The 125,200-nt window shown below is 44.7% G+C and overlaps 5 protein-coding genes across 11 annotated transcripts; 3 read left to right on the top strand and 2 right to left on the bottom strand.

Moving 5' to 3' along the window:
- Positions 1 to 14,342: 14,342 nt before the first annotated feature.
- tmem68 (transmembrane protein 68) lies at positions 14,343 to 19,237 on the bottom strand. 5 transcript variants are annotated; one of them, XM_010891367.4, is made up of 8 exons: positions 19,146 to 19,237; positions 18,637 to 18,696; positions 18,019 to 18,413; positions 16,266 to 16,433; positions 15,739 to 15,932; positions 15,457 to 15,517; positions 15,231 to 15,370; positions 14,343 to 15,128 (listed from the first exon to the last, which is right to left on the bottom strand). In XM_010891367.4, the coding sequence occupies exons 3-8, from the start codon at positions 18,341 to 18,343 to the stop codon at positions 15,024 to 15,026; spliced, it is 993 nt and encodes a 330-aa protein (XP_010889669.1). In that variant the 5' UTR covers positions 18,344 to 18,413; positions 18,637 to 18,696; positions 19,146 to 19,237; the 3' UTR covers positions 14,343 to 15,023. The 5 variants fall into 5 exon arrangements, with proteins under 5 accessions (XP_010889669.1, XP_010889670.1, XP_019901034.1 ...); XM_010891368.3 differs by lacking the exons at positions 18,019 to 18,413; positions 18,637 to 18,696; positions 19,146 to 19,237 and adding an exon at positions 17,488 to 17,506; XM_020045475.2 differs by lacking the exons at positions 18,019 to 18,413; positions 18,637 to 18,696; positions 19,146 to 19,237 and adding an exon at positions 17,365 to 17,462.
- An 8-nt stretch (positions 19,238 to 19,245) lies between these two features.
- tgs1 (trimethylguanosine synthase 1) lies at positions 19,246 to 31,948 on the top strand. Its single transcript, XM_010891370.3, has 13 exons — positions 19,246 to 19,480; positions 19,599 to 19,663; positions 19,808 to 19,935; positions 20,056 to 20,743; positions 21,726 to 21,843; positions 22,531 to 22,617; positions 22,819 to 22,993; positions 24,043 to 24,397; positions 25,765 to 25,932; positions 28,987 to 29,130; positions 29,281 to 29,497; positions 29,734 to 29,812; positions 31,524 to 31,948. The coding sequence occupies exons 1-13, from the start codon at positions 19,368 to 19,370 to the stop codon at positions 31,635 to 31,637; spliced, it is 2,451 nt and encodes an 816-aa protein (XP_010889672.2). The 5' UTR covers positions 19,246 to 19,367; the 3' UTR covers positions 31,638 to 31,948.
- Positions 31,949 to 37,034: 5,086 nt separating this feature from the next.
- lyn (LYN proto-oncogene, Src family tyrosine kinase) lies at positions 37,035 to 52,548 on the top strand. 2 transcript variants are annotated; one of them, XM_010891366.4, is made up of 13 exons: positions 37,035 to 37,254; positions 42,093 to 42,229; positions 42,478 to 42,532; positions 43,244 to 43,349; positions 44,446 to 44,544; positions 44,669 to 44,772; positions 44,892 to 45,041; positions 45,562 to 45,714; positions 47,077 to 47,259; positions 47,483 to 47,559; positions 49,620 to 49,773; positions 50,376 to 50,507; positions 51,825 to 52,548. In XM_010891366.4, exons 2-13 carry the CDS (start codon positions 42,098 to 42,100, stop codon positions 52,025 to 52,027), a joined length of 1,548 nt encoding a protein of 515 aa, XP_010889668.1. In that variant the 5' UTR covers positions 37,035 to 37,254; positions 42,093 to 42,097; the 3' UTR covers positions 52,028 to 52,548. The 2 variants fall into 2 exon arrangements, with proteins under 2 accessions (XP_010889668.1, XP_010889667.1); XM_010891365.5 differs by lacking the exon at positions 37,035 to 37,254 and adding an exon at positions 40,506 to 40,670.
- Positions 52,549 to 52,893: 345 nt separating this feature from the next.
- urod (uroporphyrinogen decarboxylase) lies at positions 52,894 to 58,394 on the top strand. Its single transcript, XM_010891363.3, has 10 exons — positions 52,894 to 53,093; positions 54,934 to 55,046; positions 55,190 to 55,269; positions 55,368 to 55,430; positions 55,613 to 55,810; positions 55,982 to 56,143; positions 56,436 to 56,570; positions 57,057 to 57,157; positions 57,350 to 57,416; positions 57,850 to 58,394. The coding sequence occupies exons 1-10, from the start codon at positions 53,071 to 53,073 to the stop codon at positions 58,012 to 58,014; spliced, it is 1,107 nt and encodes a 368-aa protein (XP_010889665.1). The 5' UTR covers positions 52,894 to 53,070; the 3' UTR covers positions 58,015 to 58,394.
- Positions 58,395 to 62,332: 3,938 nt separating this feature from the next.
- Positions 62,333 to 107,752, bottom strand: zswim5 (zinc finger, SWIM-type containing 5). 2 transcript variants are annotated; one of them, XM_020045510.2, is made up of 13 exons: positions 107,194 to 107,752; positions 78,176 to 78,532; positions 76,321 to 76,469; positions 76,056 to 76,206; positions 74,214 to 74,339; positions 71,584 to 71,760; positions 71,061 to 71,207; positions 70,501 to 70,638; positions 68,432 to 68,689; positions 67,400 to 67,535; positions 66,754 to 66,911; positions 66,463 to 66,626; positions 62,333 to 66,333 (listed from the first exon to the last, which is right to left on the bottom strand). In XM_020045510.2, the coding sequence occupies exons 1-13, from the start codon at positions 107,690 to 107,692 to the stop codon at positions 65,389 to 65,391; spliced, it is 3,405 nt and encodes a 1,134-aa protein (XP_019901069.1). In that variant the 5' UTR covers positions 107,693 to 107,752; the 3' UTR covers positions 62,333 to 65,388. The 2 variants fall into 2 exon arrangements, with proteins under 2 accessions (XP_019901069.1, XP_010889664.1); XM_010891362.3 differs by having other exon boundaries at positions 74,163 to 74,339; positions 107,194 to 107,692.
- Between the last annotated feature and the right edge of the window lie 17,448 nt (positions 107,753 to 125,200).

Here is a 125,200-nt window from a genome sequence, read left to right as displayed (position 1 = left end):
AATAAATTAGACTTATTATTAGAGAGTGGGTGTGAGACTTACAATCTACATAATATTCAGACATTTATAAATGTTGTTGTAGCTTTACAAAATAGATGTGTTGTGCTTAAGGTTAAAGGACATGAGAGTAAGAAAGGGTCATAAAAGGTCAAATGACTCCTTATTGGTAGACGGAGTCCTGTTGTCACAACTGAGTAAATGAATCTCATGTCTTATGGGTGAATATGACGAGTAATGATTAAACCACCTCTATAATCCATAGATACAGAAACATTTGACTAAGGTGTCCAACTGTTCCATCGCTTCTGTTAGCATTAGCATCCAGGTTTGAATCTGAGACTACCATTGTTCATCAACATTGCTGAAATATATTGTAAATTGTACATATACCTACCTCACCTTTCTGAACAGAATACTCTCCTACACCACTGAGACTATAACTGTAGTGATCTTTGTGAGAGGTCATAAATGTAAATGTGAAACAAATAATAAGGTGTTCACTGTTTTGATGGTGGAGGGTATTCTGTTTACAGTATGTGCATCAGAAGGCAGACAGACAACCGGAAAAAATGCACACGTCAACAAACCCGCTTCATTTTTTTTATTACGAGGAATTATGGTTGTGACGATTTAAGCTGCTTATATCTGTTTCCTTTGCCTTAATTAATAAAATATGTAGATGCTTTTTTAATTTATTTCAATATCATACAGGTTGTTTTTCGGGGGACCAAGCTCCTGGTTGTTAGGTTATGATGAACAGAGTGGTGTGAGGTGTCCAAGTTAATCTGTTTTCTGTTATCGGCCTAATAGCATTGTGTTCTTATATGGTTACTGTGCTTATACTATACAGCTATACAAAGATGCAAGATGGACGAATATAGGTACACAGTTAAAATGAGATGTACCCAGGCAAGGGACCCATCCTTCTTGAATTTAGCGAAGAAAGAAATAATAGGGATGGTAAGGCGGCACAGGAACTAATATTTCTTGTCTGATTTGGAGAGATTTGGACCCATCATTGGTGGTAGAGTTTTGTTCTGAGGTATTTATCCACATTAGATGATAGTAATGTAGACAGATGCTGTGTGCTACTTCTCCACACCGGTAGCCTTCAACCCATTAGTACAAGCGCAGTAACAAATTAACATGAAATGAATGGCATTCCATTTAGTTTGACTCCTAAAGCATAATGTACAGATGTCCTTAGTCTCTCAGTTGCAAATGGAGGATCACAATAGTAACTGAAAAACAACTATCTATCTGTAAATAAATGTATGCAAATGTACATGTTAAAAGAACATTCCTCTCGGAGTCCTGATTGTGAAGGGTGTCTGTTGAATAGAGGTCGATGCCACAAGATGGCTGTTACATAGGATGTAATACTGATTAAAAAAAATAGTGTGGTGTATGTGATGTACTAAATGACAAAAATGATAAAAAATTTACTAAAAAATAAAATGTTAATTATTGGTATTTTAAGTAACTTGCATTGTGTGATGAAAGTCTGAAGTGCTTAAATTGCATTAAATCAGATTAAAAGTAATTTTATTGTAAATTGAAGAGTAAAACCCGAACATGACATTTTTGTATATATTGGATTTTTGTAAATTTTTATTTGATTCTAATGCAACACAAAGTACCAAAATTAATTTAATAAAGTACACTGTGGTCATTTTTTCAGACTCCACTTAATTTATTTGGGTTTGTTAACAAAGGTTTCACATTAAATACATGCACATTTAATGAGCTGGGTATATGATGTGTATACAGTGCATTTGGAAAACATTCAGAACCCTTTTCCACATTCTGTTACATTACAGCTTTATTCTAAAATGGATTAATTAGCTTATAAAGCCTTATCAATCGACACACAATACCCCATAATGAGAAAGCAAGTACAGGTTATTAGAAATCTTTGCAAATGTATTAATAATAGGGGTGCAACGGTATGCTAAAGTCACGGATCGGTAGTTAACGTTACACGGTTAGGTATAATTTCGGTACAGTGGAAAAAGATAAAATTTCTTCTAATTGATTGTGAAGTTATACATTTTGCCAAATGCCACTGTAGTTCAAGCTGCACTAGGTAGGATTATTTCAGTAAAAAAAACAATTACAGCATTTTGCAAGTATTTACCAGTGAGAAAGCGTTCCGCACCAATGCCCGATAGAGAATCCATTTCCGAATAATAATAATGTGAAAAATGTAATTACCTTTTCTTATATAAGCACAAACTCAGAGTTCAATGTTATAGTTAGTCTTGATAATATTAGCTTAGGGTTCCTGGTTGCAAGCTATTGAAAGCTATTCTAAGTCTGGTGTAGTAGATGAGGGAGAAATTGGCTGTTTGTCATCCTCTAGCTGACATCATAATTTCTTACAAGCAAACTTCGCTCATGTGCAAGGCTACTTCATCTAAGATCCGTCTCTGGGGGAAACTTTAGAATGTTTAACTATATTCATTCGGAACACAACGCGTACCGAACCGAACGTCCTGTACCGAACGGTACGGATACGTTTACCATTACACTACTAATTAATAAGTATTCATATCCTTTGCCATGACACTCGAAACTGAGCTCAGGTCCATCCTATTCCCACTGATCATCCTTGAGATGTTTCAACTTGATTGGGTTCCACCTGCAGTTAATTCAATGTATTGGAAATTTGGAAAGGCACACACCTGTCTTTATAAGGTGCCACGACTGACAGTGTATGTCAGAGTAAAAACCAAGCCAGGTGGTCAGTGGAATTGTAGGTAGAGCACCGAGACAGATCTGGAGAAGGCGAACCAAAGGGTTGCAGTATTGAAGGTTCCCAAGAACACACTGGCCTCTATAATTCTTAAATGAAAACATATTTAAGCCACAAACACTCTTCCTAGAGCTGGCCACCCAGCCAAACTGAGCAACAAAGGGAAAAGGGCCATGGTGAGACACTCCTCAGCAAAAGGCACATGACAGCCCGCTGGAGTTTGTTAAAAGGCACCTAAAGGACTCTCAGACCATGATGAACAAGATTCTCTGGTCTGATGAAACCAAGATCGAACACTTTGGCCTGAATGCCAAGCGTCATGTCTAGAGGAAACCAAACACTTCTCATCACATGGCCAATACCATTCCTACAGGGAAGCATAGTGTTACCAGAATAATGCAGTGGGGATGTTTTTCAGTTTCAGTGACTGGGAGGTAAGTCGAGGGAAAGATGAACGGAACTAAGTACAGACATAACCTTGATGAAACCCTGCTCCAGAGAGCAATTAACCTCAGACTGGGGCAAAGGTTCACATTGGAACAGGACAATGAAGTTAAGAACACAGCCAAGATAACCCAGGATTGCTTCAGGACAAGTCTGTCAATGTCCTTGAATGGCCCATCAAGATCTCAGACTTGAATGCAACCAAACATCTCTGGAGAGAACTGAAAATGGCTGTGAGGTGACATTCCCCATCCAATCTGACGTAGCACAATGAGAGAAACTTCCCAAATACAGGCATCAAGCTTGTAGCGCCAAACGAAAAGACTTGAGGCTCCAATCGCTGCAATAAAGGGCTGAATACTTGAGGGCGTGATATTTCGGGAGGTGGTTATACATTTGCAAACAATTCTAAAAACTTATATTTGCTTAGTCGTTATTGTATGTATAATAAGGTGGTAACTCTTAGTATAAGGCTGTAATGTAGTGTGGAAAAAGTGAAGGGGTCTTAATACGTCCTGAATGCACTGTATAGTAATATGATATAAATATGTTTATGTACACTACTAGTCATTTAAATGAGTAAGCATTTGAATCACATAATTTGAAATTGTATTGTTTAATTTGAATAATTGCATTGAAAAACTGAAGCTGAATTGTATAATTTGAAATTGAATTTATTTGTTTGGATCCGAAGTCCAATAAAATGTGATCCTCACTGAAAATTAAACTCTCTATATATCTTCACATTCACTTCTCACAATTCAGATTCAGTTCTCAAATTCAATTTCAAGTTACTGAGACAGACATCCGGGTAGTTGGAGGCTGAAAGAAGAGCAATCGAGCACAGATCGATAGATAGCGTTCATTGGCGCATAGGACTCCTCTCGGGCCAATCAGCACCTACGTTTTGGAGCATAGTACAAGTACATGAAACAAGGAGGAAGCTCTTGCCTTGCCAGTGGCCGGCCTTGACCCAGAACGCCCAGACTGGCGTGACCACCATGGATTCGGCTGGGACAAATACGGTAATTACAATTTAACATATCTAACGATATTTTAACTGTTGTTAATGATATATCTGTTTTGTAGAAACAGGGGAAATTAAATGCTCCAAAACGTAGGTGCTGATTGGCCCGAGAGGAGTCCTATGCGTTCCGGAGGCATCCGAAACAGATGCCCAAGCCACCTCAGCTGACCCCTCTCGATGTGGAGGAGCAGCGGCTCTACTCTGGGCTCCTCCCGGGTGACCGAGCTTCTCACCCTATCTCTAAGGGATCGCCCAGCCACCCTGCGGAGAAAGCTCATTTCGGCCGCCTGTATCCGGGATCTTGTCCTTTCGGTCATGACCCAAAGCTCGTGACCATAGGTGAGAATAGGAACGTAGATTGACTGGTAAATCGAGAGCTTCGCCTTGCGGCTCAGCTCTTTCTTCACCACGACAGACCGATACATCGACCGCATTACTGCAGAAGCTGCACCGATCCGTCTGTCAATCTCCCGTTCCATCCTTCCCTCACTCATGAACAGGACCCCTAGATACTTAAACTCCTCCACTTGAGGCAGGCACTCTCCACCAACCTGAAGTGGGCAAGCCACCCTTTTCCGACTGAGGACCATGGCCTCGGATTTGGAGGTACTGATTTTCATCCCCACCACTTCACACTCGGCTGCAAACCGTCCAAGTGCATGCTGAAGGTCCTGGCTTGAAGGGGCCAACACGACAACATCATCCGCAAAGAGCAGAGACAAAATCATGTGGTCCCCAAACCTGACACCCTCCGGCCCCTGGCTGCGCCTAGAAATTCTGTCCATAAAAATTACGAACAGAACCGGTGACAAAGGGCAGCCCTGCCGGAGTCCAACATGCACAGGGAACAAGTCTGACTTACTGCCGGCAATGCGGACCAAGCTCCTGCTTCGGTCGTACAGGGACCTGACAGCCCTTAGCAAAGGACCCAAGACCCCATATTCCCGAAGCACTCTCCACAGGATGCCGCGAGGGACACAGTCGAATGCCTTCTCCAAATCCACAAAACACATGTGGACTGGTTGGGCAAACTCCCATGAACCCTCCATCACCCTGTAGAGGGTATAGAGCTGGTCCAGTGTTCCACGGCCTGGACGAAAACCACACTGTTCCTCCTGAATCCGAGGTTCTACAATCGGCCGTATTCTCCTCTCCAGAACCCTGGCATAGACTTTCCCGGGGAGGCTGAGAAGTGTGATCCCCCTATAGTTGGAACACACCCTCCGGTCCCCCTTCTTAAAAAGAGGGACCACCACCCCGGTCTGCCATCCCAGAGGCACTGTCCCCGACTGCCACGCGATGTCGCACAGGCGTGTCAGCCAAGACAGCCCCACAACATCCAGAGACTTGAGGTACTCAGGGCGGATCTCATCCACCCCCGGTGCCTTGCCACCGAGGAGTTTCTTAACCACCTTGGTGACTTCAGCCCGGGTGATGGACAAGTCCACCTCTGAGCCCTAATCCTCTGCTTCCTCAACGGAAGACGTGACGGCGGGATTGAGGAGATCCTCGAAGTACTCCTTCCACCGCCCGACGACATCCCCAGTTGAGGGACTGGGGATGCCCACCTCTACTGCCCACCTCTACTGTAAACAGCGTTGGTAGGGCACTGTTTCCCTCTCCTGAGGCGCCAGATGGTTTGCCAGAATCTCTTCGAGGCCAGCCGATAGTCCTTCTCCATGGCCTCACCGAACTCCTCCCAGGCCCAAGTTTTTGCCTCCACAACCACCCGGGCTGCAGTCCGCTTGGCCTGTCGGTACCCGTCAGCTGCCTCAGGAGTCCCACAAGCCAACCAGGCCTGATAGGACTCCTTCTTCAGCTTGACAGCATCCCTTACTTCCGGTGTCCACCACCGGGTTCGGGGATTGCCGCCTCGACAGGCACCAGAGACCTTACGGCCACAGCTCCGAGCGGCCTCTTCGACAATGGCGGTGGAGAACATGGTCCACTCGGACTCAATATCTCCAGCCTCCCTCGGGATCCAGTCAAAGCTCTGCCGGAGGTGGGAGTTAAAGATCTCTCTGACAGGAGACTCGGCCAGACGTTCCTCCCCCGTCCAGCTTCCTCCCCCGCCATCGGATCCAACTCACAACCAGGTGGTGATCAGTTGACAGCTCCGCCCCTCTCTTCACCCGAGTGTCCAAGACATGTGGCCGCAGGTCAGATGAAACGACAACAAAGTCGATCATCGACCTGTGGCCTAGGGTGTCCTGGTGCCACGTGCACTGATGGACACCCTTATGCTTGAACATGGTGTTCGTTATGGACAAACTGTGACTAGCACAGAAGTCCAATAACTGAACACCACTCGGGTTCAGATCAGGGGGGCCGTTCCTCCCAATCACGCCCCTCCAGGTGTCACTGTCGTTGCCCACGTGGGCATTGAAGTCCCCCAGTAGAACGATAGAGTCCCCAGTTGGAGCACTTTCCAGCACCCCTCCCAGAGACTCCAAGAAGGTCGGGTACTCTGCACTGCCGTTCGGCCCGTAGGCACAAACAACAGTGAGAGACCTATCCCCGACCCGTAGGCGCAGGGAAACGACCCTCTCGTTCACCGGGGTAAACTCCAACACATGGCGGCAGAGCTGGGGAGCTATAAGCAAACCCACACCAGCCCGCCGCCTCTCACCATGGGCAACTCCAGAGTGGTGAAGAGTCCATCCTCTCTCAAGGAGTGTGGTTCCAGAGCCCAAGCCGTGCGTAGAGGTGATCCCGACTACCTCTAGTCGGAACCTCTCAACCTCACACACAATCTCAGGCTCCTTCCCCGCCAGCGAGGTGACATTCCACGTCCCTAGAGCTAGTTTCCGTGTCCAGGGATCGGGTTGTCTAGGCCCCCGCCTTCGACTGCCGCCCGATCCTCTCTGCACCGGCCCCTTATGGTCCCTCCTGTGGGTGGTGAGCCTACGGGTGGGCGGCCCCATGTCGCTCGTTCGGGCTGGGCCCGGCTGGGCCCCATGGGGAAAGGCCCGGCCACCAGGCGCTCGCGAACGAGCCCCAACCCCGGGCCTGGCTCCAGGTTGGGGCCCCGGCTGCGCCATGCCGGGCGACGTCACAGAACACACGATTTCTTTCATCATTAAGGGGTTTTTGAACCGCTCTTAGTCTGACCCGTCGCCTAGGACCTGTTTGCCTTGGGAGACCCTACCAGGGGCATATAGCCCCAGACAACATAGCTCCTAGGGTCACTCGGGTACTCAAACCCCTCCACCACGTTAAGGTGGCAGTTCAAGGAGAGGGTTAAAAATATTATAGTTAAAAAAAAATGTTGAGGCTGTAGTGTTGGTTGATATGTGCTTTTGGTTGAAGCTGATATTTTGGGATATTGGGTACAATAATAATATAGGTCCAAATGTATGTAGCAATTCCAGATTGCCATTTCTAACCAAATGTTTATGATTAGTGTAGGTGTTAGGATTTAGGATAGTATGTTTAGGGTCCTGTTTAGATAACTTGCATGGTGCTTTCCACACCAGGGATGTGGGTTCAAATCCCATAGGGGGCCAAAAATGTATGTGCTCACTTATCCAATTTTCGCTGCATAATAGTATCTGCTAAATTACTTAAATGTAAATGGGTAATATCTCCCTACAGAGCTGTGCCGCCTACTTAACAAGATCAATGATAAAAAATATAACCTGTGTCAAAAGCAGTGCATATTAGTATTCAACATAATATTTCAACGGGTTAGTTAATTGAGCACATTTGTCTGCATATTTCTATCACCATTTTGAAATAATCACACTTTTTACACTTGGTAACTATTTAACAAAATGTGGATAGATTAATATAATGTCTAAATTAAGCACATTTACTTAAATTACTTAATCACATGTAATTTGCATGCAGTAACAGCTTCAAGTCTGTGACCCATTCACCTCAACAGATGCTGGGTGTTTTCTCTGGTGAGGCCCCGCCAGGCCGGCATTACAGCCATCTTTCAGTTGAAGTCTCATCTTCAAAAAATGAAAGACACGTTCAGTTGGACATAAATCTGGAGATAAACTTACAGTCAAGCACATTACACTTTGGCCCTCCTTATACTCCTTATGGCAGTATTTTGGGGGTTAATGTGGACCTAAGTGCCATCCAATGAGTTTGAAAGCATTTTCTCTTGTTTTATTCTGTTTTTATTTGTTTTCATTCCCTTGCTGCTGTCAGAGGTTACATCATCCATGAAGTAAACCAGTTCCAGTGGCAGCCATGCATGCCCAAGCCGTAACACCCTCATGGCCATATTTCACAGATGAGGTGGTATGTTGAAAACCTTTTTTCCTCCAGAAGTTCCTCCTACACTCATTCTGTTATATCACTGATAATCTTTATCTGTCCACAATACTGTTTTCTAGACAGCAGATGCTGTAACCCCGCCCACCCTGTTATCAAAGGGGCAGTGGTTTGTGGCTTGGAGTGTAGCCACTGATGGTGAAGTTTTCTGTAAATGGGAGTGGCTGACACATCCATGACTACCACCCAGAAAAGTGTTCTTATCTGTCAGACAGTTTTTGGTCTATGGTAAGCATTTTTCTGTCATCCACTGTATATTTCTTCTTTGGTCAACCAGGGCTTCTACAATTGCTAAGCTCAGCAGTGATTTCCTTATTTTTATGTTAAAAATCAGGTTTTTTCTTTCTCAAAATGGCTAACTTGACTTTCATTGACACCATTTGGTCTTCTTGCGGAAATACAATAGAAGACTCCAAAGGCAAAAAGCCTAGCATCAAAACTAGATACTGACAGCTTTCCCAAGGCTGCAGCAATGAAGTGACAAGAAACACCTGATTAACCAGATACATATTTTATGCTAATTGTCCCAATACTCTTGGTGCCTTGAAATAGGGGTAACTATGTATAGAAAGTGTTGTCTCATGATTTCTCAATCATAAAATAAATATGGACAAAAAACAACCCTCTAATAAAAACTGTCAAACTAGACTTTCACATTTTGGAGTAATAAGTAAAAAGAAGAAAAATAAACCCATCCCAATACTTTCAGCTGGAACTATGTATTGAATAGCACAGAAGCAATACTTGAGCGGTCCAGAACCTGAATAGCACACAAGCAATAACTAGAGCGGTCCAGAACTGGTTATTCCACATGGCAAAACATGCAGAGGGCTAAACACAGGCAAAGCCTCGGGACTAGCCAGTACTGGACTGAGATAAGTCTTAAAATATGTGATGTGGAAGCCAAAACGGCTCCATATCTCAGATCTGACTTTAAGCTTCAAGCATTTCAGGAAACATATTCTTTGTTGTTAAGTTAAAAATGCAGTTTTAAATCATATTTTAGTTTATCGTGTTAATCACTGTTGTGTTGTATACGGCCCAGTTTGTCTGTGATGTGAAATATTCCCAGACACCCATTTTCTTAAACAAATTTTTTTGATTTACTTCAGTGGATAAAGTAGACAATTAAGATAAGTTAGAAAGGAAGACAAAAACATGTTACAGGATATGCATTAGACTGAACTGTGTCATTTGGAATTCACTGGCCAAATTTATGATGTAACTATGTAAAACCAGATTACTCAAAATCATTACTCAATCAATCTGATTACTTTGAATTACTTTTAGATTACTTTCATATTAAGTGGCATTTAAAAACAAATAGGAATAGCCTATAACCAGTTGAACACCCTTTGCAGGATCAGTCCGTGTTAGAGTTTACATAGCTGGCCAAAAACAGAATTTGCATTTTAACATAACGGTTTTTTACAGCACCTTTGGAAAGGGTTTCTAAACCATGCTTTCTACTTAAATATTATTGATCTACATCTCTATATTACACTCTAAAGGTCTGTCAGATATTCAGTCGTTCCAATTAATTAAAGTCAATGTTGTCAGCAGCCAATGATAATGGACGCCATAAGATGCAAAGCAAGCAGAATCACATGGCCTACCTATATGGACGGAATTGAGTTGGTTGCGTCAAAATCCATATCATCATCCTTCGGCAAAGTGCTTCCCAACTCACCTTTTCTCCTTAAATATCATGATTAATTCCATATAATATTTTATCTTGAAGGCAGCCTATGTTAAAGCTATCTAACAAATAGTTGTCTAATATAATATATAACAAGTAAACTAATATATAACACGATCGAGGTAGACCTATCGCGAAAAAGATGCGTTGATTAGATAAATCACCTTTAAATTAGTAGACTAATCACACTGTTTTTACCAATTAAACTAGCTAACGTCCACATTTTCGCACATGATGATCATAAACAAACAACTGGGCTCAATTGTTATTTTGGTTCAAATAATGTTGTTTTGAAAACATTAAAATAAAAAAACAAGCATTTTTCAATTGAAGGTTTCTGTAATCCGATTACAATATTTTAGTTGGTAACGTAATGGATACAGATACTGGTTTTTGTAATTAACGGATTACTTGTAATCCGTTACTCCCCAACTATGAAGGCGATACATATAGTATATATACAGACTGAATAAAAGGCTTAGCAGGAACAATGATCAGATAGCAACCCAGACTGGAGTGAATAGTTTTTTTAAGGAGTAAATCTTCCACAGTTCATTCCAGCAATTGGCTGCAGAGAACTGTGAAGATGTATATTGGGTAGAGTGAGTTGTACTTGCATCTGTGGTTGGCCAACCGCCCAGGGAGAACCACCCGGTCAAGAGCTGCAAAAGGGGCCCTTGAACTCAGCTGAACCAGCCCTTGATGAAGCATACTAGCCACCAATCAGGCCTTGCCAGGGTACAAGGTACCTAGAAAAGCAATCTGGGCAGAACAGGGAAAAGAACACAGTGCACCCTATCCCGCCCAATGGTTTGCATTTCAGTTTTGTTTAACTAACCTTCTGTTATTTAGTTAATAAAACACACTTTTAGGCCCTAAAACGCTGGCACTGTTTCTATTCCCTAAGTCTCCCCACTGTTGGAGGAGGCATAGTGTCCAGCTAGAGACACCACGGGCAATAGCTGTCCCTATTCCCAGTTTTCTGGCCAGGCACATGCACAGGTAAGGCTCAACATGAGCAGAGCACATGCCCTTTGCTATCTAGTGCCCTTTCCAGTTGACATGTGCTCGTCCGCCTTGAAAAAAGACACAGACAGCCATGCGTCGTCCGTCTTTTTAATGAGCACCACTCCAACACACTGTCTGTGTGAGCCCACAACTCTGGACACTTTTTCAAATTCAGCAGATGTCCCTCAGAAGGTCTGTGAAAAGTGTTTGTTCTGGGCTCAAATACATGGAGCAGAGGGAAACCAATTCCAGGATTGATTTGAATGTGCAGGTGGCTAATGTGGGACTTGGAAAGAGAGTGAGAGTGAGATATTTGTAGGCATCAACATACTCTCACTCAGATCCATTTAAGGTAAGTGTACAGGTACAGGTAGCAACTGATTACAAAGCCTTCTGCTTCAGTAGAATTGAGGAGTAGTTAGAGATCAAGAAAAGTGTGTATGTTATTGAAGCCATGTTGAAGGGTTGCACAAGCTCACTGACATGCCAGAATAATGTGTTCCAACTAAAGGTGAACGAGAGTCACTGGCAGCTAGTGTAACATTATCGATGTATACAGAGGATAAGGTCGGCCCAAGAGTCGGACACTGAGGAACACCCAATAAAAACAGCTAGTTGTCTAGACAGCAGTCACTCAAATATCTTGCAGTGTAGATGGTCAGAGAAATGCAATTTTTGAACCAGGCAAGGCAGTCCTCTGAGCTGCCCAGGCTGCCATGTCTGTTCATTAGAATGGGGGTGATTAACGGAATCAAAGGCTTTGGCCAGGTCAATAAAAACAGATGCATGGTACTGCTTGCTGTCTATAGCAGTTATGTTGTTTAAGAGCTTCGGTGCAGCCTGTTCTGGAACTGGAGTGCAGAAGAGGAAGGTGGGACTGAAAACGGTAGGTTGTTTATTTACAAGATGTCTGGTAAGCAGGGCAGGATACAGAGTGGCCGGCAACAGTACATGTTTACTTTGTTGACTCCTTTGAACAGAGGGATGACAGTGACACAGCTTTCCAATCCAGAGGATTGCAGAAAAAGGGAGTCCAGATTATCAAGCCCTGCTGATTTGTGTAGGGCCAGATTTTGGAGCTGCTTCCAAACCTCCCTTGCCTGAACTAGATGAAAGGATAAATAAGGGAGTGGGAATAAGAGCAGTAGTGCCGGAACAGGAATTTGTGGCTAGCCATAACAAGTGGTTATTAAAGCTTTCAATAATTCTGGCTTTGTTCAACATATGTGTTTGCAACTTTTAGCTCTCTAGACAGCTGGGAGGAAGCTCTTTCATTTTCCATGGACTTAACAGTGTCCTAGAATTCTTTGGGCTTGAGCCACAGGCCAAATAATTATTTTTTCTCTTTGTAAAAACCTGCCTTAGCTTTCCGAATTGACTGGGTGCAATGATTCCTATTTTGCTTAAACAGTTGCCAGTCAGAGGGCTTTTTTGAGGCTATAGCTATACACCAGAGTCTGTGCTTGTGTTGGATCAGCATAGCCAATTCATTAGAGAACCAGGGGCTGTAGCAATGTTTTTTAATGTAATTTCCTAAGCGGAGCATGTTTATTAACTACAGTGAGGAAAGTGTTCCTACAATAGGACAAGGCGTCCTCAGCAGAGAGGATAAGGCCAATTCTATGCCAGTGTTTAGAGGCCATTTCAAGTAAGAAGTAGAAACTGACAATAACAAGGAGAGGGCATTTAACTCAGGTTCTGCTGCGGACACTGGCAATGATAGAATGCTCACTAAGGTTTACCAAAATATGACATACATATTGGCATTGTAGCAATCTTAAAATATTTTTTACCGGAATGAATTACAAGACACATAATTAATAAAATATATTTATTGCAACATTACACATAATTTTCATTCTTAATCACTGTTTGATAATGGGCCTTGGTTGATTTAAAAAGTGTCTAGGCTACAGTATATACAGTGCCTTTGGAAAGTATTTACACAATTAAAAATTTTTTTGTTATAGACTTAATTTCCAATCTGATTAAATATAAAAAATGTTGCCATCAATCCACATACTAACCAATAAAGACAAAGAAAAAACAAGTTATAAATGTGAGCCAGTTCACAGAAAACGAAAAACTGATACTTCATGCACATATATATTCGGACTCTTAGCCATGAAACTCCAAATTGAGCTCAGATGCATCCCGTCTCCATCCTGTCTCTAGAACTTTGATCTGTGGCTTGATTGGACATGATTTGGAAAGGCACACACCTGTCTATATAAGGTCTCACACGTCACACTGCATCAGAGTAAAAACCAAGTCTTGACTCTATGTAGACCTCTGAGGTTGAATTGTGTGAAGGCATAGATCTGGGGAAGGTTATACAAAATTGCTAAAGATTTTTAAGTTCCCTGAAGCACAGAAAGCTCAATCATTGTGAAACGGAAAAGGTCTGGAAGCACCAAGACTCTTCCTAGAGCCAGTCATCCGGCCTAACAAAGTAATCAGGCAAGAAGGAACTTGGTCAGGGAGGAGACCAAGAACCCATGGCCACTCTATCAGTGCTTCAGAGTTTCTCTGCAGAGATGTTGGAACCTGCCAGAAGAACAAACTCTTCAGCACTTCAGTCCCACTGGTGGGAGAATCCTGCTATGGGGATCCTTCTCAGCGACAGGGACTGAGGGACTGGTCAGGATTGAAGGAAGAATTAATAAATCACAATACAGAGATTTCCTTGAAGAAGTCCTGTACCCTCTGGGTGAGGTTATCAGACTGAGGTGAAGATTTATCTTTTCAAGGACAATAACGACCCAAAGTACACAACCAAGACAAAGCTGGATTGACTTTGGGACAAGTCTGTGAATTATAATTGCAGAATGAGACCCTACACTATTCAGAACTACTTGTCTGTGTAGAATTAATAGCAACCAGAAAGGTTACAGAGGTATTTTGCTTGTCTCTTGACGCTCACATTTGTTCATGAATGTGCTGGAGAAGATGACATGTCTTAGCCACGCTTCTGGAAGAGAGGATGCATCTTCACCATTTGAAAACAGAAGCTGTTTGGAATTCTGCTTCTATGGTTTATGATTTCAACTATAATATCGACATCATGGTTAGTCCCTGTATCTATCTTATATACACATATGTATATACACACACACATTACCAGTAAAAACTTTGGACACACCCATTCACTTGATATATTTATATCTATCAATCTATGTATATACATGTGTTTATGTATGAAAGGACGTAGGAGAAGGGGTTACGGGGAGAATCGTATGTTAGTAGGACAGTTAAAATCATACATAAAACCCCTTTAAAATATTTATTCAAATCTAAAGGCTAACATTTTAAACAGTTAAAAGACTATAAAACTGCCCAGTTGCCTTCCCTGTATTGCTCCCTGTATAGCTAGTGCTATATTGTTCCATTATTTGCAGTTGTTTAGGAATGGAAAGGCCTCTTAAACTGAAATGGTTGGCAGTAGTACATTGAAAATGTTGTGCAAATCAATAGTGTCCTGAAACTATACTGTACACAAACATGCAGAAATAGAAAAGAATGAAATACAGTTTCTTCAATAACCACATTTGAAAATAACCAACTATAATTATAATTGTACAATGTATTACACCTTCACAGTTTACCTGCAGTACCAATTGTTTAGTGCAAAACGCTCAATACAAGAAACATGAATACCAGTTAAGATAAATATCAGATACCAGTTATCCATTAACCATTCAATTGATCCCAAGATGATGATGATATTGGTAGGTAACAATTTGAATTAAAACGTACTCCTTCATGTAACAGACAATATTATTCATTAAAGATATACAAAAAAGCTATTTTTCTTTATGTCTGCAGTGAAATCGCTCCAGTAATGCTCTTAGGACATTCCCAGGAATTATTTGGTGTCTATCAATGAGTGCTTGAACAGCTTGCTTGGTCTGCAATCAGAAATAAATGTTAAGGGATATTCTCTCTCATAATACCTTCCCCAACTAACCCTGTAACAGCAAAATATGTATCACATTTGCACACTTGCTTACCTTTTCCGCTAATTCAGCTGCACTAATGTTAGGATCGTATGGGATCGGGTCTCCAAGGTAAGTACGAAATTTCACAGGAAAACCCCCATAGACAGGGGCCATTGGTACACGGAACTTCTCATAGGACCATCTGAAAAACCCTGAGAAATGTCCAATGTCCATGTTAATGTATTCACTACAATAAAGCAGAAATAATACAGATTAATAAAATTAATAGTAATCTTACTTAAATTTCCAAGAGATCGGAATCCTTCCCTGACGTTTTTAGTAAACATTGGAATTATTGGCTGAAAAATTTAAAGAAAATATTCAATATTCAAGAGGATTCTGAATAAAGTTAGGTTCTTGTTAGAAAGTATTGATTGATTTTTTTGACTGTCTGTGCCCAAATTGGACCCTTTTCTGTATATATGGCCCCAGCACCCATAGGGGTTTGTTCAGAACTGTGCACTATTTGAGGAACAGGGCCTCATTTGGGGTACACCCAAAAACAAAGAACAATACGTACCACTTTAGAATCAATAGCCACTTGTGCGAAACCCTTTCTCTTTCCCCACAACAGCGGATAGGTCTCATCACTGAGAAGGGCCTCCCTCACGCCTCCAGGTGAGATGCCCAGGAGGTGGCCACTCTTCAGTGCCTTCACACACTCCTCCTGTGGTCCATGGATCACACTGAACACCTCCAACAGCAGCTTGAACCCTGCAGAGAACAATACAATCCCATGCCTTTAGCGTCTTGTGTAGAAAAGGATAAGCGGGTCAATTCTATTTCCAGTGGACAAATTAACTCAGACTGGCTTCTGACTTCTATAAAAACCTAAAACTACTTCAAAGACTGACCTCAACGATATGCTTTTGCTTTTCAAAATCAGAAGTGCGTGGGCATTGGAAGAATATTCTACATAAAGTTTGAATGAATGCCAGTATTAGTCAGCTTGAGGCTACAAGTATAGACATTATACTGTCCAGCTGCGTACAGAGGGCACTAAATAAAACTTGTACTTTTTGAAGTTGTACTATTTGAAGTTCTTACCTGGAACTTTGAACAGAAAGTGATCAGCGACGGAGTGGACAATCCGTCCCTTCTGAATGATGACATTTGCCAGGAAGTAATAATAGTCGATTGGGATAGCCCCGTGATAGTACACTATAAGAGCTGCACCTTTATTGGGAATCTTCTCCATACCATGGATTTCATATCCTGTAAAAAAAAAAAAATAATCACAGATTTACATTTACATTGGCAATAGTCATTGTCCTCCACAATAAAATCAGGACAGGGACTACATACGACCCCTCTATATTAACGTATATGACACGTACGATGTGTGTAATACTACAGGGCGGAACTTGACAAAGCCTGTGAGAAAAATGTGACTTGGTACAGAGCATTTACAAAAATTTTGGGGTCACTTAAAAGTTTCAATTATTTAGAAAGAAAAGCACGTCTTTTTCCATTAAAACATAAAATTGATCAGAAATACAGAGTAGACTGGTAATGCTGTAAATGACTACTCAAGCTCGAAATGGCTGATTTTCTATGGAATATCTACATAGGCATACAGAGACACATTATCAGCAACCATCACTCCTGTGTTCCAACGGCACGTTGTGTTGCTAATCCAAGTAAATCATTTTAAAAAGCTAATTGATCATTAGAAAACCCTTTCACAATTATGTTAGCACAGCTGAAATCTGTTGTGCTGATTAAAGAAGCAATGAAACTGGCCTTCTGTAGACTTATTCAGTATAATCAGCATTAGCGTTTGCGGGTTCGATTACAGGTTCAAAACGTCCAGAAATAAATAACTTTCTTCTGAAATCTGTCAGTCTATTCTTGTTCTGAGAAATGAAGACTAAACCATGCGGGAAATTCCCAAGAAACTGAAAATCTCATACAACGTTGTGTAGTACTCCCTCAACAGAACAGCGCAAACTGGATCTAACCAGAACAGAAAGAGGAGTGGGACAGTGAAGAGGCGACTCCAGGACGCTGGCCTTCTAGGCAGTGTTGCAAAGAAAAAGCCATATCTCAGACTGGCCAATAAAAACAAAAGATGAAGATGGGCAAAAGCACACAGACCCTGGGCAGAGGAAGAACTCTGTCTAGAAGGACATCATCCCAAACTCACCTCTTCACTGTTGGCAATGAGTCTGGTTTTTTCTGGGTACTATTTAATGAAGCTGCCTCCCAATCCTCTTTCTCTTCTGGTTAGAGACAGTTTGTGCTGTTCTGTGAAGGGAGTACTATGTACCATTGTAGAAGATCTTCAGTTTCTTGGCAATTTCTTGCATGGAATTGTCTTAATTTCTCAGAACAAGAATGGACTGATAGATTTCAGGTGTTATTTGTTTCTGGCCATTTTGAGCCTGTGATCGAACCCACAATTGCTGATGCTCCAGATACTCAACTAGACTAAAGGCCAGTTTTATAACTTTTTTAATCAGAAGAACAGTTTTCAGCTGTGCTAACATAATTGCAAAAGGGGTTTCTAATGATCAATTAGCCTTTTAAAATGATGAACTTGGGTTAGCAAACAACGTGCCACAGAACACAGGAGGGTTGGAAGCTGATAATGGGCCTCTGTAGATATTTCATTGAAAATCTGCTGTTTCCAGTAACAATTGTCATTTACGATATTAACAATGTCTACACTGTATTTCTGATCAATTTAATGTTATTTTAATGGTCAATGTGCTTTTCTTTCAAAAACAAGGACATTTCTAAGTGACCCCAAATGTTGTTATTGTAGTGTATGTAGATAAATAAATGTATATACAAATACCATGCCATATGAACCCATGGCCATCCCACAAAGTTGCCAGCGTTTTTCTAGCACCATCCCACAGGTTGTTGGAGTAGGCCTCCCTGAGCTGGTTCTTGTGCTTGTACACATGGAGGAAGAGGATGGAGAGGTACAGGAGGATCACAATGAGGAAGGGTAAGATAAAGACGACAACCAGAGGGGTAAAAACCCAGGCCAGGTACTCCAGATAGCTCAGATAAACTTCCACAGGTCCTATTCCCGACCATTCTTCAAATGCATGAAAGATGCAGACCACAAAATATGCTCCATCACCAAATAGGCAGGACTGGTTCCCATTTGACATACTGCCACACAGTTAGCCTCTTTCAAGGGAAGCCAAGTGGAATGACCATACCATCTGCCAATGGACAGACCTGGAGTATAGAATAGAACACATTATTTTCAATGCGGTCCAATACATATCAACATTTGTTCTGTGAAGGTACAGGAATCCCCATGCTGAATTCAGATTCACAGGGCAAACATATTTTTAAATTGAAAATGGTTGTCGATAGAAAATTGCCATTCATTGCTGTATACACAGTATCTAGTATTGACAACATCACTTAATTAAAAAGCATAACATTTTTCACAAACCTTTTTTCTTCCAGTGTAAATAGTACTGAGGAGAGATCATACCAGGCTCATATGAAAAACCTGAAACATTAAAAAGTAAGCCATTCACACAATGTTGACAGATCCAACTAGCCTGTTAAAGCCTCTACTGTATTGTACACCATTAGAGCTCCAGTTGTGACGTTACCGAGTCTGCCAAGTGTTGTTAGCTAAAGTCTGACAGCTCTGTGTGACACTACTCACTACTACGCTCCATGCTAACGGTTTCAAATGCATCTAATACTGAACAAGCGGTTCATTTTCAAGGATCCGAAATTCCCTGGAGTAGCAAGCCAAAGCTAATTTACGCATCTACCGTAATTGCAGGTTAGCTAGCTAGCTAGTGCGCTTGAGAGGTAATTGAATGAAATGACCTTAACTAGCATTTACACGAGCAAAAAGCTAGGAAAAGCTACTGCATAATACATTTAAAGCGACGAATATTACGTATATAACTTTATAATATTTTACTATGATAATTATCTACATACATTTTCATCCCTGGTTTGATCCTTAACGTTTGTTTGTCGAGAGGGTAAGATGCCTGATTTATTTTTTTCCTGGTTCACCCGGTTCCTTATTCATGTAACACAACCAGAAACGACCCACATCGGAGACAAAACGTGTGTCTGGATGAACTGAGCAGTGGAAGAGCATTTCTTGTTTACATTTTTTAACTAGCTAACTTTAGCTAGTTAACAAGTGTAAACAACATGATGATTGATTATGGAAAATGGAATGTGGTTGCCGACATTATTTTTAGTCAAAGGTACTTGACTGGAGATGATGGAAGGATACACTGCTTGTGTTCGAGAGCTTTCGTGCAGTAAGTGAGCTACCTAGCTAGCTAAGTTAGCTAGCTTCAACTACAACACACAATGTCAACTGTGTTACACTTTTTTTACTTGTGTGACTGTCCTCTTTTTCTACCCGTGTGCAACTAGGGATCGTGAGTTGTACAGGTCGGACCGTAAAGCCATCTCTGACCTAACAGAAAGTGGGTTTCAAGGTATTACAGGCTTCCATTACGTACATTCTTATGTTTGTACATAACCGAATCCCAATAATTGACATTGCATACTCTGCATACTTTTTCACATACTTGAACTACCTAAAGGTGTGCCTTTAACTCTACCTATTGTTCCATTGTCAGAGGCAGCCATTGAACAGGCAGAGGATGAAGAGTCGGAGGAGGATGGACCGATTAATGAAGAAGCCCAGCTTATGGTCAGCATGGGACTGCCTGTGGAGTTCATAAGCTCCTCTGCACAGAGGAGAGTTGTAAGTACTGAGACAAAAACATTGCTTATATGTCTGTCCTTCAACGTAAGGGTACACCTTAAAGAAACATAAGTCCTGTTGCTTCAAAGCTCACCCAGTGTTTCCGTGTGTCATTCCAAGGGGAAAAGGTTAAGGAGGAACAAGGCCAACCACTGGGAAGCTGCCCCTGAGATCCTAGATGAAGACCATCCACAATCATTCCAGGCAAAAAATGATGATCCTTGCGTTGAAAGCACCGTGCCAGCATTCGATTGTTTGGATCTCAGTGAGGGGCCGGAGGGTACAGCAGAACCTCCGCCCCCGCAGAGCCAGGACGGTTGGGAAGGCTACTGGAGCCAGCAGGGAGAGGGCCTGTTGTGGCAGGGCTGGTTGGAGAAGCATCCTCAGTCCTCCAGCCACCCAGTCGAGCCACCGTGGGACTGCCCAGACACTAGGAAGGCATGGGAGCAACACTCCAGGGACACCTACCTCTATTACTGGGAGCAGTTCAGTTACTGGTCAGCCCAAGGCTGGACCGCAGAATGCACCAGTAGTGCGTCCTTTGAAACGGGTGAGTCTGGGCATGCCGGTGAAACGGAGGGAGGGGACCTGCTGCAGTCTCCCTGTCTTGAAGCGCGGGAGTCGGAGGCGTGCACCAGTGACGTGGTCGACCTGCTCGGGCAGATCAGCCTCCTGTCAGGCGGAGCTGGTTCGCGTGATTTGAATGGGCAGCAACCGGGCCATGTCTACGGAAATGACCCTGAACCTTGCGATGGCGGTAATCGCAAAAGAGCTTCCTCCTCAAACACCAAGTGCACTGAATCAACAGGTGACCACGCCCCGTCCACCTCCCACTTGTATCCAGTAGATTTTAGGCAAATTCACTTCTATTGATTTGATGGCCAAAGCATTCTAGAGCTCAAATTAGTGTTCATATTTCCTTTTTTCTGGGTTTTATATTTGTATATCAGTTAAGGATTTGAGGATAAAGGATTACATTATTTTTGTTATCAGTTGCAATCAAGATTTAGCCAAGATTGTACTTCTCTTTTAACCTTACACATTGCGCAATTACGTTAAAGACAACATATTTTTTGTCAAATGGTCACCTCCGGGATGAGTTCTAGCAGCCTTTCATCTCCTGGTCCAATGCTTTTAACTGCGAGGCCACGTGTCGGGGAATAGGTTGGAGGAGAGGGTATGTTACAATTATATTAGGATTTGAACCCATGCTGGTGAAAACAATGTATGTTTCCTGGGGGCAGCGATTTGGACTGCAAAGCAAAACCACCACTCTAAAAGGATTCTTTATAGCACCTAATACCATTTGTCTATCAGGCTGCCCAATAATCTGAAAACCTATATTTTTCAAACCTATTGCAGTTATTATAATTCACAGCTATTTCCTGAACCATGGTTTTGATCCTGTCTTGAATAATATATACATTATACTATCAAAGGATGCGTTCCTTTGAATGGAAGGACCATGTGACACCAACCTTTGCATTTTTAATGGTTCCTGTCAGAGAGCGGAGGCCCATTGCCGGGCTCAACGGCAGTCTACTCTCTGTGGCTCTGTAGGGTCGGACGGATGCTCATGAAAAATGGGACTTTCCCATTCCCAGCCCAACTCAAAGCTGACCTCATTCATAATGCATGGTTTCTCTGTTTTGTCTTGGCGCAGTTGTTTTACAGCACATGCCAGGGGGTGTCAACAATGCTGTTTTCCCTGTTGTGTCCTACTGTTCAGAAATCATCCATGTTGAATCCTTTGTTGAAGGGAAGAACGGATGTCATCTTTCCCCCTTCAGGTTCCACACAGATTGGGTGTCCCCAGAAAAACACCAAGGGATTAGGTGAGCGTAGAGCATCTAATAGTGACGATGATGGCGATGACCCTGATAGAAGAGTCCTTAAAGTTAAGCGAAGGTAAGATGAGTGGTTACATTTACATTGCATTGCTGTTTCTAATCCCCCGGCATGTAAAAAGGCAGTTTTGTGGCCTTGAGCGAGGCACTTTGAGTAAGAGCTTTGAATAAGACCATCTACTAAATCACTCAAATGTAAGCATTTAGCAAACACTTTGAACTGTTTTAGGTTGCTGTGCTTAGTTCCTTCTGCTTGCATAGTGATGCTAAACCTTTCTGTTGGTGTTAGATGTTATTCTGTTCATGTGTCTTCCGTAGCCTGCCTCCTGACAGGGATCGACATACCTTTACAAATTCTTGGCTATGATGCCGTGAATGTAAAAGTGACAGCAAGGGGAAAGCGTGAATGAACACGCTTATTATCCGTCTTTTATATTCCCGTTTGATCCGAGGAGATGCCCGTGTCATAGATTTTGGAGAATCTGGGATAAAGAGTATGGATTCTGTAGATCATAGATGTAAACCTTTTCACATCAAGTTATTTCAAACAAACTTAGGAAATTATATAGCTTCCCTGGGATTTCTACAACAATCATTTGCAAAACTCTTCAATTTCCTTTGTTGATTTTGTTTTTCCTTACCATTTTCTGCTGCGGCTGTTGCACTGACTTTGTTCAATCATTGTGATGGTTTGTAAGGCTAATGCTGTCCATTGATCTATGGTGTACTGATCTATTGATCGACACAGTCATGAACTGGATTTGGAGGAGAACCCTCAGATGTCGGCCGACGAAGCCTGGGATAAACTGGGCTTAAAGCGCAGCCATGACCCCATGTAAGTCTGCATCACTACATCAGGCCACGGAGGTGTCCCAAATGGAACCAAGAGCCCTATCTAGTGCCCTTCTGGACAACAGTAGGGCGCTGAATAGGGACTGACGTTGCCTGTTTCGGACCAAGTTATTCTGTATGTACTGTTTGGTTAGACGGTCCTCTTCATTAAATGTCAATCTTTTGTTTTGTTGTGATGGATTAGGTTTGAGAGTGTGCTAAAGTTTAAGCCCCTCCCCGGTGACCGGCATGCTGGGAAGGCTGGGCGGAATACGATGAAGCGCGGAAGTGGGAGAGCAGCTTGTCACATCAACAAGCACACCTTCTTCACCGAGGAGGACGATGGAGCAGAGCCCAAGATTAGCAAGACCCTTCACAAAGTAAGTCCCAACATTTTACTGCTTCTTTTTCCCACGAAGGCAATCCGTCCGGATGGCAAAGCGAAACAGAGGCTCCCGGATTTTAGTACCGCCCATTACTCAATTAGCCCGGGCAGGTCTGTGCGTTGAAGACGGATTACTCTGAGGGATAGAAGTCCGTACTCCGTGCCATCATGTCAAACTCCGCCTCTGCCCCGGCGATCGCTCTCCTGTGGCGGAAGAGAACGGGAGAGCAGCCAAGACTTCACAGGAGCCCGTCCTGTCAGACCTGGCCTCCACTGACGTCCCACATCTCTTTATGCATGCAGCTGCTGTTTGCAGCCAACTGAATCCATTTACATTGAGCCGCCACGCCGCACCGGTCCGAGGGAAGCTGGGCCGGCACTGTTTAAAGATCAGGCATCGTGCACTCATTTGCATCAGTCACATCTGATTGGTTAGACTACCTTCGATCAGCTGATGTAGAAAGTGCCCATCGCTGGATGACCTTGAGGGAATTGTGTTCAGGTGGTGTTCAGGTGGCTCGGAATTCACAAAGATTTAGAAGCACCACAATATAGAGGCCAGGAAACGCTGGCGTTCCCTGTTTCTGGACTGTGTAGGATTGTGTTATTCTAAAGGAGTTGAAACTTGCTCATAAGTACTTCAGTCTGCACTGACTGCACTTCAATTGAAGGGAAACTTAATGACTTACTCAACCTAACAGACAATTGTAGTTCCCGCCATTGAAGTAGATATCTGTTTTACTGCCGAGCTGAGACCTAAGGTAATGTCACACAATGGGAGGACTTAAACCAGCCGAATGTGGTGGTTTTCCATTAAACTCGCTGTATGAGCTTACTGAATTGATCTTTTGGGTGAGACTTGCAGTGTTTACGGTCTGCAGTAAATACTGCGTTTTTGTCCAGCAGGCACAGCAGAGAAGACTTTAGCACCATTTGGCCCTGCGTTCAATTGTCGTCACGCTTCCCTGTTCATCCAGCCTCCATTAGTCATTCTTGTGTTTCGCACTCGATGACTCACTCGTGTGCCGTTCTGTGCGTCCTTAGGTCCAGAGTTTCTTGCAGAGGGTTCAGAAAGGGGACATGGCACGCACGGCCGTGCCAGGCGCCTCCGTCGAGCGGCCACTTGAGCCCGGGGAGCAGACGGACAGGTTCGGCCCCGCTTGTCCACGGCTTGAGGGAACGGGGGACCGGCTGGAGGAACGGGTTGGGGGGGTGAACGAAAACACAGCTGTGGAGTCAGACGCTACCGCGGCGCTACGTCCACCTTCCCATCAGAACCTCTTTACCGGAACTGAGGAGGAGGAGGAGGAGGAAGAGGCGATTCAGTTCAGAAGGGAGGTGTACTCCCTAGAGATACCGGACTGCCTAGTTCCTGAAGCTGGTGACGATAACAATTTGGGTGAGTTTTGCCTCAATGGCTGATTTCTGACTGGGGCCTCCTTTATCAGTATTGCGTAGAAACAGACCTACATTTGTACTTAGGAACGGAGTTAAGTATGCGCGTTTGCATACTAGAAGTGGGATTTATCAAACAATCCTACGACCGTTTTACGCGCTCGGATAGGAATTCACCATTGATAAATACCACTTGGCCCCAGACTCAGTTTTCACACACGAGCATGGTTACTCTCGTGTCGAAAAGTCCGTAATTAGCCATATATGGTCAAAATCGTCCCTTCAGACTTCTGGGCATGAAATACAATGACACAACCCTACAATCGATTTGTTCCGTGTTTGACCTAAAAGTATAATGTAGGTGCTTCAGTGCGTCATGTCGTATGCATGCCATAATTATGTTTTCGCCTCGCTCTGTTGTTGCTCGCTTGACTAGTAATAAAACCTTGCTAAAGACAGTGAGGACAAATTAAGTGTCTTTAGCATTGGGAAATAAGCTGTTCTTTAAATGAGGATTCAACAGTCACCAGTAGGCCTCCCATCCCCAACAGCTCCCTCATGTAGCCTATAGAAATGCCATTATTGTGCTTCTGCAGAATGAACGAGCCATGCCTTCCACCTGCTGCCTTCACATTCAGCAGCATCTCTGTGTGGAAAGCTATTCTGTTCACTTAGTGTTGGGATGGTGCTTACGTGTCGATCTGGGTGCCGTCAATCCTCCCAATCATTATAGAAACCAATAAATGGCAAATAAGGAAATAAACTCCTCTTGACTACAACCTATTAAGCAACAGTTTGTGGAAAGTGTATGAAAACATCGTGGGTGAGATGCCAGACTGAGAATGTCATATCTTAAAGTAACAAGAATTTTCTCAGTGCACTATAATTTAACGAATGACTACTTCACTGACATGGTCTAATTTACATGAAGTGTATTATCCTGTTAAGAAACGTGTTGATAAGAAAACAATGACATTTACTATGGAAACAAATAAAAAGTCAACCATTAACTACGCTTTAGAAGCAGTTCACTTGACACTGTACGTACAAATCACTCCTTTTTTCTCAGAAATGATTGCACGCATGGTTTACACACAGATTTGTGAGCTCCCCGGTTTTAACCCAGGGCTTCTTCAAAAAATAATGTATTTTACAATTTTAGTCATTTATCAGACTCTGTTATCCAGAGCAGCTTATAGCCGGTCCATTCATCTTAAGATAGCTATGTGGAACGACCACACAACATGGTAGTGGTAAGTACTCTTCACTGCCAGCAAAAATCAACTCTGAAAAGAAGAATCTACTTTAGGGTCATTCCTATATGATTGTTATTGTTGTACAACTGAATCGTTTTGCCCTTCCTATTTCCAGAGGGTCTCGGGAAAGCTGGGAAGAAAAAGAACAAGAAGAAGACTAAGAAAAGAGGAAAATGTGGAGTGATGCCAGCTGAGATCGCAGCAGACCCTGACCTGGCTAAGTACTGGGCACAGCGCTATCGCCTCTTCTCAAGGTTCGACGAGGGCATCAAACTGGACCACGGTGATTCATAGAACATAAACACCAGGCTATTTCTTCACGCAGGTTCAAGCAAAACTAGTTAGTCGTGTCAATGTTCTAGTTTACCTTCATTTTGTTGCACGATAAAATTGGGTAAGGGACTGTAGATCCCGTTGTATTGTGTGCATCTGCAAGATCTCTGACATCGCTGGATTGATTTTTGAAGATTTTGACATTTGGGCCAATAATGATCTTGCCTAGAGATCTAGGCAATGTCAGTTGAGCAGTCTTACCACAAGTGATAACATTTGGCACACATGATCAGGGATTTGAGTCTTACCCACTCAATATCTCAAACACCTGACACAACTCAACTTGGGTAAAATCTAATTGCCTAGAGATCTACTAGTTAGTAAATTACATTAATTGGCCCCAGGGAGTGCTGCATCATTCTAGAGGCTTTAGTTTGACAGCAGCTATGATCCTCAACCTTCACTATCCATGCAGCTGACATGGAGTGTTAAATGTGATTCAGGAATGCACTTTATCCTGAAATGAAAAGGACTTGCTCAAGGTGACCAAATGTCAAGCCCTTCTCTCTGCATGAGAAACGGGTGGCTGTTATGTCCAAGGTAGAAGCTCCCATTTTGCTTCTCTTGAAGTCTTAACATGTTGTTGTCAGAGACGGGGAGAAGAGAGGGGCTAGCTTGAGCGGTGCTGGAGGATGTGGTAATTTATGCACCCAGGAGCAGGCCGGGCCCTCTCCTTTGGCTGGCTGTAAGTGCTGACGCCAGTGAAGCACACTTCACACTTCTCCCTCCCTTGTCACATGACATGACAGCAGCAAGCTTCCTTCCCATCTCCCAGCGAAGCAACTTTTTTGTAATGCTGATGTCTCCTGTCCTTTACCCCCCCACTCCGTCTCTTCAGTCCTGTCTTACGAGCCACTCCTGTCATTCTAGTACCATTTCACTGTTTAAACAAAGACGCGCTGGTTAGAGGTCAACAACTGGCAAAGATGTTTCCTGCAGCAAGGATTTGTTGTCGATTTCCAACAGAATGAGTAGATACTGGTGAGGAACTAGGAGAAACCTTGTGCTCTTGAGATACAGTCATAAAAGTAGTCAGTCATGAAAGTTTCTGCCATCCTCCAATGGATCCTTTGATTTAGTCTCTGGCTTGCATGTTAGACATTAAACGTTGAGTGGTTCTCCAACCTATTTCTGGCAAAGAGCTTATCTGTTATCATAGGGCCAATCTCTTCCTTCCTGAATCCTGGCTCTTCCTATTCTCTACAGTATCATGAGTAATAATGTTTTTAGCCTACTGTTTCCGCCTTGCTCAAATCAGAAATGTTTCACAGAGCATTTTCTATTCTGTTTGAAAACGACATCAGAGTCTTCATAACTGCTCTCTTATTCATGTCAACACGGGAGAGTCTGGATACACAGTGCCGCATGGCTGGTGCCTTCTGCAGGTTCACACCTACCCCGGTCCGATTCAAATAGTGTGAGAACTGAATGCTGATTGGCTGACCCCTTCGGTATATCCAACCAAATACCATGGGTATGACAAAAAAGACACATTTCCCCAGCTTTAACTACTAGCAATGGGGTGCCTCAGAGGTTTGTGATGTACGGCCAGCGATCTACTGCTAATAGCTGCATCTAGGCACTCTGTTGTGTTAAAGAGCAGCCCTTAGCAGTGGTGCTGCCCATGTACCATATCTCCTCTAGCATTGTCTTAATTAAACACAGGGGAAAGACTCTGAATGTGGTTGATACAGCTTCGTCACAGGTAGCAGTGCCTGGTTCCTGACAGAGAGCAGCTTGTGAAGGGTGATAGTTTAGCCTTCTGAGTCATTCTGTTTGGTTTTAGTCCTTCGGAAAATCCATAGACATGATTTACTTCAAGATCATTTTCGGAATGTGTTGTTCATTGACATTTGCCCATTGACTGAGTTCACAATGGAGTAGTAGGGTCCTGTGTATCTCATTTTGTGTTTGGTGCTTGGAACCTAGTGGTTGTGTGGGTTCGATTCCCATGGGGGAAACACTGAGTAATATGTAAATGTATGCACTCTCCACTCTGAGTCTCTCTGGCAGGAGCAACTGTTAAATAACTCAATTATTAGTTGAATTAATGAGCTGGATATTTTGTTTGGAGCCTACCTTGATTGCTGGTAAAGTTAGCATTGAGAAGGCTGTCCTTTCTCCCGGTTGGTTTTAGTCCGAATGGAGAGGAAGATTTAAGAGTGTAAGGAGACGTGAGGCACAGGAATAGTAGAGTGCACCCCCATCAGTGTTTGCCTTAGCAGGTGTTCATTCTCTGTGGATGCTGTGAAAACAAGTAGAAGAACTGAAAACAGAGATGGCTGCTAGAGAATAAGCCAGATGGTGTAGGTCCCTGAGGGGAGATGAGAGGACATGGTCTACGAAGCGTCCTGGCCTTTCCCAAGTCTTTCCAAGTGTGATATCCACAGTATACGTCAGGACTTTCCATGTACTTCTATGGTTTATTCATTGTTAGGTCTATACTTAGTGTTGGAAAATACCCTAGATATGGTATTTCAGTTCCAGCAGAGATGGAACACATTCCCTCATGTTTTTATTTTTTTTATTTTGGTGAAGCAGCACTTGATGAGGCTATAAAGAAATAAGTGCAATAAATTTAATAGGACATTTTTGGAATACAAGCAGATGTTAATTAATTCCGTAATTGCACAAAAGATTGACTTAAATATGCAAGGCAATTTTTGAATAAAACAGTTTTGACAGTTGCCTGCCATCTGGTGGCTATGCCATGTGTCTACAACAGAGGTGTCAACATTATTTTGACCTAGAGGGATAATCTTTTTTCTACCTCACTGGCTTTTATTTTAGAGATCATTAGCAAGCTGAACATGGATCAGAAACATTTCCAATCTAGGTATCATTTCTACACAGAGTTTCTATCTCAGCAACAAAAAAAAGTTCTACATTATAATGCGTTATGTTCATTAAATGTCTTTAATTTAGTCAAATAATACTTTAAATGAGAAATCTATCTTTCTATTCAGTTTTGTAAATCCTTTTACGCCTGGTTTTGTCTGTACAGAGGGCTGGTTCTCTGTCACCCCAGAGAAGATAGCAGAGCACATTGCACTGAGAGTCCAGGAGAGTTTCCACTCTGAACTCATCATAGACGCCTTCTGTGGCGTCGGAGGAAATGCAATCCAGTTCGCCCTGACTGGAAAGAGAGGTATGTAGGCATCCTGTTTGAGCCAAGACTCAAGGCACCATTGATTTGAACTCATCCGTACGGTAACAGCATTTGCCTTTCTGAACTGGCCAAGGATGACACCGTTCATAACGTGCCGATATGTTATCCTGCCCTGCTCCGCCCATGCAGTGCTGGCGATTGACATCGACCCGGTGCGCCTGGCCCTGGCCCAGCACAACGCTCGCGTCTACAACGTGGCTGAGCGCATCGACTTTGTGCAGGGAGACTTCCTGCGGCTGGCACCGCGTCTGCAGGCGGATGTGGTCTTCCTCAGCCCCCCCTGGGGTGGCCCCGACTACCTCAGCGCAGACGTGTTCGATATCGAGACCATGATGGCTCCAGATGGATATCCTTTCATTCCCCTCGGCGAGGCTGCAGCGCAGCTATTAGATTCGGGCAACAGGCCAGACGACTTCCCTCAGGCCAAGAGGAGAGTCTGGGGGAGGCAGAGGGGCCGAGCGAGGTGGCAGCTGGCTAACGGGGGGCGGGACTTAAAAGAGTTGGCTTTTGTGGGTTTCTAGTGCTTGGAAATGTTTCAGTGCCTGCTGAGGTGTACTTTTGTTATCCCTTAACTGTTAATACTTTTGAAATTTTCAGGTTGTCCAAAATGATATCCAGTAATATTGTGTACTTCCTCCCAAGAAACGCTGACATGGATCAAGTAGGTTCATAATTTTTATGGACAAATGCTAAGTGGCTTGTTGTTTTTGCTTTCAAGTCGTTTCAATTTGCTGTCGTGTAGGCGTGCTATTTCTACCTATCAACAATTTCTTCCCAGGACATTCTTGTAGATGTCAATGTTTCAGTGGACATGAGACTTAACGTAGATCCTAGGAATGCAGGACTCCAAAATGGCCTGATGAATCAGTCTCATAATCTAGTAGAGTGAAGCAGCATCCTAATCATCCCCCTTCCCCCACCTGCCCTATTCCCATCACGCAGTTGGAGTCATCGTGTTGGTTACAGCCGCTTCCCACTATTTGATAGATCCAAGCGGTACATGGTAATGCAGGACGTCTTCCTGCTTGCTGAGCCTTTTCTCCCGAGCCTGTTTTTGGGAATACCCGTACGTGCCTCTCGTTTAGATGGCTCTCCGCTATCCTGTGGCCTGGGGCGGTACGTTCCCACTGTCAGATCACAGGCTCCTGGAGCCTGGAGAGGCCACATACCTCATTAATATTTCATGAAGCCCTCGTCATGTATGTTGTAAGCAGTCCCAGCGAAGCAGACCATCACCTGTTTGGTAACGCCCGTTGACCTAGTTACTTATTCAGTAGTAGATCTGAAAACTCTCACTGCAAATCTACTACTAATGTTAGTACAAAGTGTAATCCACTTTGGGAGCTCTTATAAGAAGATGAATGGTACACTGAGTTTTAAAGGAATGATATAAATGAAAGGTGCCCAGGCCCATCTGTTGGTGTATTAAATCCAGTAAATGACATATTTCATAGGTCTGCATCGGTGGCTGAATTGGGATTAAAAACCAAAGGTGTTTTGATCCTCAAGGACACGCCCTTCTCTAGAGCATTGTCTGTTTCCTTCTCTTGAACTGTGGAAGGGTGTGATTGCGGTGCTTTGAAGTAACGGATACATTATGTAGGTCAGAGTGGGGCTGTTTGGCCAACCACTTCTGTCAGACCTGGGTTATAGTCACTTTACATGTGACTGCTCGGAGGAGTGCAGGCAGAAAGAGAAATGTTGTTTGGAAGACACTTTCAACCTATTCTGTAAAGAATAGCTTTGGCAGAAGTACAAGGCTGTGCAGAAGTACTACACAACCGTAACAAACTCAATTTGTTGGAATATACGTGTATATGACATTGTAGTAAATATAAAGAAACATTAAAACAACAAAAACATATTTATTTTAAATAAATGCTTTTTTTAGTGGCACTCTTTAGAACCAAGCACTGAAGCAATTTGCTTTGCAGGATTGGTATGGTGTTCAGGGAGTCCTGTGGTAAATTCTTCTGGCAGGATTTGCCATGACTCTTCTTTTTTCTTTTACTGTGTTTTATTTAACCCTAACCCTAACTTGCCCAGGGTCCTCAAATGTCTTGAAACAATCTCACAAGATTTACCTCAACAGACATTATTGTTCATTTGTATAATGTTTTTTCATGTTTATTTGTGTTTATTCTAATATTATATATTTTGCAAGCAAATGAACACTCAACACCCAGGTGAATAGCTTTACATAAATGTCTCAAATGGCCTAAGACCTTTGCACAGTACTCTACAAACATACGTATTACATAAGGTTTTTAATTCAACTTATGAATTAAATGAATTGACAGTATTATCAAGGTGCTGATGTGTTTTGAATGTCCATGTCTATGACTGAAATGAACAATGTTCTTGTGTTCCAGATCGCTTCTCTTGCTGGGCCTGGTGGGAGAGTAGAAGTTGAGCAGAATTTTCTCAATAACAAGTTGAAGACCATAACAGCATATTTTGGCAATCTGGTTAAGTCGGGTCACTAGTTTGAAATGGCCCACTGTTAATCATGATGTCCTTTTCAGAGCTCAGTTGTTTTAGTGTTAAACAGGTTTGCCATGTAATGTTGTTTTTACGTTTTGATGTTATGTATCCAGTCTGATCTCTAACTTTCTTCCAAATGAATACTGATCCATACATGTTGGTATCCTTGAATTGTCTGAGGGAGTAGAGTTTCATTTTCAAACTGTCTCTCTTTAATATTTTACCAATGTGGTATGTTTTATTGTTTTTATTTCCCCAAAACAAATGTTCTTGCATTGTCTATTTTTGTATTAAAGCTAACCATCCCATCTTACCTTGTCCAGCTCTCAACATTGGTGTGGAAATATGTTTCTGTTCATGTTAGCCACACACAGTGTTATTAGAGTTAAGCCAGCCTGCCCAGTAAAGACCTGCTCCCGTTGGCCTGTCGGTCCCAGAGTGACGAGTCCACAGATGGGTCTCTTTCTCTGTCAGTGAGCTCCGAAACCGGCTGGACAGCCCCCTGCAGCTCGGCACTGATCAAACAGACGCGACAGTTGAGCTCCATTGACTCAACTTGAGTTGAGCTGATGTCTTGAGGTCCTAGGAGCTCTGTCTCCATCACAGTAATAGCAATGTCTGGGCCTGCCTACAGAATGTCAATAACTATATTATTTCACCCAATCAGATGGGTCCTTCTTGGAATATGGTGGCATTCAGGGAAAAGGAATCCTTTCTATAGATTACCTACATGTTGCGGTTTGGTATAAGTAATTTAGTGATTGTCACGGAAACATCAAAGTAGATATGATTTATTCTAAAACTGTGTACCCAACTTTTACAACCTTACTTTTTGAAGCCAAATGTTAGTTTTGATTTAATCCAAAATTATTAAGTCAACACTAAGCATTACGTGCTGTAAGAATCAATAACTAATTCTAGTTTTGATTTGATGGAGCCTGTATAACTACCCCAGAGGGAGTGTAGTCAATTTCCTAATGAGTCTGCTCTTTTACATTCAGAAGGGGTCTGGCAAAAAAAAAAAAGTATTCTTCATTTGTATGGAATTAGTTTGCAGGAAGGAACCTATGGAGTGACAGGGTCAGGCATGACCAATGGGAATGGATCAAGAGGATCACCATGGACATGGTGAACGCTTTTTTTCAATAGCCTGTGGCACCTCTATTTGCAATGATAAGTTGGAGTAAATGTCTCCTATAGCCACAATTAATTCTCTGACATTCTTTGAAGGATTTTTGCCCACTCTCAGACAATTGAGTGAGGTTTGAGGGGAGTCTGGCATGTATTGCCCACTTCAGTTCCTGCTACAGCATATCGATTAGATTAAGGTCAGGAGTGATTTGTCCAATCCAAAACTCATCTACTTTCTCCTGAGCCATTCGTTGGTAGATCTGTTGAATGCTTTGGGCTGTTGTCTTTTTGGCCAGCTTTAGCCCCTTGACTGAAGGCCTGACGTTCTGTAAAAAAATAATCTTCTGGTTAACCTCAGATTTCATGGTTCCCTTGATGTGTAGTTGACCAAGTTGACCAAGAGAAGGGAAAGCAGCCTCAGATCTTGTCAGTTCCACCACCATGCTTGACTGATTGTAAAAGTTTCCTACTGTGGTAGGCAGTGGTGTGTTTTCACCGAACACATCGTTTTTGATTGTCACCAAAAAGGCCATTTGTCTAGAGAATGGACACCCAGAAACCTTCAGGTTTGTCCAAGTTTGGTGAAGTTAGGACAGGCAGTTTGGTTCTTTGTTAACAACAGTCTCCTTCCCAGCAACTCTTTCATGGATGCCATTTTGATTTTGTTCTTATTGTTTAACCAGGTACAGTAACCTGAAGAGAGGTTCATTTTGTTTTTCTACTACATGCATGTTTTTCTCTACACCAGCAGATGGATTTGGTAATTTTAAACCTTTTATGTCAGATAAAAAGGAGTAGTTCTGATTAAATAAGGTTTCAACAAAAGCTATAAATGCAAAAGGGCTTCACTTGCTTCCAAGCAGCACTGTACATACTATATATACACTAGCATAAGAAATAGATGATAACTTTAAACTTTAGGGTTTTTCGGCTGGATTTATACATACAGTTGTGCTCATAAGTTTGCACATCCTGGCTGAAATTGTGAAATCCTTTTATTTAAGGATAGTGATCATATGAAGCAATTTATTATCACATAGTTGTTTGGCTCTTTTTTTATTTCATAATGATAACAAAAATCACCCAAATGGCCCTGATCAAAAGTGTGCATCCCCTTGAATATTTGACTTTGTTACAGACACACAAGGTGACACACACAGGTGTAAATGGAAATTAAAGGTGAATTTCCCACACCTGTGGCTTTTTAAAATGCAATTAGTGTCTGTGTATAAATAGTCAATGAGTTTGTTAGCTATCCAATCCCTGTACGTCCAAAGTGAGAGCTGTGTTCGGGTTCTTGGTAGTAAGTCGGACTCGTTCCAGGTGGGGTTTGGCCTCCGCTAGGGCTGCGCTTTGTCACCAATCCTGTTAGTAACTTTTATGGACAGGATATCGAGGCGTAGTCGGGGTGGGGGGGGGGGGTTGCAGTTCGGTGGGCTGGGGATCTCATCGCTGCTTTTTGCAGATTATGTGGTACTGATGGCATCATCGGTCTGTGACCTTCAGCACTCACTGGACCGGTTCGCAGCCGAGTGCGAAGCGGTTGGGATGAGGATTAGCACCTCTAAATCTGAGGCCATGGTTCTCAGCAGAAAACCGAGGCATTACCCCAAGTAAAGGAGTTCAAGTATCTCGGGGTCTTGTTCGCGAGGGAGGGGACAATGGAGATTGGCCGGAGAATCAGAGCAGCGGGGACGGTATTGCATTCGCTTTACCGCACCGTTGTGACGAAAAGAGAGCTGAGCCGGAAGGCAAAGCTCTCGATATACCGGTCAATTTTCCTTCCTACCCTCACCTATGGTCATGAAGGCTGGGACAAGATCGCGAGTACAAGCGGCTGAAATGGGTTTTCTCAGAAGGGTGGCTGGCTTCTCCCTTAGGGATAGTGTGAGAAGCTCAGCCATCCGTGAGGAACTCGGAGTAGAGCCGCTGCTCTTTTGCGTCGAAAGGAGCCAGTTGAGGTGGTTCGAGCATCTGGTAAGGATGCCCCCAGGACGTCTCCCTAGGGAGGTGTTCCAGGCACGTCCAGCTGGGAGGAGACCTCAGAGTAGGCCCAGGATTAGGTGGAGAGATTATATTTCGACACTGGCCTGGGAACGCCTCGAGATCCCCCAGTCAGAGCTGGCAAATGTGGCTTGGGAAAGGGAAGTTTGGGGTCCCCTGCTGGAGCTGCTGCCCCCGCGACCCGATACGGGATAAGTGGATGAAGATGAGAGGAGTTTGTTAGCTCTCACGTGGTTGCATTGAGCAGGCTAGATACTGAGCCATGGGGAGCAGTAAAGAACTGTCAAAAGACCTGTGTAACAAGGTAATGGAATTTTATAAAGATGGAAAAGGATATAAAAAGATATCCAAATTAAGCCTTGCCAGTCAGTACTGTTCAATCACTTTTTAAGAAGTGGAAAATTCAGGGATCTCTTGATACCAAGCCAAGGTCAGCAAAAACTGTCATACAAATTGTTTGAGAAACAAAGAAAAACCCACAGGTAACCTCAGGAGAAATACAGGCTTCTCTGGAAAAAGGTGATGTTGTTTCAAGGAGCTCAATACAATGATACTTGAACAAAAATTATCTGCTGCAATGATCGATTTGCCAGAAAGATGCCTTTACTACGCCAAAGCCACAAAAAGCCTGATTACAATATGCCCGACAACACCTTGACATGCCTCGCAGCTTCTGCGACACTGTCATTTGAAGTGACAAGACCAAAATAGAGCTTTATCGTCACAACCATAAGCGCTATGTTTGGTGATTAGTCAACAAGGCATATAGTGAACAGAATATCCTCCCTATTGTGAAACATGGTGGTGGCTCACTGATGTTTTGGGGGGGGTGTGAGCACTAAAGCCACGTGGCATCTAGTGAAAATGATGGCAAGATGAATGCAGCATTTGATCAGGAAATACTGGCAGACAATTTGCATTCTTCTGCACGAAAGCGGCGCATGGGATGAAAAAGGTAAAGGTTTTGGAGTGGCCATTACAGGCTCCTGACCTTAATATCATCAAGTTACTCTGGGGAGATCTCAAACATATGCAAGACAACCAAAGACTTTCCATGGCCTGGAGGCATTTTGCCAAGACGAATGGGCAGCTATACCATTCATAGAGAACTATTACAAAAGACTGCACGCGGTCATTGATGCTAAAGGGGGCAATACACAGTATTAAGAACTAAGGGTATGCAGACTTTGAACCGGGGTCAGTTCATTTTTTTCTTTGTTGCCATGTTTTGTTTTATGATTGTGCAATTCTGCTATGACCTACAGTTGAATGTGAATCCCATAAGAAATAAACAATGTGTTTTGCCTGCACACTCATGTTTTCTTTACAAATGGTACCTACTTCATCAATTCTCCAAGGGTATGCTAACTTTTGAGCACTACTGTATGATCTGCCCCAATTACTGTATTTGAACCCAGTTACTATCTACTGGCATTAACATTAAAACTAGGATGTAAACAAGGCTGTGTCAAAATCTGATTTCTCACAAATTATTTTAACACCATACAAGATCAACTCCACTAACTCTTAACTCAGTTATAGAATGGGTTTAACTACCACACATTATACCCAGCGGTAAAGATAACCAAAATAGATATTACCACATCCCCTTCAATTCTCCTAACAGAAATGCCTTGTCTTTTAAAAGGGCCAATGGTCTAATTGGCTATTTACACTTTAAAGAACTATTCGGATTTCAAATTTTCCAAGAAATCTGACAGTGTTTTAATGTCCCATGTTCATTATTTAGATTTTACCTTTAACGCTATATATTCCCCTGTGAATCAGAAGTCCCCTGTGGATCAGAAGTACCATTAAACATTAATTTTATAATGCTGCACAAAACGAGTTGATTCTGATATCCAACATTCTGCTCATACTGACTGGATTCATTAATGAACACCCAACTTAAAAACCTGAACAATTAATCTTCCTTCACAGTTTCTGGTGTAGTTTTATGATGTTACTGAAGCTTATATTTTTCCTTGCAAAACCTTTTCAGCCTTATGCAGTACAGACACATGGCCAAATCCTTTTCTAGTTGCTTGTATGAGTACAAGACAGTATTTCCAATATAGTTCCACAATATCCCCTACCCCCACGTACAGTCTTTGATTAACCTAAAATCTAGTGAACACTTAGGTTCATAGCTCGGGCGTGGACAGTCCATACTGACTATAAGCCTATTGCGTCCCCCAAATCGTTATTTCTTGTCACACTACTCGCTGTGATGCTTCTTGCGAATTACTGGGCTTGCAAATATGATGAGTAAGTGCTTCATCATGCAAATACATCGGACGAACGAACGTTGTACCAGGAAGTTGAAGTAAAAAAGTTATTTTAACAGTATGATGAAGTTCCTCATTCTGTTAACAGTCCATGTCAGTCCTGCTCTGATGAAGAGCAAGACATACAAAAGTTGAGGATTACAACATTTTCTCTTTATTTGGATTATACGTATCAACAACCAGTGGAATTTGACCGGTAAGACAACGTTTATTGTATGGTTTTTTCGATAAGTATTTGTGAAGTAGTCGTTTTTTAATGTGTGTAATACATACATTTGTCAACATTATGTTAATTTAAACATTTCCCTATTTAAAAAAAAAACAACAACTGTTGTCTAAATTGTTGCTGTGTAAAGTGTAGTCCCCTGAATGAGTGCGCGCGTTTTTATATAGTTAATCTCTTTGTCGAAAGAAATTGGTTCTTTATCTGTATGAACCTTTACCTATTACATTTTTAATCAACAACATTTTGGATTTTAAAAGAAAGTAGGCTGCTACACATCAGGTTCACAACACCTCCCCCTCCACCGGACCGATCGCTCTTCACGTTCGATGCACGCACGACCTGGAGCACTTTGCCCTCCACCATAGTTGTGTTACATGCATTTATTTCAATACATGTTTGTTTTCAAATTTGTTGAATGTAATTGCTTTCTGCATTGTTTAAAGTAGTTTCCAAAGCAACGGACAAAATAGTGGAAATGACAACCGGACTTGAAAAACAGCCTACAGGACAGTACGGATTATGCTGAGGAGGGTTTCTCTTGTCTTGCAGCATATAGGGGGTTTCTGTTCTTGCAAAAAGCAGTAGCTGGTCTGCTTTGGGGAAGTGTGTGGAAGACACAGTAGCATAGCATTTGTCTTCTAATCTGTCCAGAGCCTCTAAGTCACCATTTCCTGGCTGTCAGCAATGAGACAGTCTATGCCCCAAAAGACCCCACAGTATATCCCCCCCAGCATTTCCTGGAAATGTTAAATGCATCATTCTTATTACAGAACTATTATTATTGTTTAATGTTTAATATTGTCCCTATTATTTCACAATTCATGCCATGTATTAGAATGACTCAGTTTGACACCACCCAGTGCCATATAATGGAACGGAACATGATACATCACAATCTGTATTTGTATAATCTTCATCATTTTCATTAAGGTTGTCAGTATTTTTTTTTGGGCCGCCTAGCATTAAGAATAGATAGCTATCTTGTTGCTGGGGGTTGGTTCACCAACATGGGGTGTTGCCTTTCAAGTCATGTGTGCCACAGCAGAATTTCTTTTGATACTATTTAACCAGTATTTCAGCTGGTAAGACCTATGACTACCAATTCTCATTCTCAATGAGGACTTGATGAAAGACTTTAATTCCCAGAGAGAAGCACACAGAATCCCATTCGAATCCCAAGACAATCACATGAATATTTGTAAGAACTATAAATACAACTGTACGCAAAATACCAGGGATTTAATGATAACCATCCACTCACACTAAATGCAGAGATAGGCATACACAGATATGTCTGCTGAATTAATTGTTTTTGAAGTAGCGTAAAGCTTCAAAGTGTTTTGCTAATTGTTTCATTCATTGGTTCATTGGACCTGACATGACGACCAAAGGAATTGTATGTTTTAGGAATGGCCAGTGTGTGATATCTACTGGTGCACAAGTTACTATTGGAAAAGCAGATGATGAGGAGTGAGTCTTGTAAATAAGTCTGTGCCCCAGGAGTTGTGTATAAAGCAAGGGCCAGTTAACTAGAGTGTAAAGGTTAACGTAATGAGGCTTGAAGGGGACGCTGTTTAAAAAAGCAGGCAGTAGTGTGGCAAATGACATCTAATTGTTTTTCTTAGCTTTTAAGTGGCATGCCTATAGACTCTGGAATTACTTTCAAACTGAAGAAGGGTGATTGTCTGGCCGTATACCAAGGTATTTGTAGGTGTGGACATGGTGTAAGTCCCACCACTTCAGGGTGAGTATGTGTGTGGGGGGGGGGGGGGGGGGTTGAGGTATGTTCATTATTGTAGAGTGTGCTTTTAGTTTAATATGTATTAAGGGGTAGGTGGAGGTCAAATAAGGCAGGTTGGATGCTAATAAGTTGCATTGTGAACAGCACAGTATTCAATGAGAGGCCAGTAGTATATGGGATAGTGTTATCAGCAGAAAGGTGGATGAGGGCGTTACAAGCAGTGAGCGCAGTATCATTAATATACACAGAAACGAATGCAAAATCCAGAACCTTGAGGACCACCCATACAGACCATCAAAGGTATGATGTATACTGTTCATCATTTCAAAGTTGTTTTTTTTGGTTATAAAGTGGGATTCAAATGCCAGTGTTCTTCAATAAAGATTTTGGCAAAAGAGCTGATTGTTTTAAAGCCTGCTTACTGGAGAAACAGTTTCAGAATTGGGCTGCCTTGGTTACTGGACAGAAATGCAAAACAATTGTACATCAAATGAACGTTTATTGGTCCCATTTACATTATGGCAGATGATGTCGCAGGTGCGTCAAAATGCTTTTGTTTCCTAAAACAATGCAGTAGGTTAAATAATATGGACAGTAGTAGTGAGGCGAATAGTAAACTGGTAGAAGGCAAAACGAGTACATGTTTACAAAAATGCTCTATTGAGTACATGAGCATATTTCTAAATGTCACCGGTGTTCAACGTGTACAAGAGACAGCAGCCTGGGCTGAATGTGGTTGTACATGTATATATATGAATCTAGTTGTTGATGTGATTGAGACTGTGTCTGTGGAAAGTGTGCGTGTGATTGGTGTATGATTGAGGTACAATGTGTGTTATTTGTGTGCGACTGTGTGTGCCAGTGCAATCTGTAGGATCTGGAACAAATGTATGCTGTACCTTTCAACAAAAGATAGAAAAGATGATCCAAAGTTTGAGGAAACATCTAATGTGTTTGTTTTCTATGTATTGTAATTTCACTGACCTGTACAGTAGTTCAAAACATATCTATGTTTATTCTCCCCAGTTTCAAACTAGTGACTAACTAGTTTAACATCAAGTAATAGGCCTGGTTCATGTGGTATTTGTTTGGACCTAACCATACATAACCTGAAATAATTTGGGAACACTCATGATGCCTCGTTTCCACTGGTGCCTAACACATGGTGTTTTACCAGTGGCGTCGTTAGGCCTGGGCGTCCGGGGCAATAGCCCCGGGCTTATATGAATAGCATAGGATCTCAAATTGACCAAAAATAATAATAATAAAATAAAAAATAGCCCCTGATCTATTAATCTATAATTCCGTCCGCAAATTGTGACAGTGTAGGCCCCTAGCATGTACATCTACATTTTCCAAATGTACAATTCAAAGCCCTGTACTTTCTGTCCCGGGGGGGCGGGGGGGTGGGCTAAGCCCCGAATATATTGTGATCCTAGCGACGCCTGTGTGTTTTACCCTAAAGTAAAAAAACACGGGCCAGTCGGCCACTAGGCCATGGCTGAGTAGCTCGGCTCTTAATTGATGCCGAGTAGCTCGGCTCTTAATTGATGCCAAGCCCCGGACTTTAGGACTTACGGCAGTGTTTGCTGATTGACGCGTTACGTGGTGTGAAAACGCGGCATGTGGTTCCATTCGAATGGCGGTGTGTATTGCTTGGTTTAGGCTTCTCGTAATGGTTTTCATCCGATCTAACAAACAGACCCCTAATAAAAAAAGAAAATAAAGCAACAGTACAGGGAAGCAAAGACTCAAAACGGAATTTTTTTTAACAACCGAAGGTCAATAGAAAAACGGAGCGCTGAGACGGAGACACAAAATTACTTTAAGATTTATTTCAAATCCTTCTATTAAAGGTAAATAGGTTTGACAAAATACTTATTAAACTGGTTTAGTTGCAGGGTCACGAGTGTAGGTGGAGAAGGAGCCGCGGTCGCAGGAGATTGAGGAATACATTTGTTTTTATTAAGTTCAAAAGCCGTATTGTAAACAAACTGAGCATGGCGTTATTGTTTATTTTACTACCAGAAAAATATCGCCTTTGATTTTTTGTAACCGGAAAACCAAATCGCGTTGATAGTGTACTCCTCCCTACCCACGTGAGCCCCTCCTTAAGTCCTTGGTACCAAATGTATAGTGGAAACATAAAAGTCTGTAGCCAACATTAGCATAAATCACCAGTGTAGCCCTGGTAACGGGGTAAAGCGCCAGTGAAAACGCGGCATCAGTGTTAGATTTGTGTTGACTTGTGACACAGGAAATCATGTGTTGCCCCTGGCCTCAGGGAGCAAGCTGAACAACCCTGTTTCCTGCTGGTAGACCAAGTGTGTCATGTATCACTTTTTTATGGTATTAACCATTGACATAGTAGCAGACAATGGAAAATATTCTGAGATTGTCAATACACTACCACTACAGATCTCTGCCTGTCTGCGTCTGTGTTTGTGTGATAGAGAGAGAGAGAAACTAAAACACAAGCAGGGCTACTCATAAACCCCACTTGCTTGTATTGTCTGGTGTAACTTAATTTGCCAGACGCCCACTCTGTCAAGTGGTTTTCTAGTGTGGTGTAGTATACCAGAGGATTCATCTCCCCTGAGAGCATGTCCAACTAAGCCCAGCTGTTCAGACTAAAAGAGCCTAATAATCAAATGTCTGTACTTGGTTTACAGGCCTGTAGTCCAGATAGCTGTTAGCTGAATCCCTTTGTCCTTTCCAAATGCTTAACAATGCGCAAGGACACAAAAGAAGCAAGATACGTTTTGCTAATGCCGTTTAATGAGTGTGAGCTGCACATTTGTCACTGAGTGGGTGAGACTTTGTTTTGCTTTAGGAAGGGCACATTCAATAATTGGACAAATAAATAGTGCTACAGTATGTTTACTGATGCAGTCACCCACTGCTCAGTGGAGTCTGGTTATTTCTAAACCACAGTAAGTTATTAAGTTACACACTATCATTGTGACGTCCCAAGCTACTGAAGATCGTATCCACGGCACTGATTAAATGGTTCTCCGGAACCATTGGAAAATATATTTTAAAGTAACTTCTGTGTTTTCCCCAACAGACAACATGGGTTGTAAAAAGTCCAAGCTGAATGATGGTCTGAACGGTGGTGTGCTTGATGGCAAGAGTCGTCAGCCAGTACGTACCGACCCGACCGTATATGTGAGAGATCCTACTTCCGGTAAAACCAATTCTACAGTAAGTCAGGGGAAACAGTCTCTTATTATTCACTACAAAAAGTCCCTGACCTGGAAAGAATTGTCAAGACAAATTGGCTCAAGTCAGTGAAGTGCACTTTTGAGGAATCATTATAATTTACTATTTTTTGTCAATTGGTCTCTATGTCACTCTGAATAGTATTACCATACTGTTTCTACATCACAATAAAGCATTTTGACAAAAAATGTTAGCTGAACATTCCGTTATGAAATCCTGTCTCAATACAGATTAACTCCACTCCTGGAGGTCTTCTACCTGGTCAAGTCTTCATGAAAATGGAAGGTGTGCTTGTTACTTCTTTACCCTGAATAATTACAAATTATACAATTTCTTCTGTAGTGTGCTGTCCATTACTCCAGTATTATAAACCCTGCTGTTCAAACACTGATTGCTGAATAGCTGAAAGCTGCGGTATATTTACCCAATTAGGTACGAGGGGGTGTGGTATATGGACAATTACCACTAACCCCTGAGATCCTTTATTGCTTTTATTAACTGTTACCAAGGCAATAAGAGCTGTAAAATGTGTTGTGATCTCATGCCCGTGATATACATTATTTTGTAAACCGGATGGTTTGAAACTTTTAAGCTGTTTGGCTGAGAATGTGTCATCCCTAAGAACAGCTCTTAGTCGTGGTATATTGGCCATATACCGCACCACCTTTTTACCTTACTGCCTACACATACCATGGCTATCAGCCAATCAGCATTCAGGATTGGCTTTATAAAACTATATTCCACAGGTATGACAAAGCATTTATTTTAACTGTTCTAATGACATGTTGGTCATGTCATGAAAATAGTCAAATATCAATAAGACTACTTAGTGTTTAGGCAATATGGCGAATATACCAAAGCTAAGGTCTTAATCCAGGCACTCCACTTTGTGTTGTGCCTAAGGACAGCCCTTAGTCATTGTGTATAAGTATATATAGTGCCTTGTTTTAATAACAGAGTTGTGTTGACAGTGTCTCCCCCTCTTTTCTCAAACAGAGCAAAGCGAGGGTGGTAAAATAGTTATTGCAGTATACCCATATGATGCAATACATCCTGATGATTTGGGATTCAAGAAGGGAGAAAAGCTTAAGGTTCTTGAAGAGTAAGTGCCTACACTCGATACTGAAGACTAGCATTCATTTGAATACTTCAGATTACCTCATAGACAGGGTTTTTCCTGGCTGAAAATTTGTCAAAGGTGGTACCCCAACCCCGTTACCTTGCACTCTCCCGGACACCCCTCTGTGATATACTTTATATATTATCTGGCCACTTGAAAAAGAAAACTGTTATCGTGTTAAATCTGCATGTTGTCCATGTCCACTTGAGCAGCTAACACAAACTACAGTGTCCTCCCTGATACAACAGCAACCAAAAAAACCACGTTACATATTAGATTTTCTATTTTTGTGTTTTTTTTTGTTCTCCTCTGCCTGTCCAGGACTAGTAGACATTTTATTGGATTTAAGTGCATCCAGCCTATAGCTTCTGCTTGGCTGTTTTCTTAAGCCCCCAAACACATTGGCTCCACAATGGTTCTAGCATACAGAGCATATCATTCCCTCTTCATTATGTCTGAGCCACCCGAAAATATTTAGCCATTGAGCATCAAAACTATGTTTATTAGAAAATCTAGGAATCAAATATGAAATCAAATATGAAATCACTCATCAAGCTTTAGAATTACTCACGGTCAATATTATTGTTGTATATTTGAGTTGTTATACTATGTTCTTGTTAATCTGCCTTGCATTTAAAACGCATTTGAGCTGTAGGTCTATATATTGCAGCCTTTTTGCATAGTTTTTTCCTCCATCCTTGCCTTGACGCCATATCATTTATTCCCTTCTCTCGAAGGTCACATTTGCTGCAGTAGGCTCTATGGTAGGCTGTTTAGCGTACGAGCGCAACATTATGCTTTACCGTGCGGACACAGGGGCGGTGCGAGATTCTGGGAAGGCGGCCGCCTTTGACTTTTGTATGCAGGAAAATCCCTTTTAGATTAACCCAATCCAATGTTGGGCTAAGAAAAATATTGCCTGCTCACGAATGCATGTAAAGATAATTGCAGTGTTATTAGCCTACTCTATATATTGATATATAGACAATTGGATAATTGCAGTGTTGTTACTGTGAAGTTTGATAATTGGAGTGTTATTTTTCTACAATTTGATCATTTAAATCGTAACTGTGTTCAGTCATGGTGAATGGTGGAAAGCTAGGTCTCTGACCACAAAGAAGGAAGGTTTCATCCCCTCCAATTATGTTGCTGAGGCCGACACCATGGAGACAGAAGAGTGAGTGTCAACATTGCGATACCTGCGAGCCGACATGGTCTCCTGTTCAAATACGTATTTCATTCATTTCGTAGAAGGATGAAATTGCGTCACTGAAATGCCTTTTCCCCCCTATTGTGCAAAGATGGTTTTTTAAGGATATTACCCGGAAGGATGCAGAGAGACAGCTTTTGGCTCCGGCAAATAAGCCGGGTTCTTACCTCATTCGTGAGAGCGAGACATCAAAGGGTAAGAAGATATACGTTTGTAATACGTCTGATGCGTGTGATATCACAGGTATTGCTTAGTGCATGTTTGAATGGGTGACTGATGATTGTGAATGTTTTTTTTTTTCTTCTCTTCATCAGGAAGTTATTCTTTGTCTATTAGAGATGTAGATTCCCAGGGAACAGATGCTGTAAAGCATTATAAGATCCGTACGCTGGATAACGGAGGCTACTATATCTCTCCTAAAATCACCTTCCCTGATATTACCAGCATGATAAAGCATTATCACAGTAAGTAACACCTCATTTGGCAGGTATTCTAGTGGAGAGAGCGTCTGACCAGTAACTGCAAGGCTAGATTAAATCCCAGAGCTTGCTCTGTAATTTGTTCTGGATAGGATCGTCTGCTAAGAACATCAAATGTATTTGAGACCTGTAATATTTCACAAACATAATTTCATGATTGGTTAATCTTTTGTTTTTCTAAAATGAAAGCAATGTTTTATAAAAAAACTAATACAATTTTGTATTTTGTTTACAAGTCCGCAATTGAAACAATCCCCAAAAATTGGGCATGCAGTCAAAGTTTCAAGATAACACAAGGTTTCAAAATGCTGTCTTGAACTTGTACTGCTGACATGCAGTTTTTTGGGGATTGTTTCATCAGTGACTACTTCAAGATACTTTAGGAGTAAGACATTTAACCATATCTTGGTATATTTCAGCTTTTAACTTTTCTGTTTGCTGACAGAATTGCATGTCTAAAGAACCTAGTAACGGCCTTGACATCGGTTTGTTTTATGTTTCTCAGAACAATCGGACGGGCTTTGTCGGAAGCTGGAGAAGCCATGTGATAAACCCAAAGCTCAGAAGCCGTGGGACAAAGATGCCTGGGAGATCTCCAAGGAGTCCATCAAGATGGTGAAGAAACTGGGTGCCGGACAATTTGGAGAAGTGTGGATGGGTGAGATGGCTATAGAGACGTCCCCTGTGCTAAACTGGGTTTGAACAGTACTCTCTCTCTGAGTGTGTGTACACTGATGTCTTTGTAGTGGTTATCGGACGTCCATAGTTAGTAAGTTATCTTGATTGGGATGAAGAGTTGATGCTTAAGTCATGGCTGTCAGACTACCCCATTGTTGTTTAAAGCTATCACTTCTATGTGGTGTAATTGTATCATGGCTAGCGCAGCTGAAACAGACAGCTATAGGCACAGTGTAGGGATCCCACTGTTCTGTGGGATTGTGGGAGGATGGGCCCCGTACTCTGAGCCGTGGACACGGTTATCAGAGGCATCGGTTAAGGAAATGTCTGACGTCGAATTTGCATCAGATTTCATTATTATTCGTGTGCTTCCTTCCCCGCACCGAGGCCTTGATGAATTGTAGGAAGTAGTCAGCTTTGCAAATATACAAATAGACTGTGGGGCCTCCTGTACTACACTCAAGATGTTTCCTTCGCTTTCTTTGACCTCTTTGGCATTAAGGGCTTTTCTAAGGCTCGGAGAGTCAGCCGGGCGGCCGGGCCGAGCCGCTGACAGTCCTGTTTCCTTTCATTCACCTCCTTGCATTTGTTATGTCTCTGGAGAGTTTAGCTTTCTGTTCTCTATGAAAGAATTAAGAGGCTTAGCTGGGGATGAAGTTCATGGTTTGTTGACCTTTCACAGTAGAAACCCTGAAAACACAACAGATTTGGATGAGACGTACGTACAAAATAAATCACATTCAGGGAAGGATGATTCAATATGCTGAAATGTACTGAATCTGCACTTAGTCAGTAATACAGAGGAATTCCCTAGCTGGTATTGTATTAGGCTGAGTCCTTAATAGCCCTATGGGCTTCAGTCAGAAGTAGTGCCCTACAGGGAATGGGGTTCCATTTGGGAGGTAATGTTATTGTTTTCAGTAGTTCTCTGGTACTTCCATTGCGTTCCCCTGAGATGTCAGACAGTTGATGTTTGTTCAGGGGGTAGTCAAGCTGCAACACAGGAAAATGTCTCTCTCAGCCTCAAGGTTCCTGCTGTCTACTTTTAGCTCTATCAATCAGACTCCTGTTTTCTGAACTGTTACAGCTTAATTCCTCCATTCTGTTTGGTGTTTATCCAGACAACACTACTCAGGGACCTTCTGCGCTGTGGTTTAGAGTCGGGTCAAGCACCATGGGCCAAGGCCAACTGTGAAACGAGTTCCCATGTCGTTAAACTACATGTGACGTCTCCTGATTTAAAAGCAGCTTAACTGTCACAGAGAAATGTCCGGTGAAGTAGGCCTAGAAATGATAGCACGTATATGGGGAGGTTTACACTTTAAATGCCTCCTGTTTGCAGCATTCTACAACAACTCCACCAAGGTGGCAGTGAAGACACTGAAGCCTGGCACCATGTCAGTAGAGGCCTTCTTGGAAGAGGCCAACCTGATGAAGACCCTGCAGCACGACCGGCTGGTTCGCCTCTACGCGGTCGTCACCAAAATAGAGCCTATCTACATCATCACAGAGTACATGTCCAACGGTAAAACCCTATTCAGTGTAACAGCGTTCTGCTCACAGTTCAAGAGACCATGAGGACAACTGACCAATGACTTGGAGAGCAGACTAGTTGTAAAAGGAAAAAAAAAGTCATGGTATAGGACTGTCTATCAAGTTAAATCTTTTGATTTCCATTTCTGTTGGTGTTCTGAATCTAACTTGTGGCTTTTTTTTCCTTTTCTTTTTTCTTTTCTTTACTGTTTCAGGTAGCCTGTTAGATTTCTTAAAAAGTGAGACGGGCAGCAAAGTACAGCTACCTAAGCTCATCGATTTCTCTGCGCAGGTAATTCTTATATTTACTGTCACATCTTTCACTAGACTTTTTTCAGAGGTTGACGTAACTTTTTCCACTGGTCAATCAAAAAGAGGAACAGCAACCCAAAGAAATTGTTGTGTAGTACTTACCGAAAAAGGTTTCAACACAGTAAAATAATGTAGAAGTCGCAACGGTAGGCTACATGGACAATTCATCCTATTCCAGTATGGCATGACATATAATAGTACCAGAAATGTGATTCAATCAAAAAGGCTATATACAAAATAATGTAATATTGATAACATCCCTCTTCAAAATGTAAAATAAAATAAAAAGGGGTAATAGATGAACACATTTTAAAAAGACAAATACTTTATTCCATGTAGTTGAGGCCACTTGAGAGCCTAATTAGCTGTGGTACAATTTAAATGTAAATAAACTTTAAACTGTTAATTGAATTTGATGCTGTAAGAGGTAGTATTTTTTCTGCTTGTAAAACTGTATCAAACCACAGTTGCACATCCTGTTAGACAAAGCGAAAGCGGACCCAAAACTGACTAGGTCAGAGCATTCCCAGAAAGGATAACCACCTCTCAGCTAATGCTACTTAAAGCCACTGAGTACAGAGATGTGGGCCTTTTTATGTTTCAATGTGTTACCCATGCAGAGCCATGGCCCAGTGGTAACAAGTCAAGCTGTTTGCACATATATGGTTCCCCGCCAGGGTTCGGGGTTCAGTAACCATCATCAATGTGTCTCCTCTATGTCTGTCTTTCAATAATTCTAACTGTCCATAAGAGAAGTGACTTTCCACTCTCCTTAAAAAATATGCATGGACTATATATGTTTTCCGAAAGTTGTAAAAGATTACTCACCAGATGATCTAGTACAGCATAAAAACACAACAAATGCCTTCTTAAACCGCTAAATGGTTTGCATTTTTTTTGTCAAAAATAGTTTGACAGCTGTTGCTCTTGGTTCAACAAAGAAAACAATAACTGATTTTAAAATATGTGTGTTAAGTGTGTTAATAATTTTTTTTTTAAACCTGTGTGTGAATGAATTGAACCTTGCGTAATGGGTCAGTGAGAATTATTGTTCATGTTGAAACCCTTGCTGTAATATATTTCAAAGCAGGATACTGGATGAATAAGGAAATGCCATGTTTGCTTTCTCGCCCATGGCCACATCAGCCATATGTGGGCGTTTAGGATGTGTAGTGGATTGCTGAGATATGCCCACTGTCTCAATTAAAATATTGTAAATATGAAATATGAAGTAGTCTAGTGTGACATGCCTCATTCCTGCATGGTGATGATGGACATTAGGTGTATTTTTGTTAAACCAGCACCATTCAACTAAAAGAGCTGACTTGTTTGGCTCCCAAAAGGCTCTTCTTTAAAAATGCAACATGTTCATCGAAAAGAGGCTTTCGAAATATTCTTGAATGACCCATGACTACTTTATGGCTTCTCTCACCTAAAAGAGACAGCTCATTTGGCTCCCAAATTAGTCTTTGTTTAAACTATTTAAAAATGTATGTGCAACCGTGAGACAATATCCAATGCCAATCTAAAGCCACATTATGTACCATTATGTCAGGTTGTTCAATTAGCTTTGTGTATATATATTAGATATCTCCTACTTTTGTAGACTATTTAAAGACGGGTGGACTTGAACGGGGCCTAGAACTAGTGTCTGTGTGCGCATATCCCTCCATCTTGCCAACAACCCTTTCTCGGGTTTATTTGTTGGTACACGCCAATGTAAATTAGAAGGTCATGTAAATTACAATGTAAAATAAGGCATCTCTTTCCATTTTGTTTCCCCTTTTCTCTCACTCTCTCTCTCTTTCTCTCTCTCTCTCTCCTCAAGTTAAAAGGCCCTGGTAGCCAATTCAGTTCTAACAAGAGTTCGAAGTAAAACTGTAGTTATATTGAGCAGCATTGGTCATTTAATACATAACTGGAATTAGTCCAGTTACGTATTAACCACTTCCAGGAGTGTTTTATGGGAAGACAGGTGAGAGGGTAGTTACTTTAGGTAACCATTAATAACCCCTCGGGGGGAAATGTCCTATTTTTCAGATTGCAGAGGGCATGGCGTACATAGAGAAGAAGAACTACATCCACCGCGACCTGAGAGCAGCCAATGTCCTGGTGTCAGATAGTTTGCTATGTAAAATAGCTGACTTTGGGCTTGCTAGAGTGATAGAAGATGACCAGTACACTGCCAGAGAGGGTGAGCCTTCAGCCTGCATGCAATAATGGCTCAGTACAGTGCCAGTATTGTACATACACCTTTAATGTTATACAGTGTAGTTGGAATGGTTTCATCGTGCATCATTAGGCTTTTTCCCTAAAAGATCTCCCTAGCGTCAGCATCGTAAATGGAGCGAGACCGTATGAAGTCCCTGTTGCTTTGCTGAATTTTTGTCTCTGGAAGTTAGAATAACTGTGTAAAGAGTAATTGTTTATTTCTTGGAGAAATTCTGTAAAAGAGCCTTGCTTCCATTTCCTCGAGACATGATGTTGATGTTTTTTTAAGGGTTCAGGCTTTGAATATTGTGTTGACACGGGCCAATCAGGAAGTCGAGGTCCATTTCAGCTGTATCAACACGCCTGAAGGAAACCTGTTATCCCTGCATATTACATAGTTAATGACAGCAGCCTGATTTGCACAGGAATGCTGTTGTCCACCCTCCAGATGTGTAACTCATTGTTTTTTCTCCTCCAGTGATAGTCGGACATTATCATCAGACATTTTTCACTGGGTTGGTTAGTTTGGCAGGTATGTGTCATAAACGATTCCATTCTCTGAATATGTGAGTTTGTTCATTCCAGGAGCCAAGTTTCCTATCAAGTGGACAGCACCGGAGGCCATCAACTATGGCTCCTTTACCATCAAATCAGACATGTGGTCCTTTGGTGTTCTGCTGTATGAAATCATTACCTTTGGAAAGATACCGTACCCAGGTAAATACATTCATCCCTACAAGCATGTGTGCTTTTAAAGTTGATCTTCAGAAGTTAAATACTTGTCCCCATTTGTTCATTGTACAGAAACATAATTTAATGTTATGATCGTTTTGTCTAATTTAAAGCTGGTTCATAAATCTTTACGAGAATTCCCTCTAAGAGGCTTAGGAAATCAAGAATATATTTACATCTGTTGGATCACATTCTAAGTGAGCAGGGACTGGAAACTGTGGTTATCTAATGTCTAGAATAGCTATAGCCCAATCTGCATTTTATTTATAAAGCCATTAACCACTAGAACCAACTTCCAGAAAACAAAATGCTTAGCGTGTGTCTGTACTTTGACATAAGAAGTGAAACCAGTGGTTAAAAGTTAAGCATGTTTTAACAACCTCCTTTTCAATGTCAATTTTTTTGTTGTTGCTGCTATTAGGTCCAATAGAAATATATCCGATTATTACTATGGGTAGTCTGTCGTCCTCTGTTCAGAAATGTATCTGGATGGACGTCTTTCATTATCTGTATTTCATTGAAGGTTGAGACTAATGTACATTATTATTTATTTGATAAATGCACCTACTACTTTCATATTTAGAATAGCCACTCAATACTGATTTTCAAAAACAACACGTTTTGAAGTTAGATTAAGAAAATAACTTGGAAGTTGTTGAAGTATTTATGTTAACAGATATTTATCGCCATCTGCTGGTTAATGACATCTCAGGAACAGGTTTTTCCCAGAAAACATCTGTCTTTGATTAGACAGCATTGTGATGCTTCAAATTGGTACTTTTTTGGCATAGCTAAAGTGCCAGGGGTCTTTTCCACCCCTTAATGATAATGCTATTTTTCTATCAATATACTAATAGCCTTTATACTTGCCTGTCTTACTTTGTACACCAGTGCTATTAAGTGGTTCATTATTGATGAGTATGCGGAGAACGTGTTCTGGGGTCCCAATCCCCCAGGGGGCCTCGAGCCTAATTATTTTCGGGGGCACGTGGGCAAGTAACTAAAATCTGAAAGTTGCTTATGTGCCCAAAAGTCTATTGGCGGCCCTGCGCGTAGAACTAATGAACATGGCATAAGCCAAAATGTGTAGCAAGAAATTAGCTTTAAGACTGGAATGTGTTTTCTCAGCCGAATTGGCAACATTAAAGGTTAGCAGTATTTCCTTGTGTAAGAAGTAAAAACTAAAATAAAAAGAGCTGCATTACAAAACACCAAATATCTGCTGACTCTTGTTATTTACAGTTTTCGATATAGATTTCCTGGATTTGACTTCCGGATTCTGGTTCCTTTTTTCTCTTACAGGAATGAGTAACGGTGAGGTGATGACATCAGTGCAGAGAGGTTATAGAATGCCCTGTCCCGAAAAATGTCCCAAAGAGCTCTATGACATCATGAACACCTGTTGGAAGAACAAGCCAGAAGACCGACCTACGTTTGACTACATCCAGAGTGTTTTGGATGACTTCTACACTGCCACAGAGGGCCAGTACCAACAGCAGCCCTAGGGAATCAGTGTTTACCTGTGTACTACAATACAATCTGCCAAGGTTTCGTTAGGAAATAGTTTCAAATATTTTAAATAAGCAAAGGGAGGGATATTGTCTGTCTAAAAAGTGAGGGATACTGCTTGTTTATTTCTTGAATCAAGCTAAAAAATTATATTTTCAATTCAACTTCATATTGAAGAATACACCTGCTTGTGCATTTCAGCATTTCTATGGAGAATAATGGAATGAGTCTTACTATTGATTTAATCTATGATACACACTTGTACAATTGACATTTTACCACATTATTATATTTATTATCACTTTGCTGTGTAGTAACAAATCGTAACTTTTTAAGCTGTTTACTTTTCTATTCTTTAAATTACATTTTTCTTTGCACACTATGTCAAGGTACAAACATTTGTTTTAATATTTTGGTTTATTCTCTGAATTGTGTGAATCATTAGGTGAAAGGTAGGCTTTGGCAATATGTACATATTAATGTTTTAGGTCATGCCAATAAAGCAATTTGAATTTAATGTAATTGTTTCTGTTTTATCTCATAAATGATTCAAGACTAACAACTGGGATTTACTATTATTATTGTGTTGTCGTTTCTTGCAATTATAAGGATTTGATACGATTGTTGTGTGAGTGCATGTGTGCTCTGAAAAAATTATAAGTAGGCCTATGTTAATAAAAAAATAAATTAACTATATACATTTTCAAAATGTTTGTCCTCATATTTTTTTTATTACAAACAAGGCACTAGCGTCCCATGTCCCGTTAGTATACGTTTCATTTCACATGATAAATGTAAAATGCTGACGTTAGAGGGCAAAACAAACGTGGCTAGCGAACTAAAAACGCAAAACTACACGACTGCTTCCCTTGAAACGTAGTTAGTGGTCACGTGACTTTAAAGATGGCAGCTCCCTGTATCAGAGGGGTGTGAGCGGGTGTCAATTTCTTTGGTTTGTACAACACTGAATGACAGTCAAGAAGCAAGAAGCCGTGTAGCAAGGACAGTTTTGTTAGGACAATTGAACATTAACACTATCATGGAAAAGGGCGATCTGATACTGTAAGTATATTCTGTATAACTAGATAATATCATAAAGCTAGCCAACCAGATGTTAGTTAGCTTGTGTAGATTACTTATATTTGTTGCGATACAAAACTAAAACATTAGCTATCTATTAAGTCAACCAGTGTGTAGTTGTTTTGTTCGTGCAAGCTTGATTTAATCTAGTTCCTTGTTTAAATGTTTGCTAAGAAGCTAACTTACTAGCTACTTAGATACAGTAAATAACTAGCTTTGCCCCATTGTTGGTAGCAACAATAACTGTAGCTATCTACAGGACAGTATAATAACTGATCTAGAGAGGTAGCTGACACCAAAGGAAGTAACTATGTCACAAGGAAGTATGTCACCTTAATTGGTGTGTTAACTCATGACAGTGTTCAGGTTTAGTTAATAAAAAAGATGTGAGACATTGTCTCAGTTAAGTTGCATTGAATGACCATTATTTCACCAGCATTCAATGTAACCGTTGTTTGACTGCGTGCAGCTGATAACAAGGGAAGGGCTTATCTTTTGTCATCACATGCTCCTGCACAGCACTCTAAGAGGTGGCCCAACATGATATTATGGGAGGGGAAGAGTGATCTTCCTTCTGATAATGAATGTGGAGAAGAATGACCATTGGTCTGTACCGAATTAATAGCCATCTACCTCAGTAAACTCTTGAGTGAATTACTGTTTATTTACCTACAGTGCCTTCGAAAATAATTTATATCCCTCCTATTTCTCCACATTTTGTTGTGTAATAGACGTCATTTATAATTGATTAAATGTACACAATACCCCTTAGCACAAAGCAACAAAAAAATAATTGTAAGTAGTCAGACCCTGTATTTGGTACTTTGTAGAAAAGCCTTTGACAGCTATCACAGCTTTGCATGTTCTTTGATATGCCTCTACCAGCGTTGCACACCTGGATTTGGGCAGTTGGGAGACCATTCTTCCTTGACATTTGCTTTTTGGATGGAGAGCATTGGTGAACTGTGATCTTCAGGTTTCCCCACAGATGTTCAATGGGATTCAAGTCCAGGCTTTGGCTGGGCCTCTCAAAGACATTCACAGACGTGCCTTGAAGGCACTCCAGCATTGTCTTGGCTGTGTGTTTCAGGTCGTTGTTGTGCTGAAAGAGGAATCTTTGCCTTCAGTCTGAGGTCCTGTGCGCTCTGGATCAGGTTTTCTTCATGGACGTCTGTATTTTGCTCTGTTCACCCCTCTCTCAAGCCTTAACAGTCTCTCAGTAGTTGCCACTTGTCATTCAGGCCTAATAGTTGGAATTTGGTGTCATCAGACCAGATCTTTTTCCTCGTGCTCTCAAAGTGCTTCAAACGGCATGTCATTTGCCTTTTACTCGTGAGTGGTTCCGTCTTGCCACTCTATTAATCAGTAAAGGCCTGATTGATAAAGTGCTGTAGAGGCTGTTTTCATTCTGGTAGGTTCTCCCCTTTTTGCAGAGAAACAGTGAACCTCTTTTAGAGTGGCCATTTTTCTCTTGGTCAACTCCCCGACCAAGTCCCTTCTTGCTTGGTTATTTAGTTTTGTAAGACAGTCAACACTAGGAAGAGGTTTGATGGGTCCAGGCTCCTTCCCTTAACAGTGATGTTCCCTGGGGAACTTTCAGTGCCGTAGTAAGTTCTTTATAAGCTTACCCAGGTCTATGCCTTTGGACAGTACTTTATTGGGGGTCTACAGGGAGTTCATTTGTCCTGGTGACCTGATTCTTAGGTTTGTATAGTTGGCCGGGAAATCACTGTTCTTCCGTTTTTCTGACGGCCGTTCACTCCCGTTACACGTTTGTCTGAATACGTCTTGTTCCATCTTTGACATGACATTTCCCTTTTAGTCCCGAAGACTTCCCGGCGTTGAAGAATGATGCGTTCCTCTGCGCCTGCCGAGGTCAGGAGACACCTCATGTGCCTGTTTGGTGTATGAGACAGGCTGGACGCTATCTACCAGGTAGGCCTCACTACAACCTCCTGTTGACGTCACTGACTGAAGAGAGACACTATAGAAAGGACTTGGCTAACGTTTCATGTAGTAGTTCAATGGGCACGTTTAAGTCTTTTCAATTCATTGTGGGTTCTATGACCGGCCTGTAGAGTTCCGTGAGTCCAGAGCGGGAAAGGACTTCTTTGAAACGTGTCGGTCACCTGAAGCCTGCTGCGAACTCACTCTGCAGGTAGCTAAGCATTAAGTGTTCCAAACCAACACACGAACACAAAACAAACTGACATCATAGACGGGGGGTAAAAACTCTCGTCTGCTTTCTTCTCACAGCCATTACGGCGTTTCCCGTTTGACGCTGCCATTATTTTCTCCGACATCCTGGTTATCCCACAAGTAAGTGTCGTCCTGTCACAGCTAGATATTCCTGAGATATGACTTAAATCTAAGTTATACGGAGTAAATGAAGAAGGTAACCACTTTGTAAAGTATATCAAGAGAGGTAGGCACATAAATGAGGCTGTAGGGATGCCTTTGTTCAAGGGCTGACTGAACATCAGTGTTTGTCCCGATCCCAGGCCATGGGCATGGATGTCCAGATGGTGGCAGGAAAGGGCCCTACCTTCCCAGAGCCTCTGAAGGAGCCAGAGGACCTGCTGCTCCTAAAGCCCAAGGTGGACGTCAACAAGGAGCTGGGCTATGTCTTCAAGGCCATCACACTGACACGCCACAGAATAGAGGGCAAGGTCCCTCTCATCGGCTTCACCGGTGCCCCGGTGAGATGGCGCACGCAAACACTCCCCGAATCTTTTGGCAGCTTTTATATTGAGAAGACGCGCTTACTTTTTTTCGGCCTTGTGTCCAATCGCCATGTTCTTGAATCAGAAGCTTCCGGAAAGTAACCTTTAATGTAATGCGCCCCCCCCCCCCCCCCCCCCCCCCTGCAGTGGACGCTGATGTCTTATATGATTGAGGGGGGAGGCTCCACGACCCACTCCAAGGCCAAGCGCTGGCTGTACCGCCACCCGGAGGCCAGTCATCAGCTGCTGAGGATGCTGACGGACGTCATCGTGGACTACCTGCTGGGACAGGTGGCGGCTGGGGCGCAGGTATGCAAAGCCTCATGGGAGATTGGGTTTCGGCTGTATCTTACTGCAGCTTGTCCTCGTCGAGAGTCCTCTGTTATTTCTGTTCGCGAAGGGTTTGTGGTTCACGTGGATGGAGATGATTATTAATTGGACAAGGATATGAATTTTGAGAACGGGTATTGATTATCTGATTGGTCAATATGAAGGGACTGCTAGACAGTTTATGTAGTTGCTGTCAGTAGTAAACAGTAATGTTGTGGGGATACATCAAACCACAACCCAGCCTATTCCCCCGCCCCCTGGCTTCTTCCAGGCGTTGCAGGTGTTTGAATCCCATGCAGGCTGCCTGGGCCCAGTGGAGTTCAAGGAGTTCTCCCTGCCTTACCTCAGAGACATCGCTCGTAAGGTCAAGGACCAACTGAAGGAGTCAGGCCAGGACGTGCCTATGGTGAGTCCTGACAGACATTGCCTCTTCATTCACACACCAACACAAACAGGCTGCGTTTTGGCCTGAATTTGATGTTACAACATTTTCAATATGAGCTTTTTGTCATCTCCTACAACATGCCTTGTCAATGTTGCAGTGATAATGTGTTGGCTGGTATAGTGTCATATTGTAGCCAGAAGATGGCGCCATAACGCCAAAGATTGCCAAAACATATTGCCAAACATATTGCTACAGGTGCTTGTCATTAGGGCCCGTTTTGTGTGTGTATATATTCAGAATGGATTAAATCCATAGAAATAAAATATTAGAACAGACAAATCATAGACTTGGATGTCTAGTCTGATAGAAATCCAAGATGGTAACATTAGAAAAATAAATCCCCAGTAGTCACTATGATTTTTCTGACTTTCCAGCCATTAACATAACCACAGAATGATAAATTAGTAGGACAATGATCATTGTACCAGCCTGTGTGTTCTTTCCCAGATTGTGTTTGCCAAGGACGGCCACTATGGTCTGGAGGACCTTTCTCAGTCCCACTACGACGTTGTTGGTTTGGATTGGACCATTGACCCTCGCTCAGCGCGGTAGTACATGTATTTTTAGAGGAATCAATGGATGAATATGGAAAATCATGGATAGCCATTCATAGTCACTGTGTGACATTTTGTGAATGTTCGGTTAATCTGGAAAACAATTATGACCGGAGACTCATTCCCCTGTTGATTGAACCCCTGGTTAATGCACTTGTGTTAATAAACCGGTCTCATTGCTTTCAGGGAGCGAACTGGAGGAAAGGTTAGCCTCCAGGGGAACATGGACCCATGTGCACTCTATGCCCCCAAGGTAAGCCAGGGTTTGTTTTGGCAACCCAGACAGTAGAACTGTACAGTATATATTGACAAAGACTTTAACACATGGCACGGAGGATTGTTTGAGTACAAAGGTTTGGTACTGTATATTGATGTACTTTTTTACAGTTATTTTACCTTGTAATTATCTTAAGAGCATGTTCTTATTTAGTGCAACGACCTGGGAGAAATTAGGGTTAACTGTATTTCTCAGGTCCAGAACTCATTTTAAATCTTGTCAGCTCTGGGATTAGAACCATTGACTTTTCATTTACTTGCCCGACACTCTTGGCTGCTAGACTACTCTAGCCGGAAACCGTTGTTCATGAGGCGGGAACTTCGAAAACCTGTCAGTTCTGCTCAGGCTCATATTTATCTGGCAAACTTAAAAATGTGATGCTAATTGTTGTTCCTGTTGGCCCGTGAAGGAACGTATATCGGAGATAGTGAAGAGGATGCTGGAAGGGTTTGGCACCAGAGGGTACATAGCCAACCTGGGCCACGGGCTATACCCTGACATGGACCCAGAGAACGTGGGTGCCTTCGTGGAAGCGGTCCACACTCACTCCCGCCACCTCCTCAACCACAAATAACATACCCCTGCCATCTGGCAGCATCAACCACAGTCATCATGTGCAAGCAGCAAAACCGCGCTCACTGAAACAAAGAAATGTTGCATCGCTCGAATTATAGACACTGCTGTGTTTTCACAGATATTCAATAGTAATATGTTATTCTGGACGGATCCACACTCCTTCAGATTTCCATGGTTCTTTCTGTTGAGAGTGTTTCTTGTTATCATACAATCTTTGGAATTGCTAAGTAGTGGAAGACCATGTAACATGTCTCTCCTCTGCTTTGTTTCTTCATCCAATGGGGAGTGTGTCTTGAGACAACATGCAGTGAATGATAGATCGGTGGGGTTGTCCTGGAAGGTTGTTGTTTTACCTGTTACATTGTTGTTCTTTTTTTTTTGGGGGGGGGGGGGGCGGGGGTGTTATTAAAATAAAGAACGATTGTGTTTTAAAGACCCATTATAGTCAAAATGTAGTTTGGCCTGTGTTTTAATATGACATGATACAGCTGATAAAACTGTGGAGACATTAAATCAATGTTACAATTCTTCCTGAAAGTTGGATGAAAATACACTCAATACAGGGTCTTCTGTTCAGCAGGTGTGCAATGTTGGAAGTGCAGGATTCCCATGGTAACATCACTTTAATTCTTCGGTAAAATGGTTTATAGACCAATAACATAGATAGCTAGGCTTTTCTCTCCCTATTCCCAGAAAGTCATAGCAATGTGTGCTAGCTAGATAAATGTAAGTTTCTTTCTAAATAGAACAAATTATTTGATAATATCAAGTTGGCTGCATTGGGACCCATGTTTTAAACAATATTACATTTATTGGACATTTGCTTTTGGTTGTTTTTGCCATGGTAAAGCCTTCATACAGTATTATCTGCTCAGCTTGTAGTGCTCAATGGATATTAATCTCTGCTGTTCACCCATTTTAATGGAAGCTCTCGATCTGAGACAAACCAGCAATCTTCTATTTGGGATTATTAAGGTAACCCTACAGAGATCTGGTACTGCCCTGGAGTGGCTTTCTGAAATGGTGGTCTTACTCTACATGTTTTTGTTCAATGCAGTTAAGTACCAGTCCAGAACTAATCTTTACCGACTTTGTATGATTCCATGTTGAACAAACACGTTTTTGAAATTGGTAAAAGGCTCAGTTTTACTACTGCCTTTGACTTAAAAGCATCAGAATTCATTTTACATGAGGAATAAAAACTGTTAATCCCAGTGGGTGTTGTTTTTATCTGAAAGGCAGCTAAGCATCAGAGATAAGTAGATTCGTAGATAAGTAAATCCAGTTGTTTATGTTGGAAATATATTCCTTAAAAAAAACAATGCGTTTTGGTAGATTTTTCTCTTAAAAATATGCTGTGTGAAACATTGCTGGTGGAAGTAGCTGGAGCGCTCTAATAAGCTGCGGTCGATTTGAATGACTCTCCAGAAAGAGTGTCTGCTGTGGTGACGCTCTTCATTGGCCACAAACAGCACATTGTTGTCAAAATGCAGGATTAGACACATCTTGATTGTCTTGCTTGGTGCTGGTGCCTGTAGGCCGCTGAAAAAAAGAAATTCAAATCAGAAAAAACCAATCAATTGCTGATTACGGCAGCGTAACTCTAAACATTCCTGTCACACTATGCGCTGCCGTTTAATGACGAAGAGCAACCTTTGTTTTCTACCACTCCAAGCGCATGTGTGTTACCACATGGGGTTTTCAGGCATTATTTTTAATTGCAACAATGAATCCTGTGCTTAAAAAAAGCCTGATCCCCCAAGGCCTCCTTACAAAGAGGACCAGTGTGGTGGATGGAGGTGTGTGTGGGGGGGGGGGGGGGGGGGCTCCGACTCAATCTCTCAGCAAATCAGCAGGCCTGAAAATCCAATCTGCTCCTGGAGACAGCAGGCTGTACATCATTTGTCAGGGACTGGCACTATCAGCGCTTTATCAGATGGGAGGGTATGGGCTGCCTTTGACTGTGATTGATTTGAAATATTAAAATGGAGAAACCCAACCAGACTTTTGACTGCAGAGGAGTGAGGAGTCGCTGGCTGGCTCCAGTGTTTCATACTGTACCTGCAATGGAGGAGTGGACAACCTTTTGGTAGGTTGGCCAGGAGACACTGTTCATCCACTACCCTTGTGTGGATCGCGTCTCGTGTCGGATGCTTCTGAAGACACTCAAGTAGAAAGTCTTCTGTGTAACAGACTCTATGACCTGTAAATCATAGACCAATGTGCAATAGATTGGCAATGTATGAATTACGCCATTATACAGATTGTGTGTTGAAATATGTTTTTGTCAGTCAGTCACCATTCTTTCGAGATCAGGAAACCCTGTTGAGGTTAGAGTGAAGATAGTGTTGTTCATTACAGTCACCTTAACACAGTAAACATGGAGGTAGAGGATAGCAGGCTATCTGTGTCATCCAGCTATACTATCAGAGGGAGCCTAACTCCCCATGGTCCAGCCTTGACTCGTCCATCACTTTCAGCTCTATTGTTCCACAGCTGAGACCACAGACATTCATCTCCTCAGTCCCCACACCCCTGCATCTCCCATTAGAGGATTCAATCCAATTCAAAATGATGCACCAAAAGAATCGTTCGGAGGGGATGGAATCACCGGGCTATTGCGGTCACTCCCCCTTTTTCTGCCCCCCCCCCCCAGCTCACTCCCTCATCCCACCCTTCCCAGGCTCTCACATACCCCCCAATTACTGAGGGATGCTGGGAAGAGTCAGAGCGGCAGAACAAAGCTCTCCAAATCAGCTCCCTGAAGAACGAGATGTCTGATAATGATGACAGCACAACCTACCATAAGGTGGCAAGATAACTTTTTAACAGACTGAACTGCCAATCAGCGGTTAGCACGAAAACACACAGCCAGAAGTCTCCCAAAGCATGAGATTGTGCTTATTTGGACGTGGACTTGACCACTGGGGCAAATTCTTCACCGCGTTGGTCCTTGTTGGACTTTGGCGGGGCCAGTTGTCTGCTAATGAACATACAGTTCTACCCCAGGGTTCGAAAGAAGCACCTGCCTCCAGGACCGCGATAGCAATCTGGCGCTGTGCCTGCTTTCTCTCTCCTCTTTTCTCCAGCTGACAGCCTCTGCAGGAACCACCATGGCAAGGTGAGAGAGCCAATTACTCGTCTGTCTCTTCCCAACATGTCACTTCAGCTAAATCAGCCCCCTCTGCAGGAGCACAAACACTCCCCGCCGGAGCCGAAGGGGAGTCGGCCCCATCCACCATCCATATTTCAACAGGCTAACTCTGCTGTGCTGGCCTGCCAGGCAACCACTCTCACTCTCTCTCTCTCTCTCTCTCTGGCTGGCTGGTTCTCTCAGGAGTGAAGAAGCGCTCTGCGCCCCCCTGTCCAAAACACAATGACAGAGCCCGTCTGTGAAACACTCCCTCATGGATAGCGCTGTAATTTGTACAAGCAAGAGCATCGGGCTTGTCGACGGCATCAGCAGTGCTACCAATCACTCTGACATTTGGTCTTCACAGTGTTTACTGTGTAACAGATTGACTCATACAGCAGCAGATTCCATCGAAAATAGTTCCCCCAGTTAACACTAAGGGTGTACCAACCTGCCTTTCTACACACGTGTAACATGTTCAATATTAGCCCAGAACCACCTACATGCTGTACAGTCGCCACTCTGAAACCATAGTCCGATTTCAGTGTGTAGGAGGAGAGTGGCTTGTGGTACCAGGACAGATTGTGGTGGTGTTGGGGTGTTATAATGAGAAGAAGAATGTGAATCCGAGAGTGGTGAGTGGTCGGCTGCTGCTGTGATAATTAATAAGCTCATTTACAGAGGCAATCAATCTGGGCCTGAGACGTGCTGCCTGCCTCTCATACACACTTAAGAGTTTTTTTATGACCTGATTCGCAGGTTTAGTTCCCTGAATTCCCTAATGAATGGGAATTGCAATGAGATGGCTGAGGAATAGTGTCTTATTAGACAAGAAATCTGAGCTGCACTTGAAAATGGATGAGTTTCATCTGATCACTTCATAAAACAGTGTTGTCGTGAAGTCTGGAAAACGAAACGTGTGGTATTGTAAGAACTGGATAACGTTTGATCCTCCGTAGCTTAGCTCATAGCACACAGTGAAAGGGAAGAATAGTGGGTTCAATTCCTGGGACCACGCGTAGGTGATGTGTATACACAAATGACTGTGGGTTGTTGGAAATAAACATGTCTGACAAATACATTTGTATATTAGTATAACCTACAAGGAGGGTTACCTCATGTATTGCTATGAAAAGAATTGGGAGCAAAAGCAGTTCTCAGAAAGCGGCAGCAGCAGTCAAAATACGTGTTTCACACTTTATTCATAGAAAAGCACTGAGATTCCAACACAAATTATATAAAATGGTAGTAGCGTTACATAAATAGTAATAAATTTTTGTTTTATAGACATTAGCTCAAGAGGTTGCACAAACAAAAAGTGTTGATGAACTATACTTCTGTGGCAACAAATACTGGATACCTTTTTTATATTTCAGTAGCACAAAGAGGCAACAAACACTTCCCTTAAAAAAGAATATCAAAACAGTAGATGAACTAGTGAACAATCTCTACCAGCGATTATTATTCTTTCCTTCTAAATTCTAGGGACAGGTCAAAACACTGGTACAGTTAACACATATAGACACTTAGAGCGTGAGAGAGAGAACTGAAGAGCCAGAGGTGCCCCCCCCCCACTTTTTTTGCAATGCCGCATGTACGACCAACTATGTCAGCGACAGAAAACGCTTGTTTTTTACGTGTGTATATCACAGGCGGTTTTACCTTATTCTGCAGCAGTCTGTAACGCAAGCGTCTCCCTCACATAAAAAAGCTTGTCTTGTCTTCTTCTTAACAGAACTCAAATCTCACATTCAAGTAGTTGTTCATATTAGTGTGACAAAACCGAGGAGGCTGCAGTTGAGAAAGCAGATGTTGTGTTGTCTAGCCTGTGCCACTGGTACTGCTGCAGAGTCAAATTGAATCCTGTGACTAACGTTTCGGAGAAAGTGAACACAATCTTTTAAAAACAGAAAGAATAAAGACCAGTGGCGGGAGGAGAGAGCAGGAGGTTCTAGAGAACGGTTCAGAACGTAGCCATGGTTGTTCAGGTCAAGCAGACAGGCTGAAAACCATAAAGAAACAAATGGGAGGGCGATTGGGAGGGAAACGTACACCCTCATTCATTTTCTCTGCCTGTTGCTTCTTTAACGTGGGGGCGTGCAGTTGTTTTAATTTTTCATATTTTATGGACCGTTCTACCTAAACTCTCATTGCCATGTCAGGGTGTGACACAAGTATGTTAAGAAGACACTAAAGGCTTAAGTCCAAAGAAAAGAATTGTACATTGATTGGTCAAAGGCAAAGTCCATCCCAATTTGCAGCATGTGCAGGCTACTTACAAATACAAACATGCCGTGTCTTATCGGTCCTTTCTAGGATAGTGGCTCGCTCCGCTCAGACATCTGTCTGGGTGACTCCGGAGAAGAGGTCCAAACCACCAGGGTGTTTCTGCATAGTCGGGTTGCATTCTGTTCACAAAGGTATGCCTTCTTTTTGAATCTCAAAAAAACGTGCTTCCTCTAAGAAAACACTTTGAAGAAGAAGAAAAAAAATGAAACAAAGCGTACAAATAAAAAAAAAAACAATCAAACGAAAAACTCAGAGAAATGTACACAGGAGCACCTGAGAAATGTATTGAAGTCTTTTCCTCTTAACTGTCATCACATTCCCAGCCCACGACAAATTCAAGTATCCCAAAAAACAAAAACGAAACAAAAAAACAACCTAAAACATACAGTTATCATAAATAATTATAACTTTACAATTTTCTGAATTGACACTTTCATATTTACAATATCTTAAATGCTTATGCTACTACTTTTTGTTTTTGTTTCTTTAAGTGATTCCCTGAGAACTGAGTTTAGCGTCTCTTTTCTCTTTCTTTACCGTATTACTTCAAATCCCAGCCGCAGACGTACGGAGAGTATGCCCGTGGCCCGGGACACCTGCCGGGCTTCGGAGAAGTGGCAACCATGGAATGTGGAAGCTCACATGGAACGGTTTTATAGCCTCAAAATTTGTCCTCAAACTTTCTTCGGTCTAATATTCATATTTGTTTTTTGTATATTACATATAATTATGCTGTCTGTATTCCTAATATTCATTCACACGCAGATTATTCTAGTGATTGATAAATACAGTAATTGCTCAAGCAGACAGAATGTAATGCGTGAAATGTGTGAAGTGCTTGTATAACAATAGTACTACTGGTAAATTTCAAGCTATAACTGCCATATTTAAAACACTTCCCTAGAGGAGCTGAGAGGTTGATAAATGGGAATAGTTGTAGTTAGGCTTGGATGTAAAGGTATAACATCTGGGCGTACCAAGGCGTGTTGTCTGAAAGTACACTCTGATACACATTTTGCCTTGAAAAATACATGTTTTTCAGCAATGGCATTTCAACAAACGGTACGAGCCCATCTCCTGACAATGGATGTCCACCTCACAGTCCAAGACCCAGAGTGCCAATATGGTTCTTTATGCAACAAGGCCAGCCAATCTCTTCTCCGTGGTCTAACCCAAAAACCCATCCGAAGCAACAGGGCTCTCAGTACGCCTGCGTCTTTTTGAAAGGTACCTTTACTAAAATAATAAAAGATACCAGACAAATTGCCCAGGCTATGCCCAACGAAGGAGTAAGAGAATGCGAGCGGCTTGGTCAGGTCTACGGACTGCGTCATGGCCAAGGGACTCTGGTGGATTTGGGTTCTGGAAATAAACGTCCAGTATTCCACATCCCCCGTCCATACTGCCTTGAAACGAGGCCTTCGATGGGAAAGGTTTAAAGCTGATCCTTGGAATACGATCGAGGTATGACGATGTGTTAACACTATTGCGTGTAGGTCCGTTTTTTGGGGAATGACAAGTTATCTCTCCTTCAAAAACCAAAATGAACTCCTCACAGCAGTCCCTGGCTCAAAGTACCCTGCACATCATTTGGTTTTCACTATGCCACCTCAATGTTTTCATCATCGTCACAATCTTGTGTTTGTACATACTAAATTCAACATTAGCAGAGAATGCTTCAACCATTTTTATATTCAGCTATTTTCCCCTCTGCTGTCCTTACTGGGTACAGCAACACCGCGGAACAAAAAACAAACAGTGGTCGCTCACGAGAAAATGAAACAAGATCAAAAAACAGACAAATAAAATTTGCCCGCGAGAGTGACGAGGAAAAACAAAAAGACAAAATGAATGAAAACTTAAATAAATGAGTAAGTAGTAATAAATGTAGTTCCCTATATCCCCTGTCCTGTTGGGCGGGGGACACCCCCCGTCGCGTTTGGCGGGGGGTCAGCCGAAACGTTCCCGTACCAACATCATGAGTTTCTTCTTGCCCTTGTAGATCTGTTTGAGGTTTTCTATGAACTGGGCAAACTGAATGTGTCCGTCCTGGGCCAGTAGGAAAGTCTCTCTGGCCTTACTGAGGAACTCTATGAACTCCCCGTAGTGTCTCGGGCTGATGTGTGTAAGCCGGGAGTGGGTGGTGTTGATGTAGGCGCTAATCGTGGCGTCCAGCAGCTGCCGGAGTGGAGCCTTGTCCGTCGACATGAGCTTCCCAGAGTTCCGTCGACCGGGGATCCCGGCCAGGCCCGGTGCTGTCATGGTGCAGCGGCGCAGGATGTCCGAGAGCACCGTGGCGCAGTGCACGCTTTTCACCACCAGGGGGATGATGGCGGCCAGCTCGTTCTTGCCCAGCGAGTGTGACAGGGCACAGGCCCACAGCACGTCGTTGATGGCCGGGTGGGTGTCCTGGTTGTAGGCCAGGTTAAGGTGGGTCATGGCCAGCGACGCCAGCTTGAAAGCTCGGAGCGGGTAGCCTCGGTGCTCCATGTAGCGGGCGATGGTGAACAGCTGCGAGTAGGTCATGCCAGTGGAAGCGGCGTCGATGACGATCTGGTAGGCCGTCTCGAAGGCAATGTGGTCCTTCTCGCAGAGCGTCAGGGCAGAGAGGGCGCAGTTCTGGGGGTCCTTCATGGCGCACTGCAGAGCAAGTGTCCGGGCGCAGCTCGCTAGCTCCTCCCTCTGCGGGTAGTCCAAGCTGAGGCGCAGGATGGTGTTGTGGGACATGACGGTGGCAGCGACAATGCTGGTGGCCTCGGTGGGGGTGAACAGGGTATACCAGCTCTGGAGGATGGAGACCAGAGCACGAAGCCCCACCTCCGTGGCACAGGTGACCAGCCAGCGCACCATCTCCCGGCGCCTCCAGTTCAGAGTCGACAGAGTCATCCTCATCACCTTCACGGAGGGAAAGACACGTCTCAACACGTTAGACACGGCAGAGCGCACCCGAATACCCCCCAGCCCAACCAGAACATTCTGTCAAACACACCCCACACAGCCTGCTAGCTAGCTGCCCTTCAGTACCTGCAGGCCCAGCTCCAGGGCCACGTTCAGCAGGGTGATGTCTGGGGGGTTGTCCGCCGGCGTGGCGATCTTGAAGGCGTCCTGGGCCAGTTTGAAGATGAGGGACGAGGAGTGGATGTTCTTCTGGATGGCGTCCAGCACGGTCCGCAGTCTCAACATGTCTCCTGGGGGCGTGGCGACAACACGGTGTTAGGTTAGCGTAACGAAAATAACTGCCCGATCGCGGGGCTGTGTTTTGGCGGACGGTGCACGCGTGTCTGTGTGGGTTCATATAGGTAGAGCTGAACTGACCTTTGGCCGCGGTGAGCATGGTGGAGGCCAGCTCACACTGCTGAGACTCCAGGTGGCCCAGAGTGAACCAGCGCGGGTAACGGCTGGGCACAATGCTGATGCCGTGGTGGGGGTGACCCATGTCTCCCGACGGAGCCGTTGACTCCAGGACGGGGAGTCTAGAGGACAAGGAGAAAGATGGAGAGAGAGAAAGACAGACCTGATTAGATTAGCGATGACGAAGAAATAGTTTCCTATTCAAAATGTAACTGGAAAAAGGCTGCATTAGAGTTCTCTGCCTTTATTCTCTACAGATGTGTGTGGGTGTGTGTGTGTGCGTGCGTGCCTCTAAGCCCTGTTATTGATTGTGTATTAGCTGGGACCCTTAGGAGCCTCGTGGGATAATGATACTGCAGTGCAAATAGGGATTATGCAGTCCTGGGGATTTATCATTCAGCCTCTCAATACATGGATACAAGCAGAGCCCTTTCTCACACACGCTGGTGCAGCAAGCTTAGAGGATCACACTATTTTCCGAAAAGAAAATGCTTAAAAGAGGAATGTCTTTTTTATTAAAAGGTTTTATTCCCTTGAAACACACAGGCGGACAGGTTGAAAAAGAGCTGTCAGCCATGGTGGGATGTGAATACAGGGTGTAGGGTCTCACCTCATAGCTCTCAGGGCTAATTTGTAGGCCAGGTCGGCGTCGTGGGGCAGCAGTGCCGAGAACAAATACTTGGCAAACGTGTGCATGGGAACGCTCTCCCTGTGAATGACCTCGCCCAGGCCACTGAACGGACCCCCTAAACAGACACACAGAAAGACAGAGAGAGCAGGGGATGAGAGAGAGAAAGAGAGAATTTTTCATTATCATTCATCTACACACAGGAAAGTTATTGTCCCTCTCTGTTTTGCTAAATATTAAATATTCCAATTCGGAAACGGTAATATGAACCCTGAATGCTAATTGGCTGAAATAGTACAGTAATTATGTCGCTGGTTACTGATTTTTAATAGCAATAAGGGGTTTGCAGCTCCAGGCATTCTGTATTGAAACTACGATCAGCCCTTAGCCACAGTATACTAGCCACACACCCCGTCGCGCCTCAGTGCCCCAGGTATTACCACTACCAGTGTAAAGAGCAAGCCATGGCTCAAAGCCACAAGCTACTGAATACCAACACTATGAGCGCTACCTCTCCAAACCTGATGGGGGCGACGGTGAGCAGACACGGATGCCCATTCTGCTCATTGGGTATTAACCAAATCTCTCCTCGCTAGCAGCGAGACAGATGTCTGCTCTAGGGTTACACAGCTAACGCTCCCCAAAGCCCCAGACGGGGGTGGGCAATAGCACAGCCAGCGTGGGGAAGGAGAAGTGAGAAGGGGAAGGAAGAGGGTTAGACGCTGTGCGGCTGGGGGCTGAGATCCATTTTCAGCTGGTGTTGCGAGGCAGGATCAGTGGAAGGAGAGCCAGGTGGGGGAAACAGCAGGGACAGGAAGCAGGCTACATAGATAAGGTGACAAGATTTAGAGGGAGAGGAGGGAGAGAGGATAGGGTGAGGCACAATGCAGGCCAGGGGGAGGGAGAGGGCGGAACAGAAGAGGAGAGCGAGGAAGTGGGACAAAGGAGGAGGGAGGTTGAAGGAAACAGAGGAGAGGATGGGAGGAGGACATTAATACAAAGGGGACTTCATACCTTCCAAGAGGAGGATGGCCTGTTTCCTCAGTGTCTGGACCAGGAGGTCATCCAGCTCCATCTCCTGCAGCTTGGTCACAATCTGCTCCTCGTTGCGACACACCTTGTCCTGGGCGTACAGCCCCTCGGGCATCACCCGCTGCTGCCCCATGCCCATCAGTGCCACCTCCAGGGCGAGCGCCAGGTAGGACTCCCCTCCGTCCGGGCAACCCCAGACGGGCACGTGGTGATAGACGGGAGGCTTGGGGTCTCCAGAGTCTAATAAAGAGAGAGGGGCAGTTTTCCATTTACACGGATGGCCATGGAAATTAAACCTCCCTTTACTGTATTAAACCTTTAGTCAGACTATTTGGTTAATGGGAACCAATTCCCATTCGCAATGACTATCGAGCTAGCAGGACGTAAAGAACTTGCTAGTTGCTAGCGCTAATCCAAAATGGCCACCTAGCCAGAGAGAGAGAGAGAGAGAGAGAGAGAGAGAGAGAGGTGTCCCTGAGGTCCAGAAAAACACTAACATCTGTTGACAGGGACTCAGACCCAACCCACTAGCAGCTCATGCTTAAATCCCCCTGGCAAATTATCTCTCCCTCCCTCCCTCCCTCCCTCCCTCCCTCCCTTTGACAATCCTGTTTATTACAGTTGGGGGGGATCAGGGATTCTCTCATCATGCTGCTGGATCAAAACACATCTCCTCTTCCACAGAACACCCAGGAGCTGGTCTTTTCAATAACACGCTTTGTTTCCACAACGCTGTCTGACCATGTACGCCTGACCCATTTCAATTGTCAATGTACGATATACCTATCAAAATACACAGTCGACCAACTGTGTTTCAGGCAACGCTCGTATAGATGCTATAGAACGTATTTGTATGTAGGTATTGCTAACTAGGGTCTTTGTTTTGATACGAGTCAAAGTCAGCCTTGAGCCTAAAAGTTTTTTTTTGGCATGTGTGGACTGAGATCAATGCCAAGGTGAATTTAACCCTTTGGAATGCCAGAGCGTCTGGAAGCATGTTTTCCTCCCTCCGCAGCAGCTGATCTGGGTAGGTTCTGCTGCTGTCACTGGGTCTGATGACTGTGGACAGCTGGCCTCTGGTTGGTCAGAATTCAAGTTAGGCCCTGCCCCCATGCCAGATGTTTCCAGCTGCTCACCAGAGCCAAACAAAGGACTGTGATGAAGGCCCTATAAGCCATAAGTCACACACACTCTCAACACACACACGCTCTCTCCCCCTTTCTTTAACACACACACACACTCTCTAACACTCTCCCTCTCTTTCTCCCTTTCACCCAGTCCCCGTACCAGTGGCCAGTATTGTTCCAGCACACAATGCCTCCCTGTAGGTTCGGTCACAATAGGCATACCAAATCCTCGCTCTCCTATTGGCTGGGCTAAAGGATGTATGGACCAATGCAAACAGTCATTGATTTAATACATTTTCCACCACTGTGTGGGCCAGCCTTCAATGACCTTTATGGGTGAAGGGGCTGGGCAGGACTGGATTATATGGGTCCGTTTGATTAAGTGAGGGGTGTCGAATGTTAGGATCCACAAGGGGCCAGGATGGATAGAGAGTAATGAATAGAGTGTAAACGTACTTCAAAACGACTAAACTGAACTGAAAAACATCAAGATGACTTGATTAATATATAAACAAAAGTCAACTAGTTTGGTTCAAAGTAATTTCAAATGGTTGCTAGTGGTTGCCTCCAGCAAATTATATATGTATGGGCCAACTATTTTACATCATATATATTTAACCGTTTATGACTGTTATTTAACCAGGTTGAATAAGAACCTATTCTTATTTACAGCAAATACCTGAGGGGAATGTTACAGAGGAGCAATAAGGGTAAATTGTCTTGCTCAGGGACAGAATGACAGCTTTTTCATTGGTGGTAGTGGGATTAGAACCAGGGATCTTCTGAACACCAGTCAGATGAAACCTCTAGGCCACCTTGCCACCCAATATAGGAACGTATTGTTTAACAATGTGTCAGCCCGTTACGGTAGGTGGATGAGCCCATTTTGACCAGCGTGACCGAAATGGAGAAGTGGGTCAGTACCTCCGGTGTCCATGGTGCTGTCGTCCTCCACCCGGCACGTCTCAGTGAGGGTCCCGAACAGGCATCCTATGGGGTCCAGGGGGTGTCCCACCCAGCCCTCCAGGTTGGTGGTACTGGTCATCCCCCTCTGGAGCAGTTCTGGCACCACAGAGGAACACAACGTGGCGGTTAGACCCAGTAGAGACACACTACACAACCTGTCACATAGGATGTGACCTTTTGTTCAGTTCAGACAGCTGTGTGGAATAATGTGTCGGTTTGTCGGTCTCGTTTTTCTCGCTTGTCTATTTTAACTGCATATAACTGAATTTCCTTCAAGTTGTGTCTAACTTATATAATAACAAATATGAACAAAAACCTGTCATGTAGACCCTTGAGTTTTCCTATCCAAATTGTCTCAGGACCTCAGTGACAGACTTCAACAAGACCAACATGCTTTACATCCTATAGTTAAATCAATGCATTCACACTGTTATGTGGGGCCCAGAGTTCGCCCTCCACGGATCACACTCCATGTATGGGTAAAGCTCTAGGTTCTCCACGCAGACAGGGGGCGCTACCTTTCTTCTGGTGCTTGTAGATGTCCAGCTGGCGGTGCTGCTGGAGCCGGAGGGTGTTGATGATGGCCACGCCCAGCCGCAGCGCCTCGCGCGGGTAACCGTGGGACCGCAGGGCGTCGACCCGCGCGCACGCCGTCGGGACGTGATCTGTGGCACAAATCAAATGACAGCAGCTCAGCACGATTCAGCGCGGCCCGGCTGTCTGACGGAACGGCCCACTCAGCAGAATGAAACACTGATACGCGGGCTTAAGTTGCAGAATCTGGACAAATCTTCGTCTTAGAAGCTGCTTACTCTGGCTCCGGGATTCAGTGGAAGTGGAATTAAATGGGGCTTATGACATTAAACACCGGTGGTGGTGGTGCGGAGAAGGAAGGCGCCAGGCCCGGAGCCAAGACATTGGACAAATCAGCCACTATTGTAGCCCGGGGGCGGGTGTATGCGCGTGCCGGTTTCTATGGTTTCAACACTGGCCCCCCAACAACGGGTGTGCTTAGGGGCGTGCTCTGTGCCATTCGCTCACCTAGCCAGAGAGGCAGGCCCTGGGGGTTGAAGAGCAGGCTCTCTCCCTCCCTCTGATAGGCCGGGGACATGTAGTAGTCGCTGCTGATGATCCTCTGCAGGTGACTGTCCTGCCAGTGGAGATCGCACGCCTCCATGGCCCGGGTGAACACCGTCCGTCTGGGCCGGGCCAGGGAGTCTGTGGTTGGGGGGAGGGGGGGGGGGGGTAGAGAAAGCTAGGTCACAGTGCACAAGAAACACATTTCAGTCATCTAATGACGTTCGCTCCCGTCCTATTTTTTATACGGAATACAACCAAGTCCAAAGGCAACGAACACACTGTCCGAGCCATGATCTGGGGAAGGTTTGACTATTAGCCTCAAATGGAAGTGTACATCGCGCGCGTGCAGGCTCGTATCTGTTGGTACTAGGGTTGGCCCAACAGGGTGATACATTTTCAGAACATCAGATGTGTTTTATAACTGTTTATTTTTCTGTAAATCTGGGAATTTTCTCTAATGGTAACTTGTCACTTCTCTGGGGGTTTTAGGATCATCTGGAACAAGCGGTATTACATCCCTCAGCCTAATATTGAAAGCAGTGCGATGTTCCCTACACACAAGAGTATGAGAAGAATCCATGAAATAGGATGCTAAAGCCTGTTATACTGGCAAGCATATATCTGTAGTAGATTGTTGAACTGTATTTTACACATTACATAAAAGCAAGTCTAATCTGCTTTTATCAGGCTAAACAGTTGCTTCCTGGTCACTAATCAGGATGTCCACACCCCGAATTTGCATGTAAATGCATATGACTTGTCAAGCACTTGCCTCTTTTTGGTTTTGAGTACATAAAGGTATGTTAAACTTCAAGAGCCACTAGAGAAACAGTGAGACAGACATACAACCTCCTCAATGAATAACCATTACAAACTCAACTCAGACAAGTGTATCAAAAGACAACATTTTGGCGAGATAACAGCTTCTGAACAAACCAGTCATACTGTTGACTAAATGGGGTCAATTATAGTGTGTGTATGTGTGAGTGTGTGTTAGTGCTAGGGTTGGGTATCATTTTAATTTAATTGATTCTGATTCCGATTCTGCTTATCGAATCCGGTACTTCCCGGTTCGGATTCCAATATTTTTGGGAGAGAGGAAATACAACATATTTCAAGAAGGAAAAAGTTTAACTTTTATTCCTTGCACATTTATGCTATAATCAGTAAATTGTCAATGGTGACAGGATTCAGGAAGGTTTCTTTTTCCCTTCATTTATAAAATAAATAAATGTTATTTCTTATAAGGATTGATCAACAAAAACATTTAAATAAATAATAGAAAAATATAACCTAAACGAAGGAGTCTCAACCGACGGATGTAACCCCTTTCACCACAAATCTTCCGCTTTCTCCTTGTTCATCTTCCCCATCATGGCTAAAGTGAAAGTTTCTATACTTTGGGGGGGTCAATGGGGTTCAACCCGGAGGTGTAGAGGTGCTCTCTGAACTTGTATCCAAGAAAAATATTAGAATAATTTGCAGACATTTACCTTCAATATAAAAGGCCAATGTCAGCTCCGAGTTAGAGAATGAAGAGAGAACGGAGCCGAGGGATGTATGACGTTGTCTAGCTAAGTTAATGTTACTGTGATGAGCAGGCTTTCTAGTTTTAAAGAAAGAAATGACAAGCAAGCTGGGTAGATGACAATTTACCCACAGACCGGTTGGTAGGTTGTTCATAATATAATAATAATTATGATGTATATTATAGTAAACTAGCTAGCTTGGGGTCCATGTACGTTGGTATAGTATGCTCCCGTTAGATAGCTAGCTAAATTAGCTTGCCATCAGTCAGCACACTCCACGTTGGCTAGCTCGCTGTGGATGCTATTGATGTCTAAATGAAAATAAGTTGATGTGCTAAATCTGAGGATTAATATTCGAATAACTCCAAAATTAAATTCCAATAGAATTATAGAGGAAGATTGACAGGCCTACTGTGTTTGTCTACCTGAGCGTGAGATGTTGTCAGATGTATCTGGGACATTATTGTGGTTAGAACTGGGAGGCCGCAACACATTGAACACGGTGCGTTCCTTCAAATTCACGCCGTGTTGAAGTAAATGCTTCATCATATTGGAAGTGCTTCCTCCCTTGCACAAACTATTTTTACTGCAGGTCTTACATTCTGCAATGCCATTAAACAAATGTGTGAAACTAAGTCAAACTTTTGAGCATTTGCTCTGGCTAGCCATGGTCCAAGATGTAAACAGAAGTGTCTTTTCTCAGTTCCCACGTGCTTGCTTTGTCGACATACTTTGTGAAATTACGTGACATTAGGTCTGCCGTCCACCTATCAGGTACAACTTTTATAAACTGTAAAATGCGGGACTGAAATGCAAACGTTAGGAATCGACGCAGAATCCAAATGCGTGTGTCTTTTCCAATCCACGGTTCTTGGAAATTTGGAACCGGTTCTTGATACCCAACCCTACGGAGTGCCCTTTGTAGATCCGTTCCTGCGTGCTTGCCTGCGTGTGTGTGCACGCGTGTACCTGTGTGTGGGTATGTGAGTGTGTGTTTTAGCTGTCACTGACCCTGTGCCAGGTTGCTCTGTGGTAGAGCGTTGGTAATGTTGGGCAACTCACTGCCATAGTTGCCGTCCTCCAGGGGGCAGATGTCCATGTCGCCCCACTTCTTCAGCTGCTTCAGCCAGCCGCTCTTCTCCTCGCTCTTACAGTGGGGGTTCAACACGATGCACACCCACAGGGCACCTGCGGGAGGACAAAGGTTGGGGGGGTAGGGTTAGGTCAAAGGGTGGAATAACCTGAGAGAAAGAGGCGGAGCCATAGCCAAAATCGGGTAATGTGAAAAATAACCCTGTGAGGAGTTTTTTTTTCATTTGGCCAAGGAGTGTTGAATTCAGTCGAAATGAACCCGGCAACAAAGGAAAATGAAATCGTTTTTGATTGGTCCCTGTTGTCGATGGTCCATACGATTGCATTTGTGACGGTTTAAACAACAGCAATCACCATTGTTAGGGTGGCGACATAAGGATCTCATCACTGTGTGCAATATCTCAATAAAAAAAGCTCATGATTGACGCTTTGTGTATGGAGCAGTTACTTTAAAACAGGCCAACAGAGGAAGGAGGCTCCACAACGCACGAGAGAGCAGTTAGCTAGTTCTCCTATTCTGACGTTTATTTGGGCTTGGAGGACTGAGGTATCAAGGACCTAGAAAAAACAGAAAGCTGTTCTAATCTAGCATTGAGTCAACCTATGCTAATATTGTGTTTGGGTCTTAAAAGCTAACACTGCTTTGTTATCTGGGTTGGACTGTGTTAAAGCCTCTGAATCACTGAAGTACACTATGATGTAATTGCCAGCCCAGGGGAGGACACATTTTAAACCAAATTGCTGAGTACATTGGGGCATTTGACAGGTACTCGGGAGAGCCAAAAGAAGATGGCGGGGCTAAACTAGTTCATGTCTATTCACTCTCCTATCAGCAGGTAACAAATGACCACAATCCCCCCTCCTCCCTGCTAGCTTTAAAACGTTGTTTCGGAGAACTGTTAGGGTGCTCACTCCTGATCGTGCTGACAGCTACTGGCGCTAACAGCCGATTAGAGTGCAGCAACGTTGCTTTAAACCCTCCAACAACAACACCTTTGATTGGCCTCTTTGGTGATCATGCTGACAGCCTTTGGCTGTGCTAGCCAACCAGAAAGTCCTGTTTGTGGTGCCCCTCCCCCCCATCCCGGTAACTAAACATCACCAGTCAGCCGTGGGTTCTGTTGTTGTGTCCCCCCTGGGGAGGGGGGGCAGGGGGAGCAGAGAGGAACCGCAAACCTATGTCAGATCCTGCTCTACAATGCACCTCCTTGGGATCTGCAGTGTGGACTCATCGACCCCTTTAAATGCTCCGATCAATACCAGGGAGGTTGAAAACCCCATTGATCCTGGCCCTTTTTCATGCAATCCCAATGGAGGCAAGTGCCCTGATGTGTGCAGTGCTGGACTGTGCACAGTCACTGACTGGCTGACTGGCTGGCTGGCTGGCACACACACACACACACACACACACACACACACACACACACCGTGCGGAGAGTGATAAGTGCCTGCAGTCACATGCATCATTCCGACCTTCCAGTTAGGTAATCGTTTATGTAGCTTGGCTGGTGGAGGTGGCGAGTCCACATTCCTTTCCGAATTGCTCATTGAGCAGCAAGGGTTTTTCAGTTGTACCTTTACCACCTGCTAGCTGACCAACTAGCCGAGTGCAAATGACCCCTCGGTGCATTTGGTTTCACAGATCACTAACAGGGTGCAATTTGATGGTCCCTCTGTTAAACTTAAGCCATGAATACATTACAATGCATAACCTCGGCACTATTAGCTGGTTAGCTACAGCTAATCATATAATGGTGTTATGGGTGAATTGGAGCTCTGCGCTAAACATTTAGGGAGATGAGAGGGACTCACCTAGTTCGTCCCATAGCTGCCGGCACTTGTCCGTCATGCCTGTTCCCTGTTGCCTCCAGAGAGAGAGGCGAGGGTCGGCCATGAACTGTTCTGTGATCAGGGTCAACATCCTGGCGCCGTTGGAGTCACGCATCCGAAGCATCTCCCGCACCTACAGAAAACATTCCACAACAGTGAGTCATCTGGGTTTCGTCGTGGGCCATTTTCTTACCGTCGGTCAGGAGTGTGTTTGGCACGGCTTGTGCAAGAGGAGACTGAAAGATACCTTGGCGAACATGGAGTTGAGTTGCTTCCCAGACCCGTAGTAGCCTCCCTGGGACAGGAACTGTTTGACCTGCTCCCTGACTTGCTCCTCGTCCAGGTGCCAACAGTTGTCGTCATCGATGCTGGCCCCTGCCGTAGGGTCCGGGGCCCCTGAGAACACAAACAGAAGCAGACAATTTCAGACCAGGGACTAAGGAAACGCATAATAAACAAACATGACCATACACAAATGACCATTACCAAAAGTTAGGCTCTGAAACGTCCAAACTATCAGCGGGCCTCGTCACCTTTGACCTTGTAAGACATCAAAGTAAGAGTTTGTTTTGCGCAATGTTTTTTTTTTAATGATGGAAAACACCTCAAAAACTGAAAAAGTGTATGACCTCTGGGTATATTTAGGTAAACGTAGGCTTCCTGGTTGACCCGACACTTGTTTGATCTGCCCGGTGGAACCAACTGAAGTCCTGCCAAGTCACTGTTGCATCCAAACGTTAACATTCCACAATCAAAGCCACAACTCCTGCATTGTCAAAGGGGCTCCTGCTGCAACCCTCAGACTCCCCATAGCAAACACTGAGACTGGGAGATGGACTTCCTTGTTAAGGCTGGTTTGGGTAAATATTTAGAAAGTGCTGTGGAGAGATAGCAGGCTACAGAGTTCCTCTATTTTCCAGACCGGGGGATTACCGTTTTTTTTATGCAAAGCTACGGAGAGCCCCTAAAACGGTGGCAAGAGTCGTGAGACCGCAGCTAGAATTCTGGCTAGAGCAGTGACGACGGCAACAGGAATGTTGGGTACAGCAGCTAGAACTTTGGTTAGAGGAGTTAGAACGTTGGCTAGAGCTTTAAGAAAGACAGCTAGAGAAGCCAGAACATTGGCCTCTGGCTTGGACTAAGACTGACTTCTTTCCGACTATCTGAAATGCAAAGGACCAGCAAGCTGAAAGACTCAGGCATCAAAGGGGATTGGCTGAGGCCTCTGAGTCCTCACTGATGCTTTGGTAGCACAATCAAGGTTCTGCCAGATTGGGGCAAACCTTTGCTCGCCAGAGGAAGATTGGGATGGAAACTAAGTAGCTTAAGGGAGCAGCAGTGCCTCTGAGTAAAGCACCATATGTGGCCATCTTGTGTCTGATTGTCGTTGCTTTACTTCCATGTTGAAGTGTACATTAGGTAGATAGTTGATTTCTGTCCGTTAATGTTTGGTCCCAAATCAGATGTCATGGTGTTTTGTGTATGATTTAGGACCTGGTTAATTCACTGAGTAAACATAGTAATTCAAGTAGTATGTAAAAAAGATCAAATAAAAATGGCCAATTACAATAACTTGAGAATGCAGCAGCTTGTGTGCCAATTAAGATCATAGAGCAACACCCATTTTAAAGTCCCTACATAGGTTGTCTGTCAGTTGAACAATTTATTTTAAAATTGCTTTATTGATTATTTTTTACTACATGGCCTTGTACCTGAATACATGTCTGATATGCTTTTAAGATATGTGCCTGGTCGGTCCCTCAGATCCTCTGGCATCAGCCTTTCCCTTGTTTCAAAGGTCGGAATGAAAACGTTATAGCTGAGGCTCCCTTTAACCTTCAGAGTATGATTTAAAACTGTATGCTTTTACAACATGACGTCAATTTCCCTACTCATTTATTTTTATGCACTGGTCCGGATCAAATGTCATTTCATTCACATTTGATAATTCTGTTTCGTATAATGTTATACACATTTTCAAAACGTCTAGCCTTTATCTGTTGCTAGTTTGAAAGGCCCTTTGAAAGGCTTCTAAAGCAGGAAATGTGTGTTAGAAAACCAGGCTGATGGAATGATTTATAGTTCTCCCAAATGCGTCTTACCATGAACCTGGTTGATCTCGGAGTTGGACGAGAGGATCTCATCTGCCAGTTTCTGGGCCGTCGGCAGCACCTCGGTGTGGTGGGCGGTGATGAGGTACTGCACCAGCTTCTGCAGCTGGTCTCTGTTCATCTGGAACAGGGTCTCTGAGATGGGCAGCCTCAGCTTCACCTGCTCCGGTTTCCTGATGCGGTACAGGGACAGCGCCACCACGTGGGCGCAGTAGAAGATGTCGCGGTTGCCGCAACCACAGGTCACAGATGTGATCTTGCAGCGGTCAAAGCTGATCGCCACTTTGTGGGTGACCTCGGGCTCTGACTGCGAGGCGGGTTCTGTAACCGTGCCGCTGAGGTGGAACCCTGCAGGACATAGAGAGGCCATGTGTCAGTGGATCAACAGTAACATGACCGCTTTGACTTCGCGTCTTCTTTGGTTGTACATTTAACCAAGGAGAGACTAGCCACATCACAATTAGTTCAAGGGAAGTTGGAAGCTCAAGCCACGTAACACAATGGTTTTACCATTAATAATACCCTAGAGGGAGGGTTACAGTTCATAACAGAGCTCCTAAAGACCTTGCGTTTGCAGTTCAGTTAGCTGATAAGATATGTAAAACAAAGGAAGGAGATAAGATGTTGGAAGTAGAAAGCTGACACTAGTTAAACATGGCTGGGCCACATTAAACAGCTTCTTCACAGGAAGCACTCGCTTCGGCCTGTCTGCCTGCTAGGTTTGGGCATATTTGCGTTTTGATGTCAGTCGGACGGGGGGGGAGCGGGCGGGAGTGCATGAAGCGCGAGGGATGGGAAAGGGAAGTGTGTGTCCGATAGAAAGTCTGGCAGCTCACTTTGACTGGTAAATTATTAATGATGGAGAGAGGCCCAGCGAGGGGGCCCTGAGAACAGAGCTGGATTACTATATTACAGTATCACACCAACACATAGCCTAGCAACCAGACCAGGCTTTCACAGAAATGCATACCTTACACCCAGTCACAGAGGGAGAGACAGAAAAGGAGGGAGACACACAGAAAGGGAGAGAGACACCGGAGAGAGAGACATAAAGGGAGAGAGACACAGAGGAGAGAGAGACATAAAGGGAGAGAGAGACAAAGAGGGATAGACCGACAGAAAGGGAGAAACGGACAGAGCAGAGGGTTCAGGGAACTGTTCTCTGACCGTAAAACACATTCTACTCGCTGCATTTCTACGCTCTCGGGCTCCATGACCAGTGGCAGGCTGCCAGGAGATCCACGGTAGGAGAATGGATGTTGGTGAGTCGTTGTAGCACCTCTGCCCTGGCTCTTCACGGCACACAGGACAGAGGGTACACGCACCATAGAGGGGTATACTCAAAACCCAACTTGAAACCGACGACTTAGCGAGCTCAGCTAACTGAAGCTAAGCTAATTAAAAGCAAATGGGGTCCTGTCAGTCTGGCTGCAGTAGATCACGGCTACCACAGCCAGTGAACTGTAACAGACCTGGAATGCCTCACGCACGCACAAGCACGCACACAATTAAGCCCAGGGTTAGAGGGAGACAGAGGTGCCTAATAAGCATGAGTAAAGCCTGCACTGCTCTTGCCAAATCCCACAAAAGGCTTTTCCAGATGAGTTCTTCTGAGAAACTAGCCCCCCCCCCCCCCCCCCCACAAGTTCTTTTTTTTTTTTTTGGTGGGGGGGGGGTCTGACGTCCAATTTACTGCCAAACCCTTTCAGGCAGAGCCAAAACCACAGGCCCATCTGATTAAGGGGAGTTTATGGTGATGTCTGTTTTCATTTTGATAAAGGGAGAGAAAAGGAGAGGGGCTACCCCTATGTGTTGCAAATGACTTGCAGCACAATGCAGAGTTCAAAGTGAATTTGGTGAAAGACAAAGATGCAGGGAAACCTCGTGGTTGAGAAAATGGCGGACTTTTGTGTTTACTGCATCCATCTTTCATTGACGCTTCTGCTATCAAATGCTGTACTGTAGCGGATGCTCTTGGTCTACTTGCAAGCCAGTATGACCAGGGCTGTATATCAAAGTGACAGAATCAAGGTAACAAGCTAGTGAACTAGTAAGAAGTGGGATAGATTGTTCTGTTTGATAATCTGTGTTCTTTCAGCCGACGAGTAGACCGGAATAATGAATGGTCAGGTCTATTAAGTAAGACTAAAGATGTTTTTCACAGCTATCATACCGGAACTGTATCCATTCTACCTAATAATATAAGCAACCATTTAAAAAATGTAGCAGTCCTAATGAAACAACTCACTAGACCAACAAGTAACCGTTAGTAATCTGTGTAACTGACAATCTTCTCTGTTACTAACAATAGTCACTGGTCATGCTAACAATAGTCATCTGTGTTGCTAACAATTGTCAAATATTTTGCAAACAATAATCACATGTGTTGCTAGCAATAGTCATCTGTTACTAACAACAATCATATATGTTATAATATTAATATGTGATGTTAACAGTCATCTTTGTAACTGCCAATAGTCATATGTGTTACTAACAATTATCATCACTTTTACTAACTCAAGTAATCTCTGTTAATAACAATGATCAGCTCTGTCACTAACAAGAGACAATCTCACAGACAATAGTCAAATATGCTTTTGACAACAGCCAATTGGGTTACTAGCAATAGTTTCCCTCTCCCTAAAAATAGCAAACTCTGTAACTCACAACAATAAACAGTCACCCGTGTTGCTAACAATAATCATATCAGTCAGTAACATTACTAATGTCTGTTACTATCAATAGTCATCTCTGTCACTAATCATAGTCATCTGTGTCTTTCTTATAATCGATAGACTCCATGCCTTTGTAACAATAGTAATCTCTGTTAGTAACCATAGTCTTCTGTGTTTCCTAACAAAACTTCGCTCTCCTCATGTCAACTCAGTCACCGCTCCTCATCATCAGCTTGATGAAACCGGAAGGGATCAATGCGCAATGATGCAAGGGAACGAGCAGAGGTGACAAAGTATTTCAGTCAGAGTGGGGGGGTATTGCTGCAACATGAACCCCAGACCAGGAGCAGCACACACTAAACTAGCACACACTAGCTTAATTTAGATAGCATTCATCCACTAACACTAACCTCCACGCACATAGAAGAGCTGTACATGGAGGCCCACTGCTTGGTGAGAACCCAACCATGTACTGCTGTCAAAGCCGGCTGGTATTCAGCTGTGACAGAGCAGATCTCAGGGGGAACTGAACCCCCCCCCCCCCCCCCCCCCGAGTCCCTAGAGAGCAGACAGGAGGAAAGAACTGCGTCTCTGAAAGGTTTTGTTTACCGAACAAAAGTGACCTTATGAATCGAAACAAGTACGTATAACACCGCTAAAGGGTGGGATTGTGTTTGGCACTAGCACCAGAAGAGATGATGGTGCATGAGGTTTCCAATTCTCATCAACATGCATGTAGAAACAAAGGAGGCCCATGACAACTATAGGTCGTCCCACCACACTAGAAACCGTGCAGGTCTTCTAAAGCTAGTTTTAGGCAGACCCAGGGGGCCACTCTTTTTGCAGTCAGTAGAAGGGGCTGCAGACTGCACCACGGGGCTAGTTCTGGGGGTGAGGGTATCTGAGAGGCCCCGTCTCGGGTCTGCAGTGTGGTGTGGGTCTGAAATTGACAGTTGCGGCAGTGCCACGACCTGATGCCGGGGCTGTGGAGGGGCCTGGCAGCCCAGTTAGGGAGGCTCATCGTCTCCTTCACAGTGCCTCCTCCAGTGAAGAACGAGGCATCTGCCGCTGATGGACGTGAAGTGCCCTACTCGCCTTTCAGTCAGGGGCTCCCGTTGCCCCCTCGCCAAACCCCACCCCTTTGGCCCGTCTTTTGTTGGCCGGCTTCGTCTCTGAATGTGATCCTGCTGTCCCTTTCCGCTGCTCTTTTCTTTTCTGTCGTTCTCTAGACGCTTAGAGCAATGCAAGCTCCCTCTCCTCTGAACCTTCCCTTCAAGCCCTCCACACCAAGTCTGTGTGTGTTATTTCCGTACCTGGCCCAGACCCTGTGAACAGTGACACTCTTCTAGAGTGAGTGAGTGTGTGTGTGTGTGTCTGTGTGTGTGTTGTGTCCTGAAGAGGAGGGTCTGGGTTTTGTCAGCAGATGGAGTGGTGGTGTCACTTTAGTCACAATGCAAGACACTGCTACGTCAGTCAGGGAGGGAGGGAAGGAAAGAGGGAGGGAGGGAAGGAAAGAGGGAGGGAGGAAAAGAGGGAGGGAGGGAGGGAGGTAGGGAAGGAAAGAAAGGGAGGGAGGGAGGGAAGGAAAGAGGGAGGGAGGGAAGGAAAGAGGGAGGGAGGGAGGGAAGGAAAGAGGGAGGGAGGAAAGGAAAGAGGGAGGGGGTAATCAACACAACACAGCCACGGCTAATATAGGTCAGACTTCCACTCTGTAACTCTCAATTGTCTCCAGGAAGCGTCCCAGCAGGTTGCCATAGCCAACAGGCACGGTGGAGGACAGGACAGCTGATCTCCAAGGAGGAGGAGGAGGAAGTGGGACAGAGTGACAGATGCACGCCTGGTTAAGTTAACATACACAAGCTTGTGGCCACACCAAACGCCGTGCACAGTATATGTTTTTCAGACACACAAGCTTGCGGCCGTACAAAATGCTGTGCTTAAATCTACGGGACGTATTAAAGCTCATGCTGGCCCGACCAAACGAGCAAGGAGAAAGATGCGGGCAGCAGAAAAACAGGTTAGGCCTGCGTTGGATACTGGGCCAGAGATGACAGGACAGATGAATGAGTGTGGTGCCGGTCCGACTCACCGCAGTGCCCGACTACCGTAAGAGGATCCAGACACTAAGTCCCTTCCCTTCAAGAAGCCGGCTCTGAATCAGCTGTAGGGGTCAGGTCCACAAGAAACGCATGAATCTCTCTTTTCTAGGCCACAACTCAAACTTGAGGGGTGTCGATATCTCGCTGGATTCCCCTAGCCTAGCCTTCTCATAGCACTGGCTGGGTTCAACATGAGAAGAATCACAACCTACTATATGTTTCGCGTTGCTTTTCCCCTGTACTGTAGTAAACGCGGGGCAGCCGGGGTTATGTCCCTAAACAGATGAATTTCTAACAAAGGTAAAATGAATGCACAATTCTGGGATCTATGCCAGCAACACAAAGCTGATTTGATCGTGAGCAGACCCACATGGCCACCTGTCCCCTCGGGAAGAGCTGTGCTGGGGGTAGAAGCCTGGTTGGATCCAGTATATTCTACATGAACAATATGGCTATTTATGGACTTTACCTACGTCACTCACCCGCGTTGTTGCCATGGTTGCTAACATTCTATAGACGCTGCAATCATATTGATGACCAGATGTTGAAACGGGGGCAAACTACTGTTTCATGTTCATTATAATATAGGGGCTTGGATATACTACATTGCTAAAGTAGGTTATTATTTAGCAAAAAATTATGTTGTCGTCATCATATTATCAAATGTGGGTTGACAGATTGCATTGCTGTCTTTAAAGTCAGTGAAGAATAGCTAGCAATGCTAACGTTAGCATAACTTTTATAGATTTCCCTCAATATTAACCAGCGAGTTAATCTTTTACTGCCTCCAAAATCAATTTGTTGACATCAAAATGATGATGACAAAAGATTTAGCTACAAAAAAAGATAAAGATGGTATCTCTAAAGAAGTAGGGGATGTAAGGGCTAATTCGAGCATCCAGATGCCCTTTTCATCGAGTCTGCAAAAATGCTGCATTCATGGGCAAAGTGGAATCCCATAAGACACCACAGTATTTTGAAGTGTATATTTCACAAACATATGCATTTGATAGTATTTTACTCCCATTATTTGCTTAACAAGTTGATCTAAAGTTGTAACTTGAAGTTTTAACATGAATCTTGTAAAGCGGTACCTAGGATTGGTTCATTTAAATGTAATGCTTGTATTAGCACTCAGCTACAAATTACATCATTCAAGATACAAGTTTGTCCAGATGGTGACAGTTTTTTATAACAATTTTGTCAGCAGCACGTGACGTCAAAGGGCCTCATGAGCAGATTGTTAGGGGTAAGGAGGTGGTTTGGAATTCACAAAATGATTTAAACGGCACTTTAGGGCCATCTATCTGCCCTTCTGCCCACCCACCCACCCACCCATCCCTTTATCCCTCCCAGCATAATGCGCCAAGCGCTTGGGTCCTGGCCTGTGAAGGTAGAACGGAGCCTGGGATGTCTGAGTAGGAGCTAACCTGAGCAAGGCTGTTAGACATTGAGACGTCTGAGGCCAGCTCATTGATCCGTCTGCTGCAATGTCTAAAAGTCGTAGTAATTAATCCGGGGGGGGGGGGGGGGGGGGGGGGTGATCTAGCCGATTAAACTGAACTCCACAAATGACGATGGTTGGGTGGTGATTTGTGTTGGCGGCCTGGCGCTCCGACATTGTGTAAAAAACGATTTCTTTGGTGGGGTGTGGTTTAATAGGCTAGGGGAGATGCCGCTAATGCGGACTGTACTTTTAGACAAATTTTTTTGACTCATGGGCCCACCGCCCAGCTCTTTGCTTCTGCCATGGCTTCTCATTGAATGCAGTGGTGAGGAATGGGTTATACTGCAGGCCTTCCATGGCAGGTGAGCGAGTGGGGAAGACGGGAGACTGGGACCGGTGAGAGAGAGCACCCCTTCATTCATTTCCTCCCTCCCTAATTCCCTCCCTTCGTCGTCCACCCATGGCTGGGCCTGTGCCATCTGCCACCCCCCCGGCTGGCCCACGTGGGTCCACAAGCCAATCGGATGGCGGTCCCGCCCCGCCCTTAAACCATTGACTTCTAATCAGCCATGGATGCCAAGCTGGAGATCTTTACAGCAGGGAGGCAGGGAGCTGGGCCAACACAGCACCGCCTCTGTAGCAGACCCCCCCCCCCCCCACCCCGCCATCCCCCACCCCGAACAACCCCGGCCCATCTTCCATCTGTTTCAGCAGCCAGGAGGTTAACACAGCCACCCTTGTCCCCCGCCCACCCAACCCCAACAGACATGCGCGTGTGCGCGGACACCACCGGTGCATTGGGCGTCACACAGGGCCCCGGGCCCCGCTGATCTGATAAAGGCCTGATTGATTCATTTGTGATTTCCCAACAGCGCCATCATGGCCCCGGCACTGGGACCCATTTGTCATGATCACATTCAATTGATTTCTGATTTGCTTGAATTCTATGGCGTGGCATAGAGGGGGGGAAAAAAGGTTTAATCAACTCCCTTTCACTGGGCCTCGCTCGAACACAGGCCCTGACGTCTATGGAAATCTAAGATAAGATGCATCACCCAATTTCCCATTAACTTGTGATGTGCATTGAGCTTGTCGGCTAGTTGTTGGGTTGGGCGGGGGGGCTGATATTTTAAATCAGAGCCATAGCTAGCGATGTAGCACCGGGGTAGATCAAAACAATAATTTAGCACCTGATCCAAACAAGACCTGGCTGAAGCGTCTTTATTCTGATATGATCGTTCATAGATGAAGCCCGGAGAACCGCAGCCTTAGTGGGTGAGATAAATATGAACGAGGGGGAGAGAGCAGGGTGCGAGGATAAGATGAATCGAAGCACGTTGGGATGGGCTGTAAGCACATACAGATGTCCTGCTTGAGATAAAAGGAGCTAGCTCTTCAATGATGAGGCCAACAGAGCGGGAGGGGGATATACTCTCATTGTTATTTTGGTTTTTCACAGTGCTGCCATACTAAAAGCAGTGCCGAGAAAGCATATTGAGACCAATTCAAACCCTTTCCCCAAACCAATTTCAGACTTTGTAGGTGGCACGAACAGTGAACGCTCCTTGCGTGTGGAAGCAAATTTGGGGGGAAAAATACACAAGGCTAGGTTTTTGGCAAAACAAACACCTGGATTATTTCAATCAATACCAAACAGAGCACTTTGAAGGGTCTTGGTGGAAAAAAAACTGTTCAGCCTTCTCCCTACAGTGGGTCTGAGTGAACCTCTTACCCAAGGCTAAACGAAAGATAGAGATCTGGTGTTTCACAGCTCCTGTCTGCTTTGTCAGGGCGCCTCGCATTGTGCCATGGCCTTGTGTGTCAAAGGAAGTAGCCGCGGTTAGCGAGCTAGAGGCTAGCTGAGGGGCAGCCAGGGTGCATAAGAGAAGCTGACAGCTCCAAAAGGTCACAGAGCTGCATGTATCCTCTAATTACTGATAGATCAGGCCCCTCAACGCCTAGCCAAGCACATATCAACTGGCTCCGGTCTCTACAGCAATGGCCCTTAAAGCTCCCATCTAATGGCCAATTTGGACATCTTTTAAGGTACATCGGTCTTTCGTTATATGTACACTTGAAATGCAAGAATTGCTGTTTAATATGCGAGCACGGAAGGAACCATCTGCTGCCGTCTTGTTGCAATTGACAAGGAGCAGTGAGGGCGGCACAATGCCTCTTTTGAGGCATGTTTGTTCTTGAAGCACGGTCTGTGGCGCTAGATAAGTGCACATTAAGAGGCTTATATTTCATAAAACGAACAAAAACAAAATGCTGCCGTCAACGATGTGAACATTTACAAAGAATGGCAAGTTGCTGAAGACAGAAACTGAGCTCTGAAGTCAATGTTTGTTCCTCAGACAATTGAGCACAAAACGAAACATTCATAGTGCAAATCTAACTGCCACTTTCAGTGTAACTTATTTACCACTTCATTCTCAGAAAGGAAACAAACAAAAACCAAAGCTACTTCAAGAAAAAAATTCAAAAAAGCTTATAAGAAGCTTATAAAGTCTGAATATACTATGAGCTTGTTGGGCCTCAAACCTCATCTTCCTCTCCCACCCCACAAACGAAAGCCTTTGCCATAATGACATGGCAGCTTATGAGCGAATATACAGCTGAGAAGAGATGAGATGACGTCTCCATTGGTCCATTAACAAGCTAGCAATCACCAATCTGCAAATGGGCTTCTGGTCGACTTCATAAAATGCTCATCAAGCCAGGCTTAGCATATGGACCAGGACCAAACCAGAGGGCCTGATGGGGCATGACGTGAAGCTTTGTCTGGCATGCATTATGGTGCAGCCTGGGTCCCTGAAGGTGTGACGCGTTCGGTAAAGACAGGCTTCAGATCAGCTCAAGCGAAAGGCAACGTAATGGCGGCATCTCTAATTACCGCTCCTCCCCTCCTCCAACTCCTAAACTCCTCCATTGTCTTCCCCCGTTCTCTAAGCCCGTCTCCCCTTCCTCCTCCAGCCTTCCCTCCCTTTCGTTCAGAGGATTGCCTTCGCCTCGTGAGTTGGCATGCGCCCTGAAGAAAGCCCTGCGATGTGCTCGCTCCCCGTTCCTCGCTCCCCGCTCCTCGCTCCCCTCCGCGTGCACACAGCGGCGCGGTCTTAATCTCGCCGTGACCTGCTTTATTTCTCCTGCGCCGGCTGCCCACTGGGCCCGGGATTCACAGGGGCCCTTTGTTCTTGCCGTGGTGTGTCTAGGCCCCAGGCAGGGGCCCGGCCTACCATTGTAGCCCACAAAGCCTAAACAGCAGTTAGCAGGCGTCAGCTTAGATGCCGGGCCCTGGACACCGCCGCCGCTGAGATGCCGCACGGCGAAGAGAGAGAGGGTGGAGGGGAGAGAGGGAGACGTGTGGAGGACAGAAATGAGATAGGGAGGCTATGGGGGGGGGGGGGGGGGGTTGTTGGGAGAGGGGGGAAGGCATTGATGGCGCTCGGAACACAATCGCCCCCGGTTACCTAGCAGTGCAGTGTAACTGGATGCTGTTTTGTGAGCCGGTGCGAGAGGCTCTCTCGATGCTGGCTTGGGCTAGGAGCTCTGAATGGGCGATGTGGGTGGGGGGAGGCTTAGGACTGGAAGAGGCTACTGCAAAAGCAAGACAGTAAGTCCCTCGCTACATTACACGTCTGCCGGTCATTAAGGCAATGCAATTTGGGAGACACAGTACGACTGCGGCAAGCTAACCGTTTAGGCAGCCCAAAAGCAATTCCTCATTCACTCCACACCGACATTTGCCACTGGTTTTATTTAGCGAGACATCTCTCCCGAAGAGAACCTCTGCATGTGGCATTCAAATTATGAAGATTAGAAGCGCGGATGCGTGGTTGCAGTTGATTCCAGATCGCAAAAACCAAGTGAACCGAATAACCTAGGGGGATGCGATAAAACTGACACCAGCGCATTCAGGGCCGCACCAAATAATGTCAAGCGTTCACACGCGCGCACGCAGGCAGAATAAAAGGCAGGGCTCAGTAAACAATACGGCACAATGCACTTTGGCTCTGCTCTGTTTACAAAAGAAAAGGCCCTATCGCTAGACAGCCATTCATTCACATGGCCCTGACACTCTGAAAAGAGCAGCTCGCCGGTGACAGCTCCTCTTAGGGACACATAAAGCCAGCATGCTCAATGGACCCACCGGCCAGACCAGCGCTCTAAAGTACCAGATTCAACACACACACACACACACAGACAGGGACGGTCATTCGTAGAAACAAGGCCACACCTTTGTGTCCGTCTAGCCAAAGTCCTGTTGAAACTTTTAAGCAGACATTGGATAAAGAACGTTACAGACAGAACCGTGATACAAATGTCAGGGTGGTGTGTTGCCTAGCTTCGCCTGACTCTCTTTCTCTTTCCCTCTTGCCATTGTTTGCTGTCCCCGGGTAAATAAAGGCTTTCCGTGGTGCTCCATTCAAGGACGGACAGGGGACATGTCATCGGGGTGGCAGATCGGGGAGTCGGGGTGGTTTGCATTCAGTGCCCATAGGGAATAAACAGGGCTGTCCGGGAGAGGATACTCAACATTGTTGTGTTATACCAGTTGTAATGTTACTGTGCAATTTAGATTGACTGGCAAAGAATATGTATGTTCATGTTGTGCCTATCGGTTACTGAGGTTTCGGCCTTTTCAAAGACGAGTGAAAACTCTAAAATCACCTTTTGCATGCGGATAATGCGCTAATTCCTTCCATGACCACACCACACTATGCTATGTTTAGTATTGCCATAGGAGACGTGTAGCTTTCAGTGAAGTCAAGGTTTGCTAGGGATTAATGGCCAAGATGGGGGGCATCAACACAACTGACCCCAATGCTTGCGACTTTAAGAGACATGCGCAATATTTTAGTTTTCTAACCTCAACCACACTGGAGTGTTACCTAACTGTAATTGTTTTTTGTTTTTAATCTTAACGCAGCGCTCTGCACCCCATACTTCTGAATTTGGGAGTCGATTGTTATCCACACTGAAGTCACCGCTGCAAATTCAGGCAATTTCTTTGTGGTTGTTTCTAGTTCTTTATTCCTAAGTGGTCACATCGGAGCAGACACCAGTCATCTGAGCAACCGTGTATCCAATAAAGGATCACTTCACTTGTACCTGCTTTGTGATTGGATGACAGCGAAGCTGTCGAGCGCTATCAGCTGTTCATTGACAGATTATGTGACTGCAGTGCTGTATGGAATGCTGTAGGGTATGATGCATTTGTTTGACCATTAACCCTGAAATGTACAGTCTTGTATCTTTTACTTATTCTCCATTTCCCAATTTTTTTAAATGAGTGGTTCCCCGGGTATATTTGTAAACCTATTCAACATATGGAACAACAACAATCTGCCATGTTGTAAAAATGTCCATTCTAAAACATCATCGACGTGTCTCTTCCGTGAACTTATAAATGCGAAACGAGGCTACGGGTTTGTTGAAGGGCTTTACAACTGCAATGCAAGTACCGATAGGCATAAAAGACAACTGGAGGCTAAACAGAAAATTATTTAAATCCTGGATATACAGACTTTTCTTGGCAGTAGAAACTAACATGGCCAGTGTTAAAATCCGTATGGGTGTTGCAGTAGTGCCCAAGAGGGAGGCGCATTGAGACTGAAATGCTAACTATCATTAGATAAGCTGGAACTCTTACAAGTGCCTTTTATAATTGGACTAATTAAAACACGCACTGCGGTACAACAATTACTAAACACCATTCCTATTCTTTTCACATCATCCCTCACATGCTCCGATGTATCTCATTTAAGCTCTACTTGAAGGGAATGGACATTGAAACAAGTGCTCTAAAAATGGCCTTTGCCATCGACCAGCAGGAACGTTTGCGTAGCTTTTTGGACTAACCGTAGCTTGCGCTCACAAAGAGCGCTTGATTATAAAGTATGACTCCTTTTCCAGAGAGTGACAGCAAAGAAAAGGCCATCTGAAAGGCACTTAAAGACAAATTATGTAGATTTAAACACTGCTTTGGTCACAGGGGATGCTGTGGTGAATATTCATAAAGCATCACTCCAGACTGGTTAAAGAGCCTCACCTATCAGAGGTCACCACAGAGAGACAGCCAGCCAATCAACTCCTCTGATTTGGGTTGAACCCACCTCCTCTCCACTGAATAATGAAACAGAGAAACTTTACTCCTGACATTCTGTCTCTTTAGCATGTAGCCTAATAACCTTCCGTGCTTAAAGACCCATGGCAATCACACTGCAGTGGTTGGAGATGTTTTTGCAGCCACAATCACAGTGTCACACAGACCCCAACGGAAGACATATCACAAAGCCTGAGGACTTCAAGGTCAATGAAAGGTTAAGCTCGTTTCCCTTTTTTTATCGTAACTTTAAAAAGGTTTAGGGCTGTCAATGAACCTGAACTAGACAGTGGCAACACATTCCCTGAGGTGCCACTAAACCTTGTGGCTCATGTCATCCGTATGGTTTAGTTAGGCCACAGGACAGGGTAGCTGGGCTCCCTTCGTCCCTGTCCCTCCCTCTGATCACGTCAAGGTCGTTGCCATCACAAAAAGACAGTGAATGCTAACAACAATGTGTGGACTGAATACTGAGCGTGTTAAAACAAAAGCACGAGCAAGTGCCAGCTGGACCCGCCTGACTTGGCACACATCACTGCCCGTCCTTGGGTAAGTTCACTTGGCGATATACAGCAACACAGGTCCCCAGGTAGATAAAAGGTATTTCAAGGTATTCTCCGCAACCAAGGAACCAAGACAACAGTGGTTCTAGTTTCATGGGCTTTCTTCGCATCTACCTCAACAACTTATCCACTTCAATTATATGAAACGGTAGCCAGCAAGAGCGAGATCACTGAGGTTGTCTTTTTAATGAGTAGCATAAAACCACTGCAAAGGTTTAGCCTGCAAACTTTGGTTTTGGTCTGCCTTGTGATTTTTTCAGAACGTTGTATGTTTTTACAGGACCCACCCCAGATTTTATTTCTCCTCGCTTATCAAAGTTGCCAAGAGGCCGTCATTGAAATCAGATCGTAGTCAGCCTGTTGCCTAGGGTTGGTTTTTCAAGACTACTGAAATAAATGTATTTCCCTTCCTTGTGAAAATTTGTGAGTTTTCTTCTTCTTCAAATAAGCCCAACGTGAATGAATGGGAGGAACAGGCGAAAGGAAGTCTCTTGGCTGGGCTCTGGTCTGGCTGGCTTCCCTCTACCACACTCTTATTAACAGGTTCTTTCTTTTTTACCTCAGAGCGTGATTACAGACCTGACTAGTACCTGGCAGGCTGTTAGACAAACACTGGCCACTCCAGCAACAACAACAGCCAGTAGGGCTTCAGAACAGCACCCAGCCATTACACACACACGCGCACGTACGCACACACACACTAGACACATAGGAGACACGCATTTGTCACTTTCCTATCCTTGTGGGGACAGTATTCCCATTTAATAAGCTATTATCCATTAACCCTAACCCTACATCTAATCTCTTACCCTTAACCCAAACCCCAAAAACCTGAACCTACAATTAACCCAAAACCTAACCCCAACTCCTGACCGCAAACCACTAAGCCCAACTGTAACTTTAATCCCAATCCCTATGCCAAAAATAGCCAAAACTATTTTCCACAATGGTGCCGATAAAATGAGCGCAGGAACTCAACTTTTCCTTGTTTTACTATCCTTTCAGGGATTTTCAGTCCCTACCAGCAGAGAAAACCTTTCCACACACGCAGTTAAAAATAAGCCACCCTTCTGCCATGGATTCTTCTGTCAAATCTCAGCTCATAGCCTCTTCTTGTATCTGCACCCAGATACCGGTGGCGCTGCGCTACTCAGCCTGAAACCACACATGGAAGACGATCTTACACCACTGTGCTCAGGAATGTGGATGTGAATGTCGGTTGTGAAACCCCCTTTATGCTGTGGGGTAACAAACGGCGGTGAGCTCCACCTTAAACAAAGTTGGTGTCTGTTCAGACATATCGCCCCGGACAGGAGAGGGGAGCAAGTGTAGGGAGGGCCACTGTGTGAAATGAGGGGGGAAAGGCTGATCCCACAACTAGATTAAACGTCTGGTATTTCGTAAAAATAATTGACTCATGGAGGAGGGAGGAAAAATGGAATTTGCTGAAGGGGGGATGTGGGGGGGGGGGTCTGAAGTCCTGCGCCGCATGGGGTTGGAGGCGTGGCGGTTAATGAAAGTGATTGTTTCATCTTTTCCCTGTTCCCCCACAGCCCTCTAGAATCGAAAATGAGGGGCAAGGCTGTTGCAGCCGCAAGAGCTGCCTATCAATTTAGCTTGGTTCCAGGCAGACAGAGAACCCAGGGGAGAGGGTTCCTTACTCAGCAGGAGCTGTCTGCCAAGGCCTAGTGGAGTCAGAGAGGGGGTGGTAGGGGTATGCAGGGTGGTGGGACACCCACCCCCTCCGACCCACCCACCCGGGGCCACGTGCCAAATACAATGACCCACAGAGCTGCCAGGGCACTGGGTGTGTGTGTGTGTGTGTGTGTGTGTGTGTGTGTGTCTGCGTGTGTGCAGGAATGTGCAGGCTCCCATTCCAAAGAGGCTTGCTGCCTCCCTCGCCACAGCAACGAGGAGTAGAGTTCGGAGTTCGCCGAAAATGAGGCGGGGTGGGAGGGAGGAGGGAAGGGAGGAGACAGGGAGGAGGGAGAAAGACGTCAATGGATAAAAGCTGCCCCTGCTCCGAGGTACAGCTTTACAGCAACGCTAAGAGAAACACACAAAGTAGGAGAGAGGTCTTTCATGTACCTGGAGCTGAGGGCAGATCAGTGACCACTACTAGGAGGAAAGAGGAGGTCCCTCTCTGGTGAACTACAGGGGATGGCTGGCTACAAAACAGCCAAGAGCTGCAGGGTCGTGTCAGACACACGAACAGGAACAGTCAAACACCAGGAGAAAAGCCCAGCGACGTTCAGGTGCACCGAAATACTATTGTTCCCCCAATAACAACCTACGAGGTCTTGTTCTACACCGCCAAGCAATGAAACACAACACTGTGTCACCTGCGTTTGTGACCAAACACAGAGGAGAACAAACTTAGACCGGCCCATCCCCACGTTACACTGGACGGACCCGTGGACGGAAACACAGGCGGTTAGCTCCGTGCTCCAGGAGCCAAAGCGCTGGCGTGCCTATTAACAGGCAGCTGCTCCCCCAGCGCCAGGCTCCAGGAGGCAGGGAGCAGGTAAGCTGCAGCGCTAACCAGCCTGGGTCTCATTAGCCTAGCCTCGGCAGGATGTGACACCTCCGATGGGCTGACATCCAAACCGCAGAGGGCCCAGCCACAGCCGCCTGCCAAGGCCCGTCCAGCCGCCCACAGAGCCAGATCATGGTCGGGCGGGGAAGTGGGCCGCAGAGTGGCGTTGCTCGGCTGCAGTCAGGTCGGGCTCAGCCAAGGCTCCCACACACACACACACACACACACACACAGACACACACACACACACACACACAGACACACACACACACACACACAGACACACACGTAACACCCATTCTGGACAATCAGACAGGCAGACAGAGAGGCCGATGGAGGAGTGAGTTATGATCCAACCACTAGGCTCTGACTAACATGGACATGTAGCCCTGGAGGATTGGCCAACTTCACTGCTGTGACCCTGAGCGTCTCACTGGACCATACAATGGTCATCTTAAGTAGGCCTTCTTAGAGCAGGCCAATATCTAAGAATGAGCATAATCCAGAGAAGTGCAGATCAGCCAGCCGAAAATAGGTAACGTTACATTACCGTTTGGGTCGGGCGCAGCATCGATAACAGTTGTCAATCAATCAATCAAATTTATTTATAAAGCCCTTTTTACAACAGCAGCTGTCACAAAGTGCTTTTACAGAAACACCCGGCCTTAAACCCCAAGGAGCAAAGTAACCAGTTTGATTACTAGGTAGGCCACTTAGTTGAATTAGCGGCTAATCAGCCAGAGATGGAAAAGGACTTACTGTATTCTGAAATGATACGCACCGTCCGTGGCTAGCTCAGAGACCTAGTTACCCAGACTTGCTAGTGGGATTAGACACAGCCCAAAGAGGAAGCTCGTCTCCTCCCACAGCCCTAAAGGAAAGAGGAGAGCTTGTCTCCTCCCACACACCTAAAAGAAAGAGGAGAGCTTGTCTCCTCCCACAGCCTTAAGGAAAGAGGAGAGCTTGTTTGGCAGTGCAGATCCAATCTGGCTTTCGCACACACACACACACACACACACACACACAAACACATACAATACAAGTCAAGTGAATAGGTAAGCGTGTCCAAACGTTTGACTGGTACTGTATGTATTCCTATACATAGGTTCACATACACACACACACAACCACAAACCCCCCCACCCACACCCCCACCCACAGCATGCCTAATTTCACTACCATTGTCTGTGGGAAGGAGCTTCACTTCTACACTGGTTGGAAGGGAGGGCCTCTCTACACAGTGGTTCCTAAATACTAAGAAGACTAATCCTGTTACACACATCCTAATAAGAAATGAATTAATGAAAAGCCAGCTTCATCATAGAAGGGAAGCCGGCTGCAGTGGCTTAGGCAGTGCCACGGGCTAGGGTTGAGGCAGTGACTGGGGTTAGGGTTGAGGCGGTGACTGGGGCTAGGGTTGAGGCCATGGCCAGGGCTAAGTTTGAGGCAGTGAGCCGGGCTAGGGCTGAGGCCGTGACTGGGGCTAGTTTTGAGGCAGTGACTGGGACTAGGGTTGGTGTTGGGCTACGTGGACCTGGCAGTTTGGGAGAAGACCATTACAGACTCACAGCAATCAGCAGTGGATGGGCTACCTCAGCAGAGCGGTGTGCTCTAAATCTCACGGACCCAGGAAGGTTCTAATCATCGTGTGAAGGCAGATCCATCAGATATGCTAAGCAGAGATCTTACCTGAACAAATACCCTGAAGAGCAGTCTCATCCATGGTAATTGGGAAAAGGCTTGTTAATAATGCAGGCGAGGCAGGCGAGCGGAGGGGGGTTGCTGAGGGGCGCTCTGCAGATATTAATAGTGGGATTTGATGAGAGAGGCCTTTTTTTCCCTGTCCAATCAAGGATGGAGTACAAATCAGACTAAAAAAGAAAAGCCCCGAAGACAAATTCCTGGGCACACTTTAGCCTGGCTGCGGCCTAGCGGGTTACCGTGGCTTTTTAAAGATAGCCTGCATAGTTGTGTAACTCAATGAAATCCACAGTAGTCATATCCAGGAAGCTAGTTAGCCTAAAAATGTCCACTCTGGGTTGAATGCTCATAGGGATAACTAGCTAATGGGGGTGGAAAATAGCTAGCAGCCTAAGAGGCCAGTTAGCACATAAGGATCAGGGGTTGAATGTCCACTGTTATGTTATAAACCATTGATGTTACTACAATAGGAATCCGGTGCTCCATAACTAGGAATGAAACGGCATACTTTGAAGTTGAGGCTGCACAAAGGCTGCCTGACATACAAAAGAGGCCTCTAGGTTTTCAAACGGAGGGAAACTGAGAGGCAGGCGACCATTGTGGGAATTCAATTGACTTCAAAACTCGCAGAGTGTTTATGACACATGTGCGCCATGAGGCAGGTTGAAATTCTATGGGATGGAGCACTCACGGGAGAACAGGGAGACGAGGAGGGGAAAACCCTATTCTCCCACACGGGCATGACCAGGAGGGCTGCGGAAAGATTAGCTCAAGCATTGTCTTGGTCTTACTACACCAGAGGTATAGCCCCGTGAACAAGAGTCCAGCCAGACATGCTGCTGAATGGAGATATAAGCCGGTTGTATAGTCCTCTATGTCAAAGACATTCTTCAAGGCTTGAATCACTAGCCGTGGCTAGCTGTAGCACGGCAGGACTCTTTTCATTGGCTGCAGCCTGAAAGTCACATGGCAACAGACAAATGTTGTCCTCTCTCGCAGCACAGTGTACACTCCAGTAGTCAACGGTAATAGCACCATTAGCATGGGGTTTGGCCACACTGGCTGTGATGGACATTACAGAAAGGCAGGGGGGTGGGGGCTTGACAATTGAGCAGGTCTGATTACAGATACCCACAAAGCACCACTAGTTACTTGACTGCATACTGTGTTCCCTCTGGAGTTCCCAGCATTGCTGCATTTCCCCAAGGATAGAACAGCACACCCAACCATTCAAAGCCGCTGTCATTACAACTGTTTGAGCTGCAATACTGAGCCAGCCTGGAGGCCCTAGCTAGTGAATATCACTGTTCTGACACATCACATGGGAGCGCATTAGGTACATTTACAGGAACAGATGGGTTGTTGTTTTGTTAGCTGTTTTGTAGGTAAATACGCGTCAAATGTAAGGAGAAGATCCAAATAACAGCCTGTATTTCCTAAAGTACACGGTTCTGCATTACGAACGGGACAAAGGCGGACGGAAACCGGTTTGAGGAAAACACCAGGCAAAACAAGGAAGCCACGGGTACGGCACAATGTGCGCTGTGCATGGCTTCCGTCGATACGGTCAAAGAGTGTTTTCAAAAGGCAGCACACAGAAATAGGAACGGGAAGCCAATGAACGGGTGAGAAAAGAAAGAAAGAAGAAAAACCCAATCAGCTCCTAACTGCAACGTTTCTGCCAGAGGTGGGCTCTATCATCACCGTCAGCGTTCAAAGACTCCTGCCACCTCTAATGTCAGAGCCGTGATGTACAGAATACTGAGGTGACGAGGGAAGAAAGGCAAGAAGACAACAAAGGGGCCCAGGCGAAGGCTGCAGCGGGGAGAGAGGGAGAGTGGCTAATCGAGGCGGTCGGCCGGGCCGTTTAGGCAGGGGCCTCCCTTTTCTCCCTGCAGGACAGGGCCGGTAACGAGGGCCTGAGACTCCAATCAAACAGAATTATCCAGAAAAGGCCTCTCCAATCACTCCACTGATTTACTCGCCGGAGCCTTCCTCTCCCTCCATTTCACGGCCCCCGGAATCAAGCGAGGAAAAACGATGAAAGGTAGTGGTCATGAATATTCCCTTAATGTGTGTGTGTGTGTGTGTTTTTATCCTTTAGAGTAGGACCTCTTCTCCCTTGCACCATGCAGCCCCAGTCATCAGGGGAGGGACACCTGTTTCCAGCCAGCCACGGTCGTGTGTGATGAGCAAGGCCACTGCCGTACCCTTTCATTAGCCAGCCATTGTGTGGATCCAAGATAATCCGCCATTTACTGTTGATGAAAACAAATTCTGTGTGTGTGAGGCTGCCTCAATGCAGGCCCAGATTGGATCACCTCAATGTACTGAATACCGCCATGGAAATGTGTAAATCCTCCCATGAAAAGGACAGTGAAAGACTAATATCACATTTGAGCCAAAGCGATGGTTTTTCAATTGGACATAAAGGCAAGAGATTTCAGAACAATACTAAAAAACGTACACATGGACACATACACACACATACACGGACACAGGCTAGCTCTTCAGATTGAAGGTCAAGGTTCTGATGTGGCCTACACAGCATCTGAGCCCAGTGAAAGGGTAAATGATTGATTTAGACTTGGTGTGGGAATTGACATTCATGTATTCTCTTTATCACAGCATATTGTCATCCAGCCAGAATAGAAGATATGTGCCGGAGCTCACAGCCTGGCCCCCTCAAATCTAGCCAAGCGTCTACCTGTCAGAAACCCTGCAGATTACTCCTACTACCCTGTGACTCAAGAGGATGTTAAGACCATATAAGAAGAAAGGAAACTTCAGAAAGAAAGTGCCTTTCTGGGGGAATCTGATCAGATAATGTTTAATTGCTTCTTTCATCTGTTGTGCTTTAATCCCATTGTTGCAGCAGGCAGTTTCATCCCCGAGATAACGCATAACACTTCCAACACTGATTTACACTTTGCAGAGCCGCACGTCGGCTGCTTCTTTCTGCTGCCGCAGCACAAAAAGTGCTTAGCCCACCGCACCCCCTCTTTTCTAAGGCCGAAATAAAACTAGGTGAAAATTTGAATTTCATATCAAAAGTTGTGGCGAAGCGCTACAGTTTGGGTTTAATTGAAACCGTGCGGTGGTGGTGGTGGTGGGGGGGAGAGGGGGGGGGCACCGTGAATGTGGTCTGGGAGGGATAAGTTAGCTATGGCTAACGCCGGCGCCACATGAATCACGTTATGTCATTCGTCCAGCAGAACAAACAAACGGACCGGCCCTAGCTTTAAATCAGCCGAGAGAAATCTGTCCCCCAGAAACACACCATGTCGACATGGTCAACAGAACTCTTCCGAAGCCTGTCGTATCGAGCTAGCTACTTACATGCCCCGAGAACACAAACGGGCCGCGCACGTGGCGCCATTGATTCCAGTGGTTCGCGTGACCCAATTGTTCAAATGTTTCCGCAGCCCTGAGTAACTACTAATGGTGGTTATTAACCACGAGAATCCATATTTCAAATTTCAATAAGCGCCCGTGGAGGAGTGCTGATTAATGATTGACCAGTCAAACGCTGTGGGGACAATCAGCACGGTATACAACCGGCGTAGCGCATTCCAGCTACACCCAGTGAACACGCCAACTGTCAGTTAATGACTAAGCCTCAGTGTGCTCCTGTAACCTAACAAAACGTTCTAACAACGCTTACAAACTAGTTTATGAACACCAACAGCTCCGCCGCTGCCGTCCTCTGAACTCGGCAATAGGGGCCTGAAGCTCGGTGGCCCTTTGAAGATTTATCTCTGAAGGGACATGCTCCGGAGCCGGTGGGCCCTTCGCCCTGCATCCTCAGGCAGGAAGGCCTAACACATAAGCCTGTGTAGCCAGCCGTTCTTATGGAGAGCCCCATAATGGCCTGGCGCGGTGCAGGCCAGGGCGCTGGGGTGAAGGGCACCCTGATCCTGTTACACCATGACAACTAACCAGAATCCCTCCATTCAGCCACACACACACACACACACACACCCTTCACTTCTGGCCATCACCAGGGTTTGCTCTTTGGGGCTATTCAAGGTAGTCCACCCACACCCCCCCTTCCCCCTATGACTTCTGCGCAGAGCAGATACGCCGCTTGGTTCAGTGTTTACTGTGGGACAGGAAACTAGATGCACTTTGGAAGCAATGGAGGGGGGATTGTTCTCAAGTACCCGTTTGGTGGAAGTGACAAGGGAACAGCAAGATGAAATGTCCACTAAAGGAACGACTAAAGAGGACTGAGCTAATACAACCGACCGCGTGGTCAGTTTTAGCGCAGTATTTATTTGTATTCATTTTGTTTTGGGGGGGGGGGGGGGTAGTGTGGTGTTTCTCAAGGCAGCCAGTGAGCCCCCCCCCCCCCCGTGTCCTTCCGGGTGTCCAGGCTGCAGTCAGTCACGTTGGATTACATTTCCAGACCGCGTCCACCGCCACAGCGGCTTTGTTAGCCCCGCGACCAGGGGAAGCTGGGAGGTTTGGGTGGGGGGGTGCAGCTTGGGGGTCGAGGGGGTTGGGGGGGGGGTCAGTGGATGAGACTGAGGGGTCTAGGGGTCCAGAAGAAGCCCTGCGGCTGTTGCCCACATTAATCATGTTGCACGGCAGGGCGGAGGGGGTGGGGGGGTGGGGGGGTGTCCTCGTCCCCACCCTATCCCTCTCTGCATGTTTGCATGTCTGTCTGCTGTTGCACTTTGCATGCCCCCCCCACACACACACACTTCCCCCAGTGGTATGAAAAGTGTCAGGGAGGAAAACTAATGAGGTGTGTCTGTCGCCAGCTTCCTTCACCAGGGCGCTTCAGCGTTTTTTCCCGTCACTCGTGGAGTGGGGGAGGTGACAGCTTGCTTATTTACTCTGCCTTTCATATTTGCCTTTTAGTTCTTTTTTCTCTCCCCTCCTTCTTTCTGGTCTCCTTCCCCCTCTCCTCCTCCACCCTTTTTTTCCTGCAGTCATCTGTTCATTCAGCTGCCTGGCTGCCAGAACCAAGTGCCTAATGGCCCATATCAGCGGAGCCGCTGCAGAGAAACACGGGCCTGTCATTAGCCCATATTGAAAACGAGAGCCGGGAGGAAGAGGACGAGCGGGTGAGAGAGAGAGGGAGAGAGAGGGTGGGCGAAAGAGAGAGGGAGACTGACTGGGCCACTGGTATTTATATTGTGTTCATTTAATATACAGGCCTGAGTAGGGAGCAGAAGTAGCCCTCCTGATACAATTATGCGCCATTTCGAAGGCCGGGCTTTAGCTTGAGGAGGCTATCAATATTTAATAGGGAGTACCGTTTTTCAGTGCAGAAAGGGGGACTGGGCTTTAACTGCTTTGAATAGCCCAGACCTAGATGTCCCCTCCCCTGTCTATGGCGTAGGCCTAATAACGGCCCGCCGAACGATGCACCCCATCAGGACCTCTCGCTTTTTGATAATAGGCGGTGAAAACGCCTCGCTCGCGCGAACACCTGTGAACTCTGAGAGTACACTGTCGGCTTGGACAAATTCGCCGTCAGACGCGAGAGCGCGGAGGTGCAATCCGCGTGGCGTAGTTCCACTCTCCTCTTCTCCCACTTAACTAGCAGCACTTGCGATGTTCAAGAACCTAGAAGAGACATGTCCTGTGACAACGGGAAATGGCTTTACATAACGTCATGCTAATGTGCTCCACAATGAGGAGCAATGGGCGGGCAGTTACGGTCTTCTTTATAGTAATAGCACTCCATTGTTAAGGACCGCTAGCGCACACCATGACCAAAGCATTAGACAACGGCCTGTTTTGTAAGACCGGGAAACACAAAACAAAAGTGAAACCGTCTGGTTCTGGTGAAAATGTGTTGATGACTGCAAGTAACGAAAAACACTACTCACAGCCTGGGGGGGGGGGGGGGGGGGCAGTTCCAAGGGTTGAAGAGTTCAAGCTGAAGAACGGCCCAAAGTCCATGACGTTTACCGTTCTGCAAAAAACGCGAGACAAACCAAACGGACCTCGAATGGCCAGAGTTAAAAGTTCAAATCTAACTGGCTCAGAAAGTCCTTGATGCTCATCTCATAAACTCTACCTTATCGCAGGCGGAGTCCTAAATGCCCCTTAATTCCCTACACAGCACACTACTAGCACAGGCCCTGTGTAGAGTCGAGGTAGTGTACCACTGTGCAGTCAGCCTGTAGCAGTGGAAGCCTGGAGACAGGGTACTACTTCAATGTTGATATAGACAGCCATTTACAGGAGACATCCTTGAATACGTCCAGCTTTCGGGTTTCCTAATTCAATCCATCAGGGAGAAATCTCAATAAGAAGCAATGAGGGGATTAATGACATTATATTCCGCCTGAATATAATTAAATTGTCCAGGGCAAAATGGGCATCAAGTGGCTTTGGAAAACAAAATGTGTGCGCCTGTGACCTCCACTCCAGCGGCCATGCCACGCACAGTACAGCAAAGGCCAGCTGTGGTTCCATCGGTGTGTTCGAATCCATATTTAGAGGTCAACACAGAGGGTCGCCCTTTGATTCAATAAAACACCAAAAAATTAAGTCTAGAAAGAAATTGGGTTTGAGCCAGTAAAATGAAGGCCGGATCTTAAAGTGCACCGTACCAAAAGACCTTTGGTGATCAGTGACAGACGGCTCGCAAAGACCAGAAGGCACGTGTATTATGAGCGAGGATGTTCATATAGCTAGCTAACAAAATCTCCACAAGAACCAGTCGCCGTTAGAAATGTTCCACGCACAGTTTCACACAGAGGCCTCTTTCCTTTCTCTTCCTCTAACCTTCTGTCTTCCAGCCTTTGGCAGGATATTTGACCCCTTCTTCAATACACATTATCCTTCCCTGCAGTCCAGATGGAGAAAATTAAGTTTCCATGTGAACTGGCCACAAAACTCCCGGCACACAAAACCTCAGCTGGATAAAAGGCTTGTATAGAGACTGCTTGCTCTGCGGCTGTCTGTTCTCCTCTCCCAGTTCTGTTACATTCCCAGCTCTGACGCCACACTCCCCAACACTCTGCGGCGACGTTTGAAGACCGGAAGGGGAAGACATATTAGGGATTCGTTTTTCCCCCTTGGTTCTGCACAATCATATGGTGCAGAGTAGGGGTCTGACGATCTTCCCTGTCAATTTGTGTATCCCAACGGCTTTCGCCTTCCCATCTCCACATGACCTTTTGGTTAACCCCCCGGTGTTATGTAGCATTTCTTAGTGCAATTGCGACCAAACGAAGCCATAATAAGTGCCCGTCGGTGCAGTTCTGGCTCTCTGCTCCTCTTACAATGACAAGGGAGACGGACAGCGGCCGGTGAAATCATTACACCTGTGCTTCTTGTCCAGGAGCTGACAGAAAACATATGGCTCCTTGCATAGTGAAGTTGACAGGCAGTTGAGGTTGCACGTTGTCCAACGTCCATGTCAAAGCCTGTCACAATGAGTCACACATAAGCGGCGGCCAACCTGTGATAACAACCGTTTACCTGTGAGGACTAACAGGCTCGCTCAGTGCGTTGGCATGGCGGCTTCCAAAGAAACTCCATTTAACTATTCATTCCTATGTGATAAATCCGCGCACGGACACAGCCAACGCGCACTCTGTGGATGCTACAATAGAACACAGATAAAAGGCAGCTTCCTCGCCGACCAACGCACGTCAAAGACCAGCGGGGGGGTGTTTGTGTGTGGGACCGGTTGCCTGGTAGCGGGAACAGGGTTGAACTTTGCCCCTGGAGGTGGAGCCAGCCTACCAACGTGCTGTAAGCTGGATATCAGTGTCCACAGTAGAACGAAAGAATTGATGGCCCCGCAGCTCAAGAACCACGTTCTACCATGCTTAAAGGAGCCGGGTAGCTGAAGACATACGGGATCTGCACTAAACAATATATAACGCAGACAAAGTTCATCAGGGTCGTATGGCCGGGGATCAGGCGGGTCAAGGCCACCTATTGATTTTCGATGTTTGCGAATATACAGAATCCAAGGTTGTTCTGCGGACGACACACATGCTGTATTTGTAAGAGGGGTAGAAGGCGTGTGGCACTCCAGCATATGATCCCTTAGCTCCAGAGTCAACACCCGAAGGAGAAGCGGCGTTGGGAGAATAGATGACAATGTACGGGTTGCGGGGACGTGATCTGCATGGCTGTAGAATCCATCCAGCGTGACCCCTCCGCTTCCCTGTCGGCCCCTGTCAGCCCTGACAGTCAGGCACTGGGGCTCGCATAACACATTCTCACGACTTCACAGCAACAGCATGTAGGCCTAGGCCCAGCTACTTTTTTATTGTGTGTGTGTGTGTGTGTGTGTGTGTGTGTCAGAAGGAGAATTTTTCTTGCTCTCCCCTGATTAAAGCTTTCACATACTTAAGCCCCTCCTCGCCACCTCCCTTCTCCCCCAAACCAAATTCATTTCCCTCCTTTGATGGAGACAGAAAAGGCTTTTAATGGCTATGTCCTTCAAACCTGAGTGTGCTAATAATAAGTGTGAAGATAAGATTTGTTTTACTGATTTTCTTTGATACTCGCAGGCATGGAATTAATTGTCTTGATTAAATATTGTCTGTCTGGGTGTTGAGACGGAGCAGAATTAGAGGTCCCTTGTTAAACCTGTATGGGTTCTGAGTACAGCGTGGCCCAGGATACAAAGACCAAAATGATGAGCAGTGACATCACAGTCAAGCAACAAATTAATATCTGCTTCAACGCAGCCTACAAAGACCCTTCAAACTCAACTGAGTTTGGGAAAACAGTAAGCCAGGAAAATAAATAGAAAGGGGTCTGAGTGAGTAATAAATGAATCGTTGCATGTACAGATTTACCTACTATGCACTACGTTATACCTGTCCGTTTAATTACATGGTCACGACGGGTTGGTCATTATTTGAATGGGTCCCCTTGGAATTTTTGTGAAAAGGAAGTAGATGAGCCAGCAGTATTCAACGCGTGTAACATTGTCATTGGCACCAACTTGTTTAAACATCCTTCGCAGTGTCTAGTTTGGAAAGAAACCGCAAACGCACTAGGTAAAATACGGTATGGTGAATGAGATGTGGAAAAACGGGCCTGATGGTACTCGGTCTGCATGTTGCTGTCGCACGGAAACCCGAGAGGGGCCCTAGTCATGACTCAGAGCTGCGGAGAATCGTCCAACACTTAGAATATGGCTGGCTTAATGAAGTCACTTCCTTTCATTTAAACCCTCTCAACTGATCAGAAGCCACAGGTGACTGGAAATGCACCTGAACACTTTGGCAAAGACCTCGAGAGCTACGCTGCCATAGCATAATCCAGCGGAAATGGTTATTTCCTTCTAGTGGAAGTCAGTGAAGCTTCAGAGTGGAGGACCTATTACGACTTTATGTCAAAAACGCGGTGCGGTAGAGATCCATGTGTGTATACCCCCCCCCACACACACCCCTCCTCCCCCTTCTGTGAACAAGGGCTTTTTCTACAGCTGGGCAACAAAGCATGACCCAATAATCCTAAAGCCTGACTCAAAGATGGAACCTCCTCTCTGAGGACTTTATAAGACTCTGCCTGGCGTGGGGGGGGGGGGGGGGGGTAGCTAGGCATGTATGGGGGATGGGGTGGGGATTACACACAGATGCACGCACATGCATGCACACACAACCAAGCTAGGTTTGATTATTCTAATTATGACTTAAGCCCTGAGTAGATTATAAACTCAGGCCAATATGTGCAAAATGGAGCTCCCCACAATACGGAACTATACCGTTAGGCGTACCGGATGAAGCCATGTATCTGGGCCAAACTGGTTTTATACTAATTAATTTCACACACCCAAACACTGCCAAGTGACTTATGAGGCAGACCATCCTGGCTGTGGGTGACTTTGCACCCACTAACACAAACAGGAAAAGTGCAGAGTAAGTAGAATTCCCGAGAAGAAGAAGCTGTGGCACAGCCAGACATGAGTCAATGGAGACGGCGCTTAGCAACAGGTCTACTCCTGTCCTGCTCTGACAGTCGGCAGAGCGTCTTAAGGCAGGTAACAAGGTTATGGATGACTGGGATTTGCGTGTCCTGTCTGAACCATCAAACGCACAAGGCCATGGTAAACTTGACACACTGAGGACACCAGAATTTGAAAAAGGAGTGGTTCCAGGGATGACTATTTCTCCATAACCCTGTAGAAGCTGTGAGGTCCTAAACAGTCCATCTGCCTCACAGACTGAGGTCGGGACAACCAGACAGACGCCTATATATCAAATGTCTCATCCTACAGCATGGTTAGGTGTTTTGAAGATACATGCAACACTCATTCAAATAGCTTGTTTTTATATCATATTAATGAATGCACATCATAGGAAGACGTTATAGTGTAAACAAAGTAAGCATGACCCAGTCATAGAAATTGTTGTAAACAAATGGGTTAGAGACATAGAAAACCAGTGCAGAAATGAATGTATCCCTAATAGTATAAATGTTCCCCAGCTGGGAACATTTTCCTTCTTTTCATTCTTTTAAAATAGGTACACACAGGGAAATAAATTATATAACCTACTGCTTATCCTTAAAAGTGTTTCTTTTAAGCCATTCTATAGGCTGTTTTAAAAGTAGCTTGTTTTTTTCATACATTTTCTATGATACACATCATCATAATTTCTGCAATGTTATGTTTTTTTTGTCTTTCTTATGCTTTGCTTAACATTAGACCATTATGATATCACTTATATGGAAATAATATTGTACTTCAATTATATTCAAGCACTTTTGATACTATTCAGAAACAATATGAAAAAGTTGGATAAACCCTTAAGTTTAATGGACTGCTAGACCCTAACTAAAGTTTTAATCAGTTCTTACATTGGTTTAGAATGATCCTATATTCATAACTTTTTATTCAGACAGATGTACGAATAAAACAATGTTTCGTTGGATAGGGCAGCCTCTGAAGTGTCTCTTTGTCTAAAATAACCCTCAGCGGTGGCTATTTTGCAGTGATCGCCTTGGAAATGCTAGACGGATATCGATCATTTCAAATGAAAAGCTATTGTGTAGCAGTGGGGCTACCCAAAAACAAATGTCCTTCTTTACAAACAAAACTATATTTTCTTGAAATGAAAAGACACCGAAGTAAATTTAAAAAAAGCCTAGTTACAAAAGATGCGTACAACGCGTGTGTAAAATTGCGTAAACATTTTCCATATTAGATTGGATGCGAGTCCTTTGTCTTGTCCAACGAGCAAATAAACAAAAGATAGCCTAGGATTTGGATCAAAGCGGATTATGTTGGCTTGATTATAATAGGAAAATATATAACAGTATTTGTCTTAAATAAACTACCCTCTATAAAATATAAAGGCTGAATCGAGGTATCGCAGAATAAGCATAAAACTGCCTCTAATGGAAATCTATTGTATCCGAGAATGCACCCCCGTCCGCGCACGGAAAGGGTAGCCTTCCACAGACCTCGACGACGAAAAAAAAAGTGCTGAATGTTGCCAGCACATAGCTGGGTCGGTTCATCGTAATGTGAAACGCGAATATGCTCTATCCAGGCTATGGAACTACTCATTTGTTTCAAATCGTTAAGGCTTAAAACTACAAAAAATGTATTTACCTAACAGCTACAATGAAGGCAACTCAACTGACAGCCCTTTAATTTTTTAACAGCTGAGATACGGATCAACGTATCATGCTTTCGACTAAAAAAGAGTAACCCAACCAACCTTATGATTATTCTGGTCACTTATTTCGATCCTAACCAAACGCCTATGGTCTTTTGTTAAAATTGCTACATCATAGACCAGGTTTTCCATACTTTTGTTTGAATCTTAAAACTTATATCATAAGCCCAGCCTATCCTTATCTTTATTGAGTTAGTGGGCACAGACTAATCTGAAAAGCCGTGTAAAAGGAGAACAAGGACAAAGTGCTGCGTTTGTTCTACTTACCGACTTGTAAGACATTTTCCACACAACCAGTCTCCAAAAGCCGGATGCCCCTGCGGAAAGGCAGTCCATCTCCGGTGCCCGCAGTCCCGGAGGCGCCCGTTGTACTGGTAACCCCTCCAGGGACAGCCCCAGATCCAGCGGGAGCCCCTGTGGCCACCACCGGACCCTCTTCGCCGGCTACGCGGCACTGAAACGACGAATACATACATATTTCCCTTTCGTTCCTCGGAAAGGACCAGTACACTATACGGCGCTGTACAGGCTCTGGGATCCGCTCGAAGCGCTCCTCCACCCTCTCAAAGGCCCATTTCTCCGCTACAGCCTTAGCGGCACAGTCCAACAGAGATTCCGGGCAGCGAAACCGAGAGTTCGGAAAACCCGGACCAGGCCCCGGACCTGGCCCTCGGGGAGCCGGGCGCAAGCACGGTCGCTTGCTGGCCGGGGGTAAAGACAGATGAAGCGGTGGCTGAGGCGGTAGCTCTCCACGTCCCTCCGCCATGACGACCAGATAAACACTGAGAACAGGCGACCAGTTTCAGAATTGCACAAACGAGCCACCACCGCACAACGGGAGAGGAGGGGTGGGGGTTAAAGGGGTTTATACGTCACCACAAATAACAAACGGTGTGTGTGTGTGTGTGTGTGTGTGTGTGTGTGTGTTTGTGTGTGTGTAGAAGTGCGTGCACGTGTTCGACTACAAACACGTGTATATTTTATGACTGTGTTATATATATAACACAATCATAAAAAATATATATATTCAATTGTGTTATTTTTTTACCCATTAAACTTATAAGTCATGCTTTAACTTGAGGTGAGTGAGATGTGTGTTTGTCTTAAAGAGTGGCAGACAAGGTTCGCATTTTACCTCAACTTCAACCCTGACCTTTAAAGTGAAATAAAATGTCCCAAGTAAATCAGAAAATAGTGTTTCGAAATAAATACGTTATGGAAATAAAACGTGGTGAAACATATTCCCTTCAGTTCTAGTACAAGGCCTATTATAGGAATACTTGAGTTAAATTACAAAGATACTGACTTGCAAATTTAATTCACAGTTTTTACATATTGAGTGTAGGCTATGCCAATGTTTCCAGTTCAGCAAAACACATTCTCAGAATACCCATACAGTATCAAATTGGGAGTTGTGAGCGTTCACAAGCACTCCCATACATGCCAGGACATAGAAGGCAGGTTCTGAATTGCTTATTCAATAACATGAACATACATTGAGATAGATGCAATTTATTGTCGTTGGGGAATTAATGAAACAACCTGTCAGTTCAGGTCAGATGCTCTGACCACTAGGCTACCTGCTCCCCCCTAAATACAATGTAATAACCCAGTATAATTTCTAAAAACCTCTCAACATCTCATTTAGGATTACTTCTAGTCCACTATATATATATATATATATATATATATATATATATATATACATATATATATATATATATATGTATGTATAAATATTAAAAGCTGTAGATACTGGTAAGAATCAGAAGCACAGTATATAATCAGAAAGCCCTGAATAAGTATGCACATTATCTCCTGTAATGAGCCGGTGTCTCTGATCAATCATGCAGTTCTCATTTAGAAACAGTTGCAAACGTTGTCAATGCTCGATTACACCCACTGAGTGACTGAATGGTGTTTGCTCCAATTAACATTGTTATGAATAATTTATACTAGAGGGATTCACAAACTTTACACACTGAAGATGAGTGCATTTGGGAGATTGACTTGTCCTCTTCAGTTTTTTCTATTTTGGCTTGGCATAATAATATATATTTTGATTCACAAACAGGGAATCACAAAACTCCATTCTCAACGTCAACTGTGAAGAAGTGACTCCAGGATGATGGCCTTTCGGAGTCTCTACCTAGATGGCCAGCATCCCAGAGTCGCCTCTTCACTGTACTATTTAATCAAGCTGCCAGTTGAGGTCCTGTGAGGCATCTTTTTCTCAAACTAGACACTCTAATGTATTTGTCCTCTTGCTCAGTTGTGCACTGGGGCCTCCCACTCCTCTTTCTACTCTGGATACAGACAGTTTGCGCTGTTCTGTGAAGGGAGTAGTACACAGCGTTGTATTTCTTGCATGGAATAGCCCTAATTTCTCAAAACAAGAATAGACGGACAAGTTTCAGAAGAAAGTTCTTTGTTTCTGGCCAGGATTAACAAACACAACGTGCCATTGGAACACAGGTCTGATGGTTGCTGATAATGGGCTCTGTATGCCTATGTAGATATTCCACAGAAAATCTGCTGTTTCCAGCTACAATGGACATTTAGAACATTAACAATGCCTGCACTGTATTTTCTGATGATTGTTATTTTATTTTAATGTACAAAAATGTGCTTTTCTTTCAAAACAAGGACCTTTCTAAGTGACACCATACTTGTGAACAGTAGTAAGCATATTTAAGTAACTCCATTACTTTTCCATTCATCCATCTCAGCGATGAAAAGCAAATGGTGTAAATGTCCTTGGGTCCATTCCAGTTCTCTGTTCATCCAGACCTTGAATAATATCAAAATGTAGCACAAAATGAGAGTGACCAGACCGGCCTCTCTGCAAACAGACCAGGAGATTTGTAAGATTTGTACTTTTTCCAACAAAAAAGAAAGGAAGGAGACTGGCATTAAGATTACGTTAACCTACTCTTTTAACACCGTCTGCTGTCAGGCCACAGTAGCTACTTTCCTCCCTACCAATTTCAGAACGGTTCGTACAATGTTTCTGAAAGCGTTTCACTTGTTGGCAATGTGAAACAGAAGAAGAAATATGAGAAATATGGGCTCTCTAAACACTCCCACGCACAGCCACCCATCAACAACCCACCCATCTACACCCACAGAGCGCAAGCTGCAATTGTGTCTGTGTTTGTGTTGAGGCCCAGCACCTTACCTTGTTCCCCCGTGGAGACAATGAGGGACACTCTTGGAAGCCCCTGTTGTTGTCCCTCCTCTCTCACCTCTTTCCCTCCTCTTTTCTCTTGAAGGAGGTCGAGGTCCCTTTGAGGCTCCCAGCCCACGAGCTGTTTTTGTCAGTCGCTGGAGATGAGATTGCCTGGCCTCATTGTCCTTCAGAGCTCGCTGGGATCTATAAAGCCTCTCTCTATCTTAAAGACTACTGGTCCTGGAGTCCAGCTGAGCGCTGTGTGTAGGGTGTGAAAAGGGAATCAGAAAGCTTCTTCCATCATGGGTGGCCTCCAGCAGTCTGTTGCGTGCTGCAACTCCCCGCGCGTTGACTGGCTTGCGTCGCTCCCTGCGTATTTCACAAGGACAAACGCCGCAAGTTGTACTCGCTTATTGTATATAATAACATTTTCATATTCTGTATAAGCATATTACATTACAGGGGAGCACTGGCCGCCTTCAATAAGGAAGGTTGTCTGTTTTGGCACAGTGCTACCTGGCCTGAATGGGGACGCTGACGAGGGAGCTCAGATACTCCGTGGCGTTCGAGTAGCTCACGCCTCACGCCACTGCAATGATGGCTGAGGTGACATTGACGCTGGACGGAGTTTTGGGGTAAACACAGTGTTTGTTTACCTGTTGGTGTGCTCACAGACAGAGCAAACAGTGGGTATCAGAGTAAGTAATGACAGGACTCCCAGCATGCCTGCTACAGTCCAGTTGAGTGCATAGAGGAAGATGACAGGATGACAGGCCACCACAGAGGACACCAGCCATGGGGGGGGGGGGGTACAGGGGGCATGCGCACACGTGTCTCCCAATTCCATTCATCCTCTGTTGTTTTTTTTTCTTCCGAGGGGATAATTCTACTATTGTGTGACAACAAAAGCAAAATGTAGCACGTTTTTTTTTGCGTTGATGTGCTCCATTTCTCCTAAAACATAATGAGAACACAAACTTGGAACTGACACAGCCTTCCACTGGGTCTGTGCAGCATTTGTGTACCCCCACCATGGTTTAAATCCCTCAGGAGCATAATTACATTGAACAATGGACTACAATCCCAATGGTGGATGCAACCAGTTACCAAGGCAACGATTATGATAGATTTAAGGGAGAGAAGACAGGTAATTGGAAAAAGATTGATAGGGGACAAGGGCCCATTAAAGGATTTTTCATAGGGAATTACCGATACATAATGACAAGGCTTTTCTTCTACCAAGCTGATAGGTCAAATCTGTGGTGTGCTCCTACGTTTGTTCTGTCCCAAACACTTACCTGTAAGTTCCGCACAAGTGGGTCGGCGTGAAACGGAAATGTGACGCGAGATGAAGGTCACGGCTGATTTGTCAGTCCACTGGTACGGCATATGGACAGCGTCGGATCCTGCACAGATTAGTGTTGTTTTTGATGGCTCAACGGCCAACAAGGAACACATTGGTGTTTGAGGGGCCTTGACCTAGCATGAAGATGCACTTATTAAGCAATGCATTATCCTTCAGATACACTGAACATCTGTAGCATCGGTATCAATGCGATGCTCTTTATAACATTGCTATTCTTCTGACCACCCTCCCCTACTTAATTTGCGCGAAAACGAGAAAGGGAGAGGGAGAGAAAGGGAGAGAGATAGATGATCCTCCTTCTGGCAGAGCCTGCTTAGACTTGGCCTGCACAACACAGGCACGGCTGTTCTCTTCTCTCTGACTCCTGGTCTAAGTATGCACTTTATGTGGCGTCAGCGCTGTTCCGTCAATCTACCTGTCTTTCGGAGTGAGAGACTAGCTGTATGGGCATGGTTCACTTTGTAGCCTTGCAGGGGTTTATAAGGGTAAAGAAACATCCCAGAATTCCCCCGGGACGGTGGAGTCTGGTACATATACCTCCAGCCGATCCGTCTGAGCCCCATCGACCTAGTGACGTCAGACAGTTGCGGGCAGGTTGTAGCTTCGCACTGCGGCAGTTGGTGAACAGTGAACAATGGCCGTGTTGATAGAGGAGCCAGCACTACCTGTAGGGCCTGATTTTTATCACAAAGGCTGCAGAGAGAGGCTCTCCTCAACCCCCTCCTCAGGGCCTGTAGCTGTCAACAGCCTACCAGGAAGGCCCAGACACCCATTAATATGTCCACGTCAGTCAGAATTGTGAAGAGTACAGCACAAAAACTACACTCAAGGTGTGAATGCCGAATTGCCCACGGAGCCTTCTGATTCACAGTGCCTTGATGAGATATGAATGGAGCTATGGAATGGACTGGGGTTGCCCTAAAATATTTTTTTGGTCACTGGAAGAAGAACACAATGTTCATTCTCTACTATGTATGTATATTTCATTTTATTTGATCTCTTTGAAATGTGGTTTGAGTGGGTCTGGGCGTGCCCTGGTTCCAGACTAAGCATTTGTTGGCCTGACAGTGTGATGATTAAGGCTGAGGTGTCAATTAGGTGTTTGCGTATTGGCCAGACAGCACCATAAAGGCACAAGACACGGGGGTGATTTTCACAACAGATAGCCCTCATGCTTTTCCCACCTCGGAGGACTTCCTCCACTGCCCCTCCAACAAGCCACACTCCCTCAGTCTAGGTTGGCTGATCGGAAGTTAATTAGTGGAAGTATTAATGGAAGTAGGAAATGCTCTGTGGCAATGTGCCCTTCATGTTCCTTTCACACCCAAGGTGGCAAAAGCTCTTAGCAGTCCTTCATGAGTCTCCGCCCCCATGGTCGGCAGCCATGGCTGCATCCACTTTTTACTCTGTATGCTACTCCGTCTCCGCTCGCCTAATCCCCACCCCTCAGTCCCTCCTTTCTCCCTCCTCTCTTTCTTGAGTTCCTTTTCTATTGTTGCGGGCCTGAGGGTATTTCTGCTAGCCATGAAGAAGAGAATGGCTGTTGGTCAATGGAGAGGCCTTTACACAAACACAAGGAGTGACCAGCCACTGATCCCGCTTGAGTGATGGGTGTTATCTAAAGGACACCGGCTTTTATTGGCTCTGTTAATACAGAATTACTGTGGCGAGACTGATCAGTCCGTGTTGCAGCTGCATTTGCAGGCCTCCAATGCTAGCTTGTGAGTGACCGTCTGGCCCAGGACCAAACCAAAACGTACAACTACGCCCTTAATACCTATTCCATGAAACAGGGAATGAGGTATAACACCCTATTGGATGAGCCCTATGTTCTATCTTTACAAAAACGACATTCAAGGGCGATGGGGATTCTACCCTCCCAGATCCACAGCCTTTCTGGGTAATACAATCACAGCTCCACCCTCATTCTCTGATTTAGAACCTAGCTTAGACGGCATGGGCCATACGTACCTCACTACCTGCTTCAGGAACAGGTTGTAAAGTGGCCAGCATCAGTCTACTTAATAAAAAACTACTTGACCCAAGACCTTCAGTAACCATGGACGATGCATAAACAAGCATATGACTGCCACATATGCACTGAGCCCCCTGGTAGAAGACACCCTGGTAGGACACCCTGGTAGAGGACACCCAATGACAGGGCCCTTAGCCAAAAGTTGGAGCTCACAGGGGCCAAGCCCACAGGATACAAACCTCCCTGCTGTCTGGTTTTGCCTGCTTTCTAGGACAACAGGAAAAGTATGCATCTTTTTTTACAGTACCAACTGTACCATCCGTCCTTGGCCTCTAACAAGGAAACTACTTAATTTGCCTCTAAAGGAAGAGAGCAATCTTCCTCTATAAGAGGGTCTTCCTTCTCTGGAGTCAAAGAGAGATCCCTAACAAATTGAAAGAACCCTGACTCCATAAGTCTGGACGCTGACCAAGCCCCCCTACTGATCTCAAAGTTGCAGAGTCCCTTTCATGTGGAGAGTGCCTTTCAGCACAGCGTGTTTCACCTTTTCTCTACATGTAATCTACAGTCAAAATGAACAACCCCTTTAAGGAAATCAACTTTTCTAAGTACATCTGCTCATTCTTCTCTGGAAACCGTAAAAAACATTTCCTGATCCACCATGTAGACTCAGGTACCGGCCTTTCTGGGGTTAGTGGGGTTCTATCACCAGTTTGTGCTCCATTACTCGTCGGTCGCTTCTCCCCTGGGGGGGGGCTTGGTACGCGCCTCAGTCCTTAGTCAGTGTACGCCGCGCTGGCTCTAATGACTCAGGACCTTGCAGAGCGTGGACCGTGAGGGGGCACTAGGGTCAGGCCTGGCTGCCTAACAGAACATTCGAGAGGCAGCTTGTAGCACGGGGCCCATCCCCTCTACACCTCGCCTCGCGTCAAAGGTAATATGGTGAGGTATGAAAGGAAGAGACGGAAAAGATTGTTTAAACAGGATGTTTTGCCCTGTGCTCAATAGCGAATCACTGTTTATTTTCTGTGCCCATGATTATTTAGTTTTTTCGTTGAGTAAAATGTCCTCTGGCATTCGCACTACCTCCCTGTCCCTTGTCTTTGCTGCGCCCCCGTAACAAAATCCTCAGATACAGACTCCTTGCAGGGTGGGTGTGGCATAGTTTTGGCAGGAGAAACGATTTTGTTAGCCAGACAATGGAGGACAGCAACTTCACACGCAGGTTCTCTGCAGCACTTATCGGAGTTGATCAATAACTCTCTATAGTGACATTGAAATGCTGTCCTTGAGCTATCACACAGATCGGGTCAAAGTAAGGTCCCCAGAACCTGAAGAGTAAGTAAGCTTTCCCTAAATGACCTCCAAAGTTAAGTCAGGGGAATCACGTTCCAGTACAATGAATCAGGGTTGAGCTGTGATTATATCACCTGGGAAAGCGAGGCAGGTTAAAATCTTCATTCGTCTTGATTGTATAATTTGTTCAGAAAATTATATGTGTGATGGGATTTGGTGCGTACTGGCTGCCGTAGCAAGTGACCCACTGAATGGGAACTAGTATTCCTGTTAGCTGACCAAGAGGCTCTATGGTTACTGCAGCAGAATCCTCAGGAGCAATTTCAAAAGGAGGGGGGGATGTGTTCAAATTGAGGCCATTTACTTCAATTCTCTCTACAGTAATATCTCTCCCTGTAATCCATCTCTTATGAGATGGTCTCAATGTGTCCCTCTGTTTTCCCCCTCTCTCTCTGTCTCTCTGAACTAAAGAAGCAGGAAATAACCAGTCCCTCCTCTGTTCTGGTCTGAAATGCAGCACTCCACATCACCGTGTCTGAATGGGATGAAAATGGCATGGCTGTTGTCTGTCTCAGGCCCATAGTATCTGATTGGTGGGATGTCTCTAATGTTGTTAGGGGGTGATTTCACGCCCAGCATGCCTCCGGGTCTCATCAGCCTTCATGCAGCCTCCATGCTGGCCAAGTGGCCTGTGTGAATGGTGTTGTTGTGTGGCTGAGAGGAGGGGTGAGTGGGTGAGCCTTTATGATGAGGCAAGATGTGTGTATTTGATCAAGGCTGATGCCCAGGTCCTCATTTGCATGTCCAAACAAGATTAAGTATATTGAAATCAACTGAAATAAATACCTCTTTAAAGTAGACAAATACAAGAGATTAGCAATGTAGATAAGGCATCACCAAGAAGAATATCACATTTCCATTAGGCTTGTGTTCCCCATTCTGTTTGGTGGTACAGAGGAATAATTCCATTTAGTATGTAAAGGTTAATTTTAACTTTCACTCTCTCATAGTTACTGTGTAATCAAATGTCCTCCCATTTTAAGTGATTGCAACCAGTATGCTTGTGTTGCACATGTTGCATAGCACTCAGGGTTGCTGCAGTGAAACAAATTCTGGGGAAATTTGATTTCTGTGTTGACCTTTTGCTTTAAAATGTAGTCACCATTTTAATGTTTATGTCCCTCAGCAACCATACAATAACCATTTATAAATGTAGATATTACACATGTAAAATTCAACCCCATTAAGCCTTGCCCAATGTAACTGTGTGAAGACTGAGTCATTTCCATGCCTACTGCATAACAGCTATGGCATTCATCTGCAATCTAGTCAGACTGAAACGTGTCAGAATGGGGCCCTGTCATTTCTCCAGGCCCTTGGCTTGCCCTGGTGATTGAGATGATAATATGTGGTCACACCCTTGGTCCATGGGTCCACCCACAGATTAGGAATAGGCAGAACCAGAAGGGCTGGATCCAAGAGCGCCCCCAAGAGGAGAATCTTTCCAAAATATGCTCATCTTCACTTGGCACAAGAGTATGATATGACACGATTTACTAAAGCTAAATGTGTTAGGCATACTGACTTTGACAAAAACGAACTGAAAGGAGATACAAAAGGCATTTCTATTTGCAATTCCATTGTAACGTACAAGACTGGTAAGATGTAATCCACACACCTACATCGAAAGAACTGTGTAACCTTTGATAAGTCACATTGTCGTTAAACCAAAGACAACATAATGACAACCAAAACAGTTGTTTGCTTATGCTCGTTGTGGTTTGTTAGCGTTTGCTCTCTAGGACTGCTCAATTTCCCCAGTTTATCCAACAAAGGCTATAATTATCTTCATGCTCGTATTCTTAGCTCTGTTTTTCCACAGCAATCGAATGCCTGTTGTGTGTTTAGTTCACCACTATACAGTACATGCTGTATTTCCATTCAAGAAAATGGAATGTAATGAGGCCTCCGTAAACAAAAGCTCAAGCAAACAAGAAAACACTTTGTCAGCACTGTGAAATTGCATTTCATTTCTTCACCGCTCTCCTCACCAACAGACAGCAGATCCCTGCAGACGGGCAAATACAATCTGACAGGCAGGGAAGGGTATTCCAGAGAAATGCTCCGCATGTGGGGTAACCGCCGCTGCCAGATAGGGCACGAGGGCCAACGGGGGTGCAGCACACTGGCACGGCCCCTCCTGCTCCCACTGCCTGTACCGGGGAGGAGGGGTTTGGCGTCTGAGGGCCTGGGGGTTGGGCTTGAGAGGTCGAGACAGCTAAAGGGGGAAGAAATGTCAGGTCTGTCTGCTGATCTATTCACCCTCGGAGCTAGACTGTAGATGCTAAACATCATGCACTCGGAAGTGCAGTAAATTAATGATCATAAATCATACAGAATTCATGAGAGACTCATTGGTCCGTCCGGCCCGGCCCCATACCCCCTATTCTCTCTCCCCACCCCCTCCTACGTTAATGGAGGGTTACACTAGCGGAGTCCTGGAGAAGGCTGGAGCTTGCTGGTCCTGACAGTGGACAGCGGTGGTGGTGGTGGTGGGGGGGGGTTACGGACAGTGTTCTGGACCACTGCACCCAATGAAGGTACCCCGGGTGGGGGCAAATCCACTCCCTCCCACACCCCATAGCCCTCCTCAGCCGTTCCATTTGAGACCATTGTTTGGAGAGTACACCAGCAGATGGTTTGCACCAGATCGGCGGAGATATCAGTTTGACACTAAGGCATCCTATGTGGGAGGTAGCGTAGGCCCAGCTGGTAAGAATGCAACCGTAACACACCCAGAAAACCTGTATTGTTGAATCCCAGCTATCTCACTGTCAACTCCGTGGCAGGAATTATTTCGGAGCTCCTTTATTTCCGCTGCACATCCACCCAGGTACGGGGTGTAATATTAGAGGGCGAGATGGAGAAAGAGAGAGGCATATACGGAGAGGCAATCCATTGTAACGCAGGGTCACGGCCTCTTATAATCTGCCGCACTCTCGCTAATGACTGATAACACAAGTCAGCCAAGGTGTGTCAGCCCTCATCGCTCTTTTTAATTAGAGATTGCGTACACATTCTTTTTCCTGGGCCTGCCTTCTCTCTGGTACACTCTGGTACACACACCCCGAGACAGCCAATCACTCTGCAGCATCATTCAGCCTGCTATTCAGTTCAACGACCAGGACCATCCCCCCTCTTACATGGAGAACACACACCCACGGTGTAACCTGTACAATCAGAGATTTTAGCTCTGCGGATGCAGTGTCTTTATTGGATGTCCCTGTTGTTACAGGACATTACAGAATATCCTAAGTTAAAGATTTAGGAAGGTTTCTCAAAGGATATAAAGCATGTACAGTAGTGAACATATTAAAAGTCCCTTGCTTTTCTATTTCATTGCAATGATTCGGAATTTCAAATATTGCTGAAATAATTGACAACAATGTCAATTCTGACAGAAAAATCTGAAAAAATCTGATTTTACTATTACTGCATGCTTGATTGCTATAAACAAACCTGCTGGATAGCATGTAGCTATGTTAGCTAGCAATGCATGCTCAACCAGTGGTTACGAAAACACAAATCTAGCTAGATCACTAATTTACAGTTTCAATAGCAAACTGAGACAATTTTCTGGGAAAGAAAGAGCATTCATAACACACTTGGGGAAAAAATACATAATACAATATATAACATTTTCAAACCAGTTAAATAATGTTTATCCTAACAGTGTATCCTAGCCAGCTAACTAGAGCTAATGTGAGCTATTTTAGCTACTACTGTCTGCCAGGTCTATTGCTGTCCTCTTACCATAACATTGGTATAATACCTAGCATTACAGGAAGCCTTATTGTACAATGATGTGCTAATACATTTTTTGTGAATTATGTTGTTATTATAACTAGCAGTACATGCAAAGCCCAATGTGCAAGTGTTTTTGGTACCAAATCTTCTTGGTACCACTCCTCAGAGCAATTCTTTGCAAGTACCATCAGCTCCTGGAGGCCCAGCTGGCTAACTAGCTACTCTCCTAGTCTTAACGTCATTATACCAGTTCCAGAAATTAGAGGTCTATAGTTGGGGCAATATACTACATGAACTGGTGTCCTAGCTACTGTAGGTAGCTACTTCCATGGTAACGTTGATATCACAACTAAGCTAAGATATCAATGGAATGCCAGGGCAAATCCGGCTCTTTATCAGTTTCACATCACACATTTGGCAGCACATTTTCAGAGCTGCCTACTGCAGGGTTAAGAAGCCCGCTCTCTGTTATTGAAGCCACATGTCGCTATGTTAATGGCAAAAGTATTGTGTTTTTCTAAATTGGGCCGTTACTTTGGTGGGTAAAAACCCATGCTACCTATTCTTAAAGTTTGTAATTTACTTTCAGTGTGCCAAAACAGAATAATATAAACCACAAAATGTTTTCCAATAACTATAATTCAAACAACAATGAACATTTCCTGTTTCTGCAGAATTGCTTTCATGCTGTGAGAGACAGGCTAAATGAAGACCTTAATCTGTGTGTGCACAATCACAATAGTGGGCAGCGGGTTCTTTTGTATGACTCCTCCCTAACCTAGGTCAGGGCATATGGGCTAAGCAACATGATAGCTTTAGTTGGTGGGCAAAGACATACACATTTACTTAGGGGTCAATTCCCAGCAGTTTTCCTTAACGGGTAACCAATTCCTGAACTCTGTAACCTCTGACCTAGTAACCAGATGACCTGCCATTGTGTATCCAAATCACTGATTAGGCTTATTGCATGTGTGTGTCGGCTACAGCCGAGCCCTTACCAATGCTTACATTCACTGATGCACAGTCACTCACACTCTTAACACATACGTGCACACACACACACACACATACACCTACACACACACACATTCACTGGTATACGAACACACGCACTCCAATAGCCTGGTTCTGGGACAGGGGTCGAGAGCAGCCTGACCCCACTTAATGAAGGGAGCAGAGGAGAGTAAGCCATGCAGGGGGGATAAATATATTTATATATAATTCATGACTGATATGGAAGTCTTTCTTTAAGCTAGTCCCCAGTGGCACAACATAGGGAATCAGAATGCAGTAGGGGGGAACACATGGGCACAAATCGGTGGGGTGGGGGGGGGTGCCAGATCCTACAACAAACTGGTAAATAGATTGTAGTTGGTTATATCGGTGTGGAACCATGGTCACAAACAAAACCAGATGACACCTGGTATCCTTTTTAATGTGTCCTGAAGAAGAAACAAGACCAAATCCTAACCAACAGGGGCCATGAGGACACAATAATGCCGTTCTGGGGGAGGAACGTATTAAAACAAAGCGACTTGGGCACAGCTGTCTCGTGGCACTGTCTTCATGACCTCCTCTCTCTGCTGAGACTCCTAACAAACATAAACCAAGTGCCTAGCTGAAAAATGAAGCCGGCCTTAAACAATAAACAGCCACCTCGGCAGGGGGAGAGGAAGAGAGAACCACATCCATCAGCTGTGATGAAACAAAGCATTCTGGGTCCAGTCTGAGAACTGGGAATAGAGCTGGTGATGAACATGATCACCTCTGACCTAGTAGAATAACAACATTCCTGAGACACTTGGGATTGGTCTGTTTGTTGATAATAGTTTTGTTTATGGATTTATGTAATTTTAAAATGATCTGCACTAGGCTTGTTGATAGCTGTCAAGTAAGGCAGATGTGATAATGTACAATAATTGGAAATTGTACCTTACTGGCAATCACTCCACGAAACCTCTGCTCTTCTACTCCATTGCAGAACAATGACCTGTGAGATTGGTTCTGCATGTGAAACTCACTTTAGAATGATTTAATTTAAAGTCAAACACATTGCTGTGTAAATAAACTCAATTAATTTTGGGAACATATAATCCGTTGAATAATCAAAAATATGACCAACAGTTTGCTGAAGATCACAGGGCTTGCTGCCTGGAATGAGAGCTGTCATTGTGAAGACTGGGGGTAATTTCATGGTACTCAAGATATTAAAGTCTAAATTGTTTTGTTTACCAAACAGAGGATGAAAATGATCACGGCCACAGTGTCCAATCACAGACAATTATGAAAGTCCTTGCTGTTCCATAGTTCACATTAAAACGAGTGGAGAGCCTTTTTCCACAGAGATCTCGGAAGAGGTTATTTTTTTAGCGGGGAAAATTTGGATTTCTCCCGTAATGTCTTTCACAGTTTGTTTATTAGTAGGCCAGCCATGCAGAATGGTGGGTAATGACACCACTGAGAGAGGAGACTACTGGGAAGATGAGCAGACTGGAGCACCAGCGACACCACACTCCTGATGGGCTGCTGTGGCATAAACTCAGACAGAAATGCACACAAAGCCACAGAGACACAGACACAAACGCACACACACACACACACACACACACACTGGCACATACACCCATTTAACCTCGCTCATACACTTCACAAAGGTCCTCTGATGTCGCATGCATCGCTTCCCCTCTCCCTTTCTACACAACTTCCCAAAAGCCACCATCCCGCCATCTACTTCCTCTCTACCCATTGAGTTCTGCGGTGGGGGAAGTGCTTGTCTACATGGAGATGTTTTATTGAGCAAATTATGCAGGCACATTTGAAAGGGGGTAATTATTTCTGTGCTTGTCAATGGACAGAGAAATAGTTGCACACAAAGCAGCCTCTCTTTCTGTCTCTTTCTCCCTCCTCTGTTTTCACTCATGAAGTTCCATCCGTTCTGAGTTTATGAGCTCCCACAACGCCGCTGCCACCCGAACTGCATTCTGCATTCACAGCCGCCTGGGTTGCCCGCACCGCCCCAAACTCCCTGCGCCACCTTCCACTCCGATGGGAGTTCAGGGGGGAAGTTGCTCGCCCCTGGATTCAAGACAGGAGAAGGACGGCTTTGGCATTATGTGGGTGACTTATTCAGAGTCTCGTTTGTGTTTTCTGAGTTTCCAAGACAGCGTGTGACGTTGTGATGTCACGTACCAGATGTACAACCGATTGGAGGGAGCGCATAGCAGGTGCCATGGCGACCAGCTGTCACTGTAGAGGACAGAAGATGAAAAAAAAAATTGGTATCTGTTTGCCCAATGGCAGTGACAATGGCTTGTGACAGAGGAGCTGCATTATGTAAAAATATTCTTTGTGTTTGGAGTATTGTACGAGGACCACTCTCGCACAAGCACACTCCTTTTGGCTTTTTACCAACACGCACTATGCCCAGGTCCTAACAGCCGGGCATAAAGAAGGATAGGTGCTTACCGTCTAAAATGGCTTTCGACAGGCCCACTTGCAACGGAAACAAAGTAGACGGTGGATGGAGGGAGAATTCGGTGGAGTTCCTCCTGACAATGCTCCACAGGGGTGAGTGCTCTTGGTGCAGAGAGCCATTTGAAAGGACGCTCCGTGTAAATCCGGTCATCAAAGGATGCCTCGTAGAACACAAGCACTGGATAACAAGTACTGAGACATTTGCTGCTCAGTGGGAGGAATAATTGTATTTCCTTTCAACGTAGGAGCTAAATGTCCTCAGAGCCCCATGCGCCGCTCAAGTTCGACAGTAGTCTATCGGCTGCTTCCAATGCCCTGTCTGACCTTGTCCTGACCCCGACCCTTCAAAGTGTTCAGATCTGTAACACGATGGAAGCGCCACTACTACATCGCTTACACTAATCCACACCCTTCCCATCTGCAAACATCCAAAGGTTATGGTCGAGGCCAGGGGCTAAGTAACCTGTATTGGGTTTTGTGTTGTTGGATGCTGGCAGGCTGGGATCTACGACGCTGTGTTTGTTTTCACATTCTGCTGCTGTTAGCTAGGAGCTGCTACATTATGATCCATAAGACAGTGTTCGTGATGTAATGCTGTTAGCTAGGAGCTGCCACATTAGGATCCATTAAGCTGTTTAGATTGTGGTGTTATTAGGTAAGAGCTGCCACAATAGGATCCATAAAGCTGTGTTCAGACTGTAGCAATATTAGGAGCTGCCAGGTTGTGATCCATGGGGGTTGGGGCGGGGGAGCTGAGTCCTGCTGACGGATATTACTCACGGGTCACAGAACTGGCCTGGCTCTGGGCTCATCCATCCACAGCGGGCCGGACAGGGAGTCCCTTCATCTCTCCATGTTGATTCTCAGTAGCAGCCATCAGCTCCTATCAATTTCTTTGCTTATTCTTAGGCACATCACACTTGCCCTCTGATTTCCCTTCATCATTTTTACTCCACACAATTCTGAGGTTTATATTACCCGGATAGATGTGTTATAGATCTTGTTCTAACAACTTCAGACACCCCCATGGGATGTTGTGTGGTGAGTCAGGTAGCATGCAGGAACAACTGCAAGAACCCTCCTACTCATCCTCTATCAATCAGGGGAGCTCTCTCTCAGCTCTGGGGCCTTTTATCCTGCTCCATTCTGCTCTTCACCTCTGATCACATCAAAGGGCGGCTCTGCTCTGTGTCTTTCTGGGTCCAAGCCATCACCTTACATCACCTTGCCCAGCCCAGCGCAGCCCTCAGCACACGGCTCATCTTGCCTGCAGTTCCTACCAGTGACTACCCTGGTTCTATTTCAGAGACCAAACGCCCTCTCTTAGCTCTTTTTTACCTTGGAATTTTATTGATTGATTCTCTGTCCCTCTCATCTCGCTCTCTCTCTCTCTCTCTCTCTGTCTTTCGTCGACCAACTGTTCTATCACTTCTTCTCTCTTTCTCAGTCCAGACCCTCACCTTCTGTAGCCATCTGTAACTATGATCACTCGCTCCTTTCATGTTTTCTCCTCTCAAGTGAAGTCTCATCTCATGTAAACCCTCAACCTTCCCTTCTTCTTTAACATTCCACCTTATCATTCTCATCAGCCCGTTGTCATCCTCTCCAATCCCCATCTCTCATTCCCACTGCCAGGCTTCAACCCCCTCACTGAAACCCTCCACCCCACATGCTTTCCTGCTGTTGCTCCAGATATTAAAACAAATCAGCCGTGAAATAAGCTCCTTCCTCCATCCTTAGTCTAGCTGTCGGAGCTCATTCCCATCCACATCAGAAACATTTACCCACCCACCTCCCAGGATCAACCTCCCCAATCGCCCCCACCCTTCCTGGGCTAACTTTCCCTCAGTGTCTCTCCTCTGACATAGCCCAGTCTTTTGTTGTGTAGAGCAGCGTTGGGTCAGCGCCTCACCCTTTTCATTATGTGAATACATCGCGGCGTATCAAGCACTGTGTGTTATTGGTACGCCCAGAGTACACCCCTCTCACAGTACAGGCATGATGCTCACTTCACCATCACACAGCTCTGAACTGCACATACCGGGAAAGAACATCGTACCCCACCTGGGCTTAAATCCAGTTAAGAACCCGTCAATCATTCTAATTAAGAACCTGTCCATCACTAGGCGTGGTATTTAGTAGAAAGAAGAGGAGGAAGATATAAATCCCTGTGCGTTATGAGTGGGTGTGGAGGGATTGAAAAAAAGTGGGTGGAGCTGGGGGGGGGGGGGGGGGGGGGGGAGCCTATTTTCCGGGGACGGTTGGTTAGACCTGTGCACTGGTTGGTACATCCTGGTGTGAATGATTTGTGATGCCAGCAGCGGGTAAATGTCATATTTTCGAGCACGTCCTTGTGATTTGTTACAGCTCAGCATCCCTCAGGAGAAGTACTCTTACACCAAATTTCCATTAAAGAAATCCTCCGCGGGACATCATGGCCCAGCCAGTGTCTGCTCCAATTCTTTTGGATGGGGGAGCATCCTGTCCTCTTCCTCGCAGGGAACGGAAAAAAGACATTGTATTCATACACATCTTTCTTAACTGTGGATTAAGCGTACAGTCACAAGTAACAAGTATTATGGCAGGTTATTTTATTACACACATAATCATGATAAGATGGCTACATTTGATTTGATTTATGTTTATTTCTACAGGGACAGTGCGCATTAATCAATGTTTTAGTAAAAGTGACGGTCTTAGCTTGCCGGCTAATTTTCAGCCGCAGTCAATACTGTAACTGTATACGAATACATACGGTATATATATAGCATATAAATACGGAAATATACCGATCAGCCATAACATTATGACCACCTGCCTAATATTGTGTGGGTCCCCTTTTGCCGCCAAAACAGCCCTGACCTGTCGAGGCATGGACTCCACTAGACCTCTGGTATCTGGCACCAAGATGTTAGCAGCCGATCCTGTAAGTAGGAAGTCCTGTAAGTTGCGAGGTGGGGCCTCCATGCATCGGAACTGTTTGTCCAGCACATCCCACAGATGCTTGATTGGATTGAGATCTGGGGAATTTGGAGGCCAAGGCTTCCCATGGTGCATCCTGGTGCCATGTGTTCTCCAGGTAAGCGATGCACATGCACACGGCCATCCAAGTGATGTAAAAACAAAGAATATTAATAAGACCATTGCTCTGTGGTCAAGTTCAGATGCTCACGTGCCCATTGTAGGT

Source organism: Esox lucius, chromosome 3 (genome assembly GCF_011004845.1).
Source record: "Esox lucius isolate fEsoLuc1 chromosome 3, fEsoLuc1.pri, whole genome shotgun sequence".
Taxonomy (NCBI): domain Eukaryota; kingdom Metazoa; phylum Chordata; class Actinopteri; order Esociformes; family Esocidae; genus Esox; species Esox lucius.
Note: the sequence above shows the minus strand (reverse complement) of the source record. Positions and strands in the feature narration are given on the sequence as shown.

Coding starts and splice junctions, on each gene's coding strand:
- tgs1 (XM_010891370.3), top strand. CDS start 19,368: ATGATGATTGATTATGGAAAATGGAATGTGGTTGCCGACATTATTTTT. Junction 21,844..22,530: donor GTCCTTAAAGTTAAGCGAAG/GTAAGATGAGTG, acceptor TGATCGACACAG/TCATGAACTGGATTTGGAGG. Junction 22,994..24,042: donor TTAGCAAGACCCTTCACAAA/GTAAGTCCCAAC, acceptor GTGCGTCCTTAG/GTCCAGAGTTTCTTGCAGAG.
- zswim5 (XM_010891362.3), bottom strand. CDS start 107,692: ATGGCGGAGGGACGTGGAGAGCTACCGCCTCAGCCACCGCTTCATCTG. Junction 71,208..71,583: donor GGGCCTGCCTCTCTGGCTAG/GTGAGCGAATGG, acceptor TTTGTGCCACAG/ATCACGTCCCGACGGCGTGC. Junction 70,639..71,060: donor CTACAAGCACCAGAAGAAAG/GTAGCGCCCCCT, acceptor CTGTGGTGCCAG/AACTGCTCCAGAGGGGGATG.
- tmem68 (XM_010891367.4), bottom strand. CDS start 18,343: ATGTCAAATGGGAACCAGTCCTGCCTATTTGGTGATGGAGCATATTTT. Junction 15,933..16,265: donor CTTTCTGTTCAAAGTTCCAG/GTAAGAACTTCA, acceptor TGTTCTCTGCAG/GGTTCAAGCTGCTGTTGGAG. Junction 15,371..15,456: donor CCGATCTCTTGGAAATTTAA/GTAAGATTACTA, acceptor GACATTTCTCAG/GGTTTTTCAGATGGTCCTAT.
- urod (XM_010891363.3), top strand. CDS start 53,071: ATGGAAAAGGGCGATCTGATACT. Junction 56,144..56,435: donor AGGTGGCGGCTGGGGCGCAG/GTATGCAAAGCC, acceptor GGCTTCTTCCAG/GCGTTGCAGGTGTTTGAATC. Junction 57,158..57,349: donor ATTGACCCTCGCTCAGCGCG/GTAGTACATGTA, acceptor CATTGCTTTCAG/GGAGCGAACTGGAGGAAAGG.
- lyn (XM_010891365.5), top strand. CDS start 40,649: ATGTGGTTCCATTCGAATGGCG. Junction 44,545..44,668: donor GACACCATGGAGACAGAAGA/GTGAGTGTCAAC, acceptor TATTGTGCAAAG/ATGGTTTTTTAAGGATATTA. Junction 47,560..49,619: donor TCATCGATTTCTCTGCGCAG/GTAATTCTTATA, acceptor CCTATTTTTCAG/ATTGCAGAGGGCATGGCGTA.